At 43.0% G+C, this 144179-nt stretch overlaps 3 protein-coding genes across 6 annotated transcripts in view; 2 read left to right on the forward strand and 1 right to left on the reverse strand.

Annotated features, from left to right (window-relative positions):
- Positions 1–3290: 3290 nt before the first annotated feature.
- On the reverse strand, positions 3291–53185 carry ddx42 (DEAD (Asp-Glu-Ala-Asp) box helicase 42). 4 transcript variants are annotated; one of them, XM_052038443.1, is made up of 19 exons: positions 53057–53185; positions 50829–51056; positions 45735–45894; positions 42571–42632; positions 40714–40750; positions 37939–38085; positions 36651–36755; positions 31463–31582; positions 27121–27297; positions 25577–25705; positions 24779–24878; positions 24032–24079; positions 19469–19566; positions 16180–16456; positions 11328–11429; positions 10217–10341; positions 7551–7661; positions 6716–6814; positions 3291–4629 (listed from the first exon to the last, which is right to left on the reverse strand). In XM_052038443.1, the coding sequence occupies exons 2-19, from the start codon at positions 51047–51049 to the stop codon at positions 3814–3816; spliced, it is 2934 nt and encodes a 977-aa protein (XP_051894403.1). In that variant the 5' UTR covers positions 51050–51056; positions 53057–53185; the 3' UTR covers positions 3291–3813. The 4 variants fall into 4 exon arrangements, with proteins under 4 accessions (XP_051894403.1, XP_051894401.1, XP_051894404.1 ...); XM_052038441.1 differs by having other exon boundaries at positions 52963–53127; XM_052038444.1 differs by lacking the exon at positions 53057–53185 and adding an exon at positions 52868–52926.
- Positions 53186–53233: 48 nt separating this feature from the next.
- On the forward strand, positions 53234–107937 carry strada (STE20 related adaptor alpha). Its single transcript, XM_052038445.1, is given in 15 exon segments — positions 53234–53298; positions 68906–68961; positions 70950–71007; positions 78196–78224; positions 82909–83011; positions 84995–85035; positions 85038–85118; positions 85910–86018; positions 86779–86902; positions 90593–90639; positions 90642–90763; positions 93868–93972; positions 102195–102436; positions 106532–106574; positions 107138–107937. Coding segments are annotated over 14 exon segments (1269 nt in total). The 5' UTR covers positions 53234–53298; positions 68906–68949; the 3' UTR covers positions 107291–107937.
- Positions 107938–129786: 21849 nt separating this feature from the next.
- The window catches only part of myl4 (myosin, light chain 4, alkali; atrial, embryonic), a 25869-nt gene continuing 11476 nt past the window's right edge, over positions 129787–144179 (forward strand). The window contains exons 1-4 of the mRNA XM_052038480.1: positions 129787–130263; positions 135677–135704; positions 136472–136621; positions 137048–137221. Coding sequence (XP_051894440.1) covers positions 130150–130263; positions 135677–135704; positions 136472–136621; positions 137048–137221 — 466 coding nt within the window. The 5' untranslated portion in view covers positions 129787–130149. The remainder of the gene's footprint in view (positions 130264–135676; positions 135705–136471; positions 136622–137047; positions 137222–144179) is intronic.

The following is a 144179-nucleotide window of genomic DNA, read 5'->3' on the forward strand; positions in this document are numbered from 1 at the left end:
CTTATTCTTGAGTTCTATCCACAACGCCACGCTGGATGAGCTTTTAGCATATCCTCTCAAAGTGCTGCTGTGACATTCTCCCTAATCAGTAATCTCCCACTTGGGTCATTCTCTCTTCTCTCCCATCAGGCAGAAGATACAGGAGCCTGAGGGCACGTACCACCAGGCTCAAGGACAGCTTCTATCCCACTGTGATAAGACTATTGAACGGTTCCCTTATATGATGAGATGGACTCTTGACCTCACAATCAACCTTGTTTGACCTTGCACCTTATTGTCTACCTGCAATGCACTTCCCTGTAGCTGTGACACTGTACTCTGTACTGTGTCATTGCTTTTACCCTGCACTACCTCAACACACTCTGTACTGACCCAATGTATCTGCAAATGAATTGATCTGTACGAATGGTATGCAAGACAAGTTTTTCACTGTACCTCGGTACAAGTGACAATAATAAACCAATACCAATCGGTAATGCAATTCCCCCTCAACTTTTACATCCCTCTCTATCACACCTGAAACCCTGGTATGTTCTGCTCATCTCTGAACCAAGTTTCTTTAATGCCTACAACATGGTAGTTCCATGTATTAATCCAGGATCTAAGTTCATCTGCCTTACCTGTTATAGCACTTGCATTAAAATATATACACTTCAGACTGTCAGTCCCATCATGTTCATTAACCTGGCCCAGCCTGTTCTTCCTATAGAACTTGACTGAACCTCTGAATCTCTCCACCCGCTGACCTACTGCTCTGGTTCCCACCCCTGCCACATTAGTTTGAACCCTCCCGAGTAGCACAAGGAAACCTCCCTGCCAGGATATTGGTGCCCCTCCAGTTCAACCCGTTTTTCTTGTACTGGTCCTGACCTGGAAAAGACCCAATGATCCATGAATCTGAAGCCCCCCTCCCCCCCCCCGCACCAGCTCTTTAGCAATGCATTCAACTGTACTATCTTCTTATTTCTTGCCTCACTAGTAATGTGGGACAGGGAATAATCGTATGATTACGAACTTAAAGGTCCCACTTTGTAACTTTTTACCTAACACGGTAAATTCTCTTTGCATAACCTCTTCCAGCCTACATTGTTAGTACCAAGATGGACCACAATCTCTGGTTGCTCATCCTCCCCATTCAAATTGTTTTAAGACTGTCTTCTATGATGGTTATCTCAAAGAAGGTAGAATTGGTTCAACAGGATAGGGATGTTCATATTTCTTTCTTCCTGTTTGTTATATAATTTCTCATGCTATTCATTACGCGATAGAGATCACAGAGCTTGAATTAATGATTGGTTATGGGGTTGCAGCTTAGTTAATAGCATGCTTGTTTAACATACAAATGGTCCCATATACTAGTTTCAGCAGAAGGGCATATTTTTAGATGTGTGTGGTACTGCTCATGGTATGCCCTTCTACTGTAACTGAACCTGGCTTGGTCCTCTGGCTTAATAGTAATGGTGGAATGCAGGATTGACTCTGGCCATGAGTAACTGGAATGGAATATACTTTTGCTATGGAATATTATTCTGCTTCTGATGCTCCTCTTGGATGCACAGCTTTGAACTGTTGGACCGGTTCTGAATCTGTCCTAGTTAGCACACATCACAATGGGGTATGTGTTGAGTGTGAAGCCCAGACTTTAACCCTAAAAGCACAGTAATCAATACTCCTATCAACACTGCCATATACACACTCTGGAACCAAGACCAGGCAGAACATTGATCAGTAAGTTTGCAATGACAAAAAAAATGTGGTGATATTGATAATGATCAGAGTAATCTTAGACTACAGAATGATATTGATCAGATAGCAAGTTGGACAGAGCAATGACAGTTGGAATCTAATCCTGATAAGTGTGAGGTGATGTATTTTGGGGGTTTCATGAAAAGGTATACACCATGAACTGTGGTGGCCTGGGGAGTGCTAAGGCACAAAGGGACCTTGCTGCACAGGGAGATAAAGTGGTGAGGAAGACATATGTGATGTTTGCTTTCATTAGAATATAAGAACAGGGACGTCTTGGTACAGCGCTATAAAACATTGATTAACTTACAGCTGGAGTACTGTCAAGCAGTTCTGGTTGCCACATTATAGGAAGGGCATGATCACACTGGAGGGGGTGCAGGAGATTCACTGGGTTGTTACCTGGAATGGAATGTTTCAGTACAGTGGAGAGACCGGTTTGTTTTCCTTGGAGCAACAGAGGCTGAGGGGGTCTCTGATAGAGGTGTACAAAATTATGAGGGGCACTGACAGGGAAGATAGTAGAACAACTTTCCACAGGGCAGAGGTATCTAAGACCAGACGGCATACGTGTCAGGTGAGATGAGATTTAGAGGAGATCTGAGGAAGAATTTTTTCACCCAGAGAGCAGTTGCAATCTGGAAAGTACTGACGAAAGAGGAGGTAGGTAGGTAATGTCACAACATTTAAGCATCTAGACAAATACTTGAATCAGCAGGCCTAGAAGGCTGCAGAACAAGTGCTGGTAAATGGGATTAGTATAGATAGGTATTTGGTGGTCAGCATGGACATAGTGGGCCTGTGCTGTCTCATTCTGTAACACCAAGGGGCTGAACCCCACTGGATGCCACGGCAGAGCTGCCGAATGGTGTTTGCCAGTGCTCCAGTATTGTCCCACCCTGCCAGATTGTGAGATATCTAACACAGGACAGACGGCTCAAGGCCCAAAATGAACATATCACAGGGGCCTGCCAGTCTGAGGTAGATGAACTCCTGCTTCTCAATGCTGTCAACTCTGTTCCCCTCGCTACCTCACACAGATACCCCCTTACAGACAGGAGCTATTCCCTACAAAACTTTAAACACTATGTGCATGCTGACAACATGAAATAAATGCAGTAAATGTAGGAATGACTCAGCAGACGAGGAAGCAACAGTGGAGAAAATGTTTCAGGTTGTAGAGATCTCCAGGTGAACCACACTATCCTGATCCAAGTTCCTGCAGCATGAAATTGACCACACTCGAGGAGCAAGAATGGAATGTATTATCCCATTTGTGCAGCCCAGTTTAAATTCTGTGAGCCACCCATCAGTTCGCTGCTATACAAAGCTCCTGGGTACCACGTAGTTGTATTAAAAGTTGGATTCAAATGTGACCTCAGCAGAGCCAAATAGAATGTTTAAACCTGCCATGTTTCCTCACCATCTCCATCAGTTGGCTTATTTCCCCTACTTTCATCAAGTAAACAAAGGGAACACATCAGCAAACTTGTAGCATGCTGCAACACATGTGTGAATCAGTTCAATCACACGTTGTTGAAATATTTCATGTTTAAAAGTGTCTTTTATTTGAATATAAAAGGAGCCAACTTTTCAAAGACAATAGTGAGGAATTTGATGATGAAGTTCAGAACAGAGTGAAAACAGTGGCTGCTGATCTCAGCCTGTGGAAACAGCAATGTTTCCTTTTCATGACCTGCTCCTGCCAGAATGGATATCACAACACAAATCAGCAAAAAGAAAAAAATTCAGATGTTACAGTTTCAGAAATCTTTGAGATGACTTTACTGTTTCACAAAGAGTGCAGAGCAAAGGCAAAAACAAATATACTGAAAGTATCTGACAACCTGAAAAATTCCTGCTGACTGAATCTTACAGAATTTCCCATTTCAAATACCAGCACTAACATACAAGATACATAGCTCACTATTCTAAATGAAATTCCACTCAGTAATGTCCCTTTTTGTTTCGATGGTTATGCTGATAAAACTATGCACCGAGTTTCTAACAGGGCTTTGAAGTGTAAGCATCTTTGCAGGAGAATACAGGGCACACAACCTCTGGAATTTAATTGTCCCACCGGCTCTTCTTCTTTCTGGGGGGCGGCTCTGGCACAGCAAAGCCATCATTCTCAGCAGGGGTGGTCCGACTGCTGCTTCTGCTGTCTCCATTCCTGCTCTCGCTGCCATTCCCACTCCCACCGCCATTTCCAGTTTCATCGGCACGTCCGGTCTCCCCACCACTCCGGTTTAGGCTGGCGTTTCTGGACTCGCCGTGCCGGCTGTCACTGCGGCCTTCTGCATGCCTATCGCCGTGCCGACTGTCACCGCGGCGATCGGTGTGCCGATCACTGCGGTCAACGTGCCTCTCGCCACTCCGATCATTGCCTCGATCGCCATGCCTCTCACTACTCCGATCACTATGCCTGCCGTCACTACCCCGTTCACTGTACTTACTGATAGAATGACGGCTGCTAGAATCGCTGTGACGACTGCTGCTGTCACCGTGGCGACCAAAATTGTCCCCGTGGCGACCAAAACCGTCCCCGTGGCGACCCAAGCCATCGCCATGACGACCAAAGCCATCGCCATGACGACCAAAGCCATCGCCATGACGACCACTACCTTCAGAACGACTAGGGCTAGTATCAATGGGGCGATTGATTTTGACCTCAGCCGACCGATTGTTGTTGTCTTTGTTCCGCCCAGTAGCTCCGCTGTTGCTGTTGAGGATTGAGGGCTGGTTAGTGATCTGATTGCCCAGAGGACATGTAGGGATGATGCTGAGACTCCCAGCACTAGTCCAGTTGCTAGTACCAGCGGCAGAGCCTGTGATCTTTGGAGCACTTCCAGTGGCTGCAACAAAGTGTGACTTGTATTGTGACTGGTGAAATAAAACAAGTGCAATGTTAGTGTTCAGTGCTTTACATATCTAAACATGAGCCTTAACACTGCAGGTACTAAACCTGTAACAACACTCGCCTGCTGGTTCACACTGTAAATTGCAATGAATAAATATCAGTATATTGGAAGGAAGTTGTGGTTTTTGCACTATACTGAAAGATAAAATTGTAATGTTAGTGATTCAGATGACCTTGGAACACTTCAATACATGATTGATACTCTGTTACTTGAAGGAAGCCGCCAAACTGATTCAAATTGCTGCTGCTTGATCACATTCATAACAATGGCTCAATTGTTATCTTTGTGGCTTTGGGAGAAACTAAACTGGGGGCAAGTTGAGAGGCAGCTATGGAATATTACAGCTGCAATTCAATATATGGTAAATGTTTGAGATTCACTGTCAGTCATCATTCATTCATGTCGTTATTACCCAGTCGTTTAGGCAAGCAGAGTCCAGGCACAGGTCCAGATCCATCCAAACTTGACCAGCACAATGGCCAAGGAGGAATGATTGGATGCAGAGGATCAACAATAAGGAGGGAATATGGAATCTGTAACTGCCAATTTGTACTTCACTGGAACAGGCTTACATGAACGGTGGATGCTCTCCTCCACAGAAGATGAGCTCAATAACACTCAATTAGTGCAACAGATAACTGGATGAGATATTCTTCATCTAGGAGCCCAGCAAGTAATCATTAGTAACCTATCAAAGAAGGGTTCAGACACTTGTTAAGATTAACATGAAGCTCAATGGTTGAGTTCAATTAATGGAATCTTCTATTTCAACTGCACTGAACGAGGAGGAGAGGAATGTCATTATCTTTGTCCTTAAGGGTGCAGGAAAGTTTCACTAGGATGTTGCTGGAGTTGGGGTGCTTGAGTTACGCGGAGAAACTGGATAGGCTGGGACCTTTTTTTCCCCAGAGCGTAGGTGGCAAAGGGATGACCTAAGAGGAATAGAAAATCATGAGGAGTAGAGATAAGGTGAATAGTCACAGTCCTTTCCCCAGGGTAGGGGAGTCTAAGACTGAGGGCACAGGTTTAAGGTGAGAGGGGAAAGATTTAAAGGGGACTTGAGGGACAACTTATTCACACAGGGTTGTGGGCATGTGGAATGACTTGCCAGAGGAAGCGGTAGAGGTGGGTACAATTACAACACTTAAAAGACATTTGGACAGGTACATGGATAGAAAATGTTTAGAGAGATATGGGCCAAATGGGACAGTCTCAGGTAGGCAACTTGGTCAGCATGGATAAGTTGGGCCAAAGGGCCTGTATAAAACTCTATATTTTACTGAAGATAAGAGAGATTCATCCCTGTATCCTCTAGAAAGGGCAAGGGAATACAAGTGAGATGAACGGTTATATAAATAACAATAAATTCAATGGCAGGAATCACTAAAGACTTAACACATTTAAAATATTTTAAAGCATCAACAGCTGCAAAACAGTCAGCAGAACTGCAGAACAAAATAAAGTTACTGTAAGGGTAACTCCAGTACTTCTACCCATGTTGGGTAAGCAAAGAAGCAGGCATTGTCCATCTTACCCAGTACTCCCCATTAGACTAACCAACGTTGTGGTGGCTACTCACAGAATGAAGAGGATCTACTTATAGTGTGTGTTGCAGTTTGACACGTATGCTCATGTTATTGGCAGTTTCTTATTGTTGGTTCTGGTGTAGCACATCAATCTGTACATCACATACATCTCGAGCAGGGTGCTGAGCATCTTCAACTAACTAAAGGGTTCTAAGCACAACTCAATGCATACATGGCCAAGCACCGAGCTGAACACTCAACAGCATTTAAATGCTGCACTCAGAATGCCTGGTTTGCATCAAAGACAACAGATGGAACACAAGTGAAGATTTGAGCACCACATTGGGAAAAGAGACTGAGCAGCTAATTAATTAGCCATTTGCTCATCTGGTGAAAAATATAACAGGGTTTTTTTTATAATCTCAAGAATTTCCACCAGAGTTCTTCAAAATTTCAAGAGATAGCAATACTTTAGAAAATTGTCATAAACCCAAAACCAGAGCTTCATCAAAGGACCTTTACCTGGAATGCTGCTTTCATGGCTGACATTCTATCCCCCATTGCACCAGTGGATGGTTTGTATGCTTCATAATTAGACAGCACGTTGCTAGTTGATCTGTCCTGAGAGAGACAACCACCACAAATTTAGTTATTGTGCTTCAGGCTAAAGGTTTAAACAGTCAACACAAAGACAATATTTGCTGATGAGAGTCATGCAACAGAAGTTCATAAGATTCAGCAGTGCATTGCCCCTCATACCAGCTGGATTTAACTGTGGGTCAGAAGACATAATACACTGGAGTTAAGGGCTCTTCAGTCCTGTGCCTGCTCAAACAGATCATAGCTGATCTTTTCGCTCTTCACCACTTTCCTGCATTAACTCCATCTCCCTTAATATCCATATTTATCAATTTCTTTTTTTTTTAAAAACACTTAACGTTGCTTGGCAGGACAGGGCATTGCAGCTTGACTACAGCAGATCTCCTCTGAATGACTGGATTCTATAGCAGATCATCTCTGAACAGGAGTGGATTCAACAGTACATTGACCCTCAACATGATTTGACTCAGCAGTGGATCACCCCTAACAAGATTCAACAGCAGAATATCCATTGCAACAAAAATTAAAAATTGCTTTTTTTTTGTATAGTGTGATAGATAAAGCTTATCTAATGTGAGCAGGATAGTCTATTTTTAGCAGAATACAAGGGTAATGGTCATTTTCAAGACATGTCCTTTCTCAAATTTGTACACTGCAGAAAAGAATGAACAGAGCTGCAAAACAAATGATTTACTGGGGTACACCACTGGAAATATTTACTAATGTCGATAACACCTCAAACCCATCATTTACTCACTGAGGTATCTGAGCCAAGTCCTGGTCGCTCTCTGTAGCCTAATCCTCCTCCTCCAATATTCATCCTTTTCCCTTTCCCAGCCTTGTAACGAGACTTCCGGAACCACGGGTTCTGACAACACAAGTTAGTAAATGCATACAGTTAAACTTTCATAGTAGTAACAGTACTAAACTAGAGAATTAATGGTTAGTTTTCCTTTTAAGTACCTGCAATGTGACAGATTTTAGATGGACACATACTCAGTTTACCAGTTGGATCATGTTCATCGCAGCAGCCAAGCTAGTGCACTAGGTAATCCTAAGTGTCTCCAATCCAAGTATTTACCAGGCCTGTTGGTTTAACTGGGTCATCACATGAAGTGTAAAGGGAACAGTGACCCATTGTTTGCAATTGTTTAAAGAACAACTACACACAGCAACACACTGAAGGAATCCTTTAACCGTGGAAGCTCTATTTTTTGTTCTTTTATCAATTCATTTTCCTTGTCATTCCTAGTCAAGACAGCAGATCTTGACTCTATGCCTATGACTACCTTGATAAAAATCTTTACAATAGCACCTCATTTAACACTTCCCTACAGAGGACTGATTTGTTATAGTGCCCTTGGTCTTCCAGTCCCAACACTCTCCATTACATACCTGCCTGTACTTTAAAAGAGACAGCTGTTCAGACTGTGTGCTGTTATGCCAGGAATCTGGAGCGAACCCTTGGCCCTCCCTGCTGCAGTATGCTGCTCTACTGGGAACCTGGCTTGCCCTCTGCTGGTGCTCCCCCAGCAATAAAACATGCAACGGCTCACAGTGGAGTAGCTGTAGGAGAGAGCTGGGGACTGGCAGCAACAGCTCCTCCATATGTTGACACACCACCTGGATCCTGCAGGCTCATTGTCACCTCTCAGCAATACCTATCTCCAATTACAATGCTATAATGAATCCTCCTAGCACTGATTCCATTAGTTCTCAAGTTTTTGGAAATGCATCTGAGCACTGTGTGAGGTACCAGTGTGAAAGCTGACCACTGCAGTGGTGCATGATCTAGACTGGGATTTGCTACTCCACTTTGGGATTGCATCCGGTGTTGAGATGTGCCATTCAGAACCTTCCATCAACACTTAAAAGTTGTGTACATTAGTAAAGTTCTATTTGGAAACCTAAGGTAATGTACAATAATGCATATTATGACAACCAAACTCAAAAGTATCATCACACTACACTGCAGGAGTGCAGGGATTACTAAACAGGACGCTGTAGATCAGTTTGCATCTGCTGCAGTTTGCACCCCAGATTACATGGATTATGAAATCAGCAATGAAATTGAAAATATTGAAATATACAACATCTGAAAAGAGTTATTTTTTAAAAAATTATTCATTTTTCATGATCTTGGTTTCATTAACCAGCACTTAATGCCAATCCCTCATTGTTTTTGGATTGAGTGGTTTGCGGAGTTAGCCACATCAGTGGGTGTGGTGTCACATATGGGCCAGTACAAGGAAGGAAGGCAGACTTCCTCTGCTGAAGGGCATTCGTGAATCCGATGAATTCAAAAGAGCTTTCAGAAAGTGTAGTGCTGGTCATTCGCTATTTATTTAAAATAAAATCACCTGATAATTATATAAAAGGGGCACACTTGGTATCATCACTGTACCAGGCAAAATGACTGAGTTAATTTTTTTAAAAATCTCAGGAAGTCCCAAAGCACTTTGTATACAATAAATCATTCTGCTAACACATTTAGTAGCACCTACAAGCAAACATTAATGATCTGTTAAAACTCCTTAGCTTTCATTGACTTTTATTCTGATGCTCAGATGATGGCTTTCTTTTATTTTAGTAAACTGTTTAAAATGTAGACTTCATGATTTCCATCTGTAGGAGATCAATGTAAAAGATGTACATTTAAGGACACAGGATCAATTCACAGTCTCTTGTGACTTAGCTGAAGCTGCAACTGAAGTTAAACAATTCAGTGAAGAAAGCTTCAGCCAGAGTGTGCACTAAAGGTCATTGCTCTGCAATCTTTGCTGTAAAGTAAATGCTTAGACTTTTATGGAAGATGAGGTGGCCCAAATTAGGAGAAAGAATGGTCAATTGACATTGTGTTTAAGATCATAAACAAAGATTGGTCGTGGGCAAGTTCATGGAGGCTCAGCTGACACTATAACACGACAGGACTGAGCTCCTCCAGGATGGAAGGAAGGTAAATGCAACAGCTGACAAACATTCAGTCAGAGATTGAAGCACAGTGATTTAAATCAGATCAGATTACTGTGTTTTATTAATTGGGTGCATCAAGAGCTATAAGCCTTGCAAGCAGTGTACAGGACAACAGCAAAAGGAGATTGCAAGTAAATGTCCTTTCTGCAGAGATTACTGCCAAACATGAGAAAAAGCAGAGAAATCATTGTACACCTATCACTGCATCTAAGATAATAAAAAGAACAAGAAAGTTTTGTTTTCTAATAGACCAGGGAAATTGTGGTGTCTGAACACTGAGTGTTACTTAAAACATGGAGGTAAAATGAGACTTGCAAGGCCTAATCCAAGATAATTGCACTTGGACATTGAATGGAATGGGGTGATAGGTTACATAGTCTTTGAATTGAGTTAATCAAGCATAAATGTTTAATTTTTTCAGACATAGCCAAGTTTACTTCTTGTATATACCTGCATAGCCAGGTCCAATAGTTCTTTGGAAACATACTGATTAGCTCCTTCCAAATTGCGAACAAGATCCCCAGCGAAATTACTGTCTTTATTGGTCATCAATGTATATGCCACTCCTTTCTCTCCTAGCAAGGTAAAAACAGAACAAACCATAAAAAAGGCTAAAAATCTACTGAGTTAAAACACTCGTTAAAGGGGCAAGAAATCTAAGGAGGAAAATACAATTTTGTTCAGAGATATAAACCTACAGGTTCTGAGGACTTACAAGGCAATTTTCGGATAATTATGTACAATAAAATTAGACAAATGAAGCATTCTGTGCACAACCTCATAGAAGAGATAAATGATACATTAATATAGTTTGATTATTTTGGTTACAGAATAAATGGCTGGAGAGGACATGAGAGGAATTTAAAAAGTGGCTTTGGAACCTTTCACTTGACGTGGGATCATTAGCCTTGGTTCAATATTTTCTTTAAGATCATGCTATGATTTTATAGCACTCCCTCAGTACACACTTAGTTATCACCCTAGATGAAGTGGTAAGGTTTAGAGTGGAACATTCAATGCTGCCTTTTAAATTCAGATGAAAGTGGTACATCTGAGCCATTTCACATGGCTTACAGGATCACACGCCTTTCCTATCTGCCACAGCTGTCACCATGTTCAGCAGTAGTACTTTCACCCTATATAGAGATATGTTTTTAAGTCTTACACCTGAGACTTAAGCAAAATATCTATAGACATCTCTAAGTGGAACGTGTAGAAACCATTGCATACCTCAGGAACAGCTTAGGTAGAATCATATTCCAGCCAGCTTAATAATTAAATTTGCAAAACTAATTAGTTGGCACTAAAAGAAAAAGAGCAAATCAAAACCTGCAGAAGTCAGAGCGATAATACCAAGCTGATATGAAGATTACTGCTAATTAGCAGATTTAGAATGACAAAGTATATTGTTAAATTGGGAGTATAAACCAAAACATAACGGATAAAATCCAATAGACAATTAGTTATCTGTCGACCATTCCCATACAACATGCAATAGTATTACTTAGTGGAATTTTTGCTGAATAATATTTTGTAGGCTGGTGAAATTAACACCCCATACCTGCTCTACCAGTTCGTCCAATTCTGTGAGTGTGTGTATCAATATCACGAGCCACATCATAGTTAATCACTGTCTTAATGGATGGAATATCCAAACCACGAGCTGTAATAAATGCAACAAGATCAATGTCAACAATTGAGGATGAACCTGACTGTTTGTGCCCTGGGGATATTAGAGATCTTAGACTTCTCTTCAAAAAACGTGGCGCAACATAATACTGTATATATGATTCTGATCAATAAATTGCTCCTGTCAAAGCTCAATTTCACGACCTGCCAATTTTTACTCTCCTTTCCTGAAGGCATTAATTCATTCTAAGCTTAAAAGTTTTGCAAGCATTTGACTCTCAGTTCACTTCAAAGTTTCCACAGTTATCTCCCTACTCAACCTTACTGTCACCTTCACCTTTGATGCTCTAGTTCTACTTCCCAGAATCAGCCTTGGTTCAGTTGGTATTACTCCTCACCAAATCAAAAGTACGCAAAAGATTTGAGCTCAAATACCCAGGCTGACACTGCAATGCAGCAGAAGGAATGCACTGTTCAGGCAAGAAGCTTTGAGTGCTTTCTCAGATAAAAGCTAAAACCCTGGCACTATTTCGCAAAACCAAAAGACTGAGCCCTAGTATCCTGAACAATATTTATCCCATATTCAATATCATTAAGAGATGTTACTGGATCATTGCTATTCACACAACTGTGTGTGTGCATAGTGCTTCCTAGATTACAAGAGGAACTACATTTCAAAAGTACTTAAATGGTTGCAAGATGCCGTCGGATGTCCCAAGATTATAAAAGAAAAATGCAAGTCTCCTTCTGAAAATCCAGTTATACTTATTTAATTGAAGCTGTCTCTTTTAGCCTGATAATGCCAGAGAACAGTCCTCATCTCTATTCACTTAAATCCAAAAGGTGAACACTTGAATAGATATGTTGGTTTACTGGCTAAACTTCATCATCAAATCTGACTGGATTGCATAAATCATCAGCTGTACACTCGTGCTGTGTTATCCTGGAATGCAAAACTAATCCCATTTTTAAAATTATATATAATTGCACTAAAGCACTTATTCTGTGTTAATTTCATCTCCAACAAATGAGAGGCCGTGAACTCAGTCACTGGGATTCACACCATCAGATTATCCACTGTTGCTGCTTCACATTCTTTCCTTGATGTCCACCAGCTGCCACCTCAACTCTGTTCTAAATTGTTGACCACCTTTTCTGTTAACCGCTGTTCTCTTCCTTTGGGTATTAACCACCCCCTCCCCCGCCTTTCCTTCATACATATAGAGAACATAAAACAGTGCAGCACAAGAAAAGGCCCTTTGGCCCATGTCTGTGCCGATCATGATACCAATTTCAACTAGTCCCATCTGCTTGCACATGGTCTGTATCCCTCCATTCCCTGCCTGTTCATGCCCCTGTCTAAATTCCTCTTAAACATTGCCACCTCTCCTGGGTTACAAGCACCTACCCCCTCACCTTAAATATATGCCCTCTAGTATTAGATATTTCCACCTTGGGAAGAAGATTCTAGACTATCTACCCTATCTATGCCTCGAAAACTCTAGAGTTTTAGATACTTCTATCAAATCACCACTCAGCCTCCAACACTCCAGAGTAAACAATCCAAGTTTGTCCAACCTCTACTTATAGCTAATATTCTCTAATCCAGGCAACATCCTGGTGAACCTCTTCTGCACCCTCTCCAAACCTTTCCTAATAGTGTGGTGACCAGAACTAATGCAATACTCCGAATGTGGCCTAACCAAAGTTTTATACAACTGCAACATAACTTTTATACTCAATGCCTGACCAATGAACACAAGCATGTTATACACCTTCTTTACCACCCTTTCTACTTACGTTACCACTTTCAGGGACCTATGGACTTGCACCCCAAGACCCCTCTGTACATCAATGCTCCTAAGGGTCCCTCTTGCATTTGACCTCTCAAGATGCAACACCTCACACTTGTCTGAATGAAACTCCATCTGCCCTTTCTCTGCTCATAATTCCAACTGATCTACATCTCGCTGTACCCTTCACTTCCACAACTCCACCAATATTTGTGTCATCTGCAAACTTACTAATCAGCCTACCTACAATTTCATCCAAGTGATTTCTATATATCACAAACCAAAGAGGTCCCAGCACTGCTCCTGGTGGAACAGGACTGGTTACAGACGACCAGTTGGAAAAGTACCCCTCCACCACTACCTTCTGTCTTTTATGGCCAAGCCAATTTTGAATCTAATCGACCAAGTTACCGTGGATCCCATATGGCTTAATGTTTTGGATCAGCCTACCATGAGAGACCTTGTCAAATGTTTACTAGAATCCAAGTATACCACATCCACTGTCCTATTCTCAATCATCTTTGTCACCTCCTCAAAAAACCCAATCAAGTTGTAAGACATGACCTACCCTGCACAAAGCCATGCTGACGATATGTCTATGAACAGAAGTTTATGCCTGATCTGTCCCTATTGCCCTTCTTAAATAAGGGAAAAATATTGGCTATTCTCCACCTCTCTGGGATCTTGCCTGAGGCTAATACAATGCTTTGTCAAGGCTCCAAGCAATATTGATTTTCTGCATTATTAGCATCAACACCCAGGAGAATCATCATTGACAAGAAACTTGACTGGACCAGCAAGATAAATGTTGTGGCTACAAGAGCAGGTCAAAGGTTGTGTATCCTGCAGCAAATAACTTGTCTCCTAACACTGCAAAAACCTTTCTATCAACCGCAAGGCATAAGTCAGAAACATGATGAAATACTCTGTTTGCCTGGAGTGTGCAGCTCTCTCAACACCATCCAGGTGTTGATATCCATCTCTATAACACCAAAGCAGCTCACCCCATTCGCAACCCTTTATATTCGCTCTTTCCACCAGCAGAACTCTGTGGCTGCATTGGTTAACACTTATGAAATGCATTGCAGTTGCTTGCTTAGGCTAGCTACTCCAACTACATCTCAGGCTACAATGCAGGCATGGTAGTGCAGCGGTTAGAGTAATGCTATTACAGCGCCAGCGACCCGGGTTCAATTCTGGCCACTGTCTGTAAGGAGTTTGTACATTCTCAGTGTGTCCGCGTGGGTTTCCTCTGGGTGCTCCAGTTTCCTCCCACATTCCAAAGGCGTATGAGTTAGGAAGTTGTGGGCATGCTATGTTGGCGCTGGAAGCGTGGCGACACTGCAGGCTGCCCCCAGAACACTACACAAAAGATGTATTTCACCATGTGTTTTGATGTACATGTGACTAATAAATATATCTCATCCAAAACCTGCAGCCACACCATGCTTCCTTTTCTTATCTCACCTTCTGGGTACCTCATCATTCTGGATGCTTGATATTTGGCAGTCCCAGTTTTTTTCCCCCCTAAATCTCTTTCTTGAATACCTCCTACTGCTGGGACTGATTTACCTTCAAAGCAGCTGTTTCCAGTTCACTTTTTGCTATATTACTTCAGTCTAGTAATATCGACCTTCCCCATCGTCATTTCCAAAACCTGCACTAAATCGAATCGAATTATGTTCATATTACAAACCTCCTCTCCCACTGACACTCCTTCCACCTACCCAGCTTCAATGGTTGGACTTGCTACATAATGGCTAAAAATGCTGCCCTGAAAGCAACTTACCAATCCTGTATGCCCTCTGTAATTCTAACACTGGCTGTATATTACACTATAATGTAAATGAAATCCCCTATTGTTATGGTTTGAGCTTTTTTTGCAATTGTCAGAAATTTGTCTACATATTTGCTCTCTTCCCCTCAAACTTTTTTGATGGTCTATTGTACACTCTAACGAAGTGATTGCCTTTCTTTTTTCTTTCGACAATAATTTTCAATCTTTCCATCATCATTTTTTCTCACAGCTGCATTTATTCTTTACCCAAGGTTGTCATTTCCCATCCTTCTTTTATCCCCTTGTCTATTTCACCCAAAATTCCTGTATCTGAGACCCTAACCTACTAATCCTGCCCTGCTTTAAGCTACATTCTGTAACAGCTAAAACCATACTTTTACAAGTCCCTCAGTGCCTTCAGCTCATCTGCTTCATTCGCTAAACATTAAACAGAGCCAGACTCCTCTATTTTCCAACCCTCACTTGTCTATCTCCAATCTCTTCAGTTCTCCATGAAGATGCCATTCCTCTTCCTGTTTGTCCCTCCAGAGTGTAGCTACTGCCTTGTTCTTTCAACTGGCCATCTCCTGCCTGCCGTGTCTCACTCTCCAGTGACGCTGATGTCAAAGCACCTGAGCTGCCAAGATATGATAGTGAAGCAGCATTCAGATCTGTCACTGTTGGGTTGTCCATGCGGGTGCTGATATTCCATGTCCCAACTTTTGTACTGTGAACTGGAAATTGCCTGTGCAAGGTTTCTTTTAATCTAGTGGCAAGGGGGCCCAAGACCACTGAAGACTAGGTTCTGCTGCGTGGGAAGCGTGTAGGTGCCACCTGTACATGCACACGCGTGCGCAGACACAACTCATGCACAGGAACCCTTGCCCATTGCCTCCTCCTTTTCTTCTGGTCTGCCCTCGCTCTCATGTTCATGCTCTAGTCCCCAGCTTCAGAGCTCAGCCATGTCACTGTCACTGGCCACATACCTAACCACGTTCCCCAAGCCGGCTCAAGCCCAACTGCAGCTACACACCTAACTACTTTCTCCACCCAGGCTCCAAATTTCCAACGCTTCATTATGCATCTTACTCTTTCATTTCCGACTCTTTATTTCCCTCCATAGATGCTGCCTGACCTGCTGAGTTCCCCCAGCATTCTGAGTGTGTTGAATGAATTTACCTAGTCTTTCTCTATGGGAATGGAGAGATGCTCACCTGCTACATCTGTAGCCACCAAAATAGGAATTGACTTTTTTTTGAAGTCAGAGATGACTTTGTTTCTTTCACTCTGATCCATATCTCCATGCAACAGTCCAACAGAATAACCTTCCTGGTTTAAGTTAGCAGCAAGCTCATCACTATTAGCTTTCTTGGTCACAAAGATGAGCACACTGCCTCTGGATGTCAGCTCCACCAGTCGTCTTGTGAGCCAAACCCACTTATCAGGACCAGCTGCAAGAATCTCCACGATCTGAGTTATATCCTCGTTTGCCTAAAACAAAGTAAATGTTAATGAAGATTAATGCTATCACAATGGGCATGGTACCCAACAAGCTGAGACTGGAGTGCCAGCACTTGCAGAGCTGGAGTCCCAATGATGCCAGGCACCCGGTAAACACTAGCTCAGCGAAAGAGCAGAAAAGAGGGCGGCATGGTAGCGTAGCGGTTAGCGCGACGCTATTACGGCTCCAGTGATCGAGGTTCGATTCCTGTCACTGTCTGTAAGGAGTTTGTACGTTCTCCCGTGTCTGCGTGGGTTTCCGCCGGATGCTCCGGTTCCTCCCACATTCTAAAGACGTACGGGTAGGTTAATTTGGGGATTAAAATCGGCGGTGCGGACTCGTTGGGCCGGAAGGGCTTGTTACCACGCTGTAAATAAAAAAAATTATAAAAAATTATAAGAGTTGGAAACTGGTGGGACTGTTTCTTGGAACTGAGAAGATTAAGAAGATTTAGTTAAGGCAAATAAAATTATGAGAGGCATGACAAGAAGGCAGAAGAAGGACCAATTTCTCAGCAACTGGGGGTATAAATTAGTGTTCTTAGGCAAATGAATTAGAGGGGAGAGTAAAGGATAAATTTTTCATTTGGGAGTGTCATGGAGTTGTATCGCACAGAAACATCTCTTAAATGTTCAACTATTGAAATTTGGTGCACTGGACCTACCTCATTCCTAACAACCAGATCCAGCAATGCCTACTTCTCATTGGACCTGAAACACACTGTTCTAGAAAATTATCATTGACAATTTCAAAAATTCTTCACCTTCTCTGACCTGACACTATTACTATGCCAGTTTACTGTGGAATAATTAAGATCCCCTATTATAATCACCCTCTGGTTTATATACTTCTCTGTAATTTCACTGCACATTTTCACTTCCAAATCTCTCCCATTCCGTGCTGACTGAGAGAATACACCTAATTCAAGGACGTGATTGTTCTGGAGATGGTGCACAGGAGATTCACCAGGATGTTATCTGGATGGAGCATTTCAGTTAGGAGAGACTGGATAGGCTGGGTTTGTCTTCCTTGAAGTGGAGGAGGCTGAGAGAAAACTTAATAGAGGTATACAAAATTATGAAGGGCACAGAAGAGATAGTAGAAAACCTTTAGAGGTGTCTAAAGCTAGAGGGCATTGGCTTAGGGTAATGGGAACTGAGGATTTTTGTTTACATCCAGAGGGTGGTTGCAATCTGGAATGTACTGCCTAATGAAGGTAACTACTTCTCACCATATTTTAGTACTACCTAGACAAGTACTTGAATCACAAAGACACAGAAGTGCTGGTAAATGGATGCGCACTTGGTCAGCACAGACGTGATGGACCAAAGTGCCTGTTTCTGTGCTGTCTCTGTAATGCTTTATGCCTTTGACATCCTTTCGCTCTAGCTTTGCAATGTTCTCTTTAATCAACGCTGCTCTCCCTCTCACTTTCTTTTCTTCCTAATCTTTTCTGTATCCAGGCATATTTAATGGCCAGTCTTGCCTCTTTCTGAGCCAAAATTCTGTTATTACCATTCCACACAGCCATCCGTGCTTATAGTTCACTAACCTCGACAGATTCACATGCACTCATAGCAAACTAAATCTAATTGTTATTTTATTTCCATTTTCACTAACGTAGTAAAATCCTTAAGCGGTACTAATTTAGTGTGAACAGTCTTCCTGATTTCTTTTTGCTTTTTTTGCCTTTAGATTTATCTGATCATTGTCCCTGACTCTTTTTTTAATCGGTGCACTCTTATGCTTGCAAACTCTGCCCTTTCCTGTTGCACTCTGATTATCATTACCACTGTTATTATCCTATACTTTTGCCTTTCCTTTTTTGACTTCCTGAATACTTCCTTACCAAACCCCTACATTCTGCTTCCAGTTTGCCTTTTCTCCCTTCTAATTCCACCCCCAACTTCCCACCCCACTGCTAAGCAAGTTTAAATCCTCCCCAGCAGCACGAGCAAACTCTTCCATAAAGATATTCCAATTCCTGTTGAAGTACAACTCATCTGGCTTGGAGAAGTCCCATCTACCCCAGAAACAGCCCCAATTCCTCAGGAATCTAAAACTCTCCCTCCTAGACCATCCTCCAAGCCACGAGTTAATCTGCTTTCTGTACTCACTAATACATGGCAATGAAAGTAATCCTTTGAGGTCTGCTTTTTAATTTCTTTCCAAACTCTGCCTGCAGAACATCATTCCTCTTTCTACATACGTCACTGGTACCAATAAGCACACAACCTCTGACTGTTTACACAACCTCAGCCTTTGTTGACCCTGGTATCACGGAGTTAATATACCATCCTGGAGTCACATCTGTGGCACAGTATCCCTTGTCTGCTCCTCCCCCCACCTCTTGAAATGTCAATCACTATTGCTCTCACATTCTTCTTCTTCCCCCCCAACTCGAAGTCCAACTTGTTCTATAATATCCTGCACATGCACGCAAATACAGTTCAGATGTCAGTGCGTACACCACTTGATAGCATACCTCTAAAACAAGGCCCTGAATCTTGGGATTGGGTTACCCTACAAAGACGTTCACACTCCAGAATCTTAACATCTAAGTCACAAGAGAATTAGGCATCTACGGCAGGTATACAAAGGAAGGACTATAAATTAAAGGTTTTGGTACGGTACTAGGCACAACAGCCAGAACTTGATTATAATTTGCATTGAGAAAGTGTGCAATGAAAAATCCTGCAAAGAGTAGGGTTATGTGACTTCCTTTAGAAACACTTGACATTAGGCACTGTTGAAGATATTACGACTGCCGACACCGTTTGCAGGTGAAGCTAGAGATTATGCTTTGTGATGTCCCTTAGCCTTCTCTGGAGGAGTTATCCTCTGTCCTCAGCACAGATAACCATAGAAATCAGTTGGTGGAAGATTCCAATCCATCAACTCAAATATTTACCACTTTTTATATTCTTGCGACTGCTGCTGAGAATGACTCATATTTTATGGCTATTAATAGTTAAAAGTTAGCAGTTCTTCAGTCACATTACCTCTCCTATGTCTCCTTGTACAACTCGGATAGGGTCAGTGAGAATGTCTCGAGCCAGCCTCTCTATCTTCTTCCGGAATGTAGCACTGAATAGCAGAGCTGGAACACAGATTCCACATTATAAGAGAATTCCTCAATAATTAGACTTTAGAGTCTGATGGAGATAAAAACAAAAAATGCTGGAAACACTCAGGCAGCATCTGTGGAGAGAGAAACAAAGTTAATGTTTTAGGTCCGAGATCCTTCCTCAGAACTTGGAACGAGAGAAAACACATTAGTTTTTAACAGCAGGGAAGATGGGGCAGGAACTGGTAAAAAAGCAAATACCACTACATAGGATGAGACCAAATGAGTAAATGCAAGATGCACATTAGGCTTCCTTGTCTGTGTTAAGTGTTGGTTATAGCAGATCTGAGGGATATGTCCAGAAGACCAAACTGTACCAAAATCACAGATGACAGGCAGAAATGGCCTATTCTGATACAGACAGAAAGAAACAGTAAGTTACCTGAAGTTGAAGAATTTGATAGAGTCTGGAAGGCTGCAAAGTGCCCGAATGGAAGATGAAATGTTGTTCTTTAACTTTGCACTGGGCATCACTGTAACTTTGCAGACCACAGACAAAAAGGTCAGTGTGGGAATGGGATGGAGAATTAAAGCAGCAGGCAACCAGGAACTCAGTTTCACTCCTGTAGATGGAGCCTAGGTGCGTTTGGTTTCTCCAATGCAGAGGAGACGACATTGTGAAAACCGAGTGCAGTGCACGAGATTGGAGGAAGCACAAAATTTTGAGAGGCATATATAGGATAGATGATCAGAGTCTTCTTCCCAGGATGGAAGTGTTAAATACCAAAGTGCATTGGTTTAAGGTGAGAGGCAGAAAGTTTAAAGGAGATTTACAAGTATTTTCATATAGAGTGTGGCAGGTGCCAACGGAAGTGGTAGAAACAGATACGGTAACAGCATTTAAGTATTTAGACAGACACATGAACAATCAGGGAATAGAGGGATATGGACCTTGCGCAGGCAGTCACGATCACTTTAGATTGCGATCATGGTAAGCACAGACATTGTGGGCCAAAGAACTTGTTCCTGTGCTGTACTGTTTTATGTTCCAAGTGCAAGTAAATCATTGCTTCATCTGAAAGGAGCATTTGGGTCCCTGGATGGTGGGAAGGGAAGAGGTAAAGGAACAGATGTTTCATCCCCTGCAGTTGCATGGGAAAGTTCAGAAATCTCCTGCAGTTAATGAGCCATCTCCTGCATTTTAATTTAGTTTTGGGGGAAAGGAGACAAAACCTATATGAGTTGCTAAGCTGAATAAAATGAGTAACTCTGTTTACCAAGAACACAAAATTCAGCCACAAATTGAAAAAGGCAAATTCAGGACATGCAGAGTGACCAGTTCCTGGGAAAATGTCCAAGGAGAGAACTGAAGGCAACATTCAACAGATAATTAAACAGATCGCTGAAGCTATTATAGGTTTCTGTGGATGAGGGAAACTGTATTCCACATCTGTATTTATCTTCTCAACAGCATTTTCTAAATCACCTTCAAAGTTTCATGTTATAGCAAAGTTATTACATTCCATATAATACATCATTCAGCCTTTGGATCTTAAGCAACACCCTCTTTCCCTAAATCTCCACCAAATAAAGGCTCAGTTGTTCGCAGCTATCTGGATATTGCAGTTACCCAATGCATCATCTCTAACAGAACAAGTCTCAGCTTCACAACAGTGATTTTCTCCCCCAAATATTTGGTGTCTTGAGTGTTGAGGGAAAAACCATAACAGTCCATCCCAAGCAGATACTATTTCAAACCAGTGTGATTTTAAAAGATCTAAAAGACTTGCAATGTCATGGAGTCAACCACATTGCATCAGGTAAAATCAATCTCCAGCCCTTGTACTTCTTCCTGGTTTATGCCTCACTACAGACTTTCTTGCTTCACTACTATAAGCAATACAATTAATGATCGCAGTGACAGAATTATCAACAGGTCTACTCCAGAAAGGAGAAGATGTAAAGTTGATTTTGCGAATAATTGACTGGAATAGAAACAATAACATGCTTTAGCTTCTTATCTTTTCCAGGAACATTGTTCACCACCTTTAATTATCAGAGCACTATACTTGGTTATGATCCAATGTAGTGATCTTTTACCTTTTGCTGCCTTCATGGTTATAGCTCCACCAGCTGTGATGATTCAACATCCACCCCTCCACCACCTTCACTCCTCCACCCTCCAGTGTGCCTTCAGTAGGTTGACATGCAGTGCAGCCAAGATTATTTGAAGACTCATGCCCTCACATGCAACGTCCATCAATAAAAAGGAAGTGAACAATGATGTTGTGGGGAGAACAAGACATGCACCATCCACAATCTGGCAAATATTGCCAACCCTTCATCAGAGGTGGATTTGCATCCTGGAAGTCCTAAAACTAATATGGCAGCACCACTATAAGGTCTCAGCAGATCAAGGAGATCTCCAGTATCTGAAGATCATTACCTTCCCAGGACAATTATGACTGGGCAATAAGTGTTGGTCTTTTGTGAACAACAGATATTTAAAATGCAGAGTTTTTTCCTGATGAGTGAACTTCAAGCCCCTGCAACATTTTTACACAATTTTAAAGTAATACACCTTGCCTTAAAGGAGCTGAAACTACTTCATGCTTGTAGATATAGTTACATTTCTTTTATAGAACAATACAGGCCCTTCGGCCCACCATGTTGTGCCGACCTTTAAACCACGCCTAAGACTAACCCCTTCATCCCACATATTCCTCCATTTCAAATTCCTCCATATGCTTAACTAACAATCTCTTGAACTTGACAAATGTACCAGCCTCCACCACCACCCCAGGCAGCGTATTCTGTGCCCCAACCACTCTCTGGGTAAAAAACCTTCCTCTGATATCTCCCTTGAGCTTCCCACCCATCACTTTAAAGCCATGCCTTCTTGTATTGAGCATTGGTGCCCTGGGAAAGAGGTGCTGGCTGTCTATCTATTCCTCTTAATATTTTGTATACCTCTATCATGTCTCCCCTCATCCTCCTTCTCTCCAATGAGTAAAGCCCTAGCTCCCTTAGTCTCTCCTCATAATCCAGGCAGCATCCTGGTAAATCTCCTCTGCACCCTTTCCAACGCCTCCACATCCTTCCTATAATGAGGCGACCAGAATTGGACACAGTACTCCAAGTGTGGCCTAACCAGAGTTTCGTAGAGCTGCATCATTACCTCACGGCTCTTAAACTCGATCCCACGACTTATGAAAGCTAACATCCCATAAGCTTTCTTAACTACCTTATCCACCTGTGAGGCAACTTTCAGTGATCTGTGGATATGTAGCCCCAGATCCCTCTGCTCCTCCACACTACCCAGAATCCTGCCATGAACCTTGTACTCCGCCTTGGAGTTTGTCCTGCCAAAGTGTACCACCTCACACTTCTCTGGATTGAACTCCATCTGCCACTTCTCAGCCCAGCTCTGCAACCTATCAATATCCCTCTGTAAGCTTCAACAGCCCTCTGCACTATCCACAACACCACCGACCTTTGTGTCATCTGCAAACTTGCTAACCCACCCTTCCACCCCCTCATCCAAGTCATTAATAAATATCACGAAAAGTAGATGTCCCAGAACCGATCCCTGTGGGTCACACTAGTCACAGTCCTCCAATCTGAATGCACTCCCTCCACCACAACCCTCTGCTTTCTACAGGCAAGCCAATTCTGAATCCACACAGCCAAGCCTCCCTGGATCCCTTGCCCTCTGACCTTCTGAAGAAGCCTACCATGTGGAACCTTGTCAAACGCCTTACTAAAATCCATGTAGACCACATCCACTGCACTACCCTCATCAATCTTCCTGGTCACCTCCTCAAAGAACCCTATCAGACATGTGAGGCAAGATCTTCCCTTCACAAAGCCATTTTGTCCCTAATTAGTTCATGATTCTCTAAATGCTCACAGATCCTATCTCTTGGTATCCTTCCTAACAGCTTGCCCACCACAGACGTAAGGCTCACTGGTCTGTAGTTCCCTGGACTATCCCTACTCCCTTTTTTGAATAAGTGGACAACATTTGCCACTCTCCAATCCTCTGCTACCATTCCCGTGGACAACGAGGACTCAAAGATCCTAGCCAACGGTTCAGCGATCTCCTCCCTCGCCTCGCGAAACAGCCTGGGAATTCCGTCAGGTCCCGGGGACTTATATTTTCTATATATATGTCCTAATATTTTCTAGGAGCTTCAACACATCCTCTCTCTTGATATCTACATGCTCTAGGACATTAATCTTACCAACACTGTCCTCAGCGTCATCAAGACCCGACTCCTTGGTGAATACTGAGGAGAAGTATTCATTGAGAACCTCACCCACTTCCACAGCTTCCAGGCACATCTTCCCACCTTTGTCTCTAATCGGACCTACCTTTCCCTTGTCATCCTTCTGATCTTCACGTATTATTTAATAAAATAATTGTTATGAACGTCAAACTTTATTTGAATTCAAACTGGTTATGAAACTAGAAATAGAACAAAGCATCAACACTTACTCTGTCTGTCTGGACGGACATGATTTGCTATTGATCGGACCTGATATTCTGAAAAAGTTAAAGAAACAACATCAAACTTCGGATCGTGACCTTCACCAATCACTGTTTAGTCATCCAGTAATGTATCTGTGCATATGCGATTGTGCTCTATATATCCACACATAATATAATGTACAAAACCAAAAATATACATATTATTGCAAACAAAATTTGAATGGCATGTACACATTTCAATAAAGCCCTAGTGTGTACATGTCTGTCATTAGTGGTGGAGTTGAAGAATCAAGAATGCAAAATTCAAAGAATGATACAGCACACTGCTTACCTCCTACCTTACACCAGGTAGTCATGTGTTTGTTTCCCGTCCTAACAACACTCAATTTTTAAAATTCTCTGCTTTCAAATCCCCAAGCCCACAACCTTACCAGCTCTAGTAATCGCCTCCAGCCCTCCCGAGATATCCATGCTCCTGAAACTCTGAATCAACAGTATATTTGCTTGCTCTACCATCCAGAGTCTTTTCTTCAGTTACGAAGACCACAAGCTCCTGAATTCACCCCTAAACCTCTCTACTCATCTTTCGTCCTTTCAGCATCCTTAATTTTCTCTTTGGTATGAAACATAGTGATAATATACCCGTCAAGTACCTTGGTATGTTTTGCTATTTTAGTGATATATAAATGACTAGGATATTTACAACACAAACAAGTTTGACATTTTTTGTTTACACACATGGAGGTCTCTTACCAAATCCCATATCAAACATTCTGTCCGCTTCATCAAATACTAAATAGGTCACCCTCTGTAGATTAGTGGCTTTCTTCTTCACATGGTCTATCAACCGTCCCTGGGAGAGGGAATATAAGAAGTGAGCAGCCTGAACAATAGTCTTAACAATCTGTTTAGCAAATTACACAGCACAAGTTACATTTTGTAATCAAAGGGCATTTCGTAATCAATACGAGCCAGAGGAATGCAATTATTTTGCGGTAATTTCTCTCCTTGGAATGTTAATATGGATCAGATTTCAACCTGCATAAAAGATACTCTATAATCAATTGTATACATTTAAGTTAATTAAAATGCTTTGATAGGAATTCAGCAAGAAAGAGTACACAGCCACTAGTTTTCAGAAACAGTCAAAAGAACTCTCAATTCAGCCCTGAAGCATCGCCAGAGTGGCTGCTTAAGCAGAGCAGTTAGCAATTCTAAGGAAAATGTAGTTTGAAAGTCTAATCTTTTTGCAAGATTAACTTAAAAAAAATTGTTTCCTTTTAAAATAATGTCTTTTCTCTTTGAGTACATATTACCAATCTAAACAGTGTACAAATATTAACAACAACACTTGAAAAATACTTCACAGATTATAAACCCCTTTGAGATATCTACTACAGAAATACAAATTATTTCTAGTGCAGCAAAAATAACAAGCCACTGCACTCTGCAAGTGCATAAATTGTTTTACAGTGGCAGCAATTCTAATATTTACCTCTTTGAGTGACTACTCTGGGTAGCATTCTTTTAAGTGTTTTTTTATATACTGACCGGTGTACACACAACGATTTCTGCCCCTTCTTGAAGAGCTTTTGCCTGTTCCCACATGCTGCCTCCGCCATACACAGCCACTGACCTCAGGTTGTAGGCTTTTCCAAACTTCCGACATTCAGAATGAATCTGCACATGACAGGAAGTAAACTAATTTAGTGCCAACATACAAAGGGAAACCTTCAGTAAATCACATCATGAAAACAGTGTGCATCAGCAACAACACTGTTAAAGTAGTGAATGAGTGTTATTGTATTTGCTACACTTATATCGCTTAACTAGCTTGAAATCTGACCTCCTGTTGACAGAGTACAAATATGTAACTGGATTAACCCACCAACAGAATTGAATCAATGCCTAAAAAGCATCACTAGTTTCAACCCATATGTTTTCCCCATCATTGTAATCAAGCAACAATTTACCATATGTGGCACCCCTGAAGGCAGTGTGTACATGTGATACAAACGTCTGTGTTCATACAGACTTACTAAATGCTGAGGTATCAGTAAGTGCCACATGCGAGAGAATCACATCTCCTGTCACTTTGGTGGACTTCATTATAGACATAGATTTAAAACAAAAATGGAAAAAAACCTCAAAGCCCCACAGTCGAAAGCTAAAACATCCAGACCCAGGTGTCAAACTGCCACAGGATTTTGTGACCGGGAATGAACTCTCAATGAGTCATTACCTTAAGAAGTAGAAGTACTGTCACAGAAGGTCAACACTTGTTAAACTAATACCTTGTCTAGTTAGTTCAGCTACACTCTTCTTTTCAATTCTGACAGCATTTGTGAAAAGGAACACAGGAGTTAATGTCAGCTCTAAATTCTCTCTCCACAGATGTTGCCTTATGTTGCCATATTGTTTTATGTTAGATTTCTGGCACTTGCAGTATTTTGCTTACAAGTTCATCTACACAGTTTGCAGCTCTGTAGTGGTGAAAGGGATATATAGGGAAAAGGTAACAGGGTAGCTTGTGAGATTGGGGCTACCATGCACATGAAAGATAAATAACATGTGACAAGCTCAGCTGAATGTGTTGCAATTTCTACACAAATAAAGTAAATGCTCCACCTCTTCAAATTCAGAATGGCATGTCTACAAGTAAACAATAAGGTACGTACAAATTAGGTAGGTATAAAAACAGAAAGTTCTAGAAACAGAGTCATCTGCCAGCATCTGGGGAGAAAAATAAATTACTATTTCAGGCTGAGCCTTTCATCAGACAGATGTTAACAAGATTGCTTTTTGATTTGCTTCAAATTATGAACATAGAACTTCTTTTCTTTTAACAAAATGTGACCCTTTCCGTTTTCAGGAATTCCACTAGTTGCTCATACATGAAATTCACTTTACATTTATCAAAAACATAACTTTAAAGTCTGAAGAAGTATTTTTTCAATTAAAAGACTTAACTTCAAGAACCACACGCTCGGATGGTACAGAATCCACCACATTTGCTCTGTTTCCCATCAATGCAGCACTGGTTGGCAGTGGTGCATAGATCCCAGCTGTTTTCTAGATCCTTATCATTACTGTACCTGTTGACAGAGTTCTCTGGTTGGACAGACGATGACACCAATAGGTCCATCCCCTGGTTCCAGCTCCTTCTGATCCATGATGTGAACCAACATTGGCCAGATAAAGGCCGCAGTTTTACCACTACCAGTTTTGGCAATTCCAATCATGTCTCTGCCACTCAGTGCAATGGGAACACCCTGCATCCAAACAAACACATATAATGAACATTGTGACATTATTTCCTTTGACCACAATTTCACTTTGCAGAAACGCAAAAGGCTGTCACAGGGTGAATGTGGAGGACCCATTTCACTTGGCAGAGAGGTTTCTACATGAGGACACAGATTTAAGTACAAGAATTTGAGGGGAGCTGAGGAATTTCTTTTCAGCTAAACAAGCAGTGAAATCTGGAACTCAATGTCTGAAGAGACACTGATCATGATTAAAAGGTAACTGGAAGAAGCATCTAAAGAGCTATAATTTACAAGGCTGCAAACTAAGAGCTGGGAAGTGGAATAACCCCAATGGGTTTTGGTCAACGAACAGCCTCCTTCTGTGTTGTAAATCTCCACGATTCTATGAACATCCTGAACCTTCACTTGCTCAGTTTGTGGCCAATCTGAATCTGTAGGTTACTACATTGGCCAGCAAGGCCCTGACCCATTATTGCATCCTCCAACATGTCTGCCCATCCACTCTGCAGCGTTGGCATGGTCTTGGGCTGAAGTGTAGCAATACATTAAGGAGCAGCATTGTCAGATGACGATCCCTGGAATGCAACTTCAAGCACTCCAATTTAAGATTTATCAGCAATTGCAGTACAATATTGTTATTATAGAAACAGATCATGAGGCACAATCACTAGGTAGGAAATTAAAGGCCAAACTGTTAGAAGAAAAATTGGCACATAAATCTGTATGTATATACTGCTGTACATATTGTGAGGAACTGCTGTGGTGCAGGCAGTCACAACAAATTATCCAAGCCCACCACAGACTTCCCCTCAAAATGTTTTAAGAACTTGGAGAATCATTAATTTTGGCTGGGAACAATACTGAAGGTTGTGAAACCAAGGAAGATACTGACCAACCAACCACATTGGTTGAGCACCAGGCTCAAGGGATCAACAGCAGACTTCTATCCATATTGCATCTGCTCCTAAATTATACTTCTCAAAAATTGTCACTGTTGTTCATGTCAGCATTGGCTCACTTGTAGTGCACGGAGAGAAACAAAGGACTGCAGATGCTGGAATCTAGATGAAAAACACTATGATGCTGGAGGAACTCAGCAAGCCAGGCAGCATCCATGGAGAAAAGCAGGCGGTCAACGTTTCGGGTCAGGACCCTTCTTCAGGACTGAAGATAGGAAAAGGGGAAACCCAATATATAGGAGGGAAAAGCAGAGCAGTGATAGGTAGACAAAGGAGGGGAGGTGGGGTGGGCACAAGATGGTGATAGGTAGATGCAGGTAAGAGATAGTGATAGGCAGGTGTGGAGGAGGAGGGGAGAGCAGATCCACCGGGGGATGGGTCAAAGGTAAGGAGGGAAAAAGGGGGTAGAAAAAAGAGATAGGCTAGGAAAGGGAAGAAAAGGCATGTTCGGGAGTGGGGGGGGGGGGGGGGGGGGGGGTGGTTGTTGGGATTACTTAAAGTGGGAGAATTCAATCTTCATGCTGTTAGGTTGCAAGCTTCCAAGACAGAAAATGAGGTGCTGTTCCTCCAGTTTGCTCTTGGAATTCTCCTGGCAGTGGAGGAGGCCAAGGACTGACATATCTGAGATGGAGTGGGGCGGGGGAGTTGAAGTGACTGGCAACAAGGAGATGCAGATTGCAGAAATGGGCTGTTTTGTAACTTTCTGTAACACAAGGAGAGCATATCAAATTTTAATCTAACCTCAAGCAACATGAGAAATGACCTTCACTGAGATTTCCTTTTTCACAAATACCTGATATCTCAGAGTTTGGAAACACTAACATTTCCATGATCAAATATTAAGACCAATTGTCCTAGAGTTTAAAAGATTGCAGCTACCAGTCATGTAATTCCAGAGCCTTCCCCCTGTTGTCTGCACGGGTGGTTGCAATTCAATCTATTTATTCAATGCTAGTAAATCAGCTACAATGATTTCCCACTTCTGCACTGTTACCATCAGACCTATGAGACACTCCTGAGGAGCAAGAGAGGCAGGGAGGGAGGGAGGAGTGGGAAAGGCTGAGAAGAAGGGAGGGGGCGGCAGGAAGGGGGGGAGGGCAACAGAAGGAAAGGAAGAAGCGAGAGAAGGGTGGGAATGGCAAGGATTGGCTCAATGCATTCTAAACCAGCACAACAGAGCATCTCTCCCTGAATTTACAGAAAACATGGGTGAGAATGGCTCACTGATCAACTGCAAATGGGTAAAGTTCCAAGTAAGTCACCACAAGACTGCAGGTTTTTATTACCAGGTTTGACTTGGTAATAAAAATACCACAATGGTTTAAACTAGGACTGATAAGCTATAATGCATTGTGTTATATTTATAGGCTAAGTAATTAGACTACTTGAATATAATTACAAGAAACACCATATAAAGAAGAAATTAAATATGGCAAGGCAACTGTATCCAGAGAGTTTGTGGGTGCTTGTGAGTGTGGAGACCGAGGACGATACCTCACAGCAGCTGGAGAGCAATTTGGAAAGGGTGGGAGTAAATCCAGCTGTGGTCCATGCTGAACCAACACCATCATTAGGAAGCAGAAGGAGGTCCAGTGCAAAGGTTATCAGGAGTTAGTCTCTAAATTAAAAAGCAGGATATTAACTGTGAGCTCTGGACTACTATCCAAAAAAAGTGTGCAAATCAGCATAGACAGACAGATCGGGCGAATCAGCACATAGCCACTCTCACCACCAGTTGTACCAAAGGTACCCACTTTAGTACTATGTTATACTCTTTGATGTTGTGGTAATTTATTAAAGTTGAAATAAAACTTTTGTGTGAGACCATCCTCCTAGTCAAACCAAAACCAAACAGTAAATCCAGTTGGGAAAACTTTCAGTTTCTGCATCAAAGATACACAAATAAATGGTTATGGAGATAGTGGACACATAGTTTGTCATCTTCCAAAAATTCCAGATTTTAAAATGATTCCCACTAAAGGCAGGAAATGTAATTCCATTACTTAGGGAAGGAGGGACAGTGAACTACAGACCAGTCAGCCAGACAACAAGAATAAGAAAACTGCAAGAATTTGTTGTTTAAGGAAGTGGCAATAGAACATTTGGAGAATAACCACAGCATTTTGCAGAGTTAATATGGATTTATGACAAATTTATTGGGATAATTAAGGGTAAACCAGTTGATGTGGTGCATTTGGACTTCCAATAGGCCTCCAATAAGATGCCATGAAAGAGCTTGTTAAATAAAGTTCAAGCACATAGTATTAAGAGTAATTACTGGCACAGCCTAAGGATTTGTTAAGTAATTTTTAACTCGTGAAAGAATGAAAAGCATTGGTGTTTGGAGACATAGGTGCCCTCGTACATTTATCACTGTTAACCTGCCCCTGCAGGCACATTAAGCCATTAATTACTGCAAGAGTATTCGAATGCAACAGTAGAGACAACTTGCTCCAATTATATATAGTTGAGATTGTAATTAAAGTTTGTGCATGTGTCTGGTTTGCTTACACAAAGGAGGATATAGTTGTTAATTAGCGAGTTCAGTGAAGGTTCACCAGACTGAATCTTGGAATGGTGAGTACGTCATATGAGAAGTTATGCGGACTGATTCTGTACTCTCGAAATGTGAAAAATTCTTATGGGGGTTCACAGGGGAATGCAGACTGGATGTTTCCCCTGGCCTGGGTGTTTAGAACCAGGGGCCAGTCGCAATATAAGGAGTCAACCATTCAGGACAGAGATGAGGAGAAATTTCTTCACCCAGGTGGTGGTGAATCTTTGGGATTCCCCACCCAAGAGGGTAGTGAAGGCTGAGTATATTTAAGAAGATTGTTGATATAGTTTTAGATATTGAGGGAATCAAGAGGAATGGGATTTGTGCAGGGAAGTTTCCTGAGGTAAAAGGTCAGCCACAATCTTACTGAATGGTGCAGCAGGTACGAGGTGCTGAATAGCCCACTCCTGCTTCTACTTCTCTTGTTTAATTTCCCTTGTTTAATTTCCCTAAAGCTCATTCAGTTGTCAGACAGTCTTTTATTTCATCAATTTACCTGATGTTTCACTTGTTTTATATTAAGATGTCTTAAAACTGATTAATATCTTGAGTGTAACAAACAAAATGAAAATTAAAATAAGAACATTCTATAGCATTTGTAATGCCAGTAGTAATGCAAAGCAGGACGATGCAAGTGAGACCAGTCTCTTACCTGACACTGTATAGGTGTAGGCTGTGTGTATTCTGACTTTCGGATCTGGTGCATCAGCTGCTCATCAAAGCCGAAATGAGCGAAGCTGCTACAAGGTTTGGGAGGGTCAGCACCAGAGACCTACAGAGGAAGACAGCCAATTCTGTTGAATACCCTTAAAATTAAATTCTGCTCTTAAGAAATTCAGGTAGAATACCCAAGAATGAAAAAAAAACTTGTCAAATCTTTTCTCAATTAAATGTTTACAATTATACATGATAACTTCTGAAAACTGCACATCCAAAACATAAACAACTGCAGCAAAAGAAATGAGGTACAATGTAACAAACTAAGCAATGTAAAGGTACACGTGGAGCTATCAACTTTTTGTTAACAACAGGAATCATGTTTATGAAGGTTTAAACCTTATTCTCTCTTCTCTCCTCTGCCATCAGGTAGAAGATACAGGAGCCTGAGGGCATGTACCACCAGGCTTAAGGACAGCTTCTACCCCACTGTGATAAGACTATTGAACGGTTCCCTTATACAATGAGATGGACTCCGACCTCACGATCTACCTTGTTGTGACCTTGCACGTTATTGCACTGCACTTTCTCTGTAGCTGTGACACTTCACTCTGTACTGTTATTGTTTTTACCTGTACTACCTCAATGCACTCTGTACTAACTCAATGTGACTGCACTGTGTAACGAATTGACCTGTACGATAGGTATGCAAGGCAAGATGTACACTGTACCTTGGTACAAGTGACAATAATAAACCAATACCTGCATTTTTGTTTCTCCAGTTGAAGTTCAACATTACTGTTGCAGGTTAAATGGAGGCATTCTGCAAAGCATTCACTGGAATAAATGCATTCAGTTTTTTCAGTGTAAAGGAGCTCATGTTGTGACCGCGAATGCAGTCTGCGCTGCACGACACTGTCTCATGATGAATGGTTCATGATGAGACCCTGGATAACTTGGACCATATTTTTGGAGCCACTTCTCAGTGACAGCAGATATTGATGATTAAATTCACCATCATCTTCAATGCATCAGCACATCCTTTGGTAAACTTAAGATCAAGACCTCAGCCCTGGCACGAAATTTATGGTCTATGGGGCAGCAATGATCCCTGTCCTCTTATATGTTCTGACTATCTACAACAGGCATCTCAAGGCAATGGAAAAATACCACCAAAGCTGTATCTGCAAAATCCTCCGAATTCACTGGAAGGATAAGTAAACCATTGCCAGTGTCCTCTTCCAGGCCAACACCCTCAGCATTGAGGCCCTAGATTCTCCGTTACTTATGTGTCAGGTAGGTCAAGTGGTTCACATTTCAAGGCTCCCAAAATAGACACGCTATCCTGAACTCTGCCACAAGGGACAGATGAACAGATGAAAAGACTCAAGGATGTGCTCAAAGCTTCCTTGAAGTGCCACATCCTCACCGACTCCTGGGAATCTCTAGCCCATGACCATCAGAGTAGGAGAATTTCGGATGGTATTGAGAACCTGAAAGCCATCCATCAGAAGCACACCGAGGCCTGTGTGAATGGCCCAGGAAATTGCCTTAGCCCAACCATTCACAATTTTGATACTGTGCTTGATACAGGGCTGAGTTTTCATTCAGTTATCTGCTCCATCATTAAAACTGCCTTTGGCTACATCCATAACATTGCCCAGTCTGTCCCTACTTCAGCTCATTCTGCCTAAATCTGTTATTGCTAGACTACAACATTGCCCAGTCTGTCCCTACTTCAGCTCATTCTGCCTAAATCTGTTATTGCTAGACTACTTCAATCCTCTCCTGCCCACCCTACCATCTACCACTCCAATAATTCATCCAAAATTCTTCATATCATGTTCTCCTCTTTTATTTGTGTTTGCTAATCTACAGGACATGGCCTCTGTTTTGAAATCCTTTGCTTAGAAGTACCCCTATGGGCTCTCCTTCACTCCTCTCTCCAAACCCGAACTATTCTCTGCGACATCTTTCAGTCCTACAAACATGTTAGATCTCATCATTTAATTCTGGATTTTTGTAGTTAATGGAGTTTACTTAAGCCATCATTATCTTTTAGCTGCCTTGGCCATACATTCCAATTCTTTCCCTGGAACTCCCTCATTAAAACCCAAGGGTGATCAAATCTTTGGCTCCCTTTCCCAATATCTGTTTCTGTAACATGGTTTCAAATATTGGTTTGATAATATTCCTGTTAATTTCTTTAGGACACCTCATTAAGTTGGAGTTATATAAATGCAATTTTTATTTATTGTTGGAGTTATGGAATTTTGTACTGTCGTCACAATGAAAGTTTCACCATCAAGGCACGAAGATGAAGAATGGCACCTGGGTAATGCTGTAATTGGGTTAACGGTATTGTGGAACTTTTTTGTTTAAAATTTGTTCTCAGGTTTTGAATGTCAACAATAAGGATGGCATTTATTGTCCATTGTCAGTTGGGCCTGAATGGAATGGGTTGTATACAATTAAAAGTCAACTATGTGGATGGGTCTGGAGTTACATATATGTCAGACAAGGCAAGGATGCCTTGAAGGACAGTAACAAACAAAAAGCTAGCTTTTTAACAACAATCTGGTAGTGTTGTGGTTACCACTACTGATATGAGCTTGAATTCAATTCCAGGTGTTTAACTGCTTGAATTTAAATTTTAGCTGCCACAGCGAAATTTCAGTATGTTTCACTGCGCCAGCCTTTTCAGTTCACAATTTCACCTTGTTACAAAACCAAATTAATTATCTTTGGAGGACTTCATTTCTACAAAGTACCAGAAAACAATAATGTAAGTTTTTCTGTATCAATATGAGCAGGTTTATGGCAGAATTTAGAAGTAGACCTGATGTTAAGGAACACGCAAGAAAAATTAAACCACATTGTAGTTGACCTCAAGCTGCATGGCACAGGCACTAGTTGTCAGAAAATACATTTGGAATTTCTTATCCCAAAATCTTTTTTTGACACTATTGATTCTAAAATTCTTCCATATATTTGGCAGAATAAAAACCTGAGGTTAAGTAAGAAATATTTACAAAAACTAAAAAAGGATGGTGGTATGGCCCTGCCTAACTTTAGATTATATTATTGGGCAATTAATATCAGATATTTAATTTTTTGGATACAACATTTAGATGTAATTCAATGTCCCAAATGGGTACACCTTGAGCATCAATCAGTACTTGTATTTTCATTAGTTTCTACTTTAAGAGCTTCACTCCCTTTTGCACTTAACAAATTAAGTAAACATATGACTAACCCAACAGTGAAACATACAATACGAATATGGTTTCAATTTCGTAAATTTTTTGGATTGAATAAATTTAACTTGTCAAGTCCCATTCAATCTAATTTTTTCTTTCAACCATCCAGAGTTGACTCAGCTTTTTCTATATGGAAAAGGAAGGGAATAGTATGTTTTTGTGATTTATTCATTGGTAACTGTTTTTCATCTTTTGAACAACTGTCTAATAAATACAATTTGTCTAGATCACACTTTTTCGATATTTGCAGATTAGAAATTTTTTAAAAGCTACTACACCCTCTTTTCCGACACCATACAAAACTGAAATTACGGAAAAAATTCTAGGTCTTAATCCTTATCAAAAGGGCTTGATAGCATAATCTATGATTTAATTATGAAAATATGTCCAGAATCACTGGACAAAATTAAGAATGAATGGGAAAGTGAACTCCAGACATCTTTACCTACAGAGACATGGAAGAAAATTCTTCATTTAGTTAATACATCTTCAATGTGTGCCAGACACTCTTTGATACAGTTTAAGGTGGTTCACAGGACCCATATGTCCAAAGATAAGCTAGCCTGTTTTTAATCACCATATAAATCCTATATGTGACAGATGTAAATCAAATGTGGCTTCTCTGACACATATGTTTTGGTTCTGTCCTCTTTTGGAAAAATATTGGAGAAACATTTTTAATGTTATCTCAACTGTACTGAATATTGATTTACAACCTCACCCTATCACTGCAATTTTTGGATTACCAACGATAGAGTCTGGCCATTTATCTGCCTCCGCTAACCGTATGATTGCCTTTGTTACATTAATGGCCAAATGATCCATTTTGCTTAAATGGAAGGATCCAATACCCCCTACTACTTTTCAATGGTTTCTCTCAAACCATATCATATTTAAACTTGGAAAAAATTAGGAGTGGTACTGTTGATCCTTCACTTAAATTTGAAGATATTTGGAGTCCATTTATTCAATGTTTCCACATGATATAGATCCCTTTTCAATAACTTTCCAATTTAGAGGAACAGAGTTGACGACATAATATTGCTCTGTTTCTACTGAGAAATTTCAGTCCAGTCTCTTTTTTTTTCCTTTTTTTTTGTCTTTTGTTTTAAATTTTTTTCCAGTTTGGTTTGATATATTGTTTATAATTTTTCTTATTGATTTGGGGATTTTTTTTCCTTTCTTTTCTATACACAATAAATCTTTTTCTTTCCTTTCTTTTATATTATATTCATTTACTAAGAGATCGTGGGATCTACAGTTTTTTTTTATATTTTACTATTCTTTATGATTATCTATGCCATGATTGTACATGTAATACAAAGAGATGAGGAGAACAATCATCGATGTATTAATTTGGAAACTAATAAAAAGATTGAAAAAGAAAGAAAGGAATTTCTTAAACTAATATTGTTCATGTGACATACACAAGAAATGCATCACTGAAGGAAACTAACAATGGGCTTATTAAATTCAGAGTGTAAGGTGTTCCAATGCAGGAGCTGAAATTACATCCTGTTGTAGCAACATTTTCCAAAAAAAATGCATCAGGCATTACACATTTTCATTACACATTAAAATCATGAGGAGGCTTAATATGATTGGCAAATACAAGTGGCAAATTTTGATCAAAATAAAGGATAGTAATTACACTGATAAAAACTTTCATTTTGCCATGTGCAGAATGGGAAAATAGCCTTCGAAAAACATGATCATTCAGATAAGAATAAACCGGTCAGAACAAACATTCAACATTTTGGTCACCGGCACCAAATTCAACTACTGCTGTAGGATTACGCAATCATTTCAGTTTGGAAATAAACTGAAATTTTCAATCAATAAAAAACACTTCTTGCTACTGAATTCCGTAACTCACATCAACATAAAAATATAAAATGTTAGTAGATGAAAGGCCAGACTTACTCTCAGATTCAGCTTCTGCCGGAGTTCTGCTAGGGGTATGAGTGAAAGCTTTGCCAAGTCTTCATGTTCAATGTAGAAATTCTTTTCAAATGGCTGGTACTCTATCTAAAAGGAACCATAAGTTATTGGCCTTTCTGGCTTGTTTTAACAAGTTAAAAATGGTAAATGACCAATATCTGAGAAATATTTATCTTTCTACAAAAAAATGTTTTCTTCAGTTCTCTTGATGTGATGCAGTTCTGCAATAACATTCAATGATTTTATATACTGACTCAATTTCAAAATATTATGGAAGAACAAAAGGACCAAGCATACTGGGACCTTGACTGTGGCTGAAGAGGAGACAAAAATCTCTGTCAAAACCCCAGCAATCTCCACCCTTGCCTCTCTCGATTACCTGGGATGGAGTCCATCAGGCCCTGGGGACTTCTCTATCTTAATGTTCTTCAAGACCCCAACACTTCCTCCTCCTTGACATCAACATATCCTGGGATATCAGCACACCCATCCCTGATCTCGCTGTCCTCCATGTCCTTCTCCTTAGTGAATACTGATGTAAAGTACTCATTTGGTACCTCACCCAGTTCCTTTGGCTCCAGGCATAAATTTCCTCTTTTGTCCTGGAGTGATCAACAATAAGGATGGCATTTATTGTCCATTGTCATTTATTGTCCAGGAAAACATTGGTCCTGAATTCTGGCCAGCTGGCCTTTAAACGATTCCCACGTCAGATGTGGACTTGCCCAATAGCAGCTGCTCCCAATCTACTCTCCCCAGCTCCTGCCTAATACTGTTGTAATTAGCCTTTCCCAATTTAGCTGAACTGCTCGTAATGTAACTTTCTGAATGCTCCACAAGTTGGGCAGGGTGTGAGCAGTCAAAGTGGTAAAGAACATCGTTTTAAATAAATAATTCAACTTTTCACCTCAACAGCTGTCAGAAAGTTAATATATACTGTAGGTGCAGACTCCAGGAAAGTTGGTGAAAACCTCAGACATTTGCAGGGACAATGAATGACATTCCTGGGACAATGAATGACATTCCCCAGGGAGTGCACACATCTTGAAAATACTTAACCCTTCCACAAGTATACTTCCTAGTATAATACTGTAAAAAAACAAGGATGAGTAAAAAAAATCTAATAAAAACAAGAGAATCCAACTATTCCATTAAACAGGATATAATCAAAGGGCACAAATGCCAGACACTCGTGTCCGGAAGGCTCACATTCAATTCATCCTGATGACATACGCTATATGGCTTGGAATCTCTTCAGATTTCTACTTACCTCACTGTGGTCAATGGGAGGCAATGGATCAATCACTTTCTTCAGTGGAGGTATGGGATTGCCTTCACTATCATAGTCAATATCATCCTCCTCTTCCTGAACTACACCAGCATTAGGATTTTCAGCCATGTACCGAAAATAGGCTTCCTGCACATAAATGTAATCCACAAGTCAAACTGGAGAGGGAACGTAGCATTACTCATTACACTAAGCTTTTCACAAACCTATATCAATTCCCTTGAAAATACAAGGACGTCAAAGTGTTCACTAAATGGATCAATATGACTGAGAATATCCAATACATAATAGCTAGAAATTAGATACAAAGAATTTGAAAGGGACTCGCACTGAAATTAATCTGAAGTGCCAGGTGGTTGCCCCAATACACTATGTGGTCATCAACTTCTGTTTTCTAAATGTACTTCACATACAGACAGAGAAAGCCACCCTATTAGTCTTTGTGATTTCTGAGCACTGTGTTTGTGCCTTGGACAGATTTTCTTTCCTGCTTTTTGACATTCATGTGCATTTTTGTGTTCTCTATCTTTTCCCCACTAATTCATTTTCATCCACAAATTTCACCCATTCTCTCTTCAAAGACATTTTTTTCACTCCTTATTAGTTAGTAAATTGGTGCATGTACATAGCAATGTGGAATAAAAACTTGTTCAGGTTATGGAAGATCAGCATCAGTGTATCATTTCCCTGTGTTCATGCTCTTCTAGTGACAGAATCATTTGATTCTCAGATTTGGGATGCTGACAAATATCAGAAAAACATCAGCACAGAAATACCTATAAATCAGTTACTGTAAACACCAGCAACTTTTATTAAAAAAAACAAGCTAGTACCTGAGCTTAGTATTGCTCTGGTGCCACTGCAATCAATGGACATCCTTAAATATTTTGGATCCACTTAATATTGGTACAATGCAAAGGACAATTTTTTTTTCATTCAGTTTATAATAAAAACATATTGATTTTAGTTCCTATCCATTATATTACCTTACAGTTATTCACTTATTTCTTTGGGAATTCACAATCGTGGAGTTACATTTTCTACTAACTTAAAGTCACCACAAATCTATTTCAGGCAGCGCTGAATTAACACCAGCATTTTCCAATTTTCTTTTTTTTCTTTAACCAATAATTTCTATAGTTCTGTAATTTCCTCCCTTTGCCACATTCTCCACTCATCCACTACTTTCCTAAGGTATGACTATATCTTCTCCCCTTCACATTCCTCTCTTCACCCCGACAATCTTTCCTTTTTCTTTGCTCTACCCGTCTTTCTCTTGGATTCTTCTGCACGCTCACTACCTTGAGTCCCTCCAGTTCAATATCTTCCCCCCCCACCCAGTTTTTCCTGCCTGCCTCATTTTTCTCACTAGCCTCTCCTAATTTTCTCATTCCCTCATATCATAGTTGTATACCTGCATCATTTCTCCCCAACTGGTAAATGAGTTGGAACTAACTAACCCCTTCCCAGTCATCTCCACCCCTCCCCCCCAGTCTGAACCATCCTCTCTCTCTCTCTCCCACTCCCCTTCACTTCAGCTATTAGTCTCATATAAGCCTCTTTTCTCTTACTAAAGAGTTCAGTTATTATTTTCACAACTTGACTTTCCCACTTGACCCTACTCACCTGACCTTAGCTCACCCTTTCATCCAGCTCCCTCTGTTCACCATTTGTGTTTTACTTGCCTCCCATTTCCTACTTCATTCTCTCTCTCTCTCCCCCTTCTAACTTCTCCATCTTTCTCCTTCCTCTCCCAAATTGTTTTCTTCATTTTTAACATGTATATTCTTATATGTTCACCTCTTTCTACCTATTTCTGTAATCAATGTATGGCATTTGTTTGAAAAGACATGGCAGGGTAGAGGAAGGATTGATTCATTCTCCTAAGAGATAGAAAACCAGCTAATTAAACTACTGTCTTAAATATATGCAGCAGGAATCAACTGTACCTTTAATTACACCTACGATTACACAAATGACCAAAAGCCATATCAGAAACTGCTACCGGTATTGAGAGAGATACTATTTCCTCAAAAAACTTGAGAAGCAACAGTGGGGGAAATTGCATAGCAATTGCATTAATAGAGCCCTCCAAAATATAAGGAATGTCGTTTAGGTTAGCCCATCAAGTCTTTACTCTGAAAAGACTCAATGTTGTGAAGAACAATATTTTCGTAAAAACCTGTTAGAATTCCCAGTTAAAAGTAACAAGACACTTTCAGCCATTTCAAATATTCAGGATTTTTCCTTCCACTGCAGCCTAGAGTTAGCACCAAGTCATTGATATGGTTCCAAGTTAATATGTGTAGCACTTTCATAAGGCAAAGAATTATTTTCAATGATGACTGATAGCATGGTCAAAACATTTCACAGAAGAAAGTGGTGCATTAATAACTGTAAATGTAGGGAGCTGGAACAAACATATGAAAAATGGGTTAATTCTGCTGTAATTACCAATTTTGTGCACAGTTAACAGCTGATCCTAGCCTTTCCCCCTACCCCATTAGATGTTCTGGCTGCAAGGCAGTCATCCTGCAAGAATGATTCAGACAACAGCAGGATAGCAGAATCCACTTCGATCATGCAGATGCACACAATAGAAAAACCTCACGACATGACTAAGTAGAATAAGGCAGGTTGTGGCTACATACCAAGAATTGATCCAAACTAAAGACTACAGTGGATACACAACAATTTGAATTATTTGCTTAATATATTCTTTTTGGTATATGCAAGAAAGACAGTACAAGAACTCACATGGTCATCTTCCTCTTCAATGTCATCCCTTATACCCCTGTAAAAACAAAGGGAAAAACCAACTCCCTACAAGTGTTCAACAGACCCAGCGTGAATGCAGCAAAGCATGAAATGATCACAGTGTGAATACACCTAGAAGTTCCTACTTTCTTGAAAATCTTTTACACATTGTGTTCCTGTTCTAAAATCAGAGACAAAATATAAAACTGACTTTTGTATTCACAAATTTTCCAATAACATGGTCATTTCCATGTGGCATTTTTAGGAATAAACTGACTTTAACTATATAAAGATGTATTCTACGAAATAATTCCAGCAGACTACATTTCTTTTGTTTAATACAATGCCACGCCATATAAGTAATGCAAAATATTCTTAAATAACATCAATTACTGCAAGGGTTAGGTGCAGATGCAGGAGCTAATATTAGATTTCACAAATGACTCTCAAATCAAAACAAATCCATCTATGAAGTGTTCTTGAAGCTAATTGTTTTTAGTCAACTGCCGATATTGGCAGCAGTAATCTGACTCCTTTCAAGTGATCACATTCAAGCTGGTATGTTTTCTACCTCGAGTCAGTATTTAATTTGCGTGTCAACACTTACTACCATTTTTCTGCAAAGATGGTGTTCTCAACTATCATTGCTGCATGGTTAAACCAGCATTAGTACTAACGTCTGAGGGAATGTTAAATAAGATTTATAGATTATGTTTATATTGAAATATTCAAACTTAGCTTCCTGACTTCAGCCCAACAGAGTCAAAATCTGACTCTCAGAAGGTTTACAGCAATACCTATATTATCATTTCGTGGGTCTGCACAGAACAACACATTACATTGCATTGTTTAAGTTTAAATAAAGAACCCAAAACAGATTAGAATAATGATGCACAATGCAGGTTATTCTGATACATTGATCAGAAAAACAGCATTTTTTTAATGTTGAACATTAACACAGCTTGGAGAGAAATATTTTCTTTATAAATACCCATCTGTTCCATAGGAATACCTCTACGTGGGGAACCCAAGCATAAACTAAAGACAATTAATCATCAATAAGGAAGCCACAGAATATAGTTAGAGAAGCTTTAAACTCTTAAGTGGGACCTAGGATACTTTCCTTTGGTCCCATGACCAAAATGCATGAAACATCCTAGTGAAATTGACAGTTTTTAGGAAAATTTGCATTGGGAGTTTTTACTTTACACTTCATATAGAAAAGCTTCAAGTCAGCACTTTTCTACCAGTTCTGCATCTTGCTAGCACCATATTATGAAGGACTGATGGATTCAAGTCCCACAGTTGACGATATTAACAATATCATCAATGATTCACCAGCTGAATCATTATCTATGTTTCCTATATTTTGCCCCATAGCTTGCCTTACTTTGAAATTTTGGCGAGAAATTCAGATATCAAAAAATTGCAAATATTTGTTACTTATTTTAAGTTTGAGAAAAATTTTTCAAAATTCCAAGGGCCACACTATCACTATCAATGGCACATTACCTACTTGGATATAACATGAAAGGCTATTGGGCTCATCAAGTTTATGCTGGTTCTCAAAGTTTTCCCATCAGTCCCATTCAGCCACTTCTGTAGGGCAGTGAAAGAACTTAGTCTATAAAAGTATTTTGTTTCCCTTCTGATTTTAATAGTTTGGCCATTTTCTGCGATTAGTTACAAATTGGGCTGGAAGAGAATGGCCAACTTTGTCTTGCTTTACTTTTTCCAGTAAGATAGTCAAGGTAAATTGATTGTGGGATAAGTGAATTGTAAAGCTTGATTACTACAACAATGTAATTACAAATGAGCTTGTGCAAAATTAAGACTTAAAATAGAAATGGTTCTTACTTGGCATTTTTCTTCTCGCACTCCTTTTCATCAAGTCTTTTTATATCTTTTGCTGCTTGGTCCTAGAAAAAAACAAGGTAGTTCAATGGAAATCACAACTGTTCCAGTTCTGGCTATCAAATGATTTGATGCATCAGTTACATCAATGAATTTCATTCAATTTAAACAAAAGTAGATGATTCTTGACAAGGTCAGTTGCCATCTGTTTACTTTGCCCAAATTCTCCCCAATACCAGGAACATTAGCTCCTTAGTGGTCTAGTGCACAGATGCCCATCGCTGTTTACCTTATCCAAATCAGTGGGCTGCATGTACGATGACAAATATCAATATGAAATGTAGAGGATGACTGTACCCTCAGAATACCAAATTCAACACTATAAAACTGAAAACAATGCAACATAAAGATTGCATTGAGAATGCTTCCCATCCTTTAGTCCTGCATTGTTACCAGTCATTTAATTTCTTTTGTATCTGTTTCAAGAAAATGAATTAAAACTACTAAGGTCCAAGTCTTCTCATCCTCAGTAATATGTAAAAATGGAATAGTGGAGAACATCAATTCTTGAGAAGAGATTTAAATACTTTATAAAGTCATAGAGCATAGAAAGAGGCCCTTTGGCCCACCTTGTCCATGTTGACCATCAAGTACTCACCAGTATTAATCCCAAGTACCAGCACTTGGCCTATGGCCTTCCATGCCCTGGTAATTCAAATGCTTATCTAGGTACTTCTCAGATGTAGTGAAAGTACCTGCTTCCACCATCTACTCAGGCAGTGTGTTCCAGATTTCAACCACCCTCTGGGTATAAAAATTCTTCTTCAGATGTCCTCTAAACCTCTTACTCATTAGCCTAAGCACATGCTATCTAGATTCTGACACCCTTGGTTTGGCATTAAGAAGGTTTTAGATGTGGATAAATCAGAAGGGAATAATGACATGTAATCCAGTCGCTTTGAGAGACAAGGGTGGAGATTTCCTGGAGCCCCAAGAGAGATTTTCAAATCTTCTTTGACCACTGATGAGGTGCCAGAAGATTGAAGGACAGCAAAAGTGGTTCCTCCAGGGATAGGGCAAGTATTTACAGGCTGGAGAGACTTGTGTCAATGGTAGCAAAGTTATTGGAAAATTTCTAAGGGACAATATTAAGCTACACTTAGAAAAGCAGGGATTGTCAACATTACTTTGTTGGTAAGAAATGCCTTCTGACTAATTTGATTGAGTTTTTCGAAGATGTAACTAAATGTATAGACGAGGGCAGTGTAGTTGATGTAGTCTACATGAACTTTAGTAAGGAACTTGTCAAAGTCCCAGAGGGAAAGCTAGCCCAAAAGGATGGAGACCATGCAAGGTAAATTGGGAAATTGGATCCAAAATTAGTTTGGTAATAGGAGACACAGCGTAACCTGTGGAGGGTTGCTTTAGTGATTGGAAGCTTGTGACTACTGATGTAATTTAGGGACTGATACACAGAACCCCACTGTTTGTTATATTAAGAACTTAGATGGGGGACCTTGATGTGCAAGTCCAAAGATCCCTGAAGGTGTCAGCACAGTAGCATAGGTAGATGGTAAAGATGATACATACATGACGTTACCCTTCATTAGCTGGGGCATAGTATATAACTACAGGGAGGTAATGGTGCCGCTTTATAAATCATTGGTGAGGCCACACCTGGAATACCGTGTGCAGATTTGGATGCAACAGCACAGACAGGACATGATTACCCTGCAGACAACGTTGCCTGGGAGAGAGCGTCTCAAAGCACTGCTTAACCAAAATCTAATAAATATTAGCAAGCACAGAGGTGAGCGGTTAACGGACCTTGGTACAAACTAGAATACTGGCAGAATTTTGGTTGACTTTGAATGCCCAGAATCAAAATTGCTTCAGCACAAAAGGCCATTTGAGAAATGGAGTCCATGCCAGTACCTGGTGGAGTCAACCTGCAAGTCCCATTCACCTCTTTCCCAAAAGCCCTGCAAATTACTCTGTCCAGTGCCTATCTATTGTCTTTATGAAGACACTGATTGATTCTGTTTCCACCACTCCTACAAAACAGAACATCATCCAGTAGCCATGAGTGCTGCACTGCATCTTTGTTAGCACTAGAATAATCCAAAGATCACAAATACATGTGTGAATAGGACTGCCAACATTCACAGATTGTCTAGGAGTTACCCAGAATGAAATATTATCTCCTGGAGATGACTGAGAGAAATCCAACAATAAACCTCCATCAAAAGTGCTGACACAGATATACAAGGAGGGGAAGGTAGCATATAGCATGTCTGTATTCATCAGACAAGGCAACGAGCACAACAGTTGGGATGTCATGTTGCAGCTGTACAAGATGTTGGTGAGACTGCACCTGGAATATTTGTGCCGTTCCAGTTGCCATACTATAGGAAGGAAGCTAGAGAGGGTGCAGAAAAGATTCACAAGGATGTCGCCAGGACTAGAGGGCTTGAGTTATAAGGAGAGACTGGATAGGCTGGGACTGTTTTCCCTGAAGTGAAAAGGTTTATAAAATAATAAGGGGCAGAGATGAGATAGATTGTCATAGTCTATTTCCAAGGCTGGCTTGGGTAGGCTACTGTAGGATGGAATCATGTAGGAGTAGGATGCTGAAAGATGGAATCATATAGCAGTCTAAAACTAGAGGCATAGGTTTAAGGCGAGAGAGTAAAGATTTAAAGGGGACCTGAAGGGCATGTTTATCACAAAGAGGATGGTGGGTGTATGGAACAAGCTTCCAGAGGAGGTGATAGAGGCAGGTACAATTACAAAGTTGAAAAGACATTTGGACAGCTCTTCTAGCTGCACCACTGTACCATCCATAATCATGTTCATTTCTGGTGAAACTCATGCTCATTCAGCTTCCACTTCATGAAATAATGAAGTTTTGGGCAGCCTGCAGCTAATATTAAATCATAGTGTAAATTAACTCATTTAAGGGCCATGAAAAATGGGAATAAATTACAATAACTTAAGTGCTGGTCTGATATTGAAATGCAGTGGGAAATTCTCACTTGCCACAGTCTATGCTTTCACTGTACAACCAATGGGTGTTGATAAAACTCGAAGTGTTCAAGTATATGTTGTAAACATCAATTACCACAACCAAATTAAAGTAAACAAATTAATTTAGAATTTCAAATCACCTCCACTTCAGCCATATATGCATCCAAAGGGTCCTCTTCACTGTCGTCAGAGTCCTCAGCTTTACTAGAGAGCTGCTGTCTGGTTGGAGAGTTTGCTGCAGGTATGTACGGCAAGTCAACATTGGCTGAGCTGTCTTCTTCATCATCATCTTCAAAATACCTAGAAGCCCCAGGAAATAGTGTAAAGATTTCTAAATACAAGCAACAACGGAAGTGGATGAAATAGAACTTAATATAAACTTTTCATTTGTTGAAATTACACAGGAGAAAAAATACTTATTGTCATTTTAATTTATATTAGATTTGAAGCAAAGGAAATCCATCATTAAACACAGGATTCTGTAAACTTGTTTGAGAACAACCCACATGTGTTGATAGGGACCAGTGTGATTAGTGCACAGGTGGAGCTGTGGAGTGGAGGGGGGATTGGTGGGGGGAGTTTGGCCTGAGCTGAGGACCAGTGTGGTTAGGTGTGTGGGTGGAACCAGGGGATAGGGAGTGGAAATAGAGGTGTGCAGCTGAAGCCAGGGTCCAGTGTGGTTAGATGGGTGTCCTGATAGGGGGCCAGTATTGTTAGGTGTATGGGTGGAACCTGAGGTTGAGGACTGGAATACCTGGGATCAGTGCGGTTAAAGACATGGGGCCTGTTATAATTAGATGTGGCTGGAGTCAGGGATGGGTGTAGTGAGATGTGTGGGCAGGGCAGAGGAATCCGTGCAAACAGGTATGCAGGTAGATCCAGGGACTAGTGTGGTTTGGTCTGGGTGGGTGGAACCAGGGACTGATGTGATTTGGTATGAGAGTGGAGTTGGGATCTGGGAACACAAGTGTGCAGCCAGAGCCAGGGACTGGGAATGTAGTTAGGTATGTGGACAAAACCAGAGTCAGGGACTAGTGTGGTATACCATCATCACCAGGGGTTGGGGATGTGGTTAGGTGTGAAACTGGAACCAGGCACCAGGAACAGGTCCTGTTATAGACCTGGCTCAAGAGCGTGGGAATCTAGGAGGGAGGCAGGGAGCAACAGTGACAGACCTGAATGAACACTGTTCCAAGATCATAGCTGGAAAACTAGTATGATTTAACATTGATGCTACCACCCTAGGTAAGATAAAGATATAATGGACAGGAGATAACCGGTTTAAAGAAAAAGGTGGTGAGTACACCTGCTTCTGGAGGGGCAACGCAGAAGAGGAAGAATCTGCACAGACAGAACTTTGCCATGAGGAAAGAGCTGGTCAAGCATTGCAGTGACTCACTGCAGAATTAGTGAATGTCTATGACCCTTTGGCTCACTCTAACATGGAATCAATAAACTATGGTCATTAATGAATTCACCCAAACTCTTTAAGACCTTAGATGAGACCAAGATCTTTTATATTGAGAAAACCCACATCCGCATCTCAAAGGGAGAAAGACTGCTTTTCCTGGTGTCTTCAACACCAGGGTAAGGAGCGCAACCCCCTGGCAAAGTGAGATTGGCAAGGATAGAGTAGGGAAGGCTAACTCATCAGAGCGACAAGCATAATACATCATGGCAACAATCCTTGTACAAGCACTGGCACCTATTAGATTGTATCATCATCCCAACGAGGGATGACAAAGGCTTCACCCATTATATCACAGGGACCAATGATAATGGATTCACCACAGGCTGATCTGCTCTGTTATCCCCATTAACCTGGCCCCAAAACACCAGCATCAACAAAAATGTTGACAGAAGATGACCAGTGCTATAGTCCTCAGGGACCTCAAGATGTTGGCTTTTCTGCAACTGCACATAAAACAACCTCATCAGAGACATATGGGCAGTCACTGTCACTGCAAGGAACATTTTGAAGACCTCCCCATCTGAAGAAAGAATCTTAGGAATTATAAGAAAATAAGGAAAGTCTGTAATACGGTCAACTTAAGTGTCATACAAACTGGAAAGGGATGATGGGAAAACAGGCCAATAGTGGAGGTGGCTTAAAGGTCATGTTAGATGAGCAGAACAGTCATTAGAGCAGGGAAGTGTTTAGGATACAGGACATAGTCAGGTGGAGCAAAAGGTACACAAATGGAGATTGTGAGAAAGGGCTAATTGCAAGAAAACTAATCATTAGGTGGGCAGAGTCACAACAGAAAAACAAGACCATAAATCAGAGCACTCATTTGCAGGGAGAATGGGTGAAACTGCTGTCTGGCAAAGGCAGCAAAGTCTCATTTGTCATTTTCTTGGTGTACTGTTCTGATCTGAGCCGTAATTAAGAGGGCGACTGGGGCCCACGTGAAAGCTAGACTCAGGGTGCAGGTTAAACACATAAATTTCTCCAACATCATCTGAGATACTGTCCTTGATATAAGCACACTCGATTCCATCCTATAGCAGCCTATCCAAGCCAGCCTTGCCACCATTCCAGACCAGCCAGAGATCTTGAAGTCATGGGCATATGCCAATTAAAAAATAATGGCCTCAGGAGCTGAGGCTATCCATACTGAAACCCAAAAATTCAATGGTGAAAATCCTCAGTCATCAATCCAGAGCCTCATCGCCTATATCTGAGAAGAGTAAGATATTCTAAAGAACCTCGCCGATGCTACAATCATGACCACCTCTAAAAAAAAGACATGCCTGAGTTTCTATAATACAGAGGGGTCTTTCTACTGTCTGCCACAGGGAAAATCATCTCCAGAGACCTCCCCAACTGCCTCCTGCCAGTAGCCAAACAGCTGCTCCCCATATCACAGTATGGATTCTGTCCATCCAGAAGCACAGTGGGTATGATCTTCACAGCATGGCAATTCCAAGAAAAATCCAGGGAACAGTGCCAACCACTATATATGTCCCTTTCCAACCTCACCAAAGCCTATGACTGCATCAATTGATAGGGAACCAAATTCAGCTACCCACAGAAAGGATAGATAGTAAGAGGCTTTTCCCCAGGGCTGAATTGGTGGCCACAAGAGCACATAGGTTTAAGGTGCTGGGGAGTATATATAGAGATGTCAGGGGTAAGTTTTTTTACTCAGAGAGTGGTGAGTGCGTGGAATGGGCTGCCAGAAACAGTGGTGGAGGCTGATACGATAGGGTCTTTCAAGAGACTGTTAGATAGGTATATGGAGCTGAGTAAAATAGAGGGCTATGGGTAAGCCTAGTAATTTCTAGGGTAGGGACATGTTCGTCACAGCTTTGGGGGCCGAAGGGCCTGAATTGTGCTGTAATTGTTCTATGTTCTATGGGAATTTCTCATTTCTATTTAGGAATTTAAAAAACATACAATTTTTAAAAACTTTTCTGGATGTGTTCTGAGTCTCTTTGTAAATATAGGAATAACGAACCATCTGACACTGGGAGACAGAACAAATCTAGAGAAGTGAAAGGCAATTGATTTTAAATTAGTGGCAAGAAAGGTACTGGAATCTTTATAAAAAATGCAATAAGTATACTAAAGCCAAAAATATAATGGAGTTATCAGCAAGGATTTCAAAGGGGAAATCATTTTTTGCCAATCTTACGGAATTTAATGAAAAAATAGAGTAGAAAAGTAAGATACAATAGATATGGATTCTCAAGGGGTTTTTGATGACAAATATCATGATTAAGATTGTTGTATGTGTGAAGCAATTAAATCTAAATCACCTATGAACCTCCAGGACTCCATTGATCATTATCTGAGATCTTAAGCTCTGAAGTTAACTTTCCTAGTTTTAGAGCAATGTGCACAATATCAGTTTTCTTCCCTGTGCCCTTTCCCAAGCCAAAGTACCTCCAAAGCAGGAGAGTGACAGACAGTGCTTACAAATTGGGCTGAACCAGTGCTCTATGCAACTGCAATTCCATCTTTCTAGTTGAACATCTGGAGCACCCAAATATTTTGAATCTGAGGTACTTGGAGGTGTGTATGTGGAGCCTTATGAATTCTATATATTAATTTTCCTTTCCCATTCAATACCTCAAGCTACTGATATACATCTTGTCACTATGATTGAGGATTTATGCATGAAGGAAGTAATAAGACTAAGATCAGCCCATTTCAAACTTCCAAATTACAAAATTCAGAGAACAAACTACAGGTCATATAGTCATGCAGCATGGAAACAGGCCCTTAACTGGTGAGATGAATCTAAATGCAAATGAAAACATGTTGCCTGGACTTTGTGGGTTCGTTTTAACATGAAAATGAAACAGCAATAATATGCCATTTTGCTTCTTGAGCCTGCTTGACCTTTCAATAAGATCTTGGACTCAACTCCAGTTTCTTGCTGCAATTCTCCAACAATCCAAAAATATTTTTATTTCAGCCTTGATTAAGTATACCAAGGCTCAGACTCAGTATCCACAGCATTCCTGAGAAGTGAACTCCAAAGATTTACAACCTTCAGGTCATCCCAGTATCGCTTTATCCTGAAACTAGGCTCCCTAATTCTAGGTTCCTTCACCAACCTAGAACCAGTCTAATTCAACATCCTTGCACTAAAGGCCAACATTCCATTTGCTGAAAGGCTGCGTGTGATTTCTGGCCAGCTATTCAGACAGTTTCTTCATTACATTAATGGTTTCAACCTCACTTCACTCTCCAATATGGCACCGCTTAGTCTTATACTATTCCTTTCATATTCCCACTGAATATCTTCTTTGCAAATTTCCACATTAAAAACATTTTCCACTTTTCAGCATCAGCAGCCTTCTCTGAAACTGGTTTGTTTTTTTCTGTCTGGAATTCTCTTGTTTTGAATTATCAAAACTAAGCAGATGTTGAATCCCTAATATATCGAAAATATATGCATATTATATATAGCTCATTTCTGGTTTGCATTGGTGTATAAATTCAGGTGTCTAGCTTGCATTACAACTACCTTCAAGTATAGGTATTATCTATCGTAGTCTTGCAATGACAAATGAGATTTAAACAAAAACACATTACACAAGACACACAATATACAACTAAAAATATAAGGAAGGAAATTCAAATCATTTACATTTATTTGAGTTTAAATTGGAATTTCAAAGAAGTCAGAAATTCTCTTGCTCCTACAAGTGATGAGGTTATTTCTTTCACATTTTCCCCTCTAAGTTGTGTTCTCAATCTGCAAACAGCATAGAATACTCACGCATTTTCTTCATCAAAGTTTGGCCGCTTAGATCCCACCTTATAGAAGCAGGGTGTCTGAGCAGGTTGGGTTTTCCCATAACCTCCTGTTGGGCCCAGCGAACCGAATACGGAGTGTGCTGCCTTTGGTAGTTTTGGTTCTTCCTTCTTCCCAGGTGTAATAGCAAAACCACCAAAACCAAAGCCCCTCTTTGCACCACCGCCTCCTTTATTCCAATTCATTGTTTAGCTGCATAAACATAAAACAAGAATTACAGGAACTCTGTAAATCTTTCAACCCAAAGATTCATCTTACAGATGGCAGATAGAAAAAGACTCTTCAGTCCATTCAACTTGTCCTTCACAATTTCAGAACATTAGAAAATCAACAATGCCATACAAATGAGAAACTACACAACAGCTGTTCACCAGAATGTAAATCTGTTAAGAAAATAAAATTCTCAATGCAGTCACATCATCAGGATATTTGACCACTAACAATAGAAGCCTATGGTTATATATGGAGATTGCAGTAATCAAGGCTGCTGGTAGTAAGCTAAATATATAGCTACAAAGTACTCTAACATTATATTTTATGAAACTATGTGACATTTTAATACTACTTGCAGGAGCAGAGCATTGATACATTAAGGTTCCTGACCAAGCAACAGTATTGATTTGAGTCACATTCTTGATTCTCAGGGTTTAGTTCAGTTACAAATAAGAGAGTCATGTCTACTAGTGATCCTGCTGGGTGGTATTTCTCCTCTTGCGTTTTTTGTTGAACACCTTGGAAATGTGATTGCTGTTAAATCAGGGACCAGGATGGGCACTTGGGTGTTTGGTTTTTCTATAGGTCCAACAATGTCAAATATTATCTCTTTAGTGCTGATGTGTTACATATTTGTTGTGGAACCTACAGTATCATTTTCCTTTCCGACCCTTGCCTACCTTATGCTGGCTGCAGGGGTAGTGGTGCTTGACAGAAAGTGACACCTTCTGTTCGACCATCAATCTTATATTGCCTCATCATCTCATGAGTGACTGGCTTTTCGCTCTCCATCCATTTAATTTCTTGCAGACTCCAATAGCAGGCATTTTCCTCATGCACATTAGATGCATGAAGTACTTTATTTCGTCTTTTTTGGAACAAATGGGAGATCAGGGATAGAGGGACAATCACGGCAGTGGAGTTGAATAGGCTTGAGGGCAGAATAACCTATTCCTGATAATATTTAGTTTCTCCATACAATGCAATATTGGTTGGATTTATGACGGCTATCCAACAATGTCTCATGTGTGGTTTCTTCGTGTCCTTTCATGCAACAACGTCAGGGTCCAGAAGCAATAGCAAAATATTGGAAGGAAGATTATACAAGATTCCTCCTCGTACTGATAGGTGTTGATTAATGTCATAATTAGTAACATTTGTGCATTATTTGGTTTGCATTTTATCTTTATTTCAGTTATTCTTTTTCTGGTAGGGCTCAGTTACTTGAACAAGACCATTAGTTATAAATTAGGCCTCGAGTACTCCCGATAAAACGAAAACTAAATAGACAGTGAAATAATAAATCATCGAGGGGAGGGGAAACGCTGCCGGGAGGGGGAAGGGGGCATGGAAGAGCAGCCGGCGGGGTAGGGAGTGGGGGGCCGCAGCTGGCGGGGGGAGAGGGAGTGGTGGGGGAAGAGGAGGTGGGAGGGAGACTGTGTGGACCAGGGGGTGGGAAGCAGACCAAGCACCCCTCTAGGCCTTGGACAGGAGCAGGCCCGAGAAGCCTGGCCACTGGGACCACCACATCGCCGGGATTGTGCACCTTACCCAACAGTCGGCCCGAGTCGCTGCGGGAGGGTGGGCTGGCGGCACCGCGACCGTCCGCCCGCCCGTCTCTCCGTCCGCCCCGCCGCCCCGGGCCCGCGCACACCAACCGCCGCCCGCCGCGCATGCGCACTGCCCGCCGACCCACGGCGAGCCGCCCGCTGCTCCACACGGACCCGCCGACCGAGCGACCGAGCCCCGGACCCCCGCCCCTCTCCGCCCTCACCGCGCCGCCAACTTACAAACTCCGACAACACTTCACGTCGCGATTAAATCGCGTGATGTCACTGGGTCAAAGGGCAACGACCCCCCCCCACCCCCGAAGGCGTTTACTCACAGTGTCGCCGCCAGCGCTGAAGTAACGGCGGCGGCTTTGCGGCGAACGGGCGGCCGCTTGTTATTGCGGGGAAGTGAAAAAACAGGAAAATAACCTAAACTCCGACTGTATTCGGCGACGTCACCAGCGACCGTCCGAACCAGCGGCTCGACCAGCGGGAAGAGTCTATGATTGATTGCTGAACAGTCCAATCACAGACCAGGATCGTGCTTCCCCGGCTCGGCCGGGATGTCAATCGGAGGGAATGCACCTATAGGATGGAGCGGAGGGGGCGGGACGTCCGGTGCATGTCCCCGCCCCTGTAGGAGAGCCGGCCGGAGCGGAGTGTGGAGTGAGGTGAGTGAGGGTCGGTGCGATGGGGGCTGCCTGCTGCCGGTCAGGGGCAGCGAGCACTCCCCGTGTTCGCGGGCCAGCGGCTGTGTGAGGAAGCGAGGCCGCAGGCTGTGGCGGAGCGGCGGTCGGTGGGCTGACGAGCGCTGGTAGCGCCCGGTTAGTTCGGCCTGTGGGGAGCGGGGCCGCAGCCGGGTTGCTGGAGAGACGCTGCTCATGGCCACAGACGGAGCTGGGTTAGGGCCCAGCCCCATCCTGGCTGACTGACTCCGGTGCAGCACTGCGGGAGGACAGCACAGGCGGAAATGCGAAACCCAGGCCTCGTTTGTACCGTCCGGGGGGGTGGCTGGTGGCTGGAAATCAGGGTTGCAGAGAATTATTCCTAACAGGATCAAACGATTTCACCTTTGTGATATTTATTCTGTAGCCTGACTATGTAAGCAGGCCACCTAGTCACTTTCACGTTATGGTTTGTGGAAGTTTTGTGTGCATGTCGGCTAACAACATTTCTGCGTACTTGTTGGCTGCAAAAGTGGCTTTTAGGTGCCCTGATGTTATTGAAAGATACGACTTGAACTGTGTATTTTTTTGCGCACTCTTTTATTGCAGCAAAATGATTGAAGTGATTTACAGGTGTGTGGTCAAACCAATGTTGATACTGAGGAACATGAGCAGATAATGATGTAGAGGGGATCTGAGGGAGAATTTTTTCCACCCAAAAATTAGTTGGAATTTTGAATGCTATGCCTGAGGGGATAGGGAGGCAGGTACGCTCTGTCCTCTGATTTTCTGCACCACTGATAATGGGAAAAGTTTCTTGCTACCTCTTCCATCTATGCTGCTCATAATTTTGTGTATCTCAGTTGGGTCCCTTTTCAGCTTCCCCTGCTTCCCCCAAGGAAAACAAACCCAGCCTATTCAGAGTTGCCTCACGACTGAGAAGCTCCATCCCAGGCAACATCCTGGTGAATGTCTTCTGCACCTTCTCCAGTGCGATCACATCTTTCCTATAGTGTCATGGCCAGAACCGTACACAGGGCCCCAGCTGTGGCCTAACCAATGTTTTTACAAAGTTGTACCATAACCTCCCAGCTCTTATTCCATGCTAATGAAGGCAAGTATCTTGTACGCTACCTTAACCACCTTATCTATAGGTGGTGCCGTCTTCAGGGATCCTTGAACTTGTATATCAAGATTCCTCTGTTCGTAAATACTCCCTCGAAGCCTGCTCTCATTTTGTGTAACCTAGGTGGTGGTATCGTGGGCCGAAGGGCCTGGTACTGTTCTTATTAGTTACCCCAAAATCCACCTCGTCCTATCAGCATTAAATTCCACCTACCTTGATGTCATACTTGGTCAAGCTCTGCCTTGACCTCAAGGGCAGTCACTTGCGTGTACATCAGTTCCAGGTCTCATTGCAAAAAATAAGCTACATTGTCTGTAGAGCATTGCACACAGTGACCATAATAAAACAGGGAAGCTGGAGACAGTCGTACATGGAGGGGATCAGGACTGAAAATTAAGCATTGAGTATGACATTTAGGAAGGTAGAGAGCAAGACGAGGTAAAGTTATTTTCTTCTCAGTAGAAGGGACTGGGAATGAAGAACATGGAAGCTAGGACAGTGGTGTGCTTTCCTGTAGGTGAGGTGACAAGACTGGAGGATAGCTCATGCTGATCCTTTATTTAAGAAGAGCAGCAGTGATAAGCCAGGTACTACAGGCTAGGGAGCCTTGCAGCAGTGGTAGGTAATTATTGGAAAAAAATACTAAAGGATGGGACTTATTACATTTGGAAAGGCAGGGAATAGTCTGCATGGCTTTGTGCTGGGGAAAATCCTGCCTCACTAATTTGATTGAGTTTCCTGAGGAAGTAACTAAGAAGATTGATTGAAAGCAAGGTGATACAGGTTGTCTGTATGGAGGCCAACCATGCATAACCTCGTCACATACTGTAGGGTATTTGACAAGGTTTTGCAGAGTTGACTAGTCCAGAAGATTAAGGCATATGGGATCCAAGGTGAGCTGGCCAGTTGGATCCAAAATTGGTTTGGTGATAGGAGGCAGAGGGTAGAGATAGAAGGATACTCTTTCGATTGAAAGTCTGTGACCAATGGTGTACCACAGGGATTGGTGCTTGGACCCTTGTTTGCAATATGTATCAACAACTTGGATGTGAATAAATGATTAGTAAGGTTGCAGATAAGGTGAAAATTGGTGGTGTTGTTTATAATAACGAAGTTCGTTCAAGGCTACAGTAGTATATAGATCAGATGAAAAGTTTGGCAGATTGTAGGCAGATGGAATTTAATCCCAACAAGTGTGAGGTGATGCATTTTGGGAAGTCAGATAGGGATAGGACATATAGGATGCCAAGGAATGTTGATGAACAGAGGGACTTTGGGGTTCAGGTCTATAGCCCTCTGAAAGTGTCAACGCAGGTTGATAGGGTTGTGGAGAAGGCAGATGCCATGCTTGCCTTTATAGGTCAGAGCATAGAATATAAAAGTTGGAAATGTTATGTAGCAACTTTACAAAGCACTAGATAGACTGCACTTGGACTATTGTGTGCTGTTCTGGTCACCACACTATAGGAAGGATGTCATTGCACTGGAGGAGGTGCAGAGGAGATTCACCAGGATGTTGCCTGAACTGGAGAACATAAGTTATGGGGAGAATTTGCATAGGCCGGGTTTGTTTTCCCTGGAGTGAAGGAGGCTAAGGGATAGAAGTATATAAAATTATGAGAGTCTAGTTAGGCAGAATTTTTTTCCCATGGTAGGGGTATCAAAAACAGAAAGGCATGGGTTTAATGTGAGAAGGAATTTTTAAAGGGATTTGAGGGGGAAGGATTTTTATATATACACAAAGTGGTTGATATCTGGAATGCGCTGCCAGAGGAGCTGGTAGAGTCGTATATAATCACTGTATTTAGGAGATATTTAGTCAGGCATTTAAATAGGTGAGGCATAGAAGGATACGTACCTAGTGGCAAATGGGATTAGTGTAGATGGGCATAAAGTTTGGCATGGACATGGTGGGCTGAGGGGCCCGTTTCTATGCTGTACAACTCTGACTTGGGTAGGGAAAAGAACACAGCCTTAAGGAAGGCAAAAATAGAACCCATGTTGGTCTTTAATCTCAATCAATTATAATAGATGTAATCTACAAACCATGTAATGATAGAAGAGAGTTCCAGGAAGAACCAGGCAGACATTAGAGGAATGAGTTGAAAAAAGAATAATAATCATTTTAGCTATCCCAATATTAATTGGGCATAAGTAGATCAAGAGGAGAAGGGGAAAAAGTTCTTGCAGGTGTGTATTCGTGGCAAAAAAGTACACTTTCTCTTCTGGTTTGCCATTTCAGAAGAAAGTGTACCCATCATATTGTTATTTGAGCTGACCACCGTCTGCCCAGCATGTCATTACCAGAGCATCTGAGTTTCCAGGCTATGATAACAGAATGGCATTCAAGGTCCCTCCTTACTAGGCTTCCCCATGATCGTCAGGTGCTCTAAGGCTCAAATGCCACCTCTTCATGTGGAGTGTGAAACAGGTCAAATGACATCTCCTTGTTCCTGGGGATCATATTGGTGGTGTGGCTGGGATTCTAGTCACTGCTCTCCCCTGCTGCACAACTCCATTGCTGCAGCTGTTTGCCTGATACATGCCTGTGAGCTACAGGTGGGTTGCCGGGCTGCAGTGCACCTTTTACCAGTTAAGGAGAAGTGAAACTGGTGCAACATGGAGGCAATAGCAACCATTACATGGAGACACGAGAGACTGCAGATGCTGGAATCTGGAGCAACACAAAGCTCTGGAGGAACTCAGTTGGTCAGACAGCATCTGTGGAGGGAAATGCACAGTCAACGTTTCTGAACGGGAGCCTTCCTCTGGTCCAGATGAAGGGTCTTGAACCAAAACACCAACTGTCCATTTCCTGAACGGACCTTTCACATTCCTACCTTCCTTTTTGCGCTTTTTGGTTTGAAAAAGATTTTACTATTTTATGATACTTTATAATTAAACTTCATAGTTCCTCTTCCCAATTGTTTTTTGTTTACTTCTTTCCGAATCCCTTTGAATCTTCCCTTATCATGACCGTGCCTGACCCACTGAGTTCCTCTAGCAACCATAATATTATGTTTTAAGGTGAAAATAGACATAAACATAATGGAAAACAGTTTTATAGACTTTTTTAGGGGCCTGAGAATAGAACTCGGAGAATAAAATAGACAAAAATATTGGCGAACAGCAAAGGGGAGCATTTGAAACTGTTCAATGGAGTGCAGGAAAAAAACAAACTAGAAACTCAAGCCCAGGGACACGTAAAGATGTAAGGGAGCAATAAGGGAGTAATTACAGATAAGGGGAAAATCAGCAGAGGAGCTCATGATAAGGGAAGATTCAAAGGGATTCGGAAAGAAGTAAACGAAAAAAACAATTAGGAAGAGAAACTATGAAGTTAAGTTATAAAGGATCATAAAATAGTAAAATCTTTTTCAAATCAAAAAGTGCAAAAAGGATGATGATAATGGGAAAGGTCCATTCAGGTAGGGACTGTTCAGTAACACAAAAATGGCAGAAATAGCAAATTATTATTTTACTTGGTATTTACAAGCAAAATGGAACATTGGATGATATGAGGAAGGAGGTGCTAACAGATGAATTCACAAACATAGGATAATGCCTCTGGTCTGGAAGGATTGCATCCATGTATTTAAACAAAATCTTGGCAGTGGGTGGGGGGGGGTGGTGGGAGGAATAGCAGACACATGACCACCAATAGGTAATAGCTTGTGATAAAATGGTAGAGCGACGGAGGACTGGTGCATAGCTCACAATGCTCGCATCTGAGAAGGGGGCATAGAATGTATCCAAGGAACTGTGGACCAGTCACCTTAATATCAGTAAGTAGGATCAATAATGGAAATTCCACCAGAAGACAGAATAGAATGGCTCTTAGGCACAGGAAGAATATTATGAATAATTGACATGATTTTAAAAGGGGAAATCTTGCTTGATCAACCTTACTGAAATTTTGAAGAAATAATTATAGATGCTGGTAATGGAGTAAGTACAATTTATCTATATTTTCAAAAGTTTCTTGGTAGACTGTGATAGACTCCCATGATATACTAATGAATAAGTTCAAAAAATGTGGTGTCTGAGGAAGTGGCATAATAAGCTGCCAGCTAGTTTATAGTCAGAAAGCAGAGTGAGAGTGAAGGGTTGCAATTCTCAGTGGACAAAAATTGGTGCAGTAAAACTCCAACACTCTCAGGACTTTGGTGCCAGACTGACAGATTTTCTGAACTATTGGATATAACTCCTACTAATACTCCAACACACTTTTAATTCATTTTTAAAGATGTTTCACAGTAGTACAATAAATTTTTCTGTCATCCTAGTGCAGGAAATAGGCCCATGGTGAATTTAAAAGAAGCAACAGAAACTGAGCTCCAGTGAGTTTAAACGGAGTGTGGGAAATGGGGCCCTGGTGAACCAGATGCCAAACATTGAGATTTCTGAATAATCAGTTAGTGGACTTTATCTGTTTGGACCACAAGGATCAGTGCTTGGACCTGTTCTTCACTATTTGCATTGATGATTTTGACACTAGAATTAAGAGCACAATTTCAGAAGTTGTGAATGATACCAAATAGGGATGGAATGAGATAGTCAGTACTGAAGAGGACTGCAACAAATGGGCAAATAATTGGCTCATGTGGTTCAACACAGATAAATTTATTTTGCTGGAAGAATAGTGAACCCACTATTTATGTGTAACTGAGTCTTAATTGGTTAGAAGAACAAAGGGATTTTCAAGTACAAATATACAAAGCACTAAAAGTTGTACCATAAGATTGTGAGACCATCAGGAAAGCAAGTCAAGCATGAGACTTTATTTCTAGAGGGATAGATCTGAGAACAGGGAAATTATGATAAATCTATATTGAACCTCTGTTCAGCTACCCACAGGTGTGGTGGCCATATTTTAGAAAGGATGTGGAAATGAAGCCAAGACTTGCAGGGATGATGATGAAAATGTCCGAGTACAAACTCTGGAGCATTGGAGGCTGAGGAGAGAACTGATAGAAGTTTGTCAGATTATGAGAGGCATAGGTAGGGTAGATTGTTGGAATCTTTTTCCCAGAATAGAGGACATTGATTTAAGGTGGGGGGGGTGGAGTTTAAAGGAGATGTGCAGGGGAAGTGTTTTTTTTACACAGAGTGGTAGGTACCTGGTATAGGCTGCCGGGGGGAGTGGTGGAAGCAGATACAATAGTGGCATTTAAGAGGCTGTTAGATGAATATGCAGCGATATGGATCATGTACGGCAGGAGAGAATTAGCTTAATTTGACATTCAGTACAGAGATTGTGGGCCAAAGGGCCTGTTCCTGTGCTGTACTGTTCTATATCAAAGAACGAGCAGATTAGATCTCTTTTGAAAATAGGTGACTGAACGATCACCTTATAGAGTTCATTGAAATGAGAGATGTTTGATAGAATGGATAGATGGAATGTTTCTACATGAGGATGAACATAACCAGATGACATCAGTAGCAGACGTTCTCCAAGGAATCCAGAGGAAACTTTATTAGGAAAGAGTAGTGAGAATGTCATAGAGTTGCAGAGCACTACAGCACAGAAACAGGCCCTTTGGCCCACCTAGTCCATGCTGGCCTGATTTTCTGCCTAGTCCCATCTACCTGCACCTGGACCATACCCCTCCATACCTCTCTCATTCATGTACCTTTACAAGAAATCGAGATACAACCTCCAAAAATGCTGTCAGGAATGACAAGAGACAATACCAGTTCAAAATAGAATCCCAGAGCAGCCGTCAGTTGTGGCAGGGCATACATGCTACAACAGGCTACAAAACAAAGTCGGGCAGCATAGTCAACAACAGCGCAACTTGTTACCACAGGGTTTAGTTGAGGTGAATGTATAGTTGCATTAAAGGAGAGATTGGACAAGTGTGAAGAAGAAAACACAATTTATGTTCATAGATTTAGATAAAGAAAGAAGAGTGAAAGTTTAAGTTGATTATGAACATCAGCAAGGAATGGTTGGGCCAAATAGCTTGTTCTTGTATGGAATATTCAATGTAAAATTTCACTCAAACAATCTTATTACAACTGTGTTTACATTTCAAAAAAATATACATGATTGTCAGTAAAACAGGAACATTCATAAGTAGTAAAAGATGCAATGTAATTGCAAGTGAAAATCAAAAAGACCACAACTACTGGAAATCTGAAATAAAAACAAAAATTGCTGGAAGAACTCAGCAGTTCAGGCAGCATTTGTTAAAAAGAGACAGTTAACTTTTCAGGTCCAAGATCCTCGTCTGAACTGGGAAAGAGAGAAAACATGTTGGTTCTCAGTAACAGGAGTGGTGGGTAGGACAATATCTCTGGTGGAATGAGACCAAATGACATAAAATGACAGTTAGAAGCCCATGATGCTTTTTTGTGTTATGTGTTGCTAATAGCTGGGCTTTGGGACATGCCCAGTGGCCAGACTATACTGATAAAAAGAGGAAGATCTGAGCCAAAATGATGACAAGCAGGGATGGCCAGTTCTGATGGACAGAGTGAATTACCTAAAGTCTGAGAATTCACTGTTGACTCCAGAAGGCTGCAATATGCCAAGGCTGGAGACAGAGGGTTATAGAATCATCTAGAGAAAACAGCACGGAAATGCCTGTGATCTACCTGAATAGAATGCTCTCCATGGTGCATCTATAAAAATTGGTGAGGGTCATCGGGGACATGTCGAGTTTCCTTAACCTTCTGAGCAAGTAGAGGTGCTCGTGTGCTTTATTGGCCATAGCATCCACGTGGCTGGACCAGGACAAACTATTGGTGATAGTTACTCCTAGGAATTTGAAGTTCTCAACTATCTCCACCTCTGAACCATTGATACATATGGAGGAGTGTACTCTGTCCTGCTTCCTGAAGTCAATGAGCAGTTCTTTTGTTTTGCTGACAGAGGGGAAGATTGTTGTCTTGACACCATGCCACTAGGCTCTCTATCTCCTTCCTGTACTTCATCTCATTGTTGTTTGAGAATTTGTAGGTGGAGTTAGAGCAGAATCTGGCCACACGGTCATGTGTGTATAGGGAGTAAAGTAAGGGGCTGAGAACATAGCCTTGTGGGGTACCAGTGTTGAGGATAATCGTGGCAGAGGTGTTGCTGCATTCTCACTTGATTGAAGTTTGGCTTTGGTGATGGGAGGAGACTGGGATGCATGATCCACGGTGTTTGTAGGTGAAAGTACAAAGTCTTGGCAGAGACAATGCAGGTTCCTCACAGTCAGAAATGGGAGAATTTATAATGGGGAAATTATGGCAAAGCAAGTAAATGAATACTTTGGGCGTGCCTTCACAGAAGAGGAAGCAAATGTCTTCCTGGAAATGTTAAGGAGCCAAGAGTTTAATAAAAAGTAGAGATTAAAGGAAATCTGTATGAATAGTTCTGAAGAAATTAATGGAACCAAAAGTTGTTTAATCCCCTAAACGGAATATTCTGTATCCGAGAGTACTGAGAGGTACCATTGAAATAGTGGATGCAATGGTGTTCATTTAGGACTGAGGTGAAGAAAAATTCTTCATTCAGAGATTGGTAAACTTGTTTAATTATCTACTACTTCAGACTGTGGTGGTCAAATCACTGGATTTGTTTAAGGAGTTGGACAGATTTCTGAATATAAAAGGCATCAAGGGGTTTGGGGATAGAGCAATAATATGGTATTGAGGTAGAGGATCAGCCGTGATTGTACTGGGGCTCAAAGAACTAAATAGCCTACTCCTGTTCCTGTTCTTCTGTTTTCTATGTTAAAATTTTGAAACAAAACAGAAAATGCCCACCTGTGGACAGAGAAACAGATTCAGTGTTTCAGGTCAATGACCCTTCATTGGAACTTAGCCTTTTGATTGTACCTACTGAGTCTGTCACTTTAGAAAATGGGGATGTTCTTGGAACTGCCTTCTCCCTTTAGCTTTGAGGTTCCCACCTAATTTAAGAAGACTGCTATCATCCCAGTACCTAAGAAAAACAAGGTAACCTGCCTCAATGACCACCGCCTGGTGGCTCTGACATCCACCATCATGAAGTGCTTTGAGAGGCAGGTCATGGCACAACACACTGCAATTCACCTACCACTGAAGCAGGTCTATGGCGGATGCCGTCTCCCTGGCCCTACACTCATCTCTGAAGCATCTGGACACTAAAGACACCTACGTTAGACTATTGTTTATTGACTACAGCTCTGCCTTCAATACTATAATTCCAAGCAAATGCATCACCACGCTCCGAGACCTGGAACTCAACCCCTCCCTTGCAACTGGATCCTTGACTTCCTGGCCAGCAGACCGCAATCAGTAAGGATAGGCAGCAACACCTCCAGCACGATTATTCTCAACACTGGCACCCCACAAGGCTGTATCCTCAGCCCACTATGCTACTCCCTATACACTTGTGACTGCGTGGCCAGATTCTGCTCTCACTCCATCTACAAGTTTGCAGATAATACCACTGTAGTGGGCCGGATCTCAAATAACGATGTTTTGGAGTACAGGAAGGAGACAGAGAGCCGAGTAACATGGTGTCATGACAACAACCTTTCCATCAATGTCAACAAAGCAAAAGAGCTGGTCATTGACTTCAGGAAGGGGCGCAGTGTACATGCACCTGTGTACGTCAACGGTGCTGAGGTCGAGGGGGTTAAGAGCTTCAAGTTCCTAGGAGTGAACATCACCAATAGCCTGTCCTGCTCCAACCATGTAGATGCCATAGCCAAGAAAGCTCACCAGTGCCTCTACTTCCTCAGGAGGCTAAAGAAATTTGGCATGTCCCCTTTGACACTCACCAACTTTTATCGATGCACCATAGAAAGCTTGCTTGGTATCCTATAAGGCTTGGTATGGCAACTGCTCTAAACTATAGATGATATTGATCGGTTGGTAAGATAGGTCATGAACCTCAAGAAACTACAGAGAGTTGTGGACACAGCTCAGCACATTACAGAAACCAGCCTCCCCTCTGTGGACTCTGTCTATACTTCTCACTGTCTCATATAATTAAAGACCCCACCCATCTAGGAGTGCCAGACTATGTGTATGCTGGGGTGTACATAATGTGCGCCAGGGTGGCGCGGTAGCGTAGCGGTTAGCGCGACGCTATTACAGCGCCAGCGATCAGGGTTCAATTCCCGTCGCTGTCTGTAAGGAGTTTGTATGTACTCCCATGTTTGCGTGAGTTTCCTCCGGGTGCTCCGGTTTCCTCCACAACGTTGCAAAGATGTATGGTTAATTGGGTTTAAAATGGGTGACATGGACTCGTTGGGCTGGAAGGGCCTGTTACCACACTGTAAATAAAATTTTAAAAAAAACTAAATTTTATCTAGGACATTTTCTCTTCTCCACTCTCCCATTGGGCAGAAGATACAAAAGTCTGAAAGCACGTACCACCAAGCTCAAGGACAGCTTCTATCCTGCTGTTATAAGACAACTGAATGGTTCCCCAGTAGGATAAGATGGACTCTTGACCTCACAATCTACCTCATTATAACCTTGCACCTGATTGTCTGTCTGCCTGCCTGCACTGCACTTTCTCTGTACTGTAACATTTTACTCTGCATTCTGTGCTGTTTTACCTTGTGCTACCTCAATGTGCTGTGTAATGAATTGATCTGTATGAATGGTATGCAAGACAAGTTTTTCACTGTACTTCAGTACGAGTGACAATAATGTTCCAACTTAGCTGTGACATTGTTTTCAAATCTCCTTTCTGGCATTTGAGATGGTTTGAGTCTTCTGGTCAGCTCTGTGTTGAACATCAGCTTTTGTGGTTCATGAGCCCCATTCTGGTATGGATGTCTCCAATACAGTTGGTGACTCCTAAGAGAAAACTGCCTCATCTGTATTGCGGTATTTGATCATGAGAGTTGGTTTGGGTGTGAAGACATTAACAGCGGTTGTAGCATCTGGGTTGCCTGGCGCTGAGAGTGCCAGTGGTGTTGAGCCTGAGTGTGCTGTCCTCTCACCACTGGGCCTCAAGTACTCCTGTTGCCTAGGTCAGGCAGCTAATTGTCCCATCCCCATCCTGTACCCGCTCATGGTGGAATGCTGCAACCAAAAGCAGGTCCTATTAGGGCTATCATTCCTGTAGACACCCAGCAACCATTAGTTTTCACTACTGGGGAGCAACCATAAGGGAGCTATTGAGACATATTTGTAGCCTGTAAAGTGAAGCCTGATGACATGCATAAAGGTGAACAGTCAGGGTGTTTGTAAGCAATTGACATCACATTGATGTTTCACTTTGTCAACTCCTTTTTGATTCTTTTGGAAACTGCATTAAGGGGATATTTACGGTAGACATTTAACAGCAGGAACACCCAGCAGAAGTCCAAGCGAATACAGTGAGAACGTGCAAACTACACACAGACAGCACCAAGCTCTGGACCAAACACAGCTTTCTGGAGCTGAGGCAGCATCACTAAATACTGCACCACCATGCCCCGAACTGAAGGAAGAGTCTTCAGCCTGAAATGTTTTCCCTGTCCGTAATGCAAACACAAGTTTCAAAGATAAGGATGTTTGCCACTCAATTTTATCAACGGTGTTGAATTTACTTGTTCCAAGAACTATATTCAATGTAGATATTTTCCAATTAAATAACTTAACAGCTCCTCATTATTGTGAAGCTACCATTCATGCAAACACCAGTGTTAATTATTCGATCTGTTAACACTTCACTGCTGAAATTGCTAGAGTAGATACCTTGACTGAGTAACGCTTTAACACTTGCATTTGGTTAACTTTAAGGATCTTTATTGGAAGTGAGAAATTAGTAGAAAGCATGCCTTAGTGAATCAAGTGCGCATCTAGATATTTCTTAAGTGCTCCAGTACCTGACTCCACCACCCCCTCAGGCAGAGAGTTCCACATTTCAACCACCCTCTGCAGAAGCTTTTCCTGGATCCCCTCTAAACCTCTTGCCCCTTATCCTGAAGCTATGTCTAGACAGCTCTGTTGTGGGGAAAAGTTTACTATTATCTATCCTATGTATGCCTCTTATCATTCTGTACATCTTTATCTGATCCCACCATCCACTTCCTCTAGTCCAAAGAAAACAACCCCTGCCTGTGCAGGCTCTCATCTTAACTGAAAAGCTTATCTCAGACAACATCCTGGTGAATCTCATCTGCACCCTCTTCCAGTGCAATCATGTCTTTCCCATGGTGTGATCCCCAGAACTATGCACAGTACTTCAGCTGTAGCCTAACCAACGTTTTATAACCTCCATGCTGTTATGTTGTATGCCTTGGCCAATGAGGGCAAGTATCCTGTATGCCTTCACCACCTTATCTACTTGTAGTTCCACCCTCGAGGATCCTTGGACTTGTAAACTAAAGTCACTATGTTCCTCAAAACTCCGCAGGGCCCTGTCATTCATTGTGCATTTCCTAGTCTTATTAATCCTCTCCAGGTGGTTTGTGGTTGATTAAGGATAGTCAGCATGGCTTTGTGCGTGGTAGATCGTGTTTAACGAATCTTGTGGAGTTTTTTGAGGAGGTCACTAAGAAAGTAGATGAAGGTAAGTTTGTGGATGTTGTCTACATGGACTTTAGTAAGGCCTTTGACAAGGTCCCACATGGGAGATTAGTTCAGAAGGTTCAGTCAATGGGTATCCATGGAAAGGTTGTAAACTGGATTCGAAATTGGCTGAGTGGGAGAAGACAAAGTGGTTATGGATGGTTGTTTCTCTGATTGGAGGCCTGTGACTAGTGGTGTGCCTCAGGGATCTGTGTTGGGGCAATTGTTTGTTGTATGTATCAATGATCTAGAAGATAATGTGGTAAATTGGATTAGTAAGTTTGCGGATGACACTAAGATTGGAGGTGTAGTGGACAGCGAGGAAGGCTTTCAAAGCTTGCATAGGGATCTGGACCAAATGGTCCAGAAAATGGCAGATGGAATTTAATGCAGACAAGTGTGAGGTGTTGCATTTTGGAAGGACAAATCAAGGGAGGACATACACAGTAAATGGTAGGGCACTGAGGAGTGCAGAGGAACAAAGGGATCTGGCAGTTCAGATACATAATTCCCTGAAAGTAGAGTCACAGGTAGACAGGGTTGTAAAAAAGGCTTTTGGCATCCTGGCATTTATAAATCAAAGTATTGAGTATAGGAGTTGGAATGTTTTGGTGAGGTTGTATAACTCATTGGTGAGACCAAATTTAAAATATTGTGTGCAGTTCTGGTCGTCGAACTACAGGAAGGATGTCGGTAAGATTGAAAGAGTGCAGAGGAGATTTACAAGAATGTTGCCGGGTCTTCAGGAGTTGAGTTACAGGGAAAGACTGAGCATGTTAGGACTTTATTCCGTGGAGCGGAGAAGAATGAGGGGAGATATGATAGAGGTTTACAAAATGATGAGGGGCATAGACAGAGTTAATGCAAGTAGGCTCTTTCCACCTAGATTAGGAGAGATAAGTACGAGAGGACATGGCTTTAGGGTGAAAGGGGGAACATTAGAAGGAACTTCTTCACTCAAAGAGTAGTGGGAGTGTGGAATGGGCTGCCATCTGATGTGGTAAATGCGGGCTCGCTCTTAACTTTGAGGAGTAAATTGGATAGATACATGGACAAGAGAGGTCTGGAGGGGTATGGGCTGGGGGCAGGTAAATGGGACTAGCAGGATAATGTTTTGGCACAGATTAGAAGGGCCGAATGGCCTGTTTTCTGTGCTGTACTTTTCTATGGTTCTAAGGTGTATCAGCTCTCACTTACCAGGATTAAGTTCTACCTACCATTTCTTGACCTATCTTACCAACTGATCAATATCATCTGTAGTCTATGATTATCCTCCACATTATCAACAGCACCAATTTTTGTGTCATATGCAACCTTACTTATCATACCTCCTACATGTATGTCCATATCATTCTTGTATATCAGAAATAACAAGGGTCCCAGCACCAATCCCTGTGGTACACCGTTGCTCACAAGTTTCCAATCACAAAAATAACCCACCATTATCACCCCTGCTTCCTATTACCAAGTCAGTTTTGAATCCAATTTGCCTAAATGCTTTGGATTCCATGGGCTGTAACTTTTGGGACTGGTCTCCCATGCAAGACCTTGTCAAACACCTCACTGAAGACCACATTGATTACATCAACCTCACTGCCTCATCAATACACTTAGGTGCATTTGTTCCTATGAATTCTGAGGAAGGAAAACACAAGTATGAGCCCTTTTATGCCTGCCCTTTAATCCTACCTCCAACAATATTTATGCAGCCTCTGACACCTGATCTGTAGCTCCAATTTGTGCAGCATATCCTGGAGGATTACCACTGAAACACGCATTGTATGGCGGTTTCAAGCACCGAAATTGTAGTCCCTGTTCAATAGGAACAGATTTAAGAACTGGAAGTCTAGCCCACAATGTGCTGCAGAAGATCTAACAAATCATGAATAGCCCTTAAAAATGTGCAATGAAAACCTGGTTGGGTTGAGAGTCACCACTGACATCCATGCTTTGAGATAACATGATCTAGTTTTTATAGCAACACTCTAAAAGAGCACTACAGGAGAATTAGTCATTATGTGTGTGTCCAAGCAGCAAATAGCTTGTCATTGCAAGCACAATTTGTTACACTTTCATCATCAAGTTTGTGTTTATGGTGTGTTTTATGTTACACCTCTAAATGGAAAAATATATTTGAATTTTTAGTTGTCACAACTTGACAAGGAAACATTTGTCAATGTATTGTAATCTGGAAAGTATAATCTGGAAAAGATAATGCTAAAGCCATACAGCACGGAAACAGGCCCTTCGGACCAACTGATCCATGCCAACCATTCATTACTACATAAATGAATTTTGTAGTCGCTGACCTTTCCCTTCATTTTGCTTTGTTTTGCCTATAGCTCATCGATTACCCTGCTGAATTTTCACATACATGACCCAAATCCAAATTTATTTTAGATCATCTTACATTTGTCCCATCTGATCTCTTCCCTATTTTTGAAGTATACAATACTTTCTACTAGTTCTCTCTGCTTGTTGTTTGTGCATTTTCTTCTCTTTATTTATCCTGGTACCCATATCCTTGCTGAGGCAGTGTTTTTGTACTTATTCTGGAAGTGCTGGCGACAAAGAAAGGTTCATCTGACCAGTGTTATACTTGAGTTGAGTAGAATAATTTTGAATGTGAAGGAAGTAGGAATGATTCTATTTCCATGTCCGGAGAAACATGAAATATATCATTTGCGAAATCTGCCAGATGTTTACCTCTTCTAATTAGTTGGTCTTTCACTATTGAGAGCACAATGTCAAGACAAAGTCTGCCACCTTGTTGGCACATCGTGTGAGATACTGTGATGAATGTCTTGTTTGAGTTGAATATCAGTGTGATGTAATGGAGTATGGGAAACACAACAAGTTCATGATCTTTTAATTTGGAAAAGGGAATAGAAAGGGAGCAATAATATCTGCCGTTGATGCCTGGCCGGTAAATCTTTTCACATGGTATAATTGTGCACTTTCTTCCTGAAGTGTTTATAATGAAGTTCTGTTTTATATTAGATCTCCTAATGGAAGTGCCTGTTTAGTGACAGTCCAGCTTTTCCATGTCATTTTTGGTAAGTCTAATTTCATTTCAGTTCATGCATTTATGTTGTTCCTTATTTGTTTCAATACTGTACCGCCTCGTATCATTGAATGGACAGCACAGAAATGGATCCTTTCGACCCACCTTGTTCATGCTGACTGTGATGCCTGTCTATGCTAATCCCATTTACCTAACTTATCCCATAACCCTCTGTTCCTTTCCTATCCAAATACTTGTCCAAATGCCTTTGAACCATTGTAATAGTATCTGCCTATCACCGACCATAAATACGTTTATAATTATAATGGGAAAAGGAAATATATGCAACGTCTGGATGTCTTCTCAGCAGAGCCAGAAATAACTGGGAGCCAGGGGTCAAGTGAGAGCAATAAACTTAATGAGATCATTTTTTTCGTAAAGAGAAGCCATTGTAGAGATTTAAGGTGATTGAAAGCCGACAAATCTCGTAGACTGTCTTTTTCTGAGTATCTTAGTGAGGGCTGTTGTGGCAGTGAGTCAAAGTGTCTTATTAAACAAAAGAATTCAGAGATAGAGCGTTTCTCTACTGAATGCCCACTACCACACAGGCAAATGAACTACAATTCACTCTGTTACGAACCAGCAACAAAAGAAACACACTGAGTCATGATTCAGTGTTTAAAAACTATTTTATTAATCACTACTTGTAATAATACAAAAAAAAGTAAAAATGTTACTATGTTAGAATTCAAAAATGTTAAACCTTGAACATTAACCCCAAAAACTAAACTCTTCGTGCGTGTGTGTGTGTGTGTGTGTGTATGTGTGTGTGTGTGGCAAAGTCCCAAACTCCAAGTCCAGGAATGGTTATTAAAGTTCAGTTCCGCAAGCCATAAGGTGAAACATGAGCAAAGGCTCCTTCAACAACCACCATTGACTGAAGATAAGACGTAGATGTAGAGAACATAGGGAGAGTAATTACGAAATCCAAATGTTCTATGATGGAACCCAAATGACACCTCAGTGTTTACTCGGTAGTGACTTCCTCACCCTGAAAAGCATCTGAATCGTGGTCGTCCACACAAATACCTGTTTCCTTCTACAGGTCAGCAACAAAGTGAACTCCACCGGATTACTTCCAATTTCCATACATGGATTTCAATGGCAAACACAGTTATTGTTTCTCATCCATCGATAGAGAAACTAGCAGGCTAGTGTCTCTCCCTCCCTCTCCCTCTCCCTCTCCCTCTCTCCCTCTCTCCCTCTCCCTCTCCCTCTCTCCCTCTCCCTCTCTCCCTCTCCCTCTCCCTCTCCCTCTCCCTCTCCCTCTCCCTCTCCCTCTCCCTCTCCCTCTCCCTCTCCCTCTCCCTCTCCCTCTCCCTCTCCCTCTCCCTCTCCCTCTCCCTCTCCCTCTCCCTCTCCCTCTCCCTTCGACTGACCTCTTCAACAACGTCATTACGTCCGTAATCTTCTGTTGATGTAAGCACGACACACACACACACACACAACTAACTCTATCTTAAAGGGACATTCACTGAGTCCGTAACAACTCATTTTATATTCTTTTTAATAATGACAAGAAGAAAAAATCCACAATAAACTGTCAGTCTAGGTGTTCTTTACTTTGGCACAAAGTCCTCCAGATACTGTACTTAAGGTCAATGGGTTATTCTTCTTGATAACATATCTATTCTTCCAATTTGTGGCACCCTCCTTCATCGTGGCCTTGTATAATGTGGGGTGTGGAATTTGTTGAATCACTCCCTTCTGCCATTTCTGATGGGGAGGGTGGTATTCATCTTTATTGTCCCTCTGACCCACACAGGAGGCAGGTTTTCGGTATCTCTGTGATGGCAGTGTGACTGTGTGATGGCAGTGTGACTGTTGGACACTACATGATGTTCATCAGCTTCTGATATTGCTGTTTGTTTCTTTTCAGGGCAGGGAAAGCCTTGTAAAAAAAAAACCCACAGAGGTATATGGCAAAATGTTAATGGTAGTTCTCTTTTTCACTTTTTTTTTTGGAAATTGCTGGCCTAGCGGTGGGTGTCTGAAAAGCTGAGTGTCGAGAGCCTGCAGGACGTGGGACTGTTTGGTGGTAAGTCATTGTGCCATTGCTGTCAGACACAAATTTACATTTCAGAAAACTGAGGTAGGTTTGTCGAATCATACCCAAGGGATCAATAGCACTTTATTTGACTGCTTCTCTCTATCTTATCACTGTCTCCATCACTTTTTTCACATCTGTATTCTTAATGTTATTGTGCCATGATACATCCTTGCTAAGAGTTGGTTGGAGGTGAAGGTTCTGATGGTCCCTTCACTGGTGTTCTGAATGTGTCTGTTTTCACTTAAGAGGCTTGTTTCCCCTCTGATATGTTTGGCAAATGCATGGAACTAAATTAATTAATAAGATAATGCAACGTAGCCACCATCATCCAAAGGAAATGAATTAAAGGGACCAACGGTGTTCGTATCCCAAAGGTGGCTCTAGACATCATGACAAAATACTAGCATGCATGTTCTAACCCCATTGTGCCTAGACTAAAGTTCCCCATGGAGTTCCAACGCATTGTAATTTTTATTTTTCTTTATATGGGGTCAATATGGATACCATATCTTTGCACTCTGTGTGCATGCTGTTGATTCAGATGTTACTCAGTTAAGGTTGAAGTTACCATTTGTCTTTGTCTTTTGATGTTTAACTCTTAGTCTGTTGCAAATTAAACTTATCTATGCTAAAGTCCATTCAACAATTGTCACTGCCATCTTTTCACTTTTTAATAGCATTTTAGCCTTGCAGGCTGTCAGTACTGTAGCTCAATATTATATAGTTATATATAATAACCAGCATGAGCTTCCTTGCATGACATCCCTATTTCCATAACCCATTTGGCAAAGGAAAATTGACTTCATTGGTTTGACTCCTGTGAATTAAGCAGTATTTCATTTTCTTTATTCAGTTACATACTTGCAATTTTTTTCCTGGCTCTCCTGTAAGTCATAATCATTTGTGTCTGCATAAAGCTCTTGTACCAATTAGTGGAGCTGATGCTTTCCATATTTTTGTCAATTAACACTTGGCAATAGTCTTTGGTTGAGTATTATGTTGGTTGTATGATAGCGAATTCTAGAAAATGCTGGAATTTTGTAGCCAGGTGATCAATATCTGAAAGAGAATAGTTTGGATGCAAGTCTTTATTGTGACTGAAGGATTACAGTTCTCCGAACCTCTGAAAGCTTACAACATTTTCCGTATTTGGCTTCGGATTTTCATCATATTTATTTTGTTATTAAATAAACTAGCTGCTATACCCAGTGTTCTAAGAATTATGATGCTGGCAGTCATGATGCTTGCAGTTATTTCCATGCAATTGGGTTTTATAACACTTCCTGTAAGTGAAATTAAAATCTCACTTAAATATATAATTATTCTGTGAATAATATAATTAGGGGATTAAAATTATGTTGTTTAACTAAATTTACCAATTAAAAACATGCACACTGAAAATACAATGCGTAAATTTACTTAATTTCACTGTTGAAGTTCTTCAGAATGCATTGTATTTCATTATTTTGAATCTGAATAAAAAAAGTATGGATTATTTTTATCTCCAGCTCTGGAGCAACCAGCATGTAGCTGACCATGGGAAAAGTTTTGAGATTATGGCTAACAACTTTTAGTGGTTGACTTGCACCTTGTTAATGCTCATAGCAAAACTAAGTTGAACAGGGAACTGAAGTTGCTTGAATTGAAATCGTAGATCAGGTGGGATAATTGGTATCAGCAAATGCTTTCCCCTTTAGCATTACCAGTCATTATTGTAGCCTCAATTACATGTAGTAGTGATTTTTTAACTGATAATCTTGTACCGTTACATAATACTCATGAATCACAATTCCCTATTAGCATGATTGAAGCTTTTTTAAGTCAAGATTGTGATGGCACACCAGGTGGCAACAATTTAAAAATTCAACAGGAAAATGTATAACCTCATCAATGTCTGTCACATTGTCAATATATTTATATTGTACAGGTTGTCCAGGAAGCTTTAAAAGAAGATACTTTTGCATGGCCTGTATTGCATCATTTTTTTTTGGTGCTAAAATTGCTCTTTCATGCAAACATTGGTAACTCAAATAGTATTGAGTGACATTTGGGAAGACAGCTTGCATCGGATCATGAAGTGATGTAACAGTTTGACCCAAGCCGTTCATCAAAATTATTCCTGCTGAATCTTTGTGTTTAATTTCCACATTTCCTAATTTGAGTAAATTGGAAGCAAAATGGATCGCCTGTTAACTGTGTCCGTACATTGTTTTTTTAAATGTAATCATTTAACATTTTTTGAAACATAGGACTCTTTAATATAGGTTTTCAATTCATCTGCTTTAGTATCTTGTGGAATTACTGGTAGCGTTTGATGAAGATCTCCAGCTAACACTAAAGTAATACCTCCCATTTATTATCGTGGCTAAGATCTTGCAACACTGGACCTAATGCTTCAGTGAACCATTGTACATTCATCCCAGACAGTAAGTTTGCAATCTTTTAGAATTTTTTCCTTTGCAGTTCCCTGACCAATGTTACATGTTGGAGTCTCCACATTTGTCAAATCTAAAGGGAGTTTAAAAGATAAATATGCAGATTTCAATGGAGAAAATTAAAATTAGGCCCCCTTAGGGCTGTTAAGGGCCCCCAATGGGGTTTTTAGAAAAAACTAGGAGTGTAGTTCACATCCTCATGCTAAATCTAACTTGCATGCAAAATTCCAGATTTCTACGTTGTTTCATTACTGAGCTATGCACTGGACACACAGGCATTGTATTTTATTACACATCTTTAGATATGCTGATGCTACCTCAGGATTGAGAGCTTGTGGATTGTTGTGATGAGCTGCTGGCAATTTTTTCACATTACATAGAGCTGCTTACATCACCATTGGTTGCAAGAGGACAAGGAAATAAGGAGGGTGAAATGAGACTGTTGGAATTGCTCTCAAAAGGTTAATAAGTTGTTGGAGCTGCACTCCTGGTAGTATATCCATCACACTCCTGGCATGCCTTGAAGGTGGTGGAAAAGCTCTGGTGTTGAGAGGGGAGTCACTTACTGCAGGATACCCAGCCTCTGGTATGCTCCAGTAGTCATTATTGGTGTTTGGAGAAATCTGCATGACCTTGCACAAGAAACAAAGTAATCACGTAGGTTCAGCAAGTGATTGAAAATGCAAAAGGAATGCTTGCCTTTATTTAAAGTGGGATAGCGTATAATGTAAGCCTTTCTCCTTTGTTTTGGTGAGGCCACACTGAGAGCACTGAATACAGTTTTGGACTGTTTATTTAAGGAAATATGTATTTGCCATGGAAAGGTGTACTTTCCAAGGTGCAAAGAAACTTCAGTGGATTGATTTGAGGGATGAAGAACTGACTACGATTGAGAGGAATAGGCCTTTACTGTCAGGAGCTTAGAAAAATGTGAGATGATCTCATTGAAATGTAATAATTTTTGTTAAGAGGGTGAATATCATGATGTTTCTCCTGATGGTAGAGTCTAGAAGCAGGGGACAAAGTCTTTACTGACCAAGATGATTATAAGCCCACAGATTTCCACAGCTATCTTGACTGCATTTCCTCTCGCTCTGCTTCCTGTAAGGATTCAATTCCATTCTTCCAGTTTCCCTAGCTCTGTTATATCTGTTCTGATGATGAGACTTTGCACAAGAGTGTCTCTGAGATGTCTTCCTTTTTCATTAACTGTGGATTTCCTGATACCATAGTTGACGGGGTTCTCAATTGCTTTTCCTTTGCATCTCACACTTATATGTAACCCCTCTTTTACCAATTAGAGCAAGGCTAAGGTTTCCCCTCCCTCATCTTCCAACCCACCAGTGATAACTTCCACCTCCTGCAGTAAGATTCCACCACCAGGCATATGTTCCCCTACTGTCTACTTCCGGCATTACAAAGGGACCATTTTCATAACAACTCTCTGGTCCACTCTTCCATCTCCACTAGCAATTTCCCTTCTTACATCTCTCTTCATTTCAGTTATGGTAGATACAACACCTGTCCTTCTAGCTCTTCTCTTCTGATCATTCAGGGACTCAAACTGTCCTTCTGGGTGAAGCAGCAATTCACTTGCACTTCTCTCAATCTTGTGTACTGTGTTCATAGCTCACGATGGTCTCCTGTTCAATGGAGAAACCGAACACAATTTTGCAAAATTCCTTTGTTCAGTCTGCAAGGGTGACCCTGAGCTTCCAGTTACCTGTAACTTTAATTCTCGATCTCATTCCCACTCTGTGGTCTCCATGTCCTCCTACACTTTTCCAGCAAAGCCTATTGTAGACTCAGAGCAGCAGCTTGTCTTCCATCTGGCCAGTTCTAATTTAAAGTCATCCACCAGTAACATTAGTTCAGTTTTTCTCTCTTCATAGATGCTGTGTGATCTGCTGGGTATTCCAGAATTCTCTTTTGTTTCAGATGTCCAGTAGCTGTTATGTTCGGCCTCTGAGTTCTCTTTTGTTTTCTTCACCTCTAACTGCTGTCATTCGTTTATTAACTTCATAAGAAAATAACATATGAAGCAGGAGTAGGCAAATAAGCCCCTCGAGGCGACTCCACCATCCAATAAAATCATGGCTGACCTAATCTTGACCTCAGCGTAGCTTTGCTATTGTGATCCCATTCCCCTGACCCCCTGAAAGTTAAATGTATATCTGTCTGTACTTCCCAGGTTCTCTTGTGTAGAGAATTCTAAACGAGGGGATAAAGTTACGAGATAAGGGGCTGGTTATTTAAAAACAAGGTGCATAGAATTTTTTTTTCCCGCAGAGGCTGGTGAATCTCTGGACTTCTCTCCCACAGAAAGTTGTGGAAGCTGGATCGTTAAAAGTATTTAAGGTGAAGGTGGATAGGTTTTTGGAAGATCGAGAAATTGGAGGTTATGGGGAACTGTCCCAGAGGAGGACTATTGTAGATCAGCCATGATCATATTGAATGGCAGGGCAGGCTTGAGGGGCCAGGTAGCCTGCTTCTCATATTTTGTGGTGTTCTTCTTGGGAGAGAAGAAAATCCTCTTCCTCTTTGGACAGGCACTTAAATAGGCAAGGCATAGAATGGGATTAATGTAGATGGGCAGCAAGGTCAGCATGGATCGATGGGTGGGCAGAAGGGCCTGTTTCTTTGCTGTATATCTCTATGATCTTTGCCTGACATTATTCTGAAATTCGGCCCCTCAGTTCCAGATACCCCAATCAACACCCATCCTGTCAGTCCCCCTCAGAATCTTGTGTTTCCAGCAGATCACTCTAATTCTTCTATATACCAATGTTTATAGATGCAACCTGGACAACGTTCCTTTGTGTGTTAACCCTTTCATCCCTAGAATCAACCTACTAAACCATGTCTGCGTGCCTCTAGTGCAAGTATCTTCCTTTAAATATTAAGAGCAGAACTGTACACATCACCCCAAGTGTGGTCACGCCATTATCCTGTAAAGTTTGATTAAAACTTTGCTACTTTTATACTCCTTGCAGTTAGCTTTCCTAATTACTTGTACCTGTATGTACATGGATTCCCAGGTGCTTTTGCAACATACATGGTTTCATTCCATTTAAGTAACAATTTGCTTTTCTATTCTTCCTTCCAAAGTGGATAAACTCATAATTTCCCACTTTGCTCTCCATCTGCCAACTTCTTGCCCCCTCATCTATTTTTCATTGCAGACTCTTCGTGTCGTTCTCACAAATTACAACCCCCCCAGAGCCCCAGTCTTTATTATCATCAATGGATTGGGCTGTAAAGCATTTGGTCCCTTTATCCAAGTCTTCATTGTAGGTTGTAAATATCTGAAGCCCCTGAGCTCCACTAGTTACTGATGGCTAATCTGGAAACGACTCATTTATCCTGATGGCTGTCTTCTGTTGATATATTACCCCCAACCCTGCACGTTCCTTTGAGGTGACCATTTATGTGGCACCATATCATATGCCTTCTGGAAATCCAAATACACATGACGGCTAGACAGCTTTAAAAGTGTTGTATCACTGGGACAACCTTGGTCTCCACCTTATCGCAGAGATTTTCTGTGTTGTCTCCAACCCCTCCCACTCACCATTGACCTGAACAGTGGACTGTTTTCTCTGTCCACAGATGCTGCCTGACCTACTGAGTATTTCCAGCACTTCGTTTTTATTTCGACTTTCTTGCACTTGTTTTTTTTTCAAAAATCAACAAACTGATTAAAGATGTAATCTCAGGATAAGGAATCGACCACTTCAGACTGAGATGAGAAAGAATTTTTGTGTAAATCTTTGGAATCCCCTTAACACAGAGCTCTGAGTCCTGAGCCATTACGTACATTTGGGGCTTGGGTAGATTTTTGGGCTGAGGGGGATCAGGCAAGACAATAGAGTTGAGCCTCTGCGCACATCAGCCTTGATCTTAATGAATGATGGAGTAAGTACAAGGTGGCCTATGGCCTGCACCTTTTTCATAATTTTGCATGTCCCTGGAAACTAGCCACAGGTTTCTTTATATGTTGCCTTCACCAGGAGGTTTTGATACCTGTGGTTAAAGAGACTGATGTATGAAGTTGGGTGAGTATCACTGGGCATTTTCTTGACTGTCTCTGCCTTTCAAGTAACTCATTTATCATCCATAACTTCCAGCTCCTTTGCAGGTGGCTCTTTCTTGGCTACCACAATCATCTCTATTTCTGTGATCCTTGCTGTTTTGGGCTTTCCCCTCTCGTTCTTGTTTCTCTTTCATGAATGCTTATTGTAAAGCAATTCTTGTGTGCGATCCAAAATTGATACAAGTTTTTCTCTTCCCACATGTAATGTGATTTACTTTAGATGCACACTGCAGTTCTGTAGGTAATTCCTTTTATTGTTTTATCTAAATGATGTTTATACGTTATGGGAGAGAAGCATTGTGATGTTTTACAATGTATACTGTATTCCCCAATTCCTGTCATTTATAGGAAAATGCTCTAATTTGCATCGTTACAAAACTGTTCTGTAGTGGTGATCATGATATATTTTTTCTCATACAGACTGTAATGTGTATTTGAGTGAGAATGATATTTTAGTTTGCACCTAAATCTCATTCTTCAAATACTGTCATTGTCGCATAAAAGGCAGTTTTATTGCTCTGAGAAATCTATAATTGTGCCGCGTGGCCATGCCTTGGATTGATGTCAGCTATGGTCAGGTTTACCAGTCTCATTTGCTAGTTGTTTTGCCCCAATGCTAAAACTCAACTTCTAGTTTCTTTACTTCAGAGCGGCCTCGGGCGGAGTATCACAGGAAGGTGAGTAGTCATCACCAAGAGGCTGTCTTATTGTTGATTGCATGTGTACCTTTGTACAGTGTGCTATGTGACTCTGACTCCAAAAACCTGTGAAGTTTGACCTGCTGCATGTCAGACATTTGCCATAAAGCATTTTACTTTGCTGTTCACATTTCAAAGCAACTTCCTTTTTTGTTTCTGCATGGGGTAAGTTTGTTATATGTAGCACAAAAAAGTATTTAGCAACAATCTTAGTGCACAATGGCTAAAGTGTAAATAAAGTGAATTACAAGGATGATAGCTATAAAAAGGGCATTCAGCCCAACGCATGACCCTCCTTAGATTCCTTTTCATCTCGCACTATCCAGATGTCTTTATATTTGTCTAGCTTCCTCTCTAATGTTAGTTACCTCAGGCAGCCTGTGCAGTGGAAGTTGAATATTTTCACCACTCTAGCTAAGGAAATTTTTCCTGGATACCTCTCTGGATTTGTAAGGGGCTGATTGATTGTCTTGTACTTGCAGCCCCAGTTTTGGTCTCCTTGTAAGATTTGTCCACATCTACCCATTTAAACTACATTAGATTTGTGTATTTGGGATGCCACAGTTGCCTTTCTGGAGGAAAAAGACTTACCAGCTTGTTAGTTTTTTCTGATGCATTATCTCTCAGTTCTAGCTATCGTCCTTGTAATTCACGTTATTTACACTTTTTCCATTGTGCATTAAGGTTGTTGCTATAGGTTGTTTCCAGGCAGTTCATATCACAGTACTAACTTCACAATACAAATCCTGTAGATTTCAACAGTTATTTGTAAGGTATCGCATTTGTAAATTGGAAGAACAAAATCGATCACAGTGTCTCAACTAAGCAGCTAAAACCAAGAAAAAAGAATCTCTGGTCCCACTGTCTCAAATTCTGCCATATGTATGGAACATCTCATGAGTCATGATGATCATTCTCAGTGTTGGATTCCTTTACAAAGCTAACCTTCAGAATGCTTCTAAGTTCTGCGCAACAGCTGCATTTTTACACATTTCTAGGATTTATAGAGAATAAAACTGCAGATGTTGGAGATCTGAAATAAAACAAAATGCTAGAAGTATTCAGTAAGTCAGACAGCGTCTATGGAGAGAGAAACAGTCAACATTTGAAGTTGGAGACCCTTTGTCAGAACTGGGAAAGCAAGAAAACATATTTGTTTTAAGTTGCAAGAAGGTTGGATAGGACAAAGGGAATATTCCATGATGGGGCAAGGCCAGGGTTGCCATAGGATAGGTTATGGAAGGGAAGAGGTGAAAGGGCATGTGTTGCATGGGAAAGTGCTGTTGAGTAGGAGTGGTTGGTGCACCCTTCTTGGCTGACTGCAGACATTACCAACTGCGACCTGGTAACTGGCTTGAATAATGACATCCTGGCCTGCAACCTTCTCAGGAATGCCTGAGCAACCCTCAGTGCCCTGAGAACAGCACAGGGAAAATGTGGCCACCTGCTCCACAAGTGGAATATGAGGAGCAGCCCAAATTGAGACTGTGCCCACCAAGTTCAAACCAGTGCCGACACAGTGAACTCCTGCTCTGAGAGAGCCATTTCTGATGGAATCCCTACTATGCACACTGCTACACCTAAAGCTGTTGAATAGATTTCTAACTTTGATTTTGAAGTATGATTGTTCCCCAGCCATTAGAATATATTTAGTTCGGCTATCTACAGACAAAAGCTCTCTTTTGTGCCAAAACATTAGAAATTTGCCTCAGCTTCCTGTGAATATTTTTATTTCACACACTAACTACTGAATTAGACTTAGTTTGAATTTATTCTTATATTTATTGCCTTGCGCTAGGTCCCATAGAGCCTAATGCTCGGAGCATAGAGTCACACAGCATGGAAGCAGATCCTTCAGGCCATCATGTCCATGTCAGCCAAATACCTATCTATGCTAATCCTATTTTCCAGCACTTGGCCCATACCTTCTATGTTTTGCCAATTCAAGTGCTCAGATAGATACTCAGATGTTCTGAGAGTATCTGCTTCCACTACCTCTTCTGCCAGTGCATTCCAGTTTCCAACCACTTGGGTGAAAAAAATTCCTCCTCCAAAATTCCTACCCCTTACCTTAAACCAGGCCCTCTGGTTTCTGAAACCTCTGCTAGGGGAACATTTCCTTCCTGTTGATCTCCTTCTCTGCCAATCAGAATTTTGTCAGGACACCCCTATCCTTCAGCCTCCCACGTTCCATACCATAACCTTCCTGCTCTCATAGTCTATGCCATGGCTAATGAGGCAAGCGACCAAGTGCCTGTGATTTTAATTTTTTTTATTCTCTTTTTAAAACTCTTAACTGTAGGCGCAGGCTAGTTTCAGTGTTTCCTTCAAAAGATGGCTGCCTGTGGTGCAGCACACCTTGTTAGCACTGGATTCATGGCACTGTGCTGAGCTGGAGATGAGCACCACTTACTGAGCCAAACTGTATTTAGACAACAAATATTACTTTTCACTTAAATTTTTAATCCATGGGTGGGGGCAGTGGAGGAAGTGCTTAATTTTAAGAAGTGCTCTAAAAGTGACTGGTATCTTGATATTTCACTTCAGTCACTCCTTGATAGGCCTGCTCACTGTACACCGCCTGTGCTGGTGACATTGCTGAGTCTTCTGTTCCTGTGTTGCTTGATACCGTTAATCTATACCAAGCCCTTGCTGTGATTAGTTGCCCGGCTTTTCCATAGTGTGAGTCGATTGCTAACATTACTGAGTCCATAGTAAACTCCTTTGCAACCCGTGCATGGATGGTGTTTGCTTGTTCCCTTGCTTTAGCTTCTTTATAATGATGGAAATTTGTTACTTACCTGTGATGAAGTATGCTCTTTCATACTTTGAGTTAAATATGATCTACTGTGCTGCAGAGAGGTAGGCTTAGAAGCAAGGGATTCTCTCAGAGGAAGTGATGATTCTGAGGGGCAGTGGTCTTGTACCTGTGCTTGCTCACCTAGTTGCTGGGTTCAACAGATCATCTGCCTGTCAGGACAAAAAAAGGATGAAATGACATATTTTGGGGGGGTTAACACAATGAAAGGACTTGATAGAGTAGATAGAGATGCTGTTTTGTCAAACTGTGATTTAATCCTCTCATTTAGCGGATGATCCTTTGATGTAAGGAATCAAACTACTTTACTGATCGCTGTCTGATGAATGGAAAGCAAGAACTGATGATGACTAGAAACCAGCTAAAACTACAGCTTTCACCAAAATACTGATCCTGTGGAGTACATCTGGGAGTGGCAAAATCCATAGGTCTTTCAGAGATGGGCTTTAGGGGGGTTTCAAAGGGTAAAATTCAATAGATATCTTTTTATATATCCCAGGGAGCAGGCTGATGCACTGTACATGGGAAAACATAGGAAATGGAACAGAAAAAAACCACTCACCCTGCATGCCTGCTCTACTGTTCAATGAGATCATGGATGATCTTTTTACCCTCCCAGCACCAGTTTCCTGCATTGATCCCATCCATATACCTTCATATCCAAAAAACTGCTGAGATTATATATGAATGTTGAGTGTAGCTTGAACCCATTGCCTGCAAGGCGAATGTGAATCCACTGGCTGACAATTTGGTGTGGTAGAAGTTGAAAGGAGATTGAAGAAGTGTGTCAAATGTGATGTGCTTTATATGGCTAAAATATATAAAAATGGTTAATGAAGAGCAGAGTTGAAACGGAGGAAGATGTATGTATTGGGGTTCAAGGAGGAGGTGAGTTTAAGAGATTGGCTTAGAGCAAAGAGCAACAAAAAGGGATGGAGGAAGAGGAGGCAACTGGAATTTGCTTGAATTTTGTGGTTAGTTTTGGAGATGAGAAGGGTGTGGGTTAGGGAGGCTAGTGGATATGGTTTGTATGATAAGGCCTGATCTTGCATGGTGATTGTTTTCCAAATGGCAGTTCATTCTTAAAAGCGTGTGCTGGCCACATAATTAGATGAATTAGTACATGAGCAATAAAGAGGGTGGGAGAAGGTAGCTTGTGAAGTAGAAAATTTATGTGACTGAAGGAAAATTATTTAAAATAAATTGATCCTTAATCTGGAGACTGTATTCATTAATCTTCTGTTATCAGTACACAATTACACAACATAAATCCTGCCTTGTACCCTTATTACATACCAAATGGAATAATTGTGCAGGACTTTGGAGCTGTGCACCTCTGGGTGGCCCTGGCATTTATCACTTGGATCCAATTGTAAGATCCACTGAATTTAAAAAAAGTCCACTTGTACCATTAAACATTGATATTAAAAGGAGAACTAGAGAACTTGAGGAATGCAAAGATCATTAGGTCCAGAAAACATGAACCTTTCATGGAAATCAACCTACTAATGTCTCACCATAAACCTCAGTTCCTTCCTTCTCCAAAACCTGTCTAATTATATCGTCTGTCCTCATGTCTTTGTTCAATAATGCATTGTATGAAATATTTGCCTTTGTGGCTCACTGTCCACAGATGGGTTCTTTCTCAGCTCCATCCATTAACATTTAGAATCATTCAGTATTATAGCACAACTTTGTCTTAGATTGCTAAAGTTACTCAACAATTTGAAGAGAATTGGAGCTGTCCAGCTGAGTTGAATATACTGTAAGCCAACCTCATTTGCAATCTGATTTGAATTCACCAGTCAGTGGCACTACTGATGCTCTATTTCTTTTCTCCCTTAGACAGATGAACACTCATCGGAAAATATTGTGCCTCCCCAGAACTGGGACACCATGAGCACCTTCCCAGCAGACAGTAGTTCTTATGAGCTGCTGACTGCAATAGGTAATTTATGTGTGTGCGTGAGGAAGACAAAGAAATCAGCAGATTTACTGCAAATTATTTAACAGCGTTCATTCAAAAAGTGTGACATTCGCTGGGCTTAACCTTGGGATACAACCCATTGAAAGGAATGCTCACTGGCAGCATACAGATGCTCCATTTCAGAGTTTTAAGTCAAAGTCTACAAGCTCTTAAAGCTCATGGGTGTACAGCTCCAGTAAATAGACTCAGTGCATCCTTGCCCGATAATGGACCAAATGTGGACAATAAACAGCTATCATTAACTTCTCGACAACATGAGGATCAATAAAGTCCACCAGATTTCCAAAACATCGAGTTATCTGTGCAGGGGGGAACAGAGTTAATGTTTAAGGTCAGTGAATGTCACCAAAATCTCCCTTTTATTTATTGACATTTATTATCCATCTCTAAACCTGAGTATGTGGTGGGAAGAACATAGAACAAATTCTCCCTCTGTTACATGGGATTATTTTATAAACTTGTATTTTTCTAATATATACCAGCTCTCCCACCCAAGAATTTGACATTCTTTCTTCTGCTATAAATAGTGCCTGATGTTTAGGACTTAAGTTTTGTTTGGATATAATTTTTCCGTGGTCTTTTTATTTTATTGGCATTCAGCATAATGGCTAAATTTTGGTTATTTTAAAAACTTGACTCAAGAAATTCATCAATTTTTTAGCCTCTACATGCAGTGGATTGAGAACTTTCCCAAACAATGTTACTGGATGGAATTGTTTTGTGCACCATGTTTTTATGGTGACAATATTCTCCCATTTTCCTCACCACGTAACATAAATGATATGCTTGCATCTGGATCGGGATGCATCTCAGAGTTTTCATCAAGGGTAACTGCTATTTTTTTATATTGGTTTTTATATTTGCTGTGTGTTGCAAATCATTTACAAAAAACCCATGAGAGATGCATGCTGTAAAACTAGTGCACATGTGATAGAGTTCTCATTACAGGGGTTTTTTGGACAACAGCTCACCAGGTGATCCATCCACTTGATTCAACTTGTTTCCCAGTTCCATTTTCCCAACAAATTAGTCCAGCTGACTTGATCTTCCAGTGGTAAAAGGCTCATGATGTCCCAGGCATAAATTTTAACTGATGGCCCTGTCAGTAAAATCAAAAATCTAACTAAAATAGTTACAGCAAATGTTGGAATACCAACTAAATACATTTAACTGTTCAGTCTGCAGTCTGTGAAGTCCTTGTGAATTAATACAAAGGTTCTCTGGATCAAGTGCTTATTCAGAGGAATCTGCAGCAAAGGTGAATCTCAGACACTTTTCTGCATCATCTGCACTTGATCACAACTGAAGTATAGGCCAACATTAAAAGGAGAAGAGGTTTTTCAAGAATTGCTGCCAGTGGAACAGCTTTAAGTAAAATCTCTCTCATTCTATTAAAGCACTTGTTAACCTTGAGGGGCAGTGTCTCAAAGCATTTCCCTTGGTGAAGTGTTGTGAAGGGGATTGACTTAAGGCATTTATGACAGCAAGAGTCTACAAAAAGCAATTGGGTAAATGTCCAGTTAATTTATCTTCTATATTTGAAGGAGAAATCCTAACCCATGCACCAGAAAAAAAAATCCTACCCAAAACATTGTCATACAATTGATAACATCTGCTGCTACAGGCAGATAGACCCATAGCTTGATTTATCTCTAACTTCCTTGTAACTGGAGTAGAGAGGTAGCTTAGGTTGTGTATTTAAGTTTTGGATAGGCCTTGAACCTTGATGATTTGGTTGTTGAGATGATGACGAACTAACCCAAGGTCATCCATGGCATGAAATCTTAGGAAAACCAAAATGCCCATCTGTAGAACATCTGTACAAACACAGCAAAGCGTGATGTTGAATTTGATGGTTGTTGTGAAGCAAAAGCACTGATGATTCTGCACCATCTCTGCTTTAATTGTGGAGTTTTTAAAAAATAAAATGTCTTTCTCGCCCAGGTAAAGGGTTTGATGACATCATGGACTGTAACCTTGGGAAGATATAAACCGAACTGGCCAGCAGGTGGCTGTTCGGAGAATTAACTTGGACAACTGCACCAATGAGATGCTTGCTTTATTACAGGTAAGGTCTGGTTAGTGAAATATGGAAACCTGGACTCTGGAAGTGTGACATGTGTTGTGCTGTTGGATTTCAGAGGACTATGAGCAGTGTTTTACATTGCTGTACTTGCAGTAGGGTTTTGAAAAATGGATTTGGCATAACTTGAAAGGTTGCGTCTTTCACCCTTTGGTAAGATTGATAACAAGGGCTGTCTGCCAGGGCTTGCAACTCTTTCCATTTTGGAGAAGGACTGACTCATAGTAACTGTCTTCCCCCAACTCTTGGGTACAGACCACTTGAATGGTAATATGTAGTGTATTTAAATCTGTAGAGGGCAGGGGCTAGGTGAATTATTAGGAATTTAAGTTTTAAGGAAAAATGAGGTGTTTGAATTTGCTTCCTTTGGAAAGTGGTGACTTTAAAAAGGCAAAAGTCATTTTTTCAAGATCGTGACCAAACAAAACATTCCACACAAATTGTAATCTATGATGAAGGATTCAAATACCAGGATCGCAGGCAAGGAAGCCAAGAATGTGCGATGGCATATGAAGGCATGAGCAATTAACTTTTGGAAAATGGGTTAATGTGAAAGGCCCATAGAAACATTTCCTGAAATGTATCCTGTAGAATCACCCATGGAACTGCAGATAGGAATTCACAGCTGCATCATCTAGGGCTCTGAATCATAATTCAACCCACATTTCATATTCATAGAGTAAGTACTCAGTTTACTGGATACTCTTGCCTCTGTTAACTCATTAGCTGCTAAAGCATATTGTCTGGGTGACCTAAGTGTGATTTCTTTTCACTAGGGTGAGCTCCACATTTCCAAGTTGTTTCATCACCCCAATATATTGCCATATAAAGCCACACTGATAGCCAACAATGAAGTGTGGATAGTGACGCCATTCATGGCCTATGGTAAGTTTGGCATATCTGTCCTGTGCATCATTGTAGTTTTGAAGTCATGTTTACATTTTCACTTGTTGCTGAGTCCTTTCCCCTCCATTACTTGTAACGATTGTGTAATGTTGACATTATTGACTACTATGCTACTGCAACCTTGGAGCCTTATCTGACTCTGAGATGAGTTTGTCACTCGGCCACTTGTTTGCACCTCTCTGCCATCACCTGACTCCAGTGCACTTCCTAGCCATCGTCTTGTCTTCTCTCTCCCATTAACCCGAGGTCATCCAAAACTCAGCCACCCATGCCCTAACCTGCGTGTTCCATTCACTCAACAACCTATGCTTGCTGGCCTACATTTGCTCCTGCTTTGCCATCCTTATTTTCACATTCCTTTGTGGCTTCACCTTTCTATCTGTGTGACCTCCTCCAGGTGTATCATGCCATGGTTCCTTCAATTCTTGCCCATTAAGTATCCTCAATTTTAGTCCCACCACTGACATTTGCATCTTCAGTTGATGCATCCCAGACCAGAATTCCCTCCATACCCCTCTGACTTTCCTTTATTCAAAAAAAAAACCCTCTTCTTTGAACTTTTTGTCATCCGTCTTAATACTTCTTTGTGACTCGGTATCAAATTTTGTTTGATAATGCTACTGCTCCTGTATAAACACCAGTTTCAGACTAGCTGTTCTGACAGATTTTCATCCCTGTTGTGCATGGATCAATTCCATTTTAAATGGCTTTTAATTATTTTATGTGGTCTAATTGCCAGGTTCTGCTAAAGATCTGATGAACACACATTTTACGGATGGTCTGAATGAGCCCACGATTGCCTACATCCTGCAAGGGGTGCTAAAGGCCTTGGTTTACATTCATAGAATGGGATATGTGCACAGGTAATATACTGTGGCTCAGCCCACAAGCAAAATGAGTTGACTGAATCTTACTTTTGAAAATGTGTTTGTGGATCATCGTTTAAACAAACTGTAGCAGACAAACTCATTCTAGGTAAAAGTGGTATTAAACATTGCAAAGAATGAAATGGGCTGAAACTGTTTGTTTCAAGCTGCTTGATCCCATACCTTCAACAAATCACCCTTAAATTTCCTGGTCTGGTAGAAATGGCTTCTTTATTAATAGTCTTTCTTCATATGTATGTTTCCAAATTCCTGGCAATAGCCCAGTCCATCTGCAAGGCCCAGAACTGCACAGTGTGAGTTCTTATAAAGATATTAAAGAAACCATTTAATGGTTATAAAGATATTAAAATGCACATTTAATGGTTTTATTCACTTGAGCTGCTGCTTGTCTTGCGCCTAGATCCACGAATCATTGCACCTCACCAAGCTTCCCATATTCAGTTTTCCACCTGAGCTGGCATCCTTCCCTCTGGAGTGTCGAGCACCTGTACCCCTCCACCACTGGTGGTGAAACTGTGAGCATTTCCTCCCAACACCCAGTCACCTTGGTGACTCTCTATCCATTTTAACGCTCACCCAAACTCTATTTTCACCACTCTGTCCACTTGTCTTGCCACTTTCAGGAGCTATGGACTTGCACCCCAAGATCCCTCCGTGCATCAATGTCCCTAAGGGTCTTGCCATTTACTGTATACTTTCCTCTTGCATTTGACCTCCCAAAATACACCACCTCGCTCTTGTCCCGATTAAAACTCCATCTGCTCTTTCTTCTCCCATATTCCATCTGATCTATGTCCTGCTGTATCCTTTGACAACTTTCCTCACTATACACAATTCCACCAATTGTTGTGTGCAAATTAGTAAACTGACCACCTTCATTTTCATCCAGATCATTTATGTATATTACAAACGATGGTCCCAGCACTGATTATTCCAGAGATGAATTCTGCAGAAAAAGCTGGGATTACAGGCTCCTCTGGGGGATGTTAGTGGACTAGTTTTAATTATCTAGTAGCTCCTTTGGAACTTTTTCTGGTGCTAGACTAAAAGTGATGAATGTCTTTATTGTGGTTTGAATTTCATGTGCCATTTCCCTCATTTTCGGGCTGCATTAGTCAGTCGCGTTGTGAGGGCATTCTGTTTTGGTAATTTATTCCTTTTATTTAGTATTGGGGCACCTCTGGCGAGGCTGATATTTATTAAAGGTGGTGGTGAACCTCTGCCTTGAAACTTGCCGTCCTTCTGTTGAAGTTATTCCCACATGAGTAATGATTCCTGGTAATAAGTTACCAGACCTGTACATCCTAACCTGTACATCATTCCTGGTAATGAGTTCCAGGGTCTTGAACAGGCAATGATGTACCAGCGATATTTTTCTAACTCAATATGGTATACAACTTGGAGAACGTGAAGGTGGTGTTCCCATGCACTTTCTGCCCTTGTCCTCCTTGGTCGTAGACCTTGCAGCTTTGAGAGATGTTAGAGTAGCTTGGGTGAATAGCTGCATAGCATTTTGTAAAAGATGTACATTGCAGCCAGTGTGTATTAGTGGTGAAGGTAAAGGTGGTGGATGAGCTATCAATCAAGGTGCTTTGTCCTGGATAGTGTTGAGTATTAGTGGAGCTGTACTCATCCAGAGTATTCCATCGTACTCCCGACTCGTGCTTTGTACAAAGTATAAAAGCGAACTGTGAGTTAATCACCCCAGGATACCGAACCTGCACTACTCTTGTAGCCTTGCTGTATGTGGCTGGTCCAGTTGAGTTTGCAGTCACCCACCCCCTGTATGTTGATGACAGTAAACTCGGCAATGTGAAGGAGCAGTGGTTTGTCTCTGAAAGTAGTCACTGCCTTGCATTTTTGTGGTGCAAATGATTGACCTCTGAAAAGCACAACCATCTTTCTTTATGCAAGGTATGACTCTAACCACTGGAGTGTTTCCCCTTGCTGCCCATTCATTTCAATTTTACCAGGGTACCTTGACTACACACTTGGTCAATGCTGCCTTGGTGCCAAAGGCTCTCACTCACCTCTGCACCTCTGGAATCAGCTCCTTGGTTCACATTTAGACCAAGATAGTGATGAATTCTGGAGCCAAGTGGTCCTGGAGAAATCTAAACTGGGCATTGGTTGGATGACCAAATCTACCATTGGTTGGTAAGACCCATTCAATAATACTGTCAACAATTCTTTAGACCATTTTGATGATTGAGAGCAGACTGAGTGGTAATTAGGCATATTAAGTTTGTCCTGCTTGGTCTGGATATACCTCACTAATTTTCCACACTGGGATAGGTGCTGATGGTGTAACTGTATTGGAACAACTTGGCTAGAGGCACAGCCAGTTCTAGAGTGCAGATTTCGTATGACAGCTGGAATGTTGTCTGTTCCCTTATTCTTTGCTGTATTTGGTGTTCTTAGTCATTTTCATTCACACTGAATGATGTCAGTAATTGGCTGGATGGATTCTGTGCTGTTGGAGATAAGATATCTTTATTGGTCACATGCTCATCGAAACACACAGTGAAATACATCTTTTGCGTAGAGTGTTCTGGGGGCAGCCCGCAAGTGTCGCCACACTTCTGGCGCCAACATAGCACACCCACAACTTCCTAACCCGTACATCTTTGGGATGTGGGAGGAAACCAGAGCACCCGGAGGAAATGGAGGAAACCCACGCAGATACGGGGAGAACATACAAACTCCTTACAGATAGTGGCCAGAATTGAACCCGGGTCGCTGGCACTGTAATGATCCAACTCGGGAGAAAGCCGAAGTTGGATCATTCACCCATTGGTACTCTGGCTGTATGTGGTTACGAATGCTTAGGTTGGCCTGCTGCCACGCAGTAAGGACAACAGTTGAGGAGAAACCTCCTTGTCCTCCTTCAGGTGATTGTGCCATCGACAATCACCATGATCCCATCCATGCATCCCCTCAAACTTCATCAATTGAAGTTTGTAGTCAGCAGTGCAGTTCATTTTGTGAACCTTTGGAACTCTGTCCCTCAAAGGCAGTGGAAGAATTCTTTTAATATTTTTAAGGCAGATGTAGGCACCTGATAAACAAGGAGGTGAAAAGTAACATAAAGGACACATAACATTGAACTTGCAGCATGGTGCAAATGCCGAATATGTGTTGGAGACGATGATGAATACCACAGGGATTCCCTAATTCAACACTTGCCAATCTGTAAAGCACAGTGAAACAATAGTAACTTGTACTTAAGTGACATCTTTATGTAGCAAAGATCCCAAATGTATGCTGCACAAAGCAGTGGGCAAATGGTTGAGAAAAGGTGGATTTTTAAGTGTTGATTAGACTCAATTCACTCAGTCATAGGATCAAGCTGGCCCTTTGTTGGGGCTGTGCAATAAGTTCCACTTCCTCAATCTTTCCTATCCTGTTTCTGCTATCCCTAAGGGCATTGCACTCAGATCACTACCCATTCATAAAGAATCATTCTCCTTACCTCGTCACTGGTCCTTTTTCTAGTGATTGTAAATCTGTATACTTTAGTGAACTTCCTGTTTTTTTAACTATAACAAGTTGTCTCTGTTAAATCTCCTCTCAGCCTTCTCAGCTGTAAAACAAGCCTCTTCAACCTCTCGAGTCTCTCTGTACTCATAGCTTGGTAAAGTAACCAACTTATTTTGTTCTTTCCAGGAGTGTTCAAGCAAGTCACATTCTAATATCATCAGAGGGGCAGGTTTATTGTCAGGACTTCGCAGTATTTTCATATGATCAGCCATGGGCCAGCGGCTACGGGTGATCCATGACTTCCCAAAATACAGTGTTAAAATATTACCATGGCTGAGCCCTGAGTTGTTACAACAGGTAAGCCCACACCTACATCCAGACATACAAATTAGGAGCAGGAGTAAGCATAATCTACCACTTCATAAGGTCAGCTGCTGATTGTAACCTCAACTCTGCATTCCCATCGACCTGTGGTAATCTTTCAGCCCCTTTGATTAGCAAGAATCTATGTACCTCTGCCTTTGAAATATAATTAAAGATTCTGCTTCCACTTCCCTCTTGAGGAAGAGAGTTCCAATGGCTCTCAATCCTCAGAAGAAAAAAGGTCTCTTCATGTGAAATGGGGTAATCCTTTATTTTTAAACTGTGACTCCTAGTTTTAGATCTTTGCTTGAGGATACATCCTTTACACATCCACCCTGAAAACCCCTCAGGATCTTGTATATTTTAATCAAGCTCTCTTACTGTTCTGGACTATGGTGGATGCAAGTCCAGCCTGTACAAATTTCCCTATTGGACAACTTGCCATTCCAATCTAGTAATCTTTCTCTGAACTGCTTCCACCGCATTAACATCCTTCCTTAAATAGTATTAACTATATAACTTACTGCAGATATGAGTAATGTTCAGAGTAAGGCAGAATTTAGTGTTCATCTTGAGAGAGATAAACTTTGATCTGAACAATGATGTTAAACTTAAATACAGCAAGTTAAAGGGATGAGAATGGAGTTGCTAAAATGGATCAGATAAGACAATTGAAGGCAAGTGAGGACCTCTTTAAGGAGAGAATTGATGACTTCCAGCAAGAATATGTCCCCATACGGAAAGATTCTGAGGGTAGGGTGGGGGAAGGGGGAGAAACATGACAAGAAACAAGTTATTCATTACCAAGTGAAGGAAGTTAAGGAGGATTTTAAGCTGATAAGGAAACATAAGATGGCAAGACTAAACCAAAGACTGAAGGAATTCAGAATCTGCAGAAGGACTTAAAAAAAAAGGCAAAAGAGAAAATAAACTAGAGGCAAACAAGGTAGAAGTATAAAAACTGACGCAAGGACTTTTCGAAGTATATAAAGAGGAAGAGAGAGGTCAAAGTGAACATTGACCCTTAATGAATGAGGCTAGGGAAATAGTTATGGGGAACTAGGAAAATGCAGAAGAGTAAAACATCAGTTAAACAAGGAGCTTGCAGTAGAAGATACTATGAATATTCCAAAAATGCTAATAAAAAATATGGTGGAGGAACTAAATATCATCACCATTACTTGAGAATTAGTATTAGGCAAAAAGGGCAATAGGCCGTTAAGTTCCCTGGACCTGATGGTTTGCAACAAAGGAACCTAGAAGAAATGGCTTCAGGGATGGTGATTGCATTGGTTGTCATGCTCCAAATATTTTTACATCTGGAGGGGTACAGAAGAACTGGAAAAACTTGCCAATGGGATGTTCTTATTCAAAAAGAATGGGAGGGAAAAAGCAGGTAACTGTTGGTTGGTTAAACTACTTGCATCCAATGTTGGATATTAGGTTACAGAGAGACATCAGTAGGTTGAGTGGGCAAATGGAGTATAATCAATTATTAAGGAGGTAATTGCAGAACATTTAGAAAATCACAATTTCATCAAGCAGATTCAATGTGGCTTCATGAAGAAACCATCATATTAGACAAATTATATTGGCATTCTTTGAGGAAGTGTCAACCAGATTGGATCAGAGGGGATCCAGTGGAGGTAATAATTAATTTTTCAAAGGGGCCCTTCTGAAAGAGGTTTCCACATGATGTGAGAGATAATGTATTAGCACATACAGAAGATTGGCTAACTGACAGGAAGAAGCAAGTAAGAATAAGGGGCCATTTTCAGCTTGGCAACCTGTAACTAGCAAGATGCTGCAGGGATCTGTTTTGGGACTACAACAGTTTACAATGTAAGTAATTTAAAGAAAGGAACCAAATGCACTGCAGCCAAATTTGTGGATGATAAAAAAGTGGGAGGGAAGGTGAGGTGTGAGAAGAATACAAGTAGCTGACAGAGAGATTGTTAGGTTGACGGGGGAAATGGAGTATAATGTGGGAAAATACGAAGTTCACTTCGGAGAGAAGAAAGAGGCGCCAGCGTATAGGTGCAGGATCAATCAGGACAGCGAATGGAATACTGTCTTTTATTTCAATGTAGTGGAATATAAAAACAAACAGAAGTCTTCTTGCTACCGTACAAGGCACTAGTGTATTGTGTACCGTTCTGGTCCCCTTACTTAAGGAAAGATATCATTGAAGTCAGTTCAGACAAGGTTGACTAGAATGATGCTGGGTAGGAGGGAGTGCTTTATGAGGAAAGATTGAATAGGGTGGGATGTACTCATTGAGGTTTAAAAGAATGTGAGGTTATTGAACTGTGTAAGATTCTTGAGTGGTTTGACAGGATAAATGCTGGGAGGATTTCTCCCCTTAAGAGAGTGTCTAGGACCAGAAGGTATTGTCTCAAGATATGGAGGTGAAGATTGGACGAAGAATTTCTTCTCTAAAAGAATTGTGAGTCTTTGAAATCTTTGGAGGCTGAAGTTGTAAACGGTGGGAGAGTTGGATCAGCCGTGATCGTATTGAATAGTGGAGTTGGCTTGAGGGGCTTAAAAGCCTACTCCTGTTCCAGTTTCTTATGGTCAGTCTATGTGGTGAAGATATTCCCACAGTGCTATTAGGTAGGGAGTGGACCCAGCAACAACGCAAGATCTGCTCAAGTCAGAGTTGTGCATACGTGAACTAAAGGACTTCTAACTGGAGAAGGAAAACAATTTCATCTGGTCTGTATTAATATACCTAACTAACTACCAACCTTATCCAAAATTCTTAAGGAAGATGGTGTTTGTTAATCTCTTGTTTCAAGGCACAGTCGGATTACTGTTGGAAATGATTGTGTGGCATGTTTGGCTGCTTTGGATTGAGAAATGAGTGGTAAGAAATTGATAAACACTCAGGTCCTCATTCTTGTGTGAAGTTGCTATTTCTTTAATGTCAGTTTGTGCCTGTCAGAAATCTGAACTTGAGCCAATGCTGCTGTCCGACTCTGGATTAGCCACATGGTGACAATGATGGTCAACCATTTGGGAAATGGGTTGTAGTGCTTTAATAACATTGTTTGCAGATAGTAACTAAAATACTATTACAATTTTGTTTTTTCCTGCAGAATCTACAGGGTTATGATGCCAAATCTGATATATACAGCCTGGGGATAACTGCGTGTGAGCTGGCTAACGGACACGTTCCCTTCAAAAATATGCCTGCAACTCAGGTATGGGTGTTGTGCAATATCCATCAAGGCACAAAGTGCACCACAGGCCTTACACGTCTTGACTCTGGTTGTCCAGTGATTATTGTAAAACCTGAATATGTGGCTCAGTAAATGTAGTGGCAACTATTAAAAGTTTTGGTGTGTATTTAGTTTAATTCAGTCTCAGAATACTAATTGTCTTCCCTTTTAATTTTATATAATTAAACAAGATATTTTCTGACAGTGACATGCTATTTGTCAGTTAGATAAGGCAGGACTTGTTACAGGGGCTGATTGGATTGAGAAGCAATTTCCAGAACAAAAAAAGTCAACTGTTACAATCCCATGCAAAGGTTTGGGAGATGGAGTATTATGGGGCTTACATTGCGGTTGAAACTAATAATGGTGAGATTAGATAAGGAAGGACTAAAATGAAGGATTGGTTGAAATATGATGTATGTAAATGACTATGAGAAGTGCCTCCATATTAAAGAGATGTGATGTTTGGGAGCTATGATGCAGTCATTTCTGAGGAATGGGGATTGCAGCAAGAAAGGATTATAAGTGACGTAAAGACTAGAGGAGGCTCCTCAGGAAACTCAAATGGAGCTAGACAATATGTAAATGCACAGAACATTGGAAGATAAAGTTTAGTACAGACAAATGTAAAGTGTTACAAGTTGTAAAGAGCAGGATGAGAAAGGATGGATCTCTGGAATTTTAGTGGATTCCTCATTGTCCAGCAGGTGGAGAGGTAATCAGCAAAATCAGGAGGATGGTGAAGTATTCAGCAAGATCTGTAGAATACAAATCAGGGCAGGTTGTGAGCAGTGTTGTGGGCAATTAGACAGTGCAGCACATCATTCTATCCGAGAAGAGATAACGGAGAGCTTCAGGTGATAGAGGCAATGCCGACTGATCCCAGTCTTAAAGGCTATATGGGAATACTAGAGAAACTTGGGCTATTTAGCCAGAAAGGGAGATATTTGAAAGGTTACCTTGCACGACAATGTAAAAGATACAGAACAGATGAATCTAGATGACCAGAACAAGTGGAAACTAAAAGTTTAAACTAATAAAAGACAAAGGTAGGATTTTTAGTAGGTAGCTCATGTTTGTATGAAGATTGACGAATAACTGGAACATGTGGAGTAGAAATTGAAACCTAACAATTAGAAACCTTAAATAATTTTCCCTAATTAAAGGCTACACCAAGGGAAATTTGCAATTTTATCTGGATGAATAAGCTGATGTGTTGAATGGACTTGCTCACCTGTAATTATCTTGTGATGCTCCATATATAATAAACAATTAGGAGTTAATAATATCAGGATAAGCCTTTTACATTTTCTAGTGAGCAAGTAAAGTGAGCTGGAAGGGAATTTAAGAACAGAGTCTTTGAAAGAGAGAAGGCCTAAGGGAGATTGAGTGGAATTATACAAAACTGGCAGAAAGGGCCTATTTCCCCTTGCAGAGAGGCAAATAATGACAGTGGATTGATTTAACAAAAATTGGTGAAAGCATTCACGTGGAGATTGGAAAACATTTTTCTCCTGTGCCTTGCTGCTCACCCCCAACTGCACTCCTGCCATCACTTGTATTCGGTCATTTCCGACTACCCTCATAGATTGGTCTCATCAGACATGTTTGCCTTGTGCCATTTATCCTTTTACATTTATCAGTTTAGAAGCCAGTTAAGCCTGTCTAGAACATTGAGGTGACCTATTTCACAGTTATCTTGCAGAGCTCCTGGCTCCCCATGTTATAAGTGTTTTTATCCAGATGAATATTTCTGTACGATGTACTCACTAACCGAGAGGACAGGAGAAACAGTGTGGCTGCAAAGCAATAATGGAGACCCAGGAACCATGGTTCAGAAGAACGTCTGGGTGGGGAAAGAACAGAATAGAAATGATATAGGGCTCTCAGAGGAGCAGCTGTGATTGCAGGCTACAGACACAATACTGGAAGGTGGGATTAGCCTGGGGAGCTGTTTTTTTTTTGATGAGCATAGGCATCATGGGCTAAATGGCCTCCTTCTGTATGCTAAATTTTTGGTGATTGCTATGATTCTGTGAATTTGAGAGAAACATCTGTACAGAATCACAGAATGGTTCCAGCATGGGAGATCACTCAGCCTTTTGTGTCTACATCAGCTCTATACAAGTACAGATCTAGCCTCTAAAACTCCTCTGCTTCTCTCCATGACCCTGGAAATTCTTTCCTTCCAGATACTTATCCAGCTCCCTTTTGAAAACTACTGAGTGTGCCTCCCACTGGCAGTGCCTTCCAGATCCTAACCACTTGTTGAATAAGAGATTTTTTTTTTCCTTCTGTCACTTTTGTTTTTGCTAATCACATTTATTCCATTCCCCCTTGTTCTTGAACCCCACTCCCAACAATTTCTCTCTAACTGTACCCTTCGTAGTTTTAAGCACATCAATCAGATCCACTCGCAATCTCCTCTTTTCCATAAAGAACACAGCCTTCTCCAGTCTTCCCTCATCCCTGGACTCATTCCTCAAAGGGTGGTGAAAATATAGAACTCGCTATCAGAGGGAGTGTTGAGGCAAATAGTAGCAATATTTAAGGGGAGCAGGTGTTTGAGGTTACACTGATGTTTATATGAGAACCTGCAGGAAGAGGCTTGAGTGCAGCAATAATGCCAGCATGGCCTGGTTGGGTCGAATGGCCTGTTTTTGTGCTCTATAATTGATGTAATCCTTTATAGGCTTATTGGGGTCTGAAACACTCTACCTCATACAAAACCCGTGGTACGTTTTAAAAATGTATCCATAAGCACTTCTAGAATAATATTCTGGGCAAACAGCTCTTTTTGGCCTGCATGGATGCAATGGGCCAAATCGCCGCCTCCTATACTTTTGATTTTACATTCAACCTATTCTAGCAAGTTGTCAAGATGTTCTGGGCATCTAATGCAAACTGGAATACCCAAATGATGTAGAGCATGAACCAGTTAATTTAATGCAGGCTTTTATATGACACAGTACAGCATAGGAACAGGCCCTTCGGTCCACCATGTCCATGCCAATCATGATGCCAATCTAACTAATCCCATCTGCCTGAACGTCCATGTCCCTCTCTTCCCTGCCTCTTTGTGTGTCTGTCTAACTGCCTCTGAAGTGTTGCTGTCATATCTACTTCTACCACTGCAGGTACCTACTGCCATTTGTGTTTATATAAAAAAATCCCTGCCTCGTAAATCTCCCTTTCCTCCTCTTAAACTTATTCCTCTATTATTTGACACCATCCTGTGAAAGACTGATCATCTACCCTATCCATGCCTCTCATGTTTTATATAATTCTCTCAGGTCACCCCTCAGCGCCCTATGCTCCAGTGAGAGCACTCCAAGTTTGTCCAACCTCTCCTTGCATCTAATATTCTTCAATCTAGGTAACGCCATTGTGAACCTTTTCTGCACCCTCTCCAAAGCCTGCACATCCTTCCTATAATGCAGTCACTAGAACGGCACACAATACTCCAAATGTGGTCTCAGCTGCAACATGACTTGCCAGCTTTTATATTCACTGCCCCAACTGATGAAGGCAAGCGTGCCGCACACCTTCTTTACCATCCTCTGTACTTACGTTGTCACTTTCAGGGAGCTGTGGACTTGCACCCCAAGATCCCTCTGTATATTGATGCTCGTAAGGGTCCAGCCCTTTACTGTATCCTGTCTTCTTGCATTTGACTTTCCAAAATACAACACCTAGCACTGTGGGGGAATAACTGAGTAATGCTCACTGACCCACATACCTTTTGATGTGATTTGGAGTAAACCAACACTAAATTAAAAGCATATATTTTAATATATTCTGAGAAGTGGGCCAATTGCTGAAATTACTGGAGGGCTCACAGCAGGAAACAGCAGATGAGCACGGGAAGAAGCACTTAGGGGAAGTATTCATTTTCAGTGAGCGGGAGCTGGGACTTGGAACGAGAGGCAGGAGTTTTCAAAAGAGGAATCTCTGTGCTTGGTGTTCTTTTTCAGGCACACTTTCATATTGTTATTAATAATCAGCTAATTAACTAGTGGGCAGCAGCCAATAAAAAGAAGCTAGGGTGAAGCGGAGTGGACATTGTTGGAGGGGTTAGTGTTAAAGTGGGGACTAAGGCTTTGGCTCAAGAGGCTGAGTAAATGACCTAGGTGAGGGGAATGCGAGCAGCTCTTTTTAAAAACAAAGTGGTTTGTGAGAAGGCACGGGTAAGATCAGGTAGGGTCTTTATTTTGTTGTCTGTAAATCCTTAGTCCTTGATTCAATGTAAGCAGGATGGCAGTTAGAGCAGTGGAATGCTCCTCCTGTAAGATGTAGGATGTCAGGGAACCTCACAGTCTTCCCGATGACCACATCTGCAGGAAGTGCACCCAGCTGCAGTTCCTGACTGACCAGGTCAAGGAAGTCGAGCTGGTTTCATGTTATGGAAAATCATGGTTGTTTACTAAGAACGCAGCTTCCCCACCGCACTCGCACCCCCCCCCCCCCCACACACACATCTGTAACGAGTGTACCCTGTATTCACTGCAAACAGTGCATTTACACTGGCCTTGATTAACCCAGAACTTCTTCATCCTCACTCGTTAAAGGACATCTGGGCTCTTCACAGTGTACAAAAGTTTCCCAGTAACCATTGTTGATAACAGCTTTTAAGCCCAGGATGTTATTTGCCATGTATTAGCCTATGCACGGTAGTGTAGCGGTTAGTGTAACGCTTTACAGCGCCAGTGACCTGGGTTCAATTCCGGCTGCTGTCTGTAAGGAGTTTGTACGTTCTCCGTGTCTGCGTGGGTTTCCTCCGGGTGCTCCGGTTTCCTCCCACATTCCAAAGACATAGGGGTTAGGAAGTTGTGGGCGTGCTATGTTGGTGCCAGAAGCGTGGCGACACTTGTGGGCTGCCCCCAGAACACTCTATGCAAAAGATACATTTCACTGTGTGTTTCGATGTACATGTGACTAATAAAGATGTCTTGTCTTGGAGTTGGATGTACTCAGGACCATCCGGGAAGCTGAAAACCTCATAGATGAGACTTTTACCGAGGTGATCACACCCAGGGTACAGGCTTCAGATAGATGGGTGACCACCAGGAGAAGTATGGCCACAAGGTTCCCCTGTTGCCATACCTCTCAGCAACAAGTATACCCCTTTGGATACTGCTGGAGGGGATGACCTATCAGGGCACAGCAGCAGCAGCCAGGTCAGTGGCACTGTGGTCAGCTCTGCAGCTCAGCAGGGAAGGGTAAAGTCAGGCAGAGTAATAGTGATAGGAGACTTGATAGGGGGACAGACAGGAGATTCTGTGGTCGCAAAAGAGACACCAAGATGGTGTGTTGCCTCCCAGGTGCTAGGGTCGGAGATGTCTCAGAGCGGCTGCAGAATAGTCTCAAGGGGGAGAGGGAGTAGCCAGAGGTCATGGTGTACATTGGCACTAATGACGTAAGTAGAAAGGAGGAAGAAGTCCTGCGCAGTGAGTATAGGGAGTTAGGAAAGAGGCTGAAGAGCAGGACCTCCCAAGGTAGTAATCTCTGGATTACTCCTGGTGCTATGTGCTAGTCAGGGCAGGAATAGGATGATAGAACAGGTGAATGAGTGGCTGAGGAACTGGTGCAGGTGACAGGGTTTCAGGTTCTTGGATCATTGGAGCCTCTTCTGGGGCAGTGGTGACCTGTACAAGAAGGACGGTTGCACCTCAACTGGAGGGGAACCAATATCCTGGCTGGAAGGGTTTAAACTAGTTTGGCAGGGGAATGGGAACCAGAGCACTGGGTCAGAAACTGGAGGGATTGAGAGGATGGTAGATGTCAGGGCCAGTAGAAACGGGCAGGAGCAAAGTAATAGACATAATGGGACAGACAGTTTGAAGTGTGTGTATTTGAATGCTGGCAGTATTATGGGTAAGGGTGATGAACTTAGAGCATGGATCAGTACATGGAACTATGATGTTGTGGTCATAACAGAGACTTGATTGAGAGAGGGACAGGAATGGGTGCTTAATGTTCCAGGGTTTCGATGTTTTTGAAAAGCTAGAGACCCTTAACAGTGTTGATGAGCAGAGGGATCTTAGGGTCCAAGTTCACAGCTCCCTGATAATGGCTACACAGGTTGATAGGGCAGTAAAAGCGGCATATGGCATGCTTGCCTTCATTACTTGAGGCACTGAGTTCAAGAGTTAGGGAGTTATGCTACAGCTTTATAAAACTTTATTTAGGCCACATCTGGAGTATTGCATTCAATTCTGGTCACCCCATTATAGGAAGGAGGTCAAGGCTTTGGACAAGCTGCAGAAGAGATTTACCAAGATGATGCCTGGATTAGAGGGCATGTGCTATGAGGATAGGTTGGACAAATTTGAGTTGTTTTCTCTGGAGCGGTGGAAGTTGAGGGGAGATCTGATAGAGGTTTATAAAGTTATGAGAGCCATAAATAGAGTAGGCAGCCAGTATCTTTTCCCCTAGCTTGAAATGTGAAAGGGGTTAAGTTCAAAGGAGATGTGCGGGGCAATTTCTTTTTTTACACAGAGTGGTGGGTGCCTGGAATGCACTGCCTGGGGTGGGGGTGGAGGCAAATACAATAGTGGCATTCAAGAATTTCTTAGCTAGGCACATGAATGTGAGGGAAATGGTAGGATACGGACACTGTGTAGGCAGAGGGATTAGTTTAGTTGGGCATTTTATTACTAATGTAATTGGTTCAGCACAACATTGTGGGCCGAAGGGCCTGTTCCTGTGCTGTGCTGTTCTATGTTCTACATCTCATAGACTAGTCAGCATAGATGAAATAAATATGACAAACTGAAGTGGGAAAAATAAAAACAAAAACTACTGAAAACTGAAGCTGTCCTTGGAAACCAGAGCGGTGATGACCTGGCAAAGCCTGCAAAGCAGATGTCACAGTATCACTTCAAGTGCCATGAAAGCAGTGGAAGTGAGATTCCTTATGGATGCAAACAGAATAAAATAAAAATAATCTATATGTTCTTATGAAGCAATAAGGAAGAAATAATACAGGATTAGACCATTTGATCCCTTGTGCCCACTCAATCATTTGAGCCTGCTCAGCCATTCAGTTAGATCATAGCTATTCTTATCTCAGTCCCGAACAGCCAATCCCTTATTTTGGAAGTGTGCCCTCTGGTTCTAGATATCACAACCAGGGAAAGTGTCATCCCTGTGTCCATTCCATCAGGCTCATCCAAATTTTGACATTTCAATCGATTGTGTATCATATGGGGATTCTGCGACAACTGTCCTGGGTAAGTTTAATAGCTCCAAACTAATAAATGGGAAGGATAAATGACATGTAGCAAAAATACAAGGGATAAGATCTCAATTCAATGGCAGTCAACATGAGGGAGTGAGGAAGTTTCTGAATGATGGTTAATGCGTTTATAAGGGTGATGGTATGTATTGCAAACAAGGTGATGTAACACTTACTTTCAAGAAAGAATAATACTGATGATTAAAGGCAAAATTATTTTTTATAAAGTCAGTCGGTAGCAAAACAGTGCAGTTGGTCATTAGCCAGAGAACAGTTGAATATTTGTACGAAAATAGTCCTGGTAAATGGCAGCTGGAATGGTTTCCAAAGAGGTAGATTCTTCCTGACCAATGTACCTAAGCTTCTTTTTTTGAAAATATGTCTTCCAAGCAGGGTTGATGCAGTGTGTGAGTCGTAGTTAAATTTCCAAACATTTTCATAATACTCCACTTGAGGGTTAAAACAGTGGGTATCCTTGGTGAAGCTTGAGGTGGACTTCCAGGAAGACAGGAAGAAGTGTTTCAGGTCAGGAATGATGTACGTCCTGGAGCAGTGTAATGAGTGGAGTGCTCCATCTTGATTTGGGTAAGTGACCTGAAAACCACCACAAATAAAATTCAGGGCCAATTAACACAAAGTCTTACATTTTTGTGTAACGTTAGAGAGAATGAAGATTTTGAAAATCACCAGTCAATACCGAGCAAACAGTGTTGAGCTGCACTTGATAAAATTCCTGCATTTGCCTTTCTGAGAAAAGAACAAATAAAGGACGCAGCAAGTTTCACGTTGACAGGGAAATGTCCAGTTCCTGTAGCCAGTATTTTCGGCAATGCTGACCTCTTCTGTCCATGAACTGTAGAGTGACAACTATGTTTAAACAATCTGCAATGTTTGAGGTATTCCTTTGCATCACCTAAATAAGATTTAGATGGCAAAATATGTTCTAATTCCCTTTGATCTTTTTAAGATGCTGCTGGAGAAGCTGAATGGTACCGTGCCCTGCCTACTGGATACTACTACAATCCCAGAGGAGGAACTCTTGATGACAAACTCTCAATCAGCAGTGGATTCGGGTATCGTTGAAAGCTCTGCCACTTGTGGCATGCGAACAACGAATGGGGAACAAGTGCAGCATCCGTACAACAGGACTTTCTCCAGGCTTTTCCACAATTTTGTGGAGTTGTGCTTACAACGGGAGCCTGAGCAGCGGTATGTTCCTTGTGAAAGTGGGTTGCTGTTGGTTGGTACAGGCTTGGATGTTGTTCACTAAATGAACCAATATATGAAAAGAATCCTGTGCTGCTAATGCCCTGGTGTGAAACTTTTTTGGAAGAAGATGTTTAGTTTCTCAAGGCTTTTCCATTATGACAATTCCAGTTATCCATATTGCATAATAGCTTTGATTAATGAGCATCTTGCAATCCCAAATAAAAGCAGAAAATGATGGAAGTACTCAGCAGATCAGGCTACATCTGTGGTGAGAAAACAGTTAATGTTTCAGGTTAATGAACTTTCATGGGATTAGGAAAAATTGCAGGAAAGGGGAAGGGATGGAAAGAGCAAAGGAAATGTCGACAGGGTGGAGACCAACAGAGACAAAATGAGGGGGGCTGGAAAGACTTGCTGATTTGACTGCTATTGTTGGAGGAGGTATAAATGAGAAGAGGAGAATGGAGGAGAACATAGGGCTGGAACTGTGAGATTCAGAACACCGCAGCTACTGGAAATGAAAACTTCAACAGAACTTTAGAAATGCCCAGCAGATCAAACAGAATCCTGTGGTGTGAGAGAAACCAGGAAAGGAAATGTCCACCAAGCTTATCTTCCCCTCTTCACCCCTTTCTGCCTTTCACAGGGACCGCTCTCTCCGTGACTTCCTCGTTCGCTCCTCCCCACCCACCCATCCCGTTCCCATCCCGGGAACTCTCCACTGCCCCCATCATAGGGCAACACCTGCCCCTACACCACTTCCATCCAGGGACCAAACAGTCCTTTCAGGTGAGACACAGATTCATCTGCACCTCCCTTATATCATCTACTGCCTTCGGTGCTCCAAGTGTGGCCTCCTCTACAGTGACGAGACCAAATGCAGACTAGGTGACCGTTTTGCAGAACACCTGTGCTCTGTCCGTAACCACAACCTGCATATTCCGTTGCCAGTCACTTCAACTCCCACTCCATCACTGATATGTCAGTCCTCGGCCTCCTCCACTGTCAGGAGAATTCCAAGCAAAACTGGAGGAACAGCACCTCCTTTTCTGTCTTGGAAACCTTGCAGCCTAACGGCATGAACATTGAATCTCCCACTTTAGGTAATTCTTCCCCCACCTCTCCCACCCCCCAACCCCCCCCCGCCCCCCCACCCCCCCCCCCCCCCCCCCCCCCCCCCCCCCCCCCCACCGTGCTTCTTCTCTTCTTCCCTTTCCTAGCTATGTTTTTCCCCTCTCTCTTACTTTGACCCATCCCCCGGTGGATCTGCTCTCCCCTCCTCCCCCACACCTGCCCATCACTATCTCTTACCTGCACCTACCTATCACCATCTTGTGCCCACCCCGCCTCCCCTCTTTTGTCCACCTATCACTGCTCTGCTTTTCCCTCTGATATACTGGGCTTCCCTTTTTTCCTATCTTCAGTCCTGAAGAAGGGTCCTGACCTGAAACATTGACTGCCTTCTTTTCTCCATGGATGCTGCCTGGCCTGCTGAGTTCCTCCAGCATCATCGTGTTTTTCATCAAGGAAATTTCTGTCATCAGTCTAAGCTGAATTTGGATGGAACTGAAAGGCCATTTGTTTCAATTCTAGTTCCAATGCAAAGATGTAAATATTTAGTTATTGTTTTATGCAGTTGGTGGGGCTGGCCTACAGTGTTGCTACGACCCGCAGCCCAGATGGTGCTAGCTTTGATCTTTAGACTGCTGTTAAATTGACTGATCTCAACTGATGGTGGGGACCAAGGCAATAACCTGCACTGTCCCTGCACAAGTTCAGCCTTGTTGCCATCTGAAATATACCATTGTCAGCTGGCCAATCCCCAGTATGTGAGCTGCAATATTTCTCTGCAGTCGTCCTCCATTAACAAGTCCAGTCATGTGACCAAGTTTTTCGTCATTGACTTCATGATTTGGCCCACCACCCCAGTTTGAGACAGCCTTATCAGCTTCCTTTCTAATCTCATTGAGAGGCAGAGAAAGGATTTTATGGGTCAATTGATGGGGTGCATAAGAACTGGTTTTCCGCACCAGAATATTGAGGCAATAGCAAGGTAACGGTCTATTTTCTATGTGATCTATGTGGTGCAATGAGAGAGATGTAGTTTTTGATTTGGTAGTTAAAGAAACTTTAGGGAACAGTGATCATAATGTGATAGAATTTTATACAAGGATTAGAAATGATTTAGCTCTATCTTTAAAGCAAGCTATGAAGGTATAGGTTGGCTAAGGTAGATTGGGGAACTGTAATAACTACAATGAGCAAGCAATGGCTGACTTTTAAAGAATTAAAGCATAATTTACAAGTAATATATTACAAGTGATACCTTCAAGGTGTGGAAACCAAATGGGAAAAGCAGTCCAACAGAAGTTAAAGAGAGACTTAAGATGTTGCTTAAAAAAGAGCAAACAGCCTGAGGATCAGGAACATTTCAGAATTCAGCATCATAGATTGACAGAGCATGGAAATGGGCCATTTGGCCCATCATGTCCATACTGTGGGCACCCATCCATGTTAATCCCATCCTCCAACACTTGGCCCATAGCCTTCAAGTAACCTATAGAATTCAAGTGCTCATCTAGGCATTTAAGTACTGTCAGTGACTCTGCTTCCATCACTCTCTCAATCAGTGCTCTGCAGGCACTCGCCACTCTCCAAGTGAAAAAGGTCCCCCTCAGATCCCTCTAAATCTCTTGCCCCTTACCCTAAAACAATGTACTCCCATTTTATTCACCTCTAAGGAGAAAGTTTCTTGCAGTCAATCGTATCTCTCCCTCTCATACCCTTATTTACCTCAATCGTGTCTTCCTCCGCTTCAGGGAAAACAAACATAGCCTATCCAACCTCTCAGAACTGAAACACTTCACCCAGGCAACATACTGGTGAATCTCCTCTGCACCCTCTCCAGCACTATCACATCTTTCCTCTACTGTGGTGACCAGAACAGCACGCAGTAGTCCAGCTGAGGTCTGACCAATGTTTTATAACGTTGGAGCATGACATCTTGTATTCTGTATTCATTGCCTTGATTAATGAAGGCCAGTACCCCATATGCCTTCCTAAGCATGTTATCTACCTGTGCTGTAACTTTCAAGAATTTTTGGACTTGCACACCAAGGTCATTCTGTTCCTCAATACTCCCAGGGAGGAAGTGGATGCACTGGTTGTTGTCTTCCAAAATTCCACAGGTTCAAAAGTGTTTCACACGGATGGGGAAATACTATTTAAGGAAAGAGGAAGAGAGAAAATGCAAAGCTATAGATGAGTTAGCCTGACATCAGAAATAGGAAAAATGCTGGGTTTTATTATTAAGGCATTGGTTACAGGGCACTTGGAAAAAATAATAGCACTGGGCAGAGTCAGCCTGGATTTTTGAAAGGGAAATCTGTTGAAATGTTTCTTGGCTGTAATGAGCAGAATAGATGGGAGTAAACCAGCTGACGTGATGTATTTGGACTTCCGTGTGGCCTTTGGTAACGTGCCACACAAAGTTATTAGACAAAATTGGAATGCACAGTAATAGGGATAATATGTGGCATGGATTGAGGAATGGTGAACAGACAGAAAACAGACTGGGAATAAACAGGTCAGTTTCGGCAGCCTGTGACTAGTGGGGTGCCACAGGGATCAGTGCTGAGGCCTCAGCTGTTCACAGCCTATATCAGTGATTTAGATAAGGGCTCAGTCGCAATATATTCAAGTCCACTGATGATTCCAAACTGGGTGGCAGTGTGGACTGTGGGGGAAATGCAGAAACACTTCAGCAGGAAGTATCCTTGTGTATCCAGGGTCTGGGGAGTGGCAAATCAGTAAGTTGACGACGAATGAAGGGATATGGTGGAAAATGCAGGAAAGTGACGCTGCGACAAAAATCAGCGATGATCTTGCTGAATGGCAGAGCAGGCTTACTGTTGCTTCTCTTTGTTATGTTCTTAACTTTTTGACTTGGTGTGATGACTACTCATTGCCAGATTTATCAGCTGCACCATCGTGGGGGCATTTTATCAGTGTGACTGTGCAGCTCGTCCACTGTAATATTGCTGCAGGTGACGCTATTTGCTTCAGTCCTCTGACACTTCTCTTTATTCTTCATAGACCCTCTGCCAGTGCATTACTCAATCATTCATTTGTCAAGCAGGTATGTATATGGTCTCAAGATTATTAGTAAAAGAAACTGTCTCCCTCAATTATTCATGTCCCTATGCCCACTCTCCCCGCACAGACCTCAGGTTCCAACCATTGGGTGTTGATTTGGGGCTGAGTCATAATAACAGGGCTTTTGATGGCGTAAAGCAGGCTGGAGGAGGGAAGGTGAAGAAGAGGCTGTTGAAGGTAAGAACGAGGGATGACAGAGTAGGGAAGAACGTACAAGTTTCTCTCATTTTAATGGGTAATTAGGTGGACATTTTCTCTGGGTTGATGGGGTCTCCAGTTACTTGATGATGTGTTTATTTTTAACACACTGCAAAGTAAATCTAATCTCTGTAATTTAGAATCAAATGCACAGCAACTCCTGAGTTTGAAGCCTTTATAGGCTCTATATGAAGTCAATGAAGGGATTTCAGTGTGAAGGATTGGAGGGGGGAGGGATTGCTGAAGTGCTTTCATTAGGTTGTCAGCCACCCATCGTGTCCAATCATTTAAACTCCACCCATTTGCTGGAACTGTGGCAGATCACTGGCTCCTTTTCTATTTTTCAAGCTGAAGCTGCGAGTGGTGGAGGTGCTTCCTGATCTGCTCCGACCGGTCACTCCTATGACAGACCTGGAAGGCGCTCACCCACACGAGTTGCGAGGAATGACTGGACTCGTGTCCAGCCTGGAACAGCTGGAGGTGGAGGACTGGGACTTCTGAAAGTGGACCCATTGCAGAAACTGGGTCTGGTGATGCCAATGGGCTTTATTTGTATTTTTTATGTAAAATGGCAGTTTCGCTGATTTACAGGCATTAGCTGGAATCCAGCGATGTGTGGCACTGATAGAAGCTGAATAACAAGGGTGCACATCAAACCAGCTCAGGTGGACGAAGGACCACCACCTGCACATCGAGTTACTTGAATACTTGAGATTTCAGATCAAAACCATTGCCCTTCTGTTACTGTACCAGCAGCCAGTGAGTGCTGATGCACTGTGCTCACATCCTGTGTGAGGACAGTGATTATCCTCACTTATCCCACCTCTCATGAGTAAGGAGGTACCTTTCTCAGATGCTCGTGAGTATGAAAGCATTGTCCTTGCACCTTTCCCACTGGTTTCCATGAGTTCAGAGGCAGAGTTCTCAAACCCGCCATAAAGACAGAGGGTCCTAGACCTCTTCTCGCCCACCTTGAAAACAGCCATTGTTCTGGAATCCATTGCAGACAGATGCTTGTCCTCCTTCCCTCCTGTCACACTGACAGCGTGAAAGCTTTGCTGTTTTATTACCTTCTTACATGAAACCCCTTTGTACCTGAATTGTTATTTATTCAGAGCAATCAATATTAAAGTTTCATTTGGTTACAACTGTGTGCAACCCTTGTGTACTACACCATGTATGCAGCTTCTGTGCCATCTTGTAACCTAAGGAATTGAGCATTAGCCAGTCAGATGCTGCCACTAGGCTCAGCTAAGACCTTCACAGGCTGTTGATGTTGGATTCATTGCTTTTCCAACAGAACTGGAGTACGAGCAATTGCAATTAGTCTTTAAAGGGTTAGAATCCCTTCAAGGAGCATCCTGGCTCAACTGACCGCATCACCTTAGCCAGAGCTCTGAAGATCATTATCACAAAGCGGCCTTACCCTTTTAGATAGCCACTGCAAGCAGCTCCAGTGGATCTGGGCTGTCACGTCATGCAGCAGGGATTCCCATAGCTGGGACCATACAGGAACACCAGGTTGTGATGCTGTCTTAGAGGAAGTAGGGTTGCCATCTTGCCAGGATTGTCCAGGTGTGTTCTGTGAACAATGCAGGATAAAGCAATACAGGCAATTTCATTTTTATTTAAATTCTTCTTTAAAACTATTTGAAGTTGGCGGAGGGGGGTGAATGCTGAAGTGGGCTGGGTCATTTGGAATAGTTTAAGGATCCTGATGTATACGTCCTCAAAGTTGGCAAAACCATGAGGTAAGCATCCTGCATCTGTTGAAAGGTTTCTGATCATTTTAACTCTGATCAATGTTGATCTTTGTGATTCCCAATGCCCAGCGTTCTTTTGGAGATACTCAGTGAAATTACCAGGTCAGTGCATCTTCCAGGCCCCTTTCCTTCCCAGCAGGACAAAGCCAACTGGGGCTGGACACTAGATCTTGTATTTGCACGTAACTGTATTTCAGGATAATTCCCCTTAGTTACTTGGTTGGCAGTAATAATAACATGGGATGGTATGGGTGCCTCTTTATCTGGGAACCAAGATCAGTACACATGAGCCATGGAACTATTTGGAGTTAGGATAATGAAGCCAGCTCAACAACAGGCAAACAAAGAAAGTTTGGATCTATTGGGGGGGGGGGGACAGGAATTGTTAACATTTCGGTTTGAAGTGCTGCACCTCTCCTAATGCAGGCTTTCGACCCAAAACATTGACAATTCCTTTTCCCCTACAGATGCTGCTTAACCTGCTGAGCTCTTCCAGCAGATTATTTGTTGCTCCCGATTCCAGCATCTGCAGTTTCTTGTGTTTCCAAAGAAAGTTTAGATGTGTGTGCTCAGGTACCTCAGTTAGTGGGTAGGATTGGTTTATCATTGTCACATGTACCACGATACAGTGAAAAGATTTTGTTTGCATGCCATCCAGACAATAAGTGCATGAGTGATTAGTGATCATGATCATTGTTAAATGTTCAGGTTTAATCTACGATCACAAATCCAGTCTCATCACCTACATCTGGGGAGAGGATGATATTCCGGGAACCTCAGAAGTGTGTAATGATGACAATCTTCAACAGATATCAAACTGTGACAAGCACAAAGGGGTCCCACTGCTGTTCATCACAGGGAAAGTCATTGTCGGGGTCCTCCTTAACTGCTTCCTCCCAGTGGCCAAAGAGCTGCTCCCCAAATCACAGTGTGGTTTCCATCCATCCACACACACAGTGGGCATGGTCTTCACAATGTGACAGCTCCGAGAAATGTGCAGGGAGCAGCGTCAGCCACTGTACGTGCACTTTGGCCTAACCATAGCTTCTGACTCTAAGTACAGGAGTTGAGGTGTTGCAGCTGTGCAAATCATAGGTTAGACCACACTTAGAGTAACATGTACAGTTGTCACCATGCTACAGGAATGATGTGGTAGCATAAGAAAGAGTGTAGAAGAGATTCACTAGAACATTGCCTGGAATGGTGGACTTTAGTTACGCAGAGACTGGATACGCTGGGTTTGTTCTCATGGAAAGGTAGGCTGAAGGGTGACCTGATAAAGGTTTATGAGATTGACGGGCAAAGGGTCGTTTTCCCAGGGTAGGGGAGTCTAAACCTAGAGGGCAGAGGTTTAAGGTGAGAAGGCAGAACTTTAAAGGAGATCTAAGGATCAAATTTTTCACACACAAGGTGGTGGGTGTGTGGAACGAGCTGTCTGAGGAAGTGGTAGAGGCAGAAACAATTACCACATTTAAAAGGCATTTTGAAAGGTACTTGGATAGGAAAGGAGTAGAGCAATATGGCCCTAATGCAGGCAAATGGCATCGGTGTAGTTAGGAATCACGGTCAGCATGGTCGAGTTGGGCCCGATGGGCCGGTTTCTGTGCTGTACAGCTATGACTCTTTGTCAAAGGTCCTCTACCCACCCCCCCTTCCTAACTAAACCACATTGCCCTCCAACAATGAAGGTTCTACTAGAAAGGATGTGATTAAACTGGAAAAGGGATTACCAGGTGGACAAAGGAATAGGTTCTTGGATGTGATTAAAGCCTCCTGGGAATCCCATGACCACTCAAGATTTAAACTTTAATGTTTTTTAAATTTTTTTACATTTTAATTTTTTAAAAATTTTATTTACAGCGTGGTAACTAGCCCTTCTGGCCCAACGAGTCCGCACCGCCCATTTTAAACCCCCATTTTAACCTACCGTACGTCTTTAGAATGTGGGAGGAAACCGGAGCACCCGGAGTAAACCCACGCAGACATGGGGAGAACGTACAAACTCCTTACAGACAGTGATGGGAATCGAACCCCGATCGCTGGCGCTGTAATAGCGTCGTGCTAACCGCTACGCTACCGTGCTGCGGGAGGGATATCCAGGACAACACTGAGAACTCTGGATATGTTAACGGGAAAAGACTAGTGAAGCCAAATGTGGCCCCTTTCAGACAAAGATTGAAGCATTTTTATAATGAGTATTTTGTATCTGTCTTCAGGGAAGAAAACACCTGATGGATGTATAGCGTATCAAGGGTTAATGAGGAGGAGGAACTGAAGGAGCTGAGCATTAGACTAAAAATAGTAGTAAAGAAGTTGGTAAGTCTGAAGGCTGATAAATCTCAATGATGTACATCCCAGCCTTTTGAAAGGGTGGCTTTAGCGGTATTGGATGCTTTCATGATCTTTCAAAGTTCTGCAGATTCTGGAATTGTTCCTGTGGATTGGAGGGTAGCAAATGTGACCCCACTATTTAAGAAAGGAGGAAGGGAGGAAATGGGAACAACTGATCAGTGGTAGGGAAAATGCTGGAATCTATAATGAAGGATGTAATAACAGAACATCTTGAAAAGAATAATAGGATTGAGCATAGTCATTGTGGATTTATGCTGGAGGTTGAACAACACCTGGAGGAAGTACTGAAAGTAGCAAAGACATAGATTCCCCACTCAGAGCACAATGTCTGTGGCGGTGTTCCCACCACATTCATAGTGATATTGAAGATCCAACTGGCCAAATTCCGAAGGACATGCCTGCCAGACTGAGTCCGTAGCAGGTGGTAAGTGAATAAATACAAGGGATAAATCTACTTGAATGTACTCAGCAATCTACTTGAATGTCCTCAGCAATCTACCTATGCAGGTCATTTGTCTGTCATAGCAATGGTAGAAGTGTCCACTGCATATTTCGTGTGAACACAGTGTCGTCTTCACATAAGGAACAAGCTTCATTGTGTTCCTGACAAGTGGGAGATGATGCATTCTGAGAGGGTCTAACAAGGGCAAGACATATACCATGAATGGTTGGGTCCTGGAAGTATAAAGGGACTCTAGTGTGCAAGTCCAAAGATCCTTGAAGGTGGCAGCACAGGTATGTAGGATGGTGAAGAAGAGATGCTTGCCTTCATTAGCTGGAGCATAAAATTTAAGAGCAGGGAGGTCTTGGTAGAACTTTATAAAACATTAGGCCACAAATGAAATGTGTGTAGTTCTATAGGAAGGACATGATTAGGTTGACTCAATGGTTAAGAAGGCATACAGTGTATTGTCCTTCATCAATTGGGGAATTGAATTTAGGAGCCGAGAGGTATTATTGCAGCTATATAGGCCCCTGGTCAGACCCCACTTGGAGTACTGTGCTCAGTTCTGGTCGCCTCACTACAGGAAGGATGTGGAAGCCATAGAAAGGGTGCAGAGGAGATTTACCAGGATGCTGCCTGGAATGCGGAGCATGCCTTATGAAAGCAGGTTGAGGGAACTCGGCCTTTTCTCCTTGGAGCGACGGAGGATGAGGGGGGTACCTGATAGAGGTATATAAGGTGACAAGAGGTATTGATCGGGTAGATAGAGGCTTTTCCCCAGGGCTGAAATGGTGGCCACAAGAGGACATAGGTTTAAGGTGCTGGGGAGTAGGTACAGAGGAGATGTCAGGGGTAAGTCTTTTACTCAGAGAGTGGTGAGTGCGTGGAATGGGCTGCTGGCAATGGTGGTGGAGGTGGATACGATAAGGTCTTGTAAGAGACTGTTGGATAGGTACATGGAGCTGAGAAAAATAGAGGGCTATGGGTAAGCCTAGTAATTTCTAGGGTAGGGACATGTTTGGCACAGCTTTGTGGGCAGAAGGGCCTGAATTGTTCTGTAGTTTTTTCTATGATTACACTGGGGCGGGTGCAGAGGAGATTCACCAGGATGTTGCCTGGGATGGAACATTTCAGCTATCAGGAGAGATTGGAAAGGTTGGGTTTGTTTTTCTTGGAGTGAAGGCTGAGGGGGAACCTTATAGAAGTATACAAAAGTATGAGAGCTGTAGATAGGGCAGGTAGTAAGAAACTTTCCCATGGCAGAGGTGTCTAAGACCAGAGAACATGGGTTTAAAATGAAAAGTAGGAAGTTTAGAGGGGATCTGGGGAAAAGTGTTTTCACCCACAGTATGGTTGGAATCTGAAACACATTGCCTAAGAAGGTGGTAGAGGCAGAGACCCTCACAGTATTTAAGCATTGGGATGAGCACTTGAATCGCCAAGGCATGGGTGGCTATGGATCAAGTGCTGGTAAATGGGGTTAGTGTAGATGGGTACTTGACGGTCAGTATAGACATGGTGGGGCAAAGGGCCTGTTTCTGTGCTGTATGACTGCTTACAACTATGCTGAAAGGAATAGATTCTAGAAGCTCAAACTGGCCATCTATGAAGCACAGTGGACCAACAACAATAGAAATGTACCCCATCACAATCTGTAATCTTATTGCTGGACATATCCCTAACTCCACCATTACTAACAAAACAGGGAATCAACCCTGGTTTAATGAGGAGAGCAGAAGGACATGCCAGAAGCAGCATCAGGTAAAAATGATACAACAGCCTGGTAAAAATGCAAAACAGGACTAAATCTGCTAAGTGGACCTCAGTTCAGATCAAAGCTCTGCAGGCTAAACACATCCAGTCACGACTGGTATTGGACAATTCAGCAGCTGACACGAAGGAGGAGGCTTCAAGAATATCTCTATCCTCAAGTATAGGTACATACAGTAAGTGCTAAAGACAAAAGGTTGAGCCATTCACAGCCATGTTCAGCCAGAAGTGCCAAATTGCTGATCCATCTTGACTTCCTCCTGAGATCTTCATCACAGAAACCAGCCTTCGGCCAGTATGACTCACTCCATGTGATATCAGAATGGCTGAGAGCATTGTATACAGCAAATTCGGTGAGAGCAGGCAACATTCCCGCTGTAATAGTGAAGATCTGCATCCCAGAACTAGCTGCACCTTTTGAAAAGATGTTCCAGTACAGTTACAGTATTGGTATCCTATGTAACAATGTGGAAAATTGCTTAAATTCACAAAGAAGAACAAATCCAATCTGGCTGAGTTGTGAAGAAAATATAGGGAGGTTACAAAGTGATGTAGATAGGTTTAGTGGGTGGGCAAAGTCCCAGCAATTGAAGGTAGATGTGAAACTGTCCATTTTGGCAGGAAACAAAAAGGAAGCATATTATCCAAATGGTGAGAGGTTGCAGAACTCTGATTTGCAAAAGGCTAATATGTAGAATCAACAAGTAATTAGGAAAGCTAACAATGATATCATTTATTGCAAGGGTAAATTGAAAACAGAGGGAGTTTATGCTTGTTTTATAGGGTAGTGGTGGGAACACATCTGGAGTGTATACTATTGGTCTGATTTATAGAAGGATGTTACTGCATTGGAAGCAAGGCAGAGAAGGTTTTCTAGTCAGATAAAAACAAAATGTTGGAAACAACCAGCAGACCACCCTGTATCTGTGGAAAGTGAAACAGAGTTGAGGTTTCAGGTCAAAGACCCTTCATCAGAGGTGGGAAAGAGATAAAACAAGTTTTTAAGTCACAGAGAGACAGGGCAATGGATAGACGGGGCAATGGATAGATAGGACAAAAGCAGTGGGATGGAGAATTTAAGTGACAGGCAGCTGGAAGCTCAGGGTCACCTCTGAACAAAGGTGCTCCATTAAACAATTACCCAATCTGTGCCCCACCATCCAGGGATCCAAACAGTTGTCTCAGGTGAAACAGCAGCTCCCACTCTGAACAATCTGTGGCCTCCTGCACTCTGGTGACAGGGCCTAACAGTAAGCTTGAGGAACACCATCTCATCTTTTTTTCTGAGTACATTGCAGCCTTCCAGACTCCATATCAATTTCAGCAATTTCAGGTACCTCACTTTTTCTGTTTCTAACAGCGGTGACCAATTCTACTCCAGGTTAGCTATCTGTAGTATTGCCTGATCTGCTGGGCATTTCCCTCATATCTGACCTGCCTGTCACAGCATTAACATGATCCTTCATTTTCTCATTCCCTAAGTCCCCATGTGTGCCAAGAGCTTTTCTGAATATCCACCTCTTGGTGACTTTGCTGTCCTTGATACAAGGCAGATAGTGGCTGTTAGTGTGATCAAGGCAGTTCCTAAGAAAGAAATTGCTGCAAAAACCACCAGGGCTGCCAATAAAGTATTAAACAAGAAGTGAATATCACCACTGGCCACCAAGATTCAGCAAACCCTGAGACTGATGAGACAAATCCTGAGACAAAATGGTGTCAGTCTCATAGCTTCATCAACAATTTATCACCACGGCAACCCTGGTCTCACGCTATCAGCGATATTGCCTTTATACTACCCATCCCTCCCTCACCCTCACTTTCCACAGATGCTTTGTGACCTCTGAGATGAGGTGATTTTTTTTTTCTCTTGGAGTCTTTGGAACTCTCTCCCTCACAGGGCATTGGAAGCAGAGTCTTTGAATGTTCCAAGGCAGAGATACATTCTTGATAAGCAGGGGGATGAAAGGTCATTGCAGGTAGATGGGAATCCGATCAGCCATGATCTTATTCAATGGCAGAGAAGCCTTGAGGGCCCAAGTATCCTTCTCCTGTGGCACTGAATCTCCAATAAGTTGCTCACCAATACCCAATTTAGTTTTGCCATAACCACAAAACTCCAAATCCCATCACAGCCTTGGACCAATCTTGGCCAAAGAGCTGAATTCTAGTGGTGAGGTGACAGTGACAGAAAGGGAGCATTTAATTGAATGTAGCATCAAAGGTTCCTGGTAAACCTGAGATCAATGGACGTCAAGGGGAAAATATTCCAACTGTTGGTTGCCGTACCTCACAGAAAGGGAGATGGTTGAGGTTGTTGTCCCAGCCCTGTTACATTACCATAGAGATTGCTGAGAGCAGTGTCTCATGTTGAAATATGTTCTGCTACTTCATCAATGACCATCTTAAAGTCAGAGGTCAGGATGTTTGCTGATGATTACACAATGTTCAATTCCATTCACCATTCTTCAGCAATTGAAGTAGCCCATGCCCGTGTGCGCCAAAGACCTCAACAACATTCAGGCATAGACTGATTAGTGGCAAGTAACATTTGTGTAAGAAAAGTGCCAGCAATGGCCATCTCCAACAAGAGTCTATTCACCTACCCTTGATATTCCATGACATTACCACCACCAAGCCGCCCACCATCAACATCCTGGTGGCCACCATTGACCATAAACTCGGCTGGACTAGCCACTTAAATACTGTGGCTGCAAGAGCAGGTAAGAGACTGAGTATCCTCCAGATCGTCCAAATAAACAAAGCATAAATCCTTCAATCCAGCAGATGGGGCTACAGCACTCTTGTCAAACAAACACCACAAGCCAAAGTCTAGAACCAGACTTTTCATAGGATGCAGACCATGTCTAACAAATGCCTTAGTAAAATGCTGTAGTAAAGCATTTGCTCCCTCTAACCCCATGGCACAATGGGTACAGTGTTTGTTATCTATGAAATGTACCATAGGCACTCAGGCTACTCTGACAGTGTCATATGGACCCATGATCGCTCCCAAGTACAAGGACAGCAGGTATGTGAGAACATCACTACCTCCAGGTTTTCCTTCAAGACACACATAATCCTGACTCGGAAGTCTATTACTGATCCTTCATTGTCCCTGGAACTCCATCCTTAACTGCACCATGGGAGCACAGTCACCAGAGGGGCTGCAGCATTTCAAGGTGGCAGACAATTAGGATAGGAAAAGGGTTCACCATGCTGAATAGGCTCAATGAAAGTGAACAAGTAAACACATTTTAGAATTTGTTCAGCCCATCTAAGATTTATACACGTATACCATGGAAAAATCTTCATAGCCATCACCCACTCAGGCGTCCATTTTGAGTTTAGTATGTCTTTGGCAGCAAGTTGACTCAGGAACTATATTGTACTCTTGGAACAGAGGATGCAGATGTGTAACAAAGGAACAGAAGCACATGCTGTTGCTGACAAGCTTAAATTTTGCAAAGCCATTCAACTTTCAGTGACATTTTCACTCTTGGCATCCAGAATCCTTCCCAATGAGTAGACATTCACTGATACAATGACAGGGTGTCAGTTTACTCAACTGACAACATGAAGTCATTTGTATCTTGTCAGCCCTTCCTGGTGAAAGGAGCCTTGAATGAAAAGTATCATGAATTTTTCACTTAATGTGAATCTAGATTGCAACAAAGCAACTAAAACAGTACTGAGTATCAGTGGTGATCTGCTAAAAATGTTCTAGATGTACACACAGACCAGGAAGCATGAGGCTTCAGGGTGTTGATTACTGAGCAATAGTTATCCTTTTGGTAAAAGGCATGTGATTTTTTTCTGCAAATTAGTTGTTATTTCTGTTGTGTAAAACTTATGTTTTAAGAGTCAGTTTTACACACCAGATATTAATCATTCAAGAAACAAATTGACAGCAGAACAAGATGGTTGTGGTTGTTGTAGATCAATCACTCCAGCCCCAGCCTCCCACTGCAGGAGCTCCTCAGGATGGGATCCTACACCAACCATCTGCAGCTGCTTCACCAATGACATTCCATCATAAGGGCCGAAGTGGGAATGTTTGCTGATGATTGCATAATGTTCACAGCTCCTCAGCAAATGAAGTAGTCCATGCCTGCATGCAGCTAGAGCTGGACAACACTCTGGCCTGGGCTGATAAGTGGCAAATGACATTCACAGCACAAAAGTGCCAGGCAATGACCACCTCCAACAAGAGAGGGTCTATTCGCCTACCCCTGATACTCTGTGACATTTCAATCGCCAAGTCCCCCATCATCAACTTCTTGGGGGCCACCTTTGGCCACCTTCTCAACACTGAGTAATCATGGTCCAGAGATTTGCAGAAGTCAGTTGGGATGTTGCATTTCGTCAGAGAGGATTTGAGTTCATTATTGAAACGATTCCTCTGTCCAGCTGGAAATCTCTTCCTGGCACAGAGCTTAGAATATAGTGTATTTTTTCAGAAATCTGCTGTCAGGCTAGTGAATGATGTTGTCTGTCCAACATAGCCAAGTCGGTGTAAATTGGGCCTCAATGTTGTGGATATTGACCTGGGGAGAGCACCAAAAATCACCTATCCTTGCAGTGAGGTTGGAGGGTTTTGCAGTGACAGTGTTGGTGTTTTTATTTCCAATGCCTTGAGATCCCTGTTAAAGATAGTCCATGTCCCAGAAGCACATACAAGGGCAGGGGTTACTGCTGCACAGTAGACCACGAGTTTTGTGCTAGGTCTGAGGCTTGATCTTCACACATCCTTCTCCTCAACTGACCAAAGGCTGTGCTGGCACATGGAAGGCTAGGCTGAAGTTCATCATTATTGTTTGCCTTTACTATGAGGTTGCTCCTGAGATATGAAAAGCAGTTCATGTTTCCAGGGTCTTGTGAATCTTTATTATCAGAGGGCAGAGTGGTACAGGATCTTTGCCTTGAGGATGTTGCGTGTAAGGTATTTCTTCTCGTATGCTTCAGTATAATGTCCTGGTTCTCAGCCTCTGACTGCATGCAAACATTGTCTGCGTGTTCACCATGCCAGGCACAGATGCCTGCTGGACCAACCACTGCCTCATTCACTCTGTTATCTCCATTAACCCGGCCCCAAAACATCAGTGTCAATAGGAGTGTTGCTGCAAGAAGATCAATGTCAAAGCTCTCAAGGATCTACAAAGGCTGGTCTCCTCAGAAGCACCACACAGACAATCTGTTAACTCTCAGCCTTCTGAAGTCACAAAGCATCTATAACCTAAGGGCTGCCCTAAGTCCACCAAAATTGGCAGCTTCAAAGAAATCTTTGGCTTTTCTACCAGAAAGAACTAGGGCTGGTTTGATGAGAGTGACAAGGAGCTAATTAGTGAACAATGTTGTCTGTCCAACATAGTCAAGTGGGTGTAAATTGGGCCTCAATGCTGTGGATATTGACCTGGGGAGAGCACCAAAAATCACCTATCCTTGCATTAACTGCAAACATAAGGTGATCCTGGATTAGAAGCTCTGCTTTAGTGTTTTAATCTTTTCCCTTTAATGTTGCATTCACCTCAAACAAGAGAGCTCCTGCAAGAGCGGAACTAGTCTTCATAACTAATGGGAAACAGTGCAACCTATGAACACTGCACTCCAGAACCAAGGTTACCTGAACCTCGGTAGTCAAAGGTGAAATAAAGCAGGAAAGTAGAGCAAACGACAGATGCCACATTGTTAACACAACTGAGAAGCAGACAGATTACAGAACATACAGCAGGGAGTAAGAGTGGAAATAAAGGAGGCAAAGGGAGAGATGAGAAAAAACTGGCAACAAACCTAAAGGGAATCCAAAAATCTTATTGTCCTCTATCAGCCTTGTTTATATCCCCATGAAGACTCTTTGCATTTTCATCACCACTCACATTCCCATTTAGTTCTGAGTCATCAACAAACTTAGGATATAACATAATGGTCCCCTCAGCCAAATCATTGATTCAGATCATGAATAGTTGGGACCCAAGCACTGGTTCCTGTGGTACCCCACTAGTTACAGCATGCCAGTCTGTTTATTGCCACTCTATGCTTTCTCTTTGTTAATCAACTCTCAATCCACGTCAGTATATTACCACCATCTGTATGTGTTTTAACCTCATTCACCATCTGGTATGGGACCTTATCAAAATCCTTCTGAAAATCTAAGTACACCACTTCGACTGGTTTCCCCTCAGCTACTCTACTAGAACTCCAATAAACTCATTAGACATGGTTTCCCTTCTATAAATCCATGTTGTCGCTGGCCAATCCTATAATTATTTTTGGTGTCACATCCTTTATTACAGGTTCAGCATTTACCTAGCTACAAATATCAGGATCACATCAGATGTTCCCTGTTTCCCTCCCCTTCCTTTAGTAAATAGAGGGGTCACATTTGCTGTTCTCCAATCCGCAGGAACCATTCCAGAACCCACGTGGGTGAGGCTGGGCATTTCTTAACAGAAGCAGCCAATAACCGCCACACAGCTTATCCAGAATCCCTCCACCACATAATATTTGGGAGACTAGTGTGGAGGCTGTGGCTGGTGTCTCAATATAAGACTTGACTCCTCCCACTGTGTACCCAGTCCCCAAGGACCAATGTTGGGGGGTGTTCACTGGATTCACACAACGTCAAACCTGGGCCACAAGTGACGTTACACCTGAGCATCATGATCAGCCTAAACCTGGGAATTATGGTTGATTTATACAGAACAAGATCCCACATACAGTAGTTGGGCTTGTTACTAACCAAGGTCAGAATCTGTTTCTATTGTGCAACATCCCACAAAAAGTGGCTGAGGTTCAGAGAATGGACGAAGGTTAGTTAGGCAACATCTAGGAGAACTGTTGATAATGCCAAAAGTTACTTTTATAATCAATCAGTTATCTGGGATCTTGGTTGATTGTTCTATCTGAAGAAGGCAGCCTCAAACTACAGCTCCATACAACATGTAACTATCAGCCTGCTCAGGTCAACCATCTGGGGCTCATACCTTCATCCTTTGGACCAAGTGAGCCAAACCAATCATTCCCAATAACCAATGGTTCAGTGCTACGAAGCGACTCTTAAATGCTAGGGTAAAATCAATGCTAGTCTTTGAGTAATTTTAGTTCTGCTCCAGGTACATCCTAAATTTGACAGGTGTCAGTAGGTCTTGAACACTCTCTGAATAAAAATGTGGGTGTAGGCAGAATCAAAGCAACAAGTCAATGACTTTTCTAGTTTATACCCATACTTTGTGATCTATTCTCCAGATAATCATGCCGTTTGCATGTTGCTTCTACATCCTGTCCCAAACTGCAGTAAGGCAATGGCAGATAAACTAAAACAGAAAATGCTGAAAATATTCAGCAGAGAGAGGAACTGCTTATCCACGGGTGCTGCCCAACCTGCTGAGTACTTCCAGCATTTTCTGGTTTTGCCTCATCTGGTGTTACCTTAGTGAGTTTTCAGAGAGATTCACAGCATCTGCAGAATTTTGATTTTGTAATACTAGAAGGGACAAGCTTCAGAGTGAATTATGTTAAATCACTCATTCACTAAGATCAGAGAGCTTAGTTCAGCCTTTACAACTTATATCCATGTGACATAAAAGTAAATAAGTGGCTGCCTTGCGTTTATAAATAGGTTGTCCTAGTTAGTAGGAGAATCCCTCCCACTACCTAGGACAACCTATTTATAAACACAAGGCACCTGATGCAAGGCACTTGGTTCATGGCCTTCTATGCCTTGGTGACACAATTGTTTGTCCAGACACTTCTTAAATGTTGCAAGAGTCTCTGCCTCCACCATCCCCTCAGGCAGTGCGTTCCACATTCCAACCACCCTCTGGGTGAGAATATTCCTCACTGAATCCCCTATGAGCCTTCTGCTCCTTACCTTAAATCTATGACTTTAGATACATCTGCTTTGATGAAAAGTTAATCTCAGTCTTGAAAGCTCCAACTGACTCAGCATTTGGGACGAGAGGAATTCAGATTCCCTTTGACCTTCTCTCAGGTTCAAGTTTATTGTTGTAGGCAATGAATGATCAATTTCAATTCAATCCTATTGCTCATCCACCTTGTGGAAAACGCCACCTTATTCCATGGGATTCCATGGATTCTGCTGAAAGAGATGAAATGCGTGCTCAGAAATAAGAAGACAAATGAGAACTCAGTGAGGGCTTGAAAAAAGAGACAACTCATCCCCGTGTTTATATGGAGGAAGGGGCCCCTCAGTGTATGAGGGAGTGTTGACCAAAGTGGAAGGTGTTGGACTCTCCTCTCCCTGGGGGTGTATTCAAACAGAATGGTAGAGTTAGGCCCATCTATTGTCCAACTTCACTTGGTATCTGCTGACCAAGGGACCAGGAATGGTGTGGAGAGGGACACGTTTTCTCAGTCTGTGTGGTGAGGGACCTTGTGTGCTGTGCACATGCATTGCTACCCTGCAGGCCTGCAACCTTTCAGTGAGGGCTATGAGGTGGGCGCCCTCTCACCACTCCAGTCGGGTTTCCTGCTTCTTGTCTGGGTCAGATGGACGTGAACCAATGCATTATTGTGATGGGTCAACGTCACCCTCATTGCATCAAGTGAAGAGGAGACAAATTAATTGGAGGATTATCATCAGGTCCATTGTGAAAGGCCATTGACTCCTCCACACCTCTCCACACTCTCAGTCACCAACCCTACTCCATCGCACACCCCACCCAACATCACACCACACTCAAACACTGCCTTCCCACCTACCACAGAAATTGTTATTACCCAAATCGTGGTGACTATTTGAAATTATATTCCAGGGAAGGGGGTAAATTCAGGTATTGGATGCTGAAGCTGGTTGCCATTGTGGAGAGCTGCTTTTCTAGAGATGGACTCAGATGTCTCTCCTACCTTTGTTTCAGTGATATTATAAAGCTTGGGCTCTCAAGAAGCCAAAATGTTCCAGTCACTAAGCAGCAAAATGGCCCTTGCTTGCTCTGTTAAAGTGGCTGGCTGATGATGATGCAGGCTCTGGACAAGGAATAACCCAGACCCTCATACACTGAGCCATCACTGACCAAGATCTGTCCTCCTCACCTCCGCCACTATCTCTGGCACCTTGTCTGGTGCCCTGATGAACTGAGCACTATCATTCTCAACAGCATGGAGCTGCTGGTCAAAGACATCTTCAGTCACATTAGCCAGCCCCTTGCCCAGACCCTTTTCACCTTGACTTATCTGAGAGCCTCTACTTTAACTGAGGAACACCAGGAGAGCAGGGAAGCCATGAGTAACCTCACAGGTGGATAGAGCAGTTAAGAAGGCCTATGGGATTTTAGCTTTCATAAGTCATGGGATTGAGTTTAAGAGCTGTGAAGTGATGATGCAGCTTTACAAAACTCTAGTTAGACCACACTTAGAGTACTGTGTTCAATTTTGGTCGCCGCATTATAGGAAGGATGTGGAGGCATTGGAGAGGGTGCAGAGGAGATTTACCAGGATGCTGCCTGGATTAGAGCGTATGGAATATGAGCACAGGCTTAAGGTGCTAGGGCTTTATTCACTGGAAAGGAGGAGGATGAGAGGAGACATGATAGAGGTGTATAAAATATTGAGAGGAATAGATAGAGTAGACAGCCAGCACCTCCTTCCCAGGGCACCAATGCTCAAGACAAGAGGGCATGGCTTTAAGGTTATGGGTGGGAGGTTCAGAGGAGATGTCAGGGGGAGGTTTTTCACCCAGAGAGTGGTTGGTGCATGGAATGCACTGCCTGGGGTGGTGGCGGAGGCAGATACATTGGACAGGTTCAAGAGTTTGTTGGATAGGCACATGGAGGAATGTGAGATAGAGGGATATGTGGGAGGAAAGGTTTAGATAGTGTGAGGGTGGTTTGATGGACAGCACAACATGGTGGGCCAAAGGGCCTGTTTTGTGCTGTATGGTTCTATGGTTCTATGGTTGCCATTGGCTACAGGTTTCCACGTTATCTCCTGAAGGTTACAATGAAAGGCATGAAGCAATCCTTCCTATCCCACAATTATATGGAGAAAGTCTTGGTGAGATTGTCATCAGCCCAGCCCCATGTGAAAATATCCCTCCTATGGAATATCCTGAGCACTATGATTCCAGAGCTGGAGTAGGTAAGGTCACGGGCCAAGAAATACATCTATGCTGCAGCATTGGGGGCATTCTGTAAGAAAATCCTAGACCATGTGGGAAATGAAGAGGAACACCCACAGTCTATGGAAGACAAAGAATCCATTGCCAGCTTATGATTTTCTTAGAAATAAATGGCTCGAGATGGAGGATTGTGCACTGAGTACCACAGTAGTTGATGGTCTGGGCTATGTCCAGGATGAAAGGAACCAATCAGTGTCCAGAATGAATGGAGCCAGTCACAGTCTGAAATATAATGGGGCCAATCAATTTTGAAGCACAAATAGATCCAGGGTCCTAGGATGAATGACGCCAATCAGTGCCCAAGGATGAATTGAACCAATCACATGCAAGAATGAAAAGAACCAATCAGTGTCTGAGGATGAATGGAGCCAATCGGTGTCCAAGGATAAATGGCACCAATCCATTTCTGGGAATGAACTTAGCTGATCACTGTCCGAGGATGAATTGAACCAATCAATGTTCGAGGATCCTATTTCAGAAGAACCAGCAGGTGATGCTGTGGAGTTGCAGTGGGTGTCAGAACCCTCACCACAGGCGTCATTTCATGAACAGGTCAATAAGTAACTAGTCACTTGATTCAAGTGTCGCAGAGTCATCGAACAGCATGGAAACGAGCCCATCTACACTGATCTCATTTGCCACATTAGGACCATATCCCACTTTGCCTTGTCTATTTAAGTGTCTGTCTAAATGCCTCTTAAACCTATTTATTGTATCTGATTCCAACTCCTCTGGCAGCATGTTCCAGATATCAACCATCCTCCATGTAAAACACTTACCCCTCGGATCCTCTTTAAAACTCCTTCCTCTCACCTTTAACTTTTGCCCTGTTGTTTTTGATGCCTCTACCATGGGAAAAAGATTTTGATTATCGACCCTATCCATGCCGCTCATAACTCATACCTTCTATAAGGTCACCCCTCAGCCTCTTTTGCTTCAGGGAAAACAGCCCAGCCTATCCAATCCAGGCAACATCATGGTGAATCTCCTCTGCACTCTCTCCAATGCAACAACATCTGGGTTCCTGCCTTCCCCACTGTCAGCACACATTTATGAGCAGTGTCCTCCTTATGCTTTCTTTTAATCTTGGTTGCAGTTTCTGTTAGTAGTAGCCACACTGCTCCAGATGTTGAGGCTGGATTTTTTAATTTTATTTGTGATGCGCTGAGTTGGAACTCTGAAATCCACCATTCATCACAGAAATTGCTGCAGCTTTTACACATTAGTTCCAACATTCCCTGACATTTCTTTGGCAAGATGTTCGTCATCTCTCACATGATCATGCCCAACCTTTCCCCCTGTGTCTGTTGTGCTTCTACTTTGCCGTGTCTTCCCTCACCATTGTCGTGCTGTTACCTGGCACGTTCTTCAGGCAAACAGCATTTGACAGAGGTCCTTATTCTGAGAGAAAAACATGCACATTGCACTGTTCCTCTTATTGATGGGACAGAGCCATAGGTGAAAAAAATTAAACAGGTTTCCAGATTGTCCTGTGGACTTCCAACAATCCCTTGTAATCTTCCATGAACAGTCTCAGGCGAGGTCTCCTGTGATTTGCGTGTGAATCTCACCTATTCTTGGCTTGTTGCTTGTAAGATAAGTGAGAAAATGTCATGGCAACTAGCTACCCATCTTGTTAGATTACATCTGCTCACACAGTAAATAGTTGTTGCTGAAAAGCAGAGGAACAACTCTCCTTGCTCTGAGGAAGAAGCCTCCACAATGCCGGGCAGGCAGCCTCATGAGGGGAAGGCATGATGGTGATGACATTAACAGCCTCCTCCCCTTCTAGCTTACATCAGTGGGAAGACCTACCCCTGGCTCTCCTCTCCGGCAGCACTATGAGCCTTTTAACCCAAGTGCCCCTGCTACCAGCAGCCTCTCCATGGACACACAACACCTCCTGTTGGTGGACAGAGTGACCAGATGGACATGTGGGGGCCCTCACTCACTGAGGTGGGCTGCACAAAAGCAGCTCCTCGAGTTGAGTGCTCCCACTGCTGCTTTGTCCTGTCTGTAAGTATCTAGTGCCAGAAATTCCAGCACGTGTGTGGGAGTGAAGTTGGAGCTCAGAGATGGAGAGTGAAGGGGCTAGTGGTCAGATTAGGAATGCTTATGTAGTGTGTGGGATGGGGGATGCAGGTGGTTTTTCAGGGAAAATAGGTGTGGGGAAGAGGGTGGTGCAGGACGGAGGACAGAGCTGGGTGTGGCATCGGGGAGGGTGCAGGGAGGCTCTTCACTGCAGCTCTCCAATTACTCCCACCTCATTGATTTTTGACTGTAGCCCTGGGAGTACCCATCCCTGTCAGAATTTATCCATTTCCCTCAGATACACCTGGTTAACCTGTGATTTAATCATTATTTTTTAAAATAATTTTTAATCATTTTGAAATGTTTTAATTGTTTAATTGATTTTGACCATTTTTGAATTCATCTGCATGTCCCCATCATTCAGACACAGGCAGCTTCATACTCCTGCACACACTCTTTATGCCTTCCCCAAAATTTACTTTCCCCTTGACTTTGTATCACCAGCAAAGTGACACACATCAATTCAGTCTTTTCACTGATGTAGATTGTAAATAGTTGGTGGCTATATTGATCTATCCTGATGCTCTGCTTTGTGTCTGTAAACCAATCCCCTATCCATGACACATTACTATCAAACCCAAGACCACTGATCTTGCACAATAACCCTTCACCTTAGTGACCGACTTCTAGAAACCTAAATATATTACATCCATTCAATTGTTGAACACAATTTCCCTTTCATAACACCATACTGACATTGTGTTTCTGTGAACTCTGTTGTCACTTCCATAATAACAGATTCCACCAATTTCCTGATGATACATGTAAGCCAACTGTCCTGGATCTTCTTGGTTACTCTCCCTCCTTTCCTGAATAGTTGGGTTGCACTTGATCCTTGCCAGTCCACTGGGATACTTCCAGAATCCAAAGGATTTTCCATGATTACAAGCCTTGGAACAGACCAAGGCAACATACCAAACATCTACTTTTGCTGTTCTCTGCCTCTTTGCAGTCTGGTAGAAGCTCTTGTAAAGTTTGTGGATTCCGGCCAGCTTACTCTCATTGTCTATTCACTCTCTGGTAATTTTAGACATTCTTTGGTTTCTTAAATACCCTAATTCTTTGCACCCTATTCCACATTTCCTTTCAATCCCATACTGCCACAAACATCTTTAGTTGGCCTCAGGTCCTTTCCTGTGGATTCTCTCATCTTCAAAGGAAGGTGAGAATTGTAAAATATTTCTCTGTTGCTGCCGATCTCCCTTTATACCGTTGAGTTGAATTTTCCAATCAACTTTAGCCAACTCGTCCCCCATAAACTGTGCAGGAAATTGGGACCAGCTAGGTAGGGATCTGCTCGGCATGGACTCAATTGGCCAAAGGGCCTGTGTCCATGCTGTATTGCTCTGTGGCAGTGGACTTGATTGAAGACTGGATTGGGGATTTAAGTTTCTCTCTCAGACTGAATGTGGAATTTTCCCACACAAATCACCCCAGAGGATCACAGCACCATGAGATTGCTGATGAATGTTGTCTTAATATATATGACCAGACCTTAAGTAGCCTGTTTCTTGTTGCTCCCACAATGTCATACACCAAGAAACAGCCTCAACTCATTCCATCAACTCATCCTCAAGGCTTCCTTGGCCACTTTGATGTCCCCACCCCACAGGAGGGTCACTGCCAACCATGATATTTGCATCATATGTGTTTCAAGCCCCATTTGGTCTTGACTGAAACTTTTCCAATAGACATCCAACAGTTAGTGAGCCAAACAACAGGTTTTTTTTTGCCACTTTCACGTCACTGCCCAAAGTAACTCATCTTCTGAGCCAAGGTCCCTGCTCACTCCTGCCCTTATGCCAGTCTGGATAATCAGATCACCCTATACCCTTCCCCTCCCTTCCCTAGTCTGTTTTCTGAAACATCAATGATCTGGGATATTCATTCCCTTCCTTACAACCACACCTCTGTTTTCTCTATTAGCCAATCACATTCTTCCTGCTCTGCTCCTAATTCCCACTGCACTACTCCCCTGAAACATTTTGTCCCATCTTGTCACACGCTGCTTCTTAGAGAGAATGGTTACAGTAGGCCATTCCACCCATCATGTCCATCTTGGCTCCCCACCAGAGCAAATCATTAATTCCAACCCAAGCCCCTTCTCGGTTGCCTTGCAAATTCTTCATCATTGTATATTTAACCTGGTCCTTGAGGGCCACAGTGGAACTTGCCTCCACCACATCTGTACGCAGTGTGTTCCAGGTTCCAACCACACACAGTAAAAAGCTTTTCCTCATGTCACTTTGAATTCCCTTCTCCTTTCTACCTGTGACTTCAAGTCCATGACCCCCTCCACCAACAGGAACAGCCTCCCACTCTCCTCTCCCTTCACACCCCTCATCAGGTTGTATACCTTCTATCAAATCTCCACTCAGCCTAGTTGTTTTATAAAGGCTCAGTGTGACCTCTGTGTTTTTATATCTGTGCCTCTATTGATAAAGCTAGAACTGTGTGTGCCTCATTAACTGCTGTCTCCAACTGCCCTGCCACTTTCAATGCCTGGTGCACCATTAATTGCATTCATTTGTTTGTCTTTGGGACCGTCATTAGTCTGACTTCTAACATCTGCTGCAGGAGTCCCAGACAGACAGAGGAACAATCTATTTGTTTTATTTATTCCTCTTCCAATATTCTTTTTCTCAAAGGAGAAATATGGGCACTGGATGAATGCTGTGAGCTGACTGGTTGAATGACCCCTGTCTTCATAAGAGCAAAGGTAGTTGCTACCAGCAGACCTGGGTACTATGAATATGAAAAGTGCTTTTGACTTTGAGAGAAAGTTCACTCTGAAAGAAGAAATTTGTATTGAACTGAATACATGTGCTCTTGTGTTGTTGATGGCTGTGGAATTGCTCACAGCCAGTAGACAAGTCAATGTCCCCTTCACTCTTACGGAAAAGTTTCCTGGGTTTGGAAGGGAGGATCAGTGAGAAGTTATCAGTCGGCTCAGCTACTTTGATTGGTCCTTCCTGTAACACCATTATCTTCCTCTATATAAATGGGGGCTCACCATTCCATCTGGTCATCTTTCACTTCAAGTCCTCATTGAGTTCTGAAATAATTTGTCTTCTTACTTCAGCGTACACATTTCATCTCTTTCAAAAGGGTCAACACTATCATATCAAGTTAGACATGATTTGCCTTAACAAATTCATGTTAGCTTTCTCTAATCAGTCCACACTTGTCCACGAGGCTGCTAATTCCATTTCCAATCATTGTTCTAGAGCTTTCCTTGCTGCTGATCTGTAATTATTGAGTTTATCCCTTTTTCTGAACTGAAGTTTCTATCCCCATGCACCATCCCTGTACTTGGGAGATTCTGCCTGAGATCTCTTCAGTTTTCCCCCTTACTTCCCTCAGTATCCCACCTGGACCAGGGGGTTTATCCAATGTAAGTGAAACTAAACTTTCCAGTGGCTCCTCTTAATTCATTCTTATCCCATCCACAATCTGACTTGTACTTTCCTTTGCTGAGACCCCAGCAACATCTTCCTCAGTGAAGACTGATGGAAGGTCCTTCAGTACACCAGCCATGCCCTCTGCCAGGGTGAGAACATTTCCTTCTTGGTCTCTGATTGCTTTCCTTTCTGTGTACAAGACTCCAGAATATTTCAGATTCCTTTCTGTACTTGGTGCTCAGTTCTGTTAGTAACCTGGAGTTGTCATGTGCTGCTTATTTCCTGCCCTATTTCACCCTCTGTCCTTTTGCTCATCTAAGAAGCTCCAATGAAGTGTTTCTCACCAGTCAGTATCCTTGCAGTGTACCTGGACCTGTAGCTGAGGTACCTTGACTTTAAAGGTAGAGATCCTTCAACTACAGTTTGTTCGACTGTGACGGTCACTGGGCTCCCAGGGACAGAGGTCAGTGGGGGCAGAGGTCAGAGGGGACAAAGTCAGTGGGGGATAGGGGTCAGTGGGGATAGGGATCAATGGGGATCAGAGGACAGGGGTCAGTGGGGACGGGGTCAGTAGGGATCAGAGGACGGGGTCAGTGGGGATGGGGATCGGCGGGGATCAGAGGACAGGGATCAGTGGGGATCAGAGGACGGGCGTCAGTGGGGATCAAAGGACAGCGGTCAGTGGAGACGGGGGTTAGTGGGGACGGGGGTCAGAGGGCTCTGTGGGACAGGGGTCAGTGGGGACGGGGGTCAGAGGGCTCTGTGGGACAGGGGTCAGTGGGGAAGGGATCAGAGGGCTCTGTGGGACAGGGGTCAGTGGGGAAGGGATCAGAGGGCTCTGTGGGACAGGGGTCAGTGGGGAAGGGGGCCAGAGGGCTCTGTGGGACAGGGGTCAGTGGGGAAGGGATCAGAGGGCTCTGTGGGGCAGGGGACAGGTGCATGGACACGGACCCCGGGGGCTGGATTCCGAGCGCGGTCCCGCGGACACGCCGACTACGTGCCGCCTGTGCAACCCCGAGGTCCGGGCCGTGCTCCCGCAGACGGTATTTCGGGACTCGGGGATCAGCTGCCCGATCGCCGGGGCATCGAGCTCCGGCCGGGGTCACTCCTCACCCTCCGTCCCGTCCAGCTCCGGAATCGCACAAAGCGCAGCGGCGATCGGTGCCAGTGCCGGTACCGGGGTCTGGGGTCCGGGGTTCCCCCCCCCCCTGGTCGCACTCGGTTTTCAACCCCCCCCCCCCCCCCCCCCGTCAGCAGCGGTGGGGCGGAGCGGGACCGAAGCTCGGCCCGTGTCCCGGGGGAGGGCAGCCTTCCATCTATAGGCAGCCGCTGCCCCGCGCCCGGATATAAGGCGGGCCCGGCGGATCCGCCGCCGCAGCTCCTGCAGAACCCGCTCTCGCTCCGCAATGGCCCCCAAAAAAGAACCCAAGAAGGAAGCCGCAAAACCAGCCGCACCCGCACCGCCTCCCCCAGAAGCCGAGCCTCCCAAGGAGCCAGCCTTCGACCCAAAGAGTGTCCGGGTGAGTGGGGCTGGGGGTCCGGGCGAGTGGGGCTGGGGGTCCGGGCAGCCGCCGCTACCGCTCCGCACCCGCACCCGCTCCGCACCGGCCGCAGTCTTCGCTCCGCTATTGTCCTGACCTCGGGCGGCAGCTGCTGGAACGGGCGGGGCGGTTCCCGATCCCCATCCCCGACCCCCGCCCGGTGGGCGCTCCGTCCGCCTCCGGTGTCCGGTTTGCGGGGAGCGGCGGCGGCGCCCGGGCACAGCCGGAGGGTTCCCCGCGGCCAGCGCGGGCGTTTCCCGGTCCCGGTGTCCGGACAATGAGAGCTCGGTCACCGGGACAGAACGGCCGTCACTCCGGGCTCCGGTGTCCGGCAAACCCCCGAGGCCGGCGGGGACCGACCCTTCCCTCGCAATCCGCACCTTTTCCCCGCAATCCGCACCCCTCCCCTGCCTCCCGTATCCCTCCCCCGCTCTCCTCCCCGCTCCCCGTACCTTTCCCCGGGTCCCGGTACCCCTCCTCAGCTCCCTGTACCCCCGCTCCCCGTACCCTTCCCCACCCCCCGCTCTCCGAACCCCCGCGTTCCGTTTCCGCCCCCGCTGACCGCGCCGCCCGCCCTGCGGGTACTGGGGTAAAACCGGGGGCAGTGCTGGAGACGTTGAACAGGAGCGGTCGGAGGCCGGAGAGGAACGCGGGGGGGCGGGGGGGGGGGGGGGGGTGGGGGGGGAGTGGGAGGCACAGTCACAGAGGGGCTACAGGGGAAGGCCGGTTGAGTCAGTACCCCAAGGCCAATCGGCCCGCCCACTGCCCCATCTCCCACAGCCCAGTGAACCTTTCCCTTGTCGGTCCTTTCCCAGCTCCCTTTACACCCACAGGGGGACCTTCCCCAACACCGACAGTGACTCCCTACCCGACCACTGCTCGGTCACTCTTGGTTCTTCATCCCACCTCCCTTGGTTCTTGACCCTTCACCAACAGCAGCAGGTTTTCGCTACCTATTCTCTCCCGTTCATGATTTTAGACACATCCATCAGATCTCCTCGCAGCCTCCTCCGTTCCAGGGAGAACAGCCCCAGCCTCTCCAGTCTGTCCACAGAACTGACGTCTCTGCTCCCAGAATCATTCGGCTAAATACTGTCTGCACCCTCTCCAAAGCCTTCACACCTTCCCAGAACAGGGCACAGCACCCCGGCTGTTTTATGGAGGTCCATCCAGACTTCGTTGCTCTTCTATTCTCTGTCTGTACTTATAAAGCACACACCCCATCAGTATCTTTGACCAGTAGCCCATGCTCCACCATTGGCACACGGTACAATGTGAATGCACGCACACCAGGCAGTGACCATCTCCACTAAGTAAGTCTCAGCTTCCTCCGCTGGCCTTCGACGGCAACGCCTTTGCTGAACCCTCACCATCACTAACCAGGAGGCGTGGTGGTCAATGTCCACCATTGACCAGAAACTTCACTAGAGCAGGCAGATAATTACCATGGCAACCAGAGCAGGATAGATGCTGAGCCATAGAGGGAGTGACTTATCTTGTATTTCCCCAAGGTTGTTCCACTGCCTTCAAACACAAGTCAGGAGTGTGATGAAATGAAATAGGGCTCCGGAACCAGGACTAAGCAACCTCCTTAACCAGCACCCGTCCACCGCCTTGAGCATTCCCTCCCCCCACCAGCAGGACAAGGCGTGTGCAATGTGATCCAGCTACCAAAGGCCCTGCAGTAATCTGCTTGTACCCATGTGACCCTGACCACTTGTGGGAGCTGTCAGTCCTCGGGCAGTTCTGAAAGAAAAATCATTCCCATCCAAGTCAGACTGAGATATCTGATGAGCTCTCCCTGCTTTGTACATCCAAAGGGCTTTTACTTCCGAGGGAGATTGTGAACAGGTCAGAGTTGCAATGTGGCAGTGGGAGACGGATTGGCCCAGAGCTCCTTCCTGCTCCGGGACAGGACGAGCTCAGATTTATTTAATTTTATTTAATATTTAATTTGATTATTGTTCAGGCTCCTGATTTGTGAGAAATCCACTCGTATGGTATTTTACAACTGAACAGCACAGGTTAGATACAAAGTAAAACTTCCCTACATTTTCCTGTCACATGCTCCCAGAGTAATACAGCACGAAAAAGACCCTTCAGCCTGACTGGTCCGTGCCGACCAAAGTGCCCATCTAAGCTAGTTCAATTTGCCTGTGTTTGGCCCATATCCTTCTAAAGGTATTGATAGGGTAGATGAGGTATTGATAGGGTAGATAGTCAGAGGCTTTTCCCCAGGGCTGAATTGGTGGCCACAAGAGGACACAGGTTTAAGGTGCTGGGGAGTAGATATAGAGGAGATGTCGGGGTAAGTTTTTTACTCAGAGAGTGGTGAGTGCATGGAATGGGCTGCTGGCAACGGTGGTGGAGGCTGATACGATAGGGTCTTTCAAGAGACTGTTAGATAGGTACATGGAGCTGAGTAAAATAGAGGGCTATAGGTAAGCCTAGTAATTTCTAGGGTAGGGACATGTTCGGCACAGCTTTGTGGGCTGAAGGGCCTGAATTGTGCTGTGATTGTTCTATGTTCTATGTTCTGAAGCTTCCTATCATTTTAAGAATTTATGAGAATAGTGGCCACAACCCATTATGTTTTAAGATAGTCATGAGTAAGGATAAAATTGGATCTTGCAGGAAGGTAGTAAATTGGGGGAGGGCAAATTTTGACAGGATAAGACAGGAGCTAAGGGGTGTTGACTGAGAGCAACTGCTGTTGGACAAGTCCACATCTGACGTGTGGGAGTTGGTTAAAGACCAGCTGATCAGAGTTCAGGATCGGCGTGTTTGGTAAGGAGTAAGGACAAGGATGGGAAGGTACGGGAACCTTGGATGACCCGAGAGGTGCTAAATTTAGTCAGGATGTAAAAAGAAGCATACGTAAGGTTTAGGAAGCTAAAATCAGACTGGGCCCTTGTGGAATATAAAAGCAGCAAGAAAGTGCTCAAGCAGGTGATTAGGAAGGCCATAAGGGGCCATGAAATAGCCTTGGCCAGCAGGATCCAGGAGAATCCCACAGCACTTTATACTTACATTAAGAAAAAGAGGATAACTAAGGAGAGGGCAGGTCCACTCAAGGATAAAGGAGGGAATTGGTGCTTGGAGTCAGAGCAAGTGGCTGAGGTGCTAAATGAGTACTTTGTGTCAGTATTTACCGAGGAGAAGCATTTGGAGGACAGTGAAGTCAGAGTGGGACATGCTGATGTGCTGGGACATTTTGAGATTAAGGAGGAGGTAGTGCTGGGTCTTCTGAAAATCATTAAGGTGGATAATTCCCCAGGTCTTGATGGCATATATCCCAGAATATTAAAAGAAGCAAGTGAGGAGATTGCTGGGGCTTTGACAAGGATCTTTGTGTCCTCACTGGCAACAGGAGAGGTTCTGAACAATCAGGAAGTAGCAAATGTTGTGCCTTTGTTCAAGAAGGGAAATAGGGATAATCCAGATCAGTGAGTCTCACATCAGTGATAGGGAGGTTATTGGAGAGAAGAGTGAGGGATAGGTTTTATGCACATTTGGAAAGGCATGGCCTGCTTAGGAACAGTCAGCATGGCTTTGTGCGGGGCAGGTCATGTCTTACAAACTTGTTTTTATGAGGAGGTGACAAAGGTGCTTGTTGAGGGTAAGGCAGTGGACGTTATCTGCATGCACTTTAGTGAGGCATTTGATAAGGTTGATTCAGAAGATAAAGATGCATGGGATCCAGGGTGAAGTGCAAGTTTGGATTCAGTTCTGGCTTGTCCATAGAAGAAAGGGAATAGGGGTGGCAAATGAAAGGTATAGATAGGGTAGACAGTCAGAATCTGTTCCCCAGGGTAAAAATGTCAGACACCAGAGGACATGTTTTTGAGGTTAGAGTGGGGAAGTTTAAAGGTGATGTGAGGAGTAAACTTTTTAGGCAGAGAGTGGTTAGTGCCTGGAATGGGTCACCAGGGGTAGTAGCCAGGCAGTTTGGTGGAGTTTAAGGGGCTTTTAGATAGACACATGAATATGAAGGGAATGGAGGGATATGGATGATACACAGGAAGAGGACATTTAGTTTAAATTGGCATCAAGATCAGCACAACATCGTGGGCCAAATGGCCTGTCCAGTGCTGTAATGTTCTATGTTCTATGTATCCATGTACCTGACCAAATGTCTTCTAAATGTTGTTATTATTTCTGCTTCAGCTACTTCATCTGGCAGCTCGTTCCATATACACACCACCCTCTGTGTGAAGAAGTTGTCCCTCAGGTCCTTTCTGAATATTTTGTCTCTCACCTTAAACCTATGCCCCCGAGTTTTTGGTTCTGTTTCCTTGGGAAAAAGACCAAGTGCATTCACCCTATCAATGATCCTCGTGATTTTATACACCTCTTATTAAGGTCGCCCCTCAGTCTCCTATGTTCCAAGGAATAAGGTTCCAGCCTGCCCAACCTCTCGCTATAGCTCAGGCCCTTGAGTTCTAGCAACATTCTCGTAAATCTTCTCTGCACTCTTTCCAGCTTAATGACATCTTTCCAATGACGAGGTGACCAAAACTGTACTCAATACTCCAAGTGCAGCCTCACCGTTGCCTTGTACAACTGCAACATAATGTCCCAACTTCTATACTTAATGCCCTGATTGATGAAGGCCAGCGTGCCAAACACATTCTTCATCACCCTGTCTACCTGTGATGCCGCTTTCAATGAACTATGTACCTGTACTCCAAACTCCCTCTGTCCCACAACACTCCCCAAGGCCCTGCCGTTCACTGTGAAAGTCCTACCCTGGTTTGACTTCCCAAAATGCAACAGCTCACACTTATCTGGATTGAACACCATTTGCCCATCCTCGGCTCACTCACCTAGCTGATCAGCAGGGACAGTGCAGGATAGATACATCTGCCTCCCGTCTTATTGGAAAGTGTAACATGTTCTCCAATTTTTTTGGTTCTGAGGTAGCTAATGAGGCCAGTGGAGGATATTGAGAAGAGGGAGGTTTATCGATCAGTCAGGGCACACAAGGTCAAGGAGCAGAATGACTGTGTTCTGTGCACTGCTGACGAACTGATTCCAGATGCTGGAATCTGGAGCAAAAAACAAACTGCTGGAGGAACTCAGCGGGTCAGGCAGCATCTGTGGAGGGAAACGGACAGTCGCTGTTTCAGGTCAAGACATTTCATCTGGACCATCACCTGACATCTTACTGCAGCCAAGAATGGCTGCCCAAAATAAACCCCCATTGCAGTCCAGGTGAAAGTTATGATGGAGAGCTATGTGTTGGGATTGCTGCAGACTCCTTTCACTGGCCTGAGACTGTCTCATCAGATGGGGCTCGTATCCCTCACCATGACCCAGCCCCGTGTCAGCAGAAACACACCACTCCTTCATCACCTGTTCTTCAATAACACTGACCTTCTATCTGTTTCAGATTGAATTCAGCAACGACCAGATTGAAGGTGAGTTGATGCCTTTGGGTGTAATATTCTCTCCTCTGTCTGTGTCCCTGTCCTGCTCTCCAACTTCTCACAATGGCTGATTAGACAAGTGTTTGGGGAAAGACAAGGAGAACTTCCAGTGACCCCAGTATTGGTTATTGACCAGACCCTGATGCTGACCCTGACCCCATACCTGACCCTGACCCTAGCCCTGATTCCCAACTCCCCACCCAACACTGGATGTTGATCTTGACCCCACCCCTGGCACTGACCCTGACCCCTGACTCTCACCCTGGGCCATGACACCCCCACCCTGAGCAATGACTCCAACCCCAGCTCCAGATGTTGACCCTGACCCCTGGGGACTGACCCATCCTGATATCATCCACACCTAACACTGACCTCATTCCCTACATGGACTGACCGTGTTCCGTGCTTTATTCACTCTCTAATTCCTACCCCGGTGATATTGACCATATCTCCTTCATGTGCCGTGTGTTTGATGTGTTGGCAGAGCTGGCTCTGTCTATTTCTTGTTCATTCTGATACTGACCCCACTGTTCGAGACACCTGTTTGTTGGCTTCTGGCTTGTGACTGCTCTTTTCTCTGGTGTATCCGGGTATCATTTGATTCTGGCTGGTTGTACCTTCCCAGTACCTGTCCCTGTGTCCCTGAAGCTAAACCCAGCCCTGTGCCTGACTTGTCCATGTATGTCTAGCTTTGTACGCACGGTTTGATGTCTCTCACCTCCACACTTACAATCCATTCCTCATGTCTCCTCTTTCAGAATTCAAGGAAGCTTTCGCCCTTTTCGACAGGACCCCGTCCTGTGAGATGAAAATCACCTACGCCCAGTGCGGCGATGTCATGCGAGCCCTCGGGCAGAACCCCACCAACGCTGAGGTCATGAAAGTGCTGGGCAAACCCAAACCAGAAGGTCAGTGGTGCCCCTCCATCCCCCAACCCTTCAACCCACCCCCCGCCCATCACCAGCAGTGACACGAGGTGTGTGGTGATGGCCACCAGATCCAGACCCAGTGGTGGGATGTGGCAAGGGACGTGACTGGAGGGAAAATAAGCACACACATGTCCGAACAAAGAAATACCGTCTTGCACACCCTTTCATACAGGCACACATGTAACTACACACACTATGATCACAGATGTGGAGAAGTAAACACATGCACTAAATTACAAGGTAAATATGAATGGACACATACACGAACGTGCAGGAACAGCCTTACCAATCGACACCAGAACAGTACCTCACCACTGGCCCCTCCACAGTTCAGTTCTTTGCCCAGCTGCCCGTACTCCCTGTTCCATCTGTCAGTCTGACCCCCCCTTACTTGCCTCCTCACAGAGATGAACCAGAAGATGTTGGACTTTGAGACCTTTCTCCCAATGCTGCAACACATCTCAAGAAGCAAGGACCAGGGCACTTTGGAAGATTTTATAGAAGGTTTGAAAGTCTTTGACAAGGAAGGAAACGGCACGGTAATGGGGGCAGAGCTTCGTCATGTGCTCGCGACGCTGGGTGAGTGTCTGGTTGGAGGTGGAGGTAGACCTGGGGCTGTTACTGAGCGTACAGGCATTGATCTTGCATTGGTATTGGCTGCTGATTTCTATTCTGTGCCCTGCAGATAACTGCTCAGACAACACTCATTAGCCTCTTCCATCTACCCCTCTCCTACTCATTCCTTTCACCGGGGTCTGTGTGCCAATTGTCCCATTCATTAAGCCACAGCTATTCTCTTACTGCTTGTTTCTGATACACTGCAGTTACCACTGGAGAGAAGGACATCTATGTGTTCCATCCCTGCCAGTAATTACTTGGTCCTCTGTTTCCCTGTCCACAGTCAGAGTAGATGGATAAGGATCTGTGGATGGGCCTGGGACATCAGGACAAATGTAGCCCAGGTGAGCATTCAACCATGTAGGATAGGTGAGGCAGAGGAGGGCCAGGGACAGGCGGGCGAGGGAGGGCTGGGCAGGGCAGGGCTGGGCAGCAGAGATGGGGTAGGCAGGGCAAGGCTCTTCATGGGACAATTTCACAGGCCCGGAGCAGTCCGTGGGATAATAACCTGAGACAAGAAATGGAGTGGATGCAGGAGTTTCTGTGTAAGGTACAGCAGTGTGTCCAGTGAGAGGAACAGTATCTAAGTCTACATGTCCATTAATGGACTTCTTGTGGGCTCAGGCGTTGGGTGATGCCTGTCCAATGCACACAGAGTATCTGTGGGGTGGACACGTAGACAGTGGATGAGACCAACAACTCTCTCCGCACTCCGCAGGTCCAGGCTCTGGTCACTGCTGCAGACTCAGTCTTCAGCAGCCCAAGGGAAGGCAACTAGTTTTTGGGTGTATAGTGGCAAAGGGGCTGACAATTAGTTGAGCACCGTCTGCAACCCCTCAGCGTCTGCAACCCCTCAGCGTCTGCACCCCGTCAGCGTCTGCACCCCGTCAGTGTCTGTGACCCTCGTCAGTGTCTGGGTGCTATCTGGTCCATCCCTACATCCGGCCACAGCCAGTGCACCCAGTCTGGGAGGATGCTCAGTGTACAGGTACCTCTGCAGGACCCGAAGGTGACCTGGGTCCAGACACACACCAGTGACTGACCACCCTCCTCGATCAGGAAGCAGAACTGTGGCAGAGACCCCGTGCTCCCTCTTGCCTCAGAAGAAACTCACCAGCTTCTTCTGGATCTTGGTGACCAAAGTGACCCACCGCACATGGAGGTCACCGGTTGGTTTCTGTAGTGCTCAGCCCCTGTAGGTAACTGGGGACAGTCCTGTCCAGTGGCCTACCTGGGAGGTGACTCTCACCTCCACCTCCTGCCAGTTTATCAGCCAGGGTTCCTCAGCAGGTCTGAGGGAGACTCCCAGATGGAGGAGGTGTGTGGTTCTCCACACACACGGTCTCATCTCTTCTGGCAGGGAGTCCACCCACCACTGACCTACCAGGAGACTGGAATGTTTCTCCCAGTTGACCCAGCTGAAAGGACCCACTGGCACTTGTGCATCCTCTGCAGGTCAACGGGATCTGTGACCATGAGGAGCACATTGTCAGTGTAAGCTGAAAGGACCACCTCACCTCCACACCTGGCCCACACCGAGCCAGACTCTTCAACCTCAGAAGAAGAAGATGCAGCTGGCCAAACGAGTGGCCTCCATGACATACTCCTCTCCAACAGCCAAGGGGTGGTGTTAAGGACCCATTGACTTCCATCTGGCACTTTGCAGCAACGTACAAAAGTCAGACCCAGTCCACAAAATGCAGCCCAAGTGCAAACGTGTGCAGAGTCCCGAAATTTGTGATACATCCCGTCAACCACCTTCTCCTGGTTGAAGGAGAGAAAGACGACTGACAGATCAGCCCTCTGGGTGAGGTGGAACAGATGCCAAACCAAAAGGAAGTTATCCTGGGTGGACCAGTCTGGGACCATGTAGGACTGGCTGGGGTGAGTCACATGGGCTGCACAGAGCCCAGCCAGGTGGACAGGATCAGGCAAAGATCTTGTGATCCGTGCCAAGGAGGGAGACCAGTCAACAATTGCATTAAAAGCAGAGATCAACCCTCTTAGACAGGAGAGCGATGACAGCATCTCCCCGGTTACCAGGCTTTCCCCCAGGACCAATCGGTAGTCACCTCGCAGGACATTCCAGAAAACCCTGAGGAACTCCACAGTGAATCCCTCCAGTCCTGGGGACTTGCCCCACCAGAACTAGTGCAGGACGTTGGTCAACTCCACCAACGTCAGCAGAGCATCCAGTTCTATCACTGCCCTCTGGGCCGACCTTCGGCAGGTCCTCCCACAAAACTCTGCGCCCACTCTCACTGGACGGATCTGGAGAAAACGGACGAAGTCATCAAATGCCTCTGGATCCATGACGGAGGAAGTGTTGTCAGCCAGCAGCCCCATGACTTACTTACAGACTCACTGCCACTTTCCCAGTAGAAGAAGGGAGAGACGTGGTTCAAATCGTGCAGGATCTGGACCCACAACCTGACGGACATGCCTAAGGACCTCTCGAGCTGCAGGTCCCTCAGTGCACCCTTCTCCCCTTGTACTTTTGGTTCTGAGGCTAATCAAACTGTGGGGCTGGAGGTGGGTCCAACTGGATGCTCTCCCATACACTCACTGCAAGCTCCAAGGAGGATTTGCTGCCAGCTCCTTGACCTCTAGATGTGATGGTTAAATAAGATAAGATATCTTTATTAGTCACGTGTACATCAAAACACACAGTGAAATGCATCTATTGCATAGTGTTCTGGGGGCAGCCCGCAAGTGTCACCACGCTTCCAGCACCAACATAGCATGTCCACAACTTCCTAACCCGTACGTCTTTGGAATGTGGGAGGAAACCGGAGCACTCGGAGGAAACCCACGCAGTCACGGGGAGAACGTACAAACTCCTTACAGTCAGCTGCGTTGTAATAGCGCCAGGTCATTGGCGCTGTAGTCATGGGTGGTTGGCGCTGTAATAGCGTCACGCTAACCACCACACTACTGTGCCTGCTGGTAGTGGTCTCCTGCTAGGCTTCACCTGCTCCTCCTACACAGGATCATCCAAACACAAACAGCCCCATCAAGGTTACATCTGTCCTCTGCCAAATCTTCAGTGTGTTAGCCACAGCTCATTGTGAACTCACAGAAGAGACTGTTTGGCCCATTGTGTTTGTCCTAGCTCAATGCAAGACCAACCAGTGAGTCCCTGTGCCTTGCATTCTCCTCACAGCCCTGTGAATCCTTTTCTTTTAGATACCTATATCCAGCACCCCCTTGAGCACTCCCGCTGATTAAAGTTTTAGAAAAAACAACAAACAATCTGCTGGAGGAACACAATGGGTCAAACAGCATCTGTGGGAGGAAAGGAATCGTCAACATGTTGACCCAAAACCCTGCATCAGGACTGAAATGTTGACAACTCCTTTCTCGCCACAGATGTTGCTCAACCCAGCAGATTGTTGTCCCAGATTCCAGCATCTGCAGTCCCTTGTGTCTCCAAAGTATTGGAAAAGTTGGCTGAACTTAAAGTAGATAAGTAGGCAGGAACAGATGGGAGGCATCCTGGGATTTTGAGGAATGAACAGGAGGACATCGTCCATACCTGTTCATTGCTCTTTGGATGCCAGGGCTGGTGTCAGAGAACTGAAGAATGGCAAATGTTACTCCCGTGTTCAAAAATGGAGTAAGGGATACCCCAGCAATGTCAGACCAGTCAGTTTAACCTCAGTGCTGGCAACATCTGGGTCAAGAATAATAGTCAGCAAATCACGTTTAATCAAAATTGGACGGAGTTTTTGATGAGATCACAGATGGAGTTGACGAGGGTAATGCAGTTGATATGATGTACTTGGATTTCCCGAAGGATTTTGATGAGGTTTCACATAACAGGCTAATCAGCAAAGTTCATGGCATAAAAGGGATACAGTACTTGTAGCTTGGAGACAAAGTTGGTTAAGTAACAGACAAGAGAGGGTTGCAGTGAAAAATTGTTTTTCAGACTCAGCAAGGTGAATAGTGATGACTCAAGACTGCAGATGCTGGAATCTGGAGCAACAATCTGCTGGAGGAACTCAGCGGATCACAGCAGCATCTGTGGAAGGAAAGGAATTGTGGACATTTCGGATCGAAACCCTTCCTCAGGACTGTGAACAGCGGTGTTCTCCAGGGATCGGTGTTGGAGCCACTGATTTTTTCCATCTCTGTTAACGACCTGGACTTGGGGGTGCAAGCCACAGCTTCTAAATGTGCAGGTGACGCACAACTTGGCAGTGTTGTGGGCTGTGAAGATGGTGGTGATAGACTGCAGTAGGATGTAAACAGGCTGGTGCAATGGGCAAACACATGGCAGACAAAGTTTAATGTGGAGAAATGTGAGGTGAGGCACTTTGGTCAGAGGAATGTGAAGAAGTAAATATAGAACAAAGGGCGCGGAGCAGAGAGACCTGAGGGAAAGGTACACAAATCATAGAGCATGGTAGGGCAGGTGGGGAAAGTGGTTAATAAGAAACACCTTATCCTGGGCTGTATTGATAAAAATTTATCTATCATTAGAGGCACAGAGTACAGAAGCATGGAGGCCATTTTCATAAGACACCTCTCCAACCTCAGCTGAAGTATTGTCTTCGACTCTTGCATCCCTATGCTCATCTCCTCCACCTTTCGGAATAGTTTCTGTCCAAGAGACCTCCTTAGAGAAATTTGAGTTTCCTGTATTCCAAGGAGAACAGCCCCAGTACTCCAGTCTGTCACAGAACTAACGCCCCTCATCCTAGAAATCATTTTAGTAAATCTCTTCTGAGTCCTTTGCACCTTCTTAAATTGTGGCATCTAAACAGGACACAATACCCCAGCTGGAGGCAAAACACAACTGTTTATAAAGGTTCACAGAGACTTCCCTGCTGTCGTAATCTGTGCCTCTGTTTCTGCAGCCCAAACTGTGCACGTAGACGCCCTCTGTAATGACGTTCATTTGTCATTAAGCCAGAAGTGGAGATGTTCGCTGATGATTGAGCATTGCAGCTCCTCAGGGTGTGAAGCAGTCACTGCCTGTGTACAGCGAGATGTGAAGGACTTTCAGGCATGGGCTGATAAATGACAAGTAAGATTTAGAATGTTACTAACCACAGAGATTACTGATCCGAAGCCTGGTGAGTCTGCTTCCCTCTCACTGCAAGTCTCAAACCTTGATTAGTTTCCAGCCAGTGATCTGATTTCTTCTTTAATTGATTATTTATTATTAATATTTCTTCATTGATGGATACAATTCCCATGCTGCCAATTCACCAACACCTAGGGTGGTGCTGGTGACTGGTCCATTAGAACTACTCCAGTCCATGCTCCCACAGTGCTGTTGGAGAGGGAGTTCCGGGATTTAGATCCAGCAGTATTGAAGGAGCATCGATATATTTCCAAGTCAGGATGGTGTGGGACTCAGAGGGAAAGCTGCAGTTTGTTGTCCTTATCCTTTGTGGGGGCAGAGGGTTAGGGTTTGGAAGGTTCTGTTACCTGGGAAAGTAACTGCAGGGCATTCTGTAGATGGTAAACTCTGCAGCCACTGGTGGTGGTGGGAGTGAATGCTGAGCTGGTGGACAGGCTGCCAGTCAAGTGGGTCACTTTGTCCTTAATGGTGTTACAGAGTGATGGAGACATACAGCATGGAAACAGACCATTCAGCCCACCACTTCCACAATGACCTGTGGGCACCATCCTGTCATAAGGAAAGTGTACCAGTGTCTTTACTTTCTTAGGAGGTTAAGGAGGTTTGGCTTGTCACTGAACACTCTAACAAACTTCTACAGATGTACTGTTGGAAGTGCCCTGAATGGTGTTCTTTCTGGTAAAAATTGTGTATAATTTATGTTTAATTTATGTTTTTCTTGTGAATGCTGCTTATCTGATGCTGTGTGCCTGTGATGCTGCTGCAGGTAAGTTTTTCATTGCACCTGTGCACACATGGACTTGTGCAGATGACAATAAACTCGACTTTGACTTTGACTAATGAAGGCCAGCATCCCATATGCCTTCTTAACCACGTTATCTACCTGCATTGCCACCTTCAAGGATGTTTGGACTTGCACACCAATGTCCCCCTGTTCCCCAATACCCCCTAGGACCTGACCATTCATGGTGTATGTCCTAACAACATTAATATTCCCAAAATGCATCACCGCACATTTAGAACATAGAACACAGAACATTACAGCACAGTACAGGCCCTTTGGCCCTCAAAGTTGTGCTGATGTTTTATCCTGCTCTAAGATCTCTCTAACCCTTCCCTCCTACATAGCCCCCCCACCCCCGCAGAGAAATCATTTACGTGTCTATCTAAGAGTCTCTTAAATGTCCCTAATGTATCTGCCTCCACCACCTGGAGGAACAGTACAGCACAGGAACAGTCCTTTCAGCCCACAATGCCTGTGCTGAACATGATGCCAAATTAAACTAATCCCACCTGCCTGCACGTGGTCCATCTCCCTCCATTCCCTGCCTGTTCATGTGTCTGTCCAAATGCCTCATCAATTCCACTATCGTCTCTGCTTTCATCACCTCCCCGGCAGCATATTCCAGACACCCACCCCCCTCTGTTTCCCCCTCCCACCTTAAACCTATGCCGTCTAGTATTTGACATTTCTACCCTGGAAAAAAGACTCTGACTAACTAACTTATCTATGTCTCTCATAGTTTTATCAACTTCTATCAGGTCTCCCCTTACCCTCTGACACTCCAGAGAAAAAAATCCAAGTTTGTGCAACCTCTCCTTATAGCCAATACCCTCTAATCCAGGCAATATCCTAGTGAACCTTTTCGCACGCTCTCCAAAGCCTCCACATCCTTGCTGTAATGGTGTGAAGTTCTGTTTGCCCAACACTCCAAATGTGGCCTAACCAAAGTTTTATACCACTGCGACATGACTTCCTGACTCTTGTACTCAATGCCCCGACCAACAAAGGCAAGCATGTCATACACCTTTACAACCCTATTTACA

Source organism: Pristis pectinata, chromosome 25 (assembly GCF_009764475.1).
Source record: "Pristis pectinata isolate sPriPec2 chromosome 25, sPriPec2.1.pri, whole genome shotgun sequence".
In the NCBI taxonomy this organism is placed as follows: Eukaryota; Metazoa; Chordata; class Chondrichthyes; order Rhinopristiformes; family Pristidae; genus Pristis; species Pristis pectinata.

Bases quoted from the DNA above. Each gene is read 5' to 3' on its own strand.
- ddx42 (XM_052038443.1), bottom strand. From the start codon at position 51,049: ATGAATTGGAATAAAGGAGGCGGTGGTGCAAAGAGGGGCTTTGGTTTT. The intron at 36,756-37,938 runs GTAAGTAGAAAT...GGTTCCTTTTAG, and splicing joins CTCCCATTGACCACAGTGAG to ATAGAGTACCAGCCATTTGA. The intron at 11,430-16,179 runs GTGAGCATCTCT...CATTTATTACAG, and splicing joins GGTGGCTACAGATGTAGCAG to CTCGTGGTTTGGATATTCCA.